Source organism: Ictidomys tridecemlineatus, chromosome 8 (genome assembly GCF_052094955.1).
Source record: "Ictidomys tridecemlineatus isolate mIctTri1 chromosome 8, mIctTri1.hap1, whole genome shotgun sequence".
NCBI classification, from domain to species: domain Eukaryota; kingdom Metazoa; phylum Chordata; class Mammalia; order Rodentia; family Sciuridae; genus Ictidomys; species Ictidomys tridecemlineatus.
In genome coordinates, this window is record NC_135484.1 from 55,230,838 (window position 1) to 55,372,053 (window position 141,216).

The window sequence follows — 141,216 nt, forward strand, 5'->3', positions numbered from 1 at the left end:
AAGAGGACCCTTGAGGTTGTAGACTAGTCCCACCCTTGACCTGAGAAACTCATGTCTGTGTGTTGTGTGATTTCTTCACCGTTTTCTTAGTTTAATGTTGCAGCCAGCTCTTATGAACCTGGCTCATCTCATCAGCCAGGCAACTTGCTAGAAATCACTGAGTCCATCTTAAAGCAGGAGACAGAAACTTTATTCACCAGCCAGCATCTGGATCCACCAGCTGGGAGGCCAAGGGGTAGGCTGCAAGTCTACACCCTTTTACCCTCTCCCATGGTTTGAGTACACCTTTTATAGGCCAAAACCATATTAAAGCATACATACCTGTTGCTATGATTTAAAACCATAAATGAATGTCTTGAGATCTTGATAAGCTCGAGTTCGGGACCCCTAAAAGACCACCAGAGACCAAGATTGATGTAAGCAGCAAAGAGGTGTTTATTGCGGGCTAGCTCTGTCCTCTGCGCACACAGCAACTGTTGACGCTGAGAGGCCCTGAGCCCAGGGTTTGCAGCAGTTTTATACACTCTTTGGGGAAGGCAGGGACTTCACATACGTCATAGCATCTCTTAGCAAATCATCACAGACCACAGGAAAAATCATAAAACGACTCTAAAACATGATTAGCAAATTCACTGGCAGGAACAAGTTGGGTAGGGGTGAATGATTAGTACAAGAGGGGGATTCATTTGAACTGATTGGTTTAAGCCACGAGGGGTGTACGTGCTAAACTACATGGTTTCCCAACATGTTATCAACCACTATAAATTACTGGGGGGTCATCTGGCATCCCAGGTATTTTCCCTGTCTCATGTTGATTGGTGGTTACTAGGGGGTTGCTATGGGTCCTCACCTAGCCTAACTGAGTTAGGGACATCTGGTGCGGCAGATTTCTCCTGTTATTTACAGACAACTCAGAAGGGTGGCTATCTGCCTAGAAGTGTTCTGTGGGTTTTTCCAAGGACAAGGGTCACACCCGCTTCCTTGGACAGGCTTTGCTCTGAGGTAGAGGCTGGTTTCTCAAAAATGGAGTCACATCAGTTTCTCAATCTAAAATCATAAGCAGAAAAGGGAGTGGGTCAAAACATCTCTAGTTGAATACAAGTTAAAGAATAGTTACTAACATCTAGACAATCTCTGACAGGGTACATTGTCCAAGAAAAATGGGAACCAAAGAGAGGATACTTTCACATTATATAAGAATTGCCATTTTGTGTTGCCAAGTATGCTATGCTAAAAAAAAAAACTGTTGATGGGTACAAAGGTAGGGCTTTCTATGGGAGAAGTATTTCTTATATGACGTGGAGTCTCAGGGCAAAATGAAGTCTATTTGGTTATTGCCCATATAGCCTAGCCCATAACAAAATAAACAGGTGTTCAACCTAACCATTCACATATTAAAGCTACATTGCAAACCTGTATTCCATTGTAATGGATTGGCAGTTTTTAAAAAGGAATGGTAATATCTGGTGTTGACATAAGAATAATCACTTGAGGGGTGTCGCAATGAGCAAAAGGTGCGACTTATGCAGTCCAGGAGGAGAAATAATGTCTAGGCACTTCTGCCCTTTCCAATGTTTTATTCACTCAAATTGCTCAATACAATTTCACTCTATAGGTTCTTAATCAAGAAAATGACAATCCTTAATGCTAGCACTGCAATAGACATAGTCAATTCACAGCAAACAATTCTAGATTAATTAATTCTAAGCACTGCAAACATACTTAATCATGACAGGTTAATGACAGACATTCCCTCTGCGTGCTAAGTTCAAGTGTCAGATCAAAGTCTCAAGCCTTGGGCTTCAAGTCCAGCAGATGCACACTCACTCAGACCCTGGTGATCAAGTCAGGAACCAAGGCAGGCTTCTCCTGGGGTGGAGCTGATGGCTGGCTGAGGAGGCAGTCCTAGGGAGAAATTGTGGTTTTCACCAGGGTCAAGGTATGGCTGTAGAGTTTGAGAGCGTAGGACCACGCAGAGGATTAGGCAAACGATGATAAGCGATGGAATGTCAGTCCAGGTCCTCATCAGGCTCTCCAGCTTGTGTGCATCAGTATCAGCTGGCTGAATATCTGTTTATTTGCTCTATTATTTGTACTAAATTTGGGGGCTTTTGACCTCCCTTTCAATCCTTATCAGCTACCACCAGATTTCTCAGTGACATCATTAACCCTGGGGTTAAAACGTCTGATCTGGTGGTCCCCACCCTCATCTTTTTGTCCTTCCCTCTTATCTGGCAAGGAAGCCTGCCAGAGGTTTCACTCTGAGTTTATCAGGATGGGGGGAAGTAACTTGTTTGTGTCTCAGGGCCATACTGGAGGGCTCCATTAGGCGTGCCTCCTCAGACAGCAGGTTTCAAACTGGAGTTTTTAAGATGGAGTTACTTAAGCTCAGGCCTCAGGCCATCCTCACAAGGGGAGAGTGTGAATGGATACAAACTTTTTAAAAGGGAAATTTTCTTAATTATCCATTAGGTTTAATTTCTGAAAGCAGAGTTGACAGAGGTGTTGCACTCGTCAGAGCTTTTATCACTTTTAAATTGGGTCGAAGATGTGTTCTGACTCAGATCCAATTCCACTCCTTCTTCCTTCTTGACATCTTTTATAATTTCTTTCTGCTCTGGCCCCTTTTTTTTTTTTTTTTGGCAGTGCTGGAGACTGAGCCCAGGGCCCAGTGCATGCTGGGCAAGCCCTCTAACACTGAGTTATAGCCCAACCATCTTGTATTCCTTAAGGAGGCAACTTGCCATAAGGAGAAAGCACGGACTATGAAATCAAACCTGGGATTAAACTCCTGTTGTTCCCCGAAGTTGAACAAGCAGATTAAATTTCTGAGTCTCTGTTTCCACACCTGTGAAATGGGAGGTGATAATATTTGCCTCACAAGATTATTATTCAACTTAAATAAGATTAGGTATACAAAGAGCCTATAACATTATAACAAAAACCTAGTACTTCATACTGCTCAGTAAGTACTAGCCCATCTTTTCCCTATGAGCTACACTATGTACAAAAGCAACTTGGCACTTGATGTATACCCCTTCCCTTTTTTTCCCAAGGTTCTTTAGTTTGTGATTATCCTTCCTCTCCTAATTAGATTGTAATCTCTTCTGGTTCAGGGACAATATCACCTTTGTCTTTTGTACCCAAAGTTCATTGAATGATTTTAGAGTCAGAGTAATGCTTATTTGAGGAAAGATGACAAAATACATTCCTGAACAACATTGTGTTATGTCATAGGTGTCTTCATAACAGATCCAAGGGCTGTTTGAGACCTTGAAGAAAAGATCTGCAGTTGCCATGAAAAATATGAATGATAAAAACATAACTATCGTGCAAAGTGAGAAGTGCTACCTTACATTTAGGAATGCTCCCTTTGAGCACTGGAAATCCCAGGCTGGAGCCTGTGCTGGCTATCATGAACTGCTGCCCCTAAAACTAGCATCTGAAGTCATACATAATACCTTTTCTGGGCAAGAGTCCCATTGGCTTAATCTTTGCTAAATGGGTGTTTATTAGATCTGACTGTTGAAAAATACCAAGTTAACATGGACAGTTAAAAAACATCAACACGATGCCCATAACTGGTTTAATTTATCTTTCCTGTTCGATAATCCCACACATTACCTACTTATTTGCTGTAATGAACATGCCATTCAGCTAAAATAAGATTAACTGCTTAAACCATGGCATTACAGGCAGAGAACTTCAATGCCGCTTTGTATTTCATTGGAAGGTTCAGCAGTTAAACGATATGGAGTTGTCATTTCTTCTTTTGTAATCAAGACGGTTTCACTTGGGATTAGTGCTCCCCAGCCGATTCTCCTGATGGAACATTTGAAGCAGTAAATTTATATGTCTAGGTTGCAGCCTGGCAGCAATAACAACCTTCAGAATCCAACCTGTTGGCCTCATCAGCACTCAAATTGCACTGCCTTTTGTGAAGTCCCCCTCTGCTCTAATGGTGATGGAAATCTCGCCTGCCACCAGACTGTAGGAGGAAAATTGAAAGGGGACTTGGTCATGCATCTGGAAAATAACACTTTGATGCCTTTGATGAGAGTAGGGTCCAGAAAATTAACCCAAGTTCCCCTGCCATGTGAACGAACCTGTTCTCCACATCAAGATTAGATCCACTTCTTTAATGGAGGTTTCTGGATCATTCCAGCTCCACTCATGTCTCTTTTCTTTGAACTCTAATTATAATCAGACTTCTCCCTACATTACTTAAGGTTGATTACTTATTGATTTGTATGATTCATATAATTGTTCTATATGAGCATTTACTGTCTTTTCAGTTAGACTTCAAGCTCTCAGAAGCCAAGGACAAATAACTGCATGGTTCTGTGCTCCTTGGCAGAAGGAAATACCCTGGGTACTGCCACCTGTTCTCACTGTTCTGCCTGTCTGGTCTGGAGTGTGGAGGAGGAACCAGGTCAGCAGAGTGTACAGGAGGAACCCTGTCCTTGTCCCTTCTCTTCCAGGGAGCACAACTCATTTTGGGGGTTCATAACACCTAGAACCACAATAAGAGTCAACATGATGACCAACAGATTTGTTCATCTGTTTGTTGATTTATTCATTCAGTAAGTACTTAATTCAGCTTCTTTTGTTTACGAACCAACAAGCTCCTTGCTAACCATTTTGGCAAAAATGGGAGAAAGTTTAAAAGAGCTAGAGGATATCTCATTTCTTCTCATGCACTACCCATCAATCTCTACTGTGGACCAGGAGCAAATTCCTTTCCTGTGTTTTTTCACCTCTTCTCCCCCTTGTCCCCTCTCCTCCCTTGCCTTCCTGGATGTGATCATGGCAGGCTGTTGGATTATCCTATGTGCAGCTTGTTTGTTCAGCTCTCCACAGGTGGTCTGCCTCTGCCATGTTGGATGGATTCCAGGTAATGCTCATCTGGATGGGATTTAGTCTGATTTAGGATTCCTTCCATGGGTGGGAAAGAGTGAGAAGAGAAGGGGGAGATTAGGTTGGTTCTGCCCTCTCAGCCTAGGGAATGACTTTTTAGCAAAACAAGGAGATCCGGAGTGGATTCCACACCATCCCCTCACCCCCGTGATAACAGCTTCTTATTGCAGAACATGTCTTAACATCTCCAGGGAAAACTTAGAGCCTTAACTGCCTATGGGATAATCTGAGGCTGGTTTGGGGGTATGTTGTAATAGGGGAGAGAGAGATAAGAATGTTGGAAATGTGAGATTAAGGGAATAAGTCTATAAAGTGGGCCCATTGTGCTGACTCACACATACTTTTTTCCTAAAAAAGAAATTTACCTGCAGCCATGCCTGGTTTAAGTCCGCAGGAGATGTTACATTCCTCAGCAAACTACCTGTTATCTGCAGGAGAGATGCAGGCCCTGAAATGCTAATATGGTGAACACAAGGTATCCTGAAGGGGGTGGGAGACTTCTGTCATTCTTACACAGACCAGAGCCCAAAACTCAGATAAGAATAATTCCCTCTAACTATAAAATCTGTAAGAACAGTTTCCACTTTGTCGGCCAAAGTGACCTAGAGCTGTCAGGGCAGTGAGGACTTGAAAGTTCCATGTGATCCTGCTATCAGTCAAAGTCAAGAGGTGCACCTGGGAGGGACTCTCTGGAAACTTCCGTGGGACCTCCAATAAAACTGGAGGGCAGTAGAGGCAGGCCATGCTTCTCCTGAGAGGACCCACTCTCTCCTGTAAGAGTATCCCCCTAGCTGGGAGCAGTGGCACACACTGTTATCCCTGCAACTCGGGAGCCTAAGGCAGGAGGATGGAGAGTTCAAAGCCAGCTTCAGCAACTTAGCAAGACCCTAAGCAAACTAGTGAGACCTTGTTTCTAAATAAAATATTTAAAACGGGCTGGGGATGTGGCTCAGTGGTTAAGCGCCCTTGGGTTCAACCCCTGGTACCCAGTAAAATAAAATTGTTTCCCTTTCCTGGTTCCCATCCCTTCTAATAAACTCATGCTTGCTACTTGGAATGAAATGCCTGAGGTCTTCCTGACCTGATCTCAAGAACTGGGGTTTGAAGGGGGGCTTTGACCCTGCTTCAGTTCCTAGAAGACCTTGGTCCTGTAACAGTTGGAGCAGCTTCCCTCAGAGCAGGACCCCTTGGGAAACCTGAGCTCAGGCTCTTGATAGCTGCAAGTCCGGTGGTGATGCTCCCTATGTCCTTGTCTCCTTCGTTTCCAACTAGAAATAGGGCATATACTACACTATTAGACTGTTACTCAAAACAAACATTAAGTACACTTTATTCCAGGCCTTTTTATTTCTTGGAGAAAGAAGTTACAACTTAGTCTAAGAGGCATACCTAAGCAGACAATCGTTAGTGGCAGAGCTGGAACTGTGACTGCCAGGCTTTCTCCCTCTCCATGACATCCTTCCCTCTGGATTTCTCCAGCATTCCGTTCCCTCCTCATTTATCTGCCTCTCAATCTATTCCATCTTCCCTGATTACCTTACTGTTCCTCTCCCTTTTACAATTTGAAAAGCAAAAACCATCCATATAAAAAGAAAAATAAGGAGCTGGGAATATATCTCCATTGGTAGAGTGCCTGCCTTGCATGCACAAGGCCCTGGGTTCAATCCCCAGCACCACACACACACACACACAAAAAAAAAAAAAAAAAAAAAAAAAAAAGAGAGAGAGAGAGAGAGAGAAACAAAAATGAGCAAAACTAGTTTTCCTAATATTATCCTAAATAACTTTGACTTGTCCGTAGTTAGCTAACAAATAATTCTTAGATACCACTAAGATTCATTCCACTGAATTTACTGTGGACTTGTAGAAGCTTGTTAAGCATATTTCTAATAGGAAGAACATGCTACTCTTCTCCTTTTAAGTTCAGACTTGTTTTGATTACAAGTGCCAAACCCAACTAGCTTAATCACAAAAGGAGATTTATTGGGTCACGTAAGTGGGAATTGATCTACCGGGAATTGATCTAAGTGGGAATTGATCTAGCTTCTGATTTGAATAGATTCAGGAATTCAAAGAAGGCGGCCATCTGCATCCTCTGCACACTTGTCTATGTTGGTTTCATTCTTTCCTACCACAGATTGATGTTGCAAGAAAAATGGCTGCTGGTGGACCCCATTCACATACTTCCAAAACAAAGCCCTCTCCTACTCCAGCTCTGAATGGAATACCAGAAAAGGACACTGATTGGCCTAGACTAGGGCACATTCCATCCCTGGAGCAATTACTGTGCCCAACAGAATGAGATACCGTGATTGGCTGCTTCCACCACTACACAGGCACACACACACACACACACACACACACACACACACACACACACACACACCTCTAGTCAGATGGTAGAGTTCTTCACTTGGCAACTTCATCAAAATTAGAGTGGCATAGGAGCAGTTCCCCACAAAAAGACGTCTTGAAAAGATAAAATTGGCAGATTCCTTCTTCAAACATCCTCCTACTTCCTCTCCATCAAACACTCTGCTTCTGTATCCTCTGGAGTAAGTCTCTATCGATAGTCTTTCTATTCCCATTGAGCACCCCACTTGTCATTACCATGGACAAGGACTGCGCCATATCTGCTCCCTGGTATCATCTCCAATCTCTCCCTTTCCTAATCACTTAACACCCTACTGGATTAATATTGTTACCACAACTCTGATCGTATTTGCTTGTCTACTATGAAACCTATAATAACACTCCAGTCCTAAGAATTGTGGAGGTGGTCACAAGGTAACAGGATGGACATGCCAGGAGGATGCCACAGCTACTAGGCGACTCCATGCTCTCGTGGTGAAAGATACTATACCATTATACCCAGCTGTTCCCATCTTTTAGATATGACACATATTCTGTAATTCCAGTTATGGCTAATGAAACATCCAGTTTTGTGCCTTGACTTCTTGGTGTGTACAGGTTGTGGCACTAGTCTAGGACAAGTTCTTCTGGGGCTCACATTTGGGAATTGTGCTCTGAGAAGAGTCTGAGGTGAGGACAGAGTGGGACACAGTAGCTTTCCAGTTTACTTTAAATTTTTTTTTTTTTTTTTTTTTTAGTTGTTGATAGACCTTTATTTTATTTACACACAGTGCTGAGAATGGAACCCAGTGCCTCACACATGCCGGGCAAGTACGCTACCACTGAGAACCAGCCCCAGCCCCAGCCCCTCCAGTTTACTTTTGATGGGACACCACACCACGCTAAAGGACCGAAAATTACTTTAAATGCCCTCCTTTAACTATTTGAAATAACATAGATTTAAAAACCAAAAAATCCTTGCCTGTCTTTCCTATTAACTGTAAGGAAGAAGGGGAGTGGCAGAAAGGCAGGTATCTGTGTCAGAATCTGCTGTTTCCAGTATTCTCTCTATATTTCTTTCATAGTTACTGAAGTTTAGCTGGACCCGTGACTTCACAGAATAAGGGCAAAATTTCTCAGCCTCCCTTATTCCTAGGGTGGCATCCAATTGAGTTCTAATTATGAGCTCATAGGCAGAAATGTTGAATGGCAATCTCCAGGATTCTTTTTTTTTTATTTGAAAATTTTTTAATAACTTTATTTTATTTATTTTTGTTTGTAGTGCTGAAGATTGAACCCAGTGCCTCACATGTACTAGGCAAGCGCTCTATCACTGAGCCACAACCCTAGCCCTCAAGATTCTTGTTTTAAGAGAAAACTAGTGTAGTTCTTTGTCTTTCTCCTGACTGTGTCCTGCTGCTTGCAATATGGCTGTGATGCTGGACCTTCATCTTAAAGATAGGTTGAGGCCACGCAGAGCAAGACAGAGGAGGAGCTTGTGTGCAAGACACCACGGAGCTCCCTACCAGCCCTCATAACTCTCCCAGGTTTTATATGGTGTTGGAATAGCTTCCATCTTTTTTATGCTGCTGTTCTTTGGGGGTTATGAAACAATACAACTGATTCAATATAATTCGAGTGAGCAGATGAGAAGGGGAGGATTCTGTTTTGCACTAGGGACAAGAAAATATGTTGGATTATCTAAAATAGGTGAGTGTATGATAACCTGATGTGGGAAGGGTGAAAAATGAGATGCTGGTTTGGGGGAGTTGCAGGAGCAATAGTATTACCTAAAAGTAACTTGGGCTAAGGCTTTTCATCCCTTCTGTCTCTGCCATTGATCCCTAATCTACCAGTGCAAATCCCTGGAACACTCAATGTCCATAGTGGTGAAAGACAAATAGTGTCCTGTGATGTGTTTGGCTTTTAGTTTCACAAATAAGAAACATTAAACAATCAATAAGAAATAAACATTCTCAGAGTTTCAAATGGAAATAATGGAATAAGAGTTCCAATTTATTAAGTTGTATATTTTATAAGTACTGTGCTGTCCCAGGTGCTTTAACAACATGATCTCATTTAACCCAACCATCAAAGGAGTTAGATACTATATTTACTCCCATTTTCTGAATGAGAAAATTGATGCTTAGTTGGAAAGGTTAAGTGTTTCTAGAACATGTCTGCGGGGCAGGAGTGGTAGCTCAGCGGCAGAGTGCTTGCCTCACATGTGTGAGGCTCTGTGTTCGATTCTCAGCACCACATATAAATAAGTAAGTAAAATAAAGGAGCATTAACAACTAAAAAATATTTTTAAAAAACACACCTGCATGACCCCAAAGACCATATTCCTAAACAATATTTGGATTGAAGTTGAGAAGGAAACCTATTTTATTCTCTCTCTCTCTCTCTTTCTCTCTTTTGGTTATAGATAGACACAATACCTTTATTTTATTATTTATTTATTTTTTTATGTGGTGCTGAGGATTGAACCCAGTGCCTCACACATGCTAGACAAGCACTCTACCACTGAGTTACAACCCCAGTCAGAGGTCTCTTTTTAAAAAATTTTTAAAATTATTATTATTTTTATGTTTTATTTGCTCTTTTTAAAGATATACATGACAGGAAAATGTATTTTGGGGGCTGAATATGTGGCTCAAGCGGTAGCGAGCTCGCCTAGCATGCGTGCGGCCCGGGTTCGATCCTCAGCACCACATACCAACAAAGATGTTGTGCCCACGAGAAAATAAATATTTTAAAAAAATGTATTTTGGCATATATAAAATGTATTTTGGCATATACAAACTTATCCTAATTAAGATCCCATTCTTGAGGTTGTACATGATGTGGAGTTTCACTGATTGTGTATTCTATTCATATATGCACATAGGAAAGTTATGTCCAACTAATTCTACTGTCCTTCCTAAACTCATCCTCCCTCCCTTCCCTTCATCCCCCTTTGTCTGATCCAATGATCTACTATTTTTCCCTCCCCCATCTAGGTCTCTTTTAATAGCTTCCTTTTGAAATGGAATGTCAGTAGGTGTATCAGCGAGGCCCCCATAGAGAACAGAATTCAGATGGTTCAGCGAAGAGACTTTAATCAAAAGACTGAGAGGTGGGCTGGGGATGTGGCTCAAGCGGTAGCGCGCTCACCTGGCATGCGTGCGACCCGGGTTCGATCCTCAGCACCACATACAAAACAAAGATGTTGTGTCCGCCGAGAACTAAAAAATAAATATTAAAAATTCTCTCTCTCTCTCTCCTCTCTCACAAAAAAAAAAGACTGAGAGGTGTGGGCAGGGTTAAGGAAATGAGGAAATTTGAGGCACCCAGAATCTGGCACCAGCAGGTCATTTTCCCCTTAGGATAGAATAGTCAAGGGAGAAAGAAGTGGCATTGGACTCTGTTGAGAGGGGCCTCTTGCTGGGAGTGATAGGTGTGGAGCGTCACAGCTGCCCAGGGAGACTCAGCTCCTAAGCAAGTGTGGGCAGAGAATAAAGCCTGCCCCCTCTCCTTCTGTCCTCTGTTCTAATGTGCTGAGCGGCTCATGCAGCTCATCCTGCAACCCCTCTGTCTGTTCCTTGATGCCTTGATGCCGCCTCTCCAACCACCCTTTAAGCATAGACTCAACCTTTATCGCTCTATTCCTTTGTGTTATAGGGAGGAGAAGCACCTGTCAGAATGCAGAAGGGAATAGATGGTGGTCAAATAAAAAGTTGCTTCAAATACTGCTACTTATGTCTAATTATTATAGGCCAATAAAAAATTAATTTAAGAAGTTTCTTCAATGACATGTATTTCTTACCTGTACCTACTGTACTTGGTTGTTTTGTCTTTGTTTTTGTTTTTTGAAAATAAATGAGTATTATACCAACATGAACCAAAAATTTAGCTTCAAATTGCAGGAGACACTTCTTGCCTGACAAGTAACAATGGATCAAGGCCAATACATATCACTACTATCAGTTCTGTGTATTTCACCTTTCTTCCTTTTCTTAAGCAAAGGAATCTGCTTAAGAAAAGGAAGAAAGGTGCAGGGAATTTTTGGAAACATATTTTGAGTGAAATAAAGAATAAACAAACTGATGATAATCTATTGTCTTTTAACTTCCTTAGGAGGAAAAGAATTCAAAAGTTGTAGATTCCTCTCAAATATCTTATACTCAGTAACTATGAAAAATAACGTTATTGCAAGGAAAAAAGGAACAGATAAGTTCTGATCATATGAGCCTCTGGGATGCAGGAGTGTTACTGTCACCTAGAGCATAATCCCGTTTTAATGAGAAAAAGTCTGAAAATTTTTCAGCAGCCTACGTGGTCCAAATCAAAGCTCTTATAAGCAGGTATTGATACTTTGGGGGTCACTAGAAAGTAAAATCTAATCTTTGGGCAAATTATAAGACAATACTCTTAGGAAATATGAAAATCATGACTCATTCTAATTCTAAAAATATGGTAGTAGAATCACATTCTAACTCTGCTTTTGTGGCTAAACCTCATTTAAATGTAGTTTTAAAAATTCTATTTTAATAAAATTGCTTTCTAACTTCATGTTCTTTCAGAAAAACAGTTTTGGTGTATCTTCCTGATGGTCACTAAAGGACTATTTTATTAAAAAAAAAAAAAAAAAAGAATGGCAGTCTTGGATTCAATAAGCAAAATAAACAAAGAAAAAAACCAAAATATAAGGGGAAATATATTTCTTTCTTATTTAAAAAATATAAATATGTTTTGGGACTTTAAACTTTCAGTTTGGCTTTTGCTGTGCCTTACAAAAAGGAAATGAAGACCCTTGAAAATCTCATTGACATTTAAGGGGAATTTCTTTAGCATAAGAGTAAAGTACTCAATAAGTCAGTATTTTATTTCCCATAAAATATTCTGCAACATTCTGGTTTTAAGAAGTGATACATATACACACATGCACATGCTCTTTCTCTTAGAGATTCATAATATACATATATAATTAATATTAAAAGCTCTGAGAATTACAACAATAAATAAATCTGCTTAATATATGCTCTACTCACCCTTTTCTGTCTTCCACAAAACCCTATTAATCTCCCTTGTAAGTTATTAAGAAAAAATTAAAAGCATGCTTCAGGGAATGTGGCCTGGAGCTGAAGTTCCCTTAACGACAATATAACCCATTGTAAAGATATTTGTTGTCATGTTGTTTTAAGTTTTAAGCCATCCTGGGAGGAATCTGATTTCAAGAAAGGTCCTGCGGGGACCAAGTCTAATCTTTAAGCTGGATGATCTGCCCAAATGTCACATGACCAGCGCCAGAAGAATGATACCCAGGACCCTTGCTTTGTTCTAAGCCTGCGAATCATTTCAATTGTCATGTTCACACTCCAAGCTCCCTGAGGAGTTCCTGAGAAGTTCATGAAGTCCTCTGCCTGAACTTTCCCCTTATCTCTCATTTTTTTTGGCCTCACAAAAATCCCTTGAGGGGAAAAAAACTAAAATAGCACATTTGATACTTTTCTGGTGTTGGCTCCCTTCCTCTGCTTTGATTCACATTTACCCCTTGTATTCTATCTCCTTTCAGCTACTCCAGAAATAATCCAACCAAATTCAACTTATCCCAAAGCCTGGTGCTGGATTGTGTCCACTCATTCATTCATTGAAGAAATATCTCAGGTCCCCTAAGACGAGGCTGGCAGTGTGCCAGGCTCCAAGACTGCAGCAGTAAGTAACCCAGACGGAAGTGTGACTGTACAGAGCTTGGGATCTCATGACAATGCCATTGGGTCTGCTCCTGCCCAGGACAGGACCCAGGTCAGGACCCAGGCCCTAAACCAGGGATTGCTAATTATTAGTGATCACTGAGAATGGAACTTAATTGTATGTAGGTGATTTTATTTAAACATTTAAATTATATATCCTTTTAAACAGAGTGCTTGTTTCCTTTTTTGTTTTAATAAAGAATTCTAGTATTCCATGAAGAGTGTGAAGTTGATTATAAAAGCATGATGATATCCCTCAGGTGAACCCATCTTAATATAACCCTATTGAGTTGACTTCGTGGCTGCATAGTATAATTTCAGTAAAGTAGTGGAGTCTGTTTCTTTTCAGCGTCACCATCTTAGTCCAAGCCACCTGTCTAGCTCATTTGCAATGTCCTCTCTTGAGCTCCTTAGCATCCTCTACCACCCTCTTTTGCCATGTACTGTGATTCGAGTTTATTTGCCCACCTCTCCAGCACTAGCTCAGGGCCTGGTTTGTTGAATCAATGAATGAACTTTCAGATATCAAGTGAATGGAAAGTATTCATCAGAAAGAGAAAAGAATTCATTATAAAGACTATTTCTGGGTATAAACTCTTTTGAACTGACAATTATTATTTTATCTGGGTGCAGCTCTGGGTGGGCTTGGGAGGAACTCCTAGGCTTGGAAAACTTTGAAGAACAGCAATGTTTCTGATATCTGAGCTCAGGAAGCCTGGCTTTAGTCACACAGTGATCTCTTTTTCTTTCTATTTTCTCTTTGTGAATATGCAATTCCACTAAGTCCAGCTTCTCCCCTTTCCTCTTGCTGACTGTTTAAGATGATTGAGCTTCTTTCCCGGGAACGGAGATGAATGCTCTTTTGGAAGTTTCAGCTATGCCCTGAGTCAAAGGTGGTGGACTCAGGGACTGGGCTAAGGTGTCACTATGGAAGGAGCTACTGGGGAAGAAGGCTGTACCCACCCTTTGGGGGCAGGATGTGGACAGGAACGACTACAAAAAATCCTTCATCAAACATCAGGTTTGTAGTACCAGAACAACAGCAGCAATAAGCATGCAGGAGAGCAGTCTAGATTAAAATGGCAGGAGCTTTCTTCCATATTATGTGCCCATTTCCATTAAAATGTGTTTATTACGTCCACTGCCTATTAGGTCCATAGGCAGTGGATGATTCTTGATTCTACAATGACAGCCCAGATGCCTGTTGTTACTCTAGTTTCATCCTCATTGATTCTTTAAAATGTACATATTCCCCAGGAGGAGTTAAACCTTAATTTAGGAGTCATAGCTCATCAGATAGCATGTCCAAAACAGAATTCCTAATTTCTTATTAAGTAGGTACCAATGTCTCTTCCTCCTAAGTCCAGTTGCTCAAACCACAAACATACTTTATCTCTTAATGTGCCTTATGCAGTCTATCACCCTTTCTTGTCAGTTTTTTTCTTCTAACATGTATCTACTTCTCTATGTACCAGTCTATCTGCTTCTTTTCAGTTGCTACCATCCTAGTCCAAGCCATCCATCTAGCTCATTTGCAATGTCCTTCCCTGAGCTCCTCCGCACTCTCTACCACCCCCTGTACTGTGATTGAAGCTTATTTGCCCACCTCTCCCCACCAGCTCAGGGCTTGGTTTGTTGAATCAGTGAATGAACCTGAGTAAGATTCTTTTCTAAGCTGCTTCTGGAGACAGGTTGTGAATTCTATTTAGTGTGATCAACGAGAATATTCTTTCTCTAGATCTGGCTTCTGGACCCTTAAAGGAAACTCCACATCTATTTCTAAGGATATCTTGGCCTGAAATGAATCCAAATCAGTTTAGACAGGAACAGACTCCATTTAGAACCAAGAAACTTTTCAGGATTCACCTATCAAAGAATTTCCAGAGAGACCATCTGTTGTTGAAATTCCTAATGATGCACACTGTGAAAGGATTAAGAGGAGATTCTGGCTAAATTAACAACTGGGATAGTTTTGAATTATTGGGACTGGTCCATGCAGAGAAAAGACCTCTTTTAAACTTTTTGGATTTTATGTCCAAATTGTCAGGGAGGAAGAACAGCCACATCTGGATGGTTTGAGGGTTGACTATGCAGTGTCTGAACATCTTGTCATTTCATTTCTTGTCCTTGTTGCTCTAGCTCCCCGCCTTCCTCCTAGGAAGTATGATTTGCACTTCTGCCAGCAGGTACACAGGGAACAAGATGAAAGGCTCTGGAAAGTTAATGTAGACTGCTTAAAAAATTTAACTGGGAGCAGGTTGACTCTACAGCACAACGCTGAGAACTTGTTCTTTGAATCTTTTTCTGTCTCTTCTTGCCTTCTTCATTTTAAATTATATTTTCCTTTATCCTTCCTCAGACACATCTTCTTCCAATACAGACTCACTCTTAGAATGAGAACAGTTTCAACTGGTTTCCTGAGGAGGAAATTGAGGCTCAGAGATATGAAATGATTTGCCTCTGACCATTGGAAACCAAACATTTTGACTCATGGTCTCAAATTCTTTCTCTATGTAATGCCACTTTGCTTTTCAAAAGATAATAGTAAAGAGAAAGAAAACTCAGGTCATTGTTAAAAAAGCATTTTTTTTATTGGAAAAAATAATATCAAGAGCACATACATGCATTTGTGACTTCAGAGTGCTTTCTTAGTTAAATAGCTAAACACATGTAAGAGAATTTTAAAAATCCCAATTAAATAAAAATGTGTTTAATATCAGTTTAATCCTTAGATTTCTGATTTGTTTCTCCAGTTAATTTGTCAACTGTCCAGTACTTTCCCCTTGCCTGCCTACCTCCCTCCCTCCCTCCCTTCTTTCCTTCCTTCCTTTTACTTAGGATTGAACCCAGGGTACTTTATCACTGAGATACATCCTCAATGCTTTTTATTTTGAGACAAGGTCTTGCTAAGTTGCTGAGGCTGGTCTTGAACTTGCAATCCTCCTGCTCCAACTTTCCAGACTGCTGGAATTACAGGCGTGCATCACCATCCCCAGTCTCAGTATTTTTCAAGTACAAAACTCTGATAATGACCTAATCACACTCTATTGAGCAACAGGGACTCTCAGTCCCAGATGAGTTCAAGAGGCTTAGAACTCACTTGTGTACCTTACTGATTTCTTCACTCCCCCACCCCATGGATTTGATTTATTTGACTATTTTCCATCCACATTCTCAGATATTTGAAAGGTATCCATCCCATATCTCTTTATCTAAGCATACCATAAAAATTAAAGTGGCAACAGAAGTGAAATTTCTTAGAGTTGTGCTCCATTTGTGTATGAAATGCATCCTGCTGTCATGTATAATTAGAAAAAATAAAATAAAAAAAGTTTAAAAAGTGAAATATCAAAGAGATTGCTTTTGACAATGTTTCTAGGGAGGCTGCTTCCGAATCAGACTTGAAACATGAGTCTTTAATTAAAGCCTGTGTCTCGCTAGAAGAAACAGACTGAGCTGTAGCTCGTGGTATAATGTGATTTGTACAGCAAAGGACGTGTGTGTGTGTGCGTGAGTGTGTGTAATTCATTAGTAACTTTCCCTCATGTGGATGCTGAGGAGGAAACTGAGACTCAGAGACATGAAATCATTTGTCTCTGGCGGTTATAAATCAAGTCCTTTGACTCATGGCCTCAAACTCTTTCACTGCATAATGACACTTTGCTTCTCTAAGATAAGAATACATTTCTTAATGCCAAAGTTGCCCTCTTGGTACTCCACAGAAGAGCCAGCATATACACAAACAGGAAGCATCCACTGAGCTTTCTGTGAGAGAACCTTAGGAACCCGTGGTCAGGCTGGACCCCTGGCCTTGTTTAGCCTGCATGACCCTGTGAACTGACCTCACCTGCTTCTCCCAAGCTCATCTCAGAGTTCTCTCCTGATTCACCATGCTCAGCTGTCTTCCTCAAATTCCACCTGCCAATCTGTGCTTCGAGGCCCTGCCCCTGCTGTCACCTTCCCTTGAGCTAGAACGCCTTCCTAATTTGGGACTGGCTCCTTCTCCTCCCAAGGGAAGCTTTTGGGAGGCACTTCACCTGAAGGAGGTGCCACTTCTGTCTTCTCACTCTCCTGGCCATCATCCTATTTGCTTCCCTCATTGCACCTGGAGTGACGTCATTGAGTTAATTTTTTTCCTATTTGTTGTCTGAGCCCCTCTGCTCCCTCAAAAAGGGAAGTTCTGCAAGATTTTGCTTGTCTTGTTCATCATACGTATCCCCAGCATCTTAGCACATAGCATCCAGAAGATGCTTGCTAAATATTTGTTGACTAACGGATTCATAATTAAAATAAGCTGAAGGATTGTGGACTATTGTTCAAATAGCAATGGGTTGTGTAGTTACAATGCCAACTGGATTTGGAATTGTTTGCTGAGAATGAAGTCCCCAGAACATCCTTGTGGAAGGTTAGACACATACATTCATTGGCCAAAGGCAGTTGCTTCTAATGGGAACTATCTGTAAACCTGGTAGGCACCCCGGTAGACCCATGTTATAATTCCTGTCACCTTGAAAAGCTGTACATTATTAGGACTTGTCCACACATCAGCCTGAGGTCCAGATGAGAGAATGCCCAAGCAGCACGGGGTCTGAGCTAGGGATGTAGGAATGAGGAAGTCACCATTCCCTTCTTTAAGGCTCTTGTCATCTAATAGGGAAGACATGGAGTGCTTCAATTTTGTAAGTGGCCCAGAACACAGGCTTTTCATTAGCACGTGAAGCCGTCTCAGCAGTGCTTTTCTGCAGTGCGGGATTTTGAAATGGTTCTCAAATTCTTCACCTTTGGAAATTAGGACCTTTGAACTTCACTATCGTGTCCAGTGTTTTAAAACTAATACTGGCAGAAATCACCCATTACTGAGCTATTGCTATATGCCAGATTCTACCCTGGACATTTTTACATTGGCTTTTGCCCCAGGTAGTTCCAATTATATTATACTCACTTTTATGTGTGATGAAATCGAGACTCAGGAAAGTTCAGTAACTTGTCCAAGGTCATCACATAACTAGAAAGTGCAAGCCACAATCAAATCCAGGTGGGTTTTTTTTTTTTTTTTTTTTTTGCTTCTGGACTTGGGGATTAAACCCAGGACATTCTATCATGGAGCTACAGCCCTTTTCTTTCTTTTTTGTGGTGCTGGGGATTGAACCCATGGCCTTGGGCATGCAAAGTAAGGACTATCCCAACTGAGTTAAATCCCCAGCCCACATTTCCAGCCCTTTTAAATTTTTGAGACAGGGTCTTGCCAAGTTGCTGAAGGTCTAAGTTGCTGAGGCTGTCCTTGAACTTGGGATCCTCCTGCTTCAATCTCCCAAGTAGCTGAGATTAAAAACATGTACTATCTCATCTGGCAAATCCAAGTGTTTCTAATAATAGAGCCCATGTATTTGCAGTATGTCACAGGCTTTTGTTTATGCCAAATCATAAAATAGAGAGGTGACTGACACAAGACCCTTAATTGGGCTCAGCGGGGGCTTTCTCATTTATAACTGCAGAGCCCTTCTGCATGACAACATTCATCCCATAGGTCCATCCAGGTTCCTCTCATCTTTTGCTTTACCATAGATATTTTTAGTCCTTAATGGTCCCCTATGAAGTGTTCATGGATGAAAAATGGCTGTGTCTCCCAAGCAGTGCTGCTTCCCAAAGGCTTGGGATTCCCACTGGAGCTGAACTCTTCCGTCACCTGCTCCAAGCTCTTTTGGATATGCTTTTCATACTTTTTCCTTTATATATAACTACAGTACTTGGAAAATGTGATGTGATTTCTATTCATTAAAACTTATAAATGTTATAATTTGACAAGTCACATCCCCCAAGGAGTTTCCTCTTCATAAACTCAGGGCTGTTTGACAGATAAAAAAAAAAAAACTAGGTAAGGAGACTGGAGGCAGTAGGAATGCAGGCAAGCACCCCCCACCACACACACACACACACACACATGCCTGCTTGTTTTCCATATCCATAATCCACCAATAGCAGGACACAGCCAGCAGAGGACAAATGTAAGAGAGGAAAACTTTGAAGAGTAATTATCATTCTGAGGTAATAAAGTTGACTTTCCTTAAAGCCACTTCTTTGGATTACCAGGCAAATATATTTTGATATTTTCTCTTTTTTTCAGTACTGGTGATTGAACCTAAGGGTGCTCTACCACTGACCTACATCCAAAGCCCTACTTTTTAAAATTTTTTATATTGAGATAGAGTCTCATTAAGATGCTGAGGTTGGCCTCAAACTTATGATCCTCTTGCCTCAGCCTTGTGAGACTCTGGGATTACAGGGTTATAGCACTGCACTCAATCATTTTGACTATTTTGACTTCTCTAGTGTGAAATGTTTTGAAGGTACACATGGCTATTGACTTCAAAACAAGTCAGGCATGGTGGCGCACACCTGTACTCCCAGCAACCTAGGAGGCTGAGGCCGGAGGATCGTGAGTTCAAAGACAGCCTCAGCAACTTAATGAGGCCCTAAACAACTCAGTAAGACCCCATCTTTAAATAAAATATAAAAAAGGGCTAGGGATGTGGCTTAGTGGTTAAGCACCCCTGGGTCCAATCCCAAGTACCAAAAAAAAAAAAAAAAAAGCTTTTGGATCTCCACTGGCTACTTTCCTGTCTACCTGTGTTTTATAGGAAGGTAAGTGTCCATGGTGGGAAGCAGGGAGAGAAGGAATTAGAGACCTGCAGAGGAATAAAGAAGGGCAGTAAAACAGGCTAGAAAAACGCAGGAACCAGAAACAAGGGACATAGGGAGGTAAGTGTTCTTCCTCCTTTCCCTTCCACTAGCACAAATGATGGGAGCACCAGAGAATTTCAAGTTCATGTGCGCTCCGGTTGGGAGCTGGTTATGGCCTGAGGCACCAGCTGCCTCTCAGAGGGAAGCTTGGCAATCAGAGAGGCAGAAGTCAGACAGAAAGGCCCTGCCTGACATGTGAGCTGTGGAGGATGTCAACAACAGCTGACCCATCATGAGACCTCAGGAAGAAAACCAATAGGAATCTTGTTTCCGAGCTTCTGGAGCCTTGTTCGCTCCCTGCTAGGTGCTTGGAAACAGATTGACTAACATAATGGAGTGATTTTGTAATCTGTCATAATACCATAAGCCACAGATCCACAGACTTTGACCCCTCACAGGTATAATAAGCTCCTTTATTCAGCGGCACATGTTCTCCCTATGGGGACGGAAGGAGGGGTCCCTGCTTCTAATTACACAACCTAAGCATATGTTTTGCTGGAACACAAAGCATTATATTCATTAGCAACAATCTTCTAAGCCAGGTTCTTTTTACTAGCCTGTTAACTAATTGACAGTTAAGAATTTGTATTAATAATATCCTGCAGCCAAGCATGGCTTAATTTGACAGTTTGATTAAGAATGTAGGCAAGCTCCGCAAGCCGGCATGACTGTCAGCCTTTATGTAGGAATCCTGCTTATCAAGGCTCATAACTCGCCTGTAAAACAATATCACTCTAACAGAAAACTGCTCTCCCAGGTCGAAGTCTGGGGAGTCAGCAGAGTCACTTGCTTGGAGGAGTTTAGTAACACATCTGAATAAGGAAGTGATTTTTGCTGGTATTTTCTTGAGATCTTATTGGTGTGATTCACTTGTTCTGCACCAAATGGTTCAGGTGGTGGATTCTCCTAACTCTTCCTTTCTGCTTTTCTGTATCTCTCACCCTCTTTAACTTTTTCTTTCCTTTTATGGAATGTAGAAAGAATGACATCCATAACAACTCCATTGAAAGTGGTGTAAAGTGATGGGAAAAAGGACAAAATTGAAAACCTATCCTGTCACACACCGCTCTTTCCAATCTTTGGTTTTGAAATTCTACCCAGTTTTAAAGACTGAGCTTCAATCTTCCCTCCTCCATGACACCTTCTCCCCCATGGAAGGAAATCAGGTATTTTCCTCCTCCTTTCTCCCAGCACATGCACCATCTTCTCTTCTAGCTTTCTGCTCACCTGATCACAGCCCGCTTGGTCACAATCTGTCCCTTTCTTCCAAGACCACACCGAAGCACATTCGTCCACATCCAAATCTCTTTCCTGTGACTCCTTATAACTCCTCTCCTGCCTTAGCTCACTCATTTGTTTGGGTCTTATACATCTGAGCCCCTGGAGGTGGTACTGTACCTTATTTAACCTTCTAACTCTACCACAATAGGTGGAACCTGGTGGGGATGAGATGAGGTCATGAGGGTGGAGCCCTGAGCCGTCTGCAAGGCTTGAGGAAGGAAGATGTGAGTTCAAAGCCAGCCTCAGCAAATTAGTGAGGCCCTAAGGAACTTAACAAGACCCTGTCTCTAAATGAAAAATTAAAAAAGGGCTTGGGATGGGCTCAGTGGTTAAGTGCCCCTGGGTTCAATTCCTGGTAACCCCCCCCCCCCAAAAAAAAGATGAAGAATGGACCTGAACTCTGTTTCTCATGTGAAGGTATGGCGAGAACTACAAGCCAGGATGGGGACTCCTACCAGGAATCAAATCTGCCAGCACCTTGACCTTGGACTTTCCAGACTTCTGAACTGTGGGGGTGATAAATGTGTGTTGTTTAAACTACCAGGTCTGTGGTATTTTGTTATAGTAGCCTGAGCTGACTACAGTGAGTTTTATCTATCTGATGTGTTTTTCTTTCTTCTATAGAAGAATTGCCTGATTTTAACACAGCAAACTATACCTTGTTGGCTGGAAAACAGAGGTTCTCCAGTGTCAGTTGAAATGTGTGTGTTCCCTAATACCATGTCTGGGAGATGATTACATCCCAAAATTTATGCCTTTCATCACTTGTTGCACATTCCCATGATTGGTTTATTGAAGAACATATTTAAAGGCAAAAGAAAAATGAAAGTCATAAAAAATCCTGGAATTGTTAATTATGTAAACCCATGCTGCTGGTTAATTATTTTGACAAGTAATTGGAAATTTTTGTTTCCAATCGCTTTAGTAATTCAGGCCCCACCCCTCTTTATTTCTGTCTGCTGAAAATTCTAAACTATACTCACATATAGTGGTACATGACTGTAGTCCAAACAACTCAGAAGGCTGAGGTAGGAAGATTGTAAGTTTGAGGATAGCCTGGGAAACTTAGCAAGACCATGTCTCAAAATAAATAATAAAAAGGGCTGGGGATGTAGTTCATGGTAAAGCACCACTGAGTTCAAATCCCAGTACTGGGAGTAAAAATAGTCCTAAACAATTTGCAAAATAATATTACTCATTTGCAGGAAAGGAGTTCCAGAAGCAGTTATTATTATTCTTTTTTTTAAGATTTATTCTGATATTTTCTACTACAAATTTCTTTTTTAAAAAAGAAATTCCCAAGGTCTAATTTGCATGCGACAAATGCACCCATTTGATGGGTTTTAATAAATGTTTGCATGCATCCATATGAACACAACCTCAGTCAAGACAGAGCATTTCCATTGTCCCCCCAAATGTCTTCATTCTCCAGCAAAAATTGGATACAAAAGTTCCAATGTGTCCAATTATGTAAAAGGATTTTACTTTCCTAAAATCTAACTGTTGCCTCTGTAAGAAAATTGATATGACTTTGTAGAAGATACTTAACAGTTTCTTTCCAATGGGCCCTGAACAATGCTTATTTGACAAACTGTTTTAGCTATTGGTTAATTAAGAGTCCCAGGCTTGCTTTCTGTCCTCATATTGAGAGATGGCCCGATGTTAATTCTTCCCACTTCTGGACCCTCAGTCATGGCCAGGAGAGACTTGAGTGCCCCTTAAATACACCACATTCAATATCCAATAAAATGCAACATCCACACTTTTCTCACGGGAAGTCCTATACTAGGAAACCCTTCCTCCAGAAATCAGCTCAAGCCCTCCATCTCTCAGAAGACTTTTTCAACCAACTAAACTTTTGGAGACTCCCCTTTCTGCAGAATGTTGCATTTGGTATTGCCCAACATATCTTGTTAGCATTGCCAATATGGGTGTCTGTCTATACCGCTGGACAGTGAACTCCTCAAGGGCAGGAGTTTCCCCTCAGCCCAGCAGTGTCCATTCCACTGAATGACTGAGCCTGTGAAAACTTCCTGGAACAATATGTTACATTTGAATAGGTCCCAAACCACTTTGTGACTCATGACTGATAATTGGATACTTATCCCAATTCTGCTTACAAAATTAAGATTTTCAGAACAATGCATTAGTGGAATAGAGCACATAGGACACATACTGAGCCATTACACAGGGATAGAGGTGGTGACAGTGGTCAGCTGAGTACATTTTTTGTCTAGTCTGTATCTCCTTCTTTTCCATTTCCTTAGGAGGTAAACTCTGTTACTAGATATATATATTCTTCAAGGTATTTATATAGATGGATGAATACATCTGTATTAAGCAGAAAAGTATTGAACTAGCATCAAACTATTCATACTGATTTGAACTTGCTTTTTTCACCTGAGATTTTCCAGAGCCAATAATCCCTACCTTTTGGCCACCCAATCCATTCCATCCTCTGAATAGAAGCCTAAATTCTACTTCCAAAACACAAAACTGATCATTCCATTCCCCTACTTGAAACCTTCATTGGCTGTCCACATAGCCAACAGGACAAAGTCCAAATCCCTTAGCATGATTTATAAGGGCCTAGCTTTTCTAGATTGATTTCTTTCTAGTGCCTTCTACCTACCCCATGATTCAGCCACGGTAACCATTACCCATGATCCTCTCTAGTCATGGAGACTCCTCTTGCAAGCTCTTATCTTTTAAGAAACAGTTCATAAGTGTTTCTGTCTATGTGAGACATCTTGGCTAAGGTTATTAACTCTTCTGAAGCACTTTGGAACCTGGTACCCAATGCTATTGTAATATTTAGCCTTTGCATTATCATTATTTTTCTTCTCATCGTTTTTCCTACAAGGACTATCAGCTCCCTATAGACAGAACCTGTGTTTTATTTCTATTCTGTGCCCCATGCTTAGTAGTTTCTGGCACCATCACTCAGCTGTTGAGTGAATGGACTCCTACAGAATATCTGAAGTAGTTAATTCTTATTTCAGCTGACCACTGTCACCACTTCTATCCCTGTGTAATGGCTCAGTATGTGTCCTATGTGCTCTATCCCACTAATGCAGATATCCCTCCTTTTCAGCTTCTCCAAAGAATCTATCCACACCAAAGCACTAGAAAGCAATGCAGATCTTAGCACCAGAGCAAAAAATTAAAAAGGGGAAGAAGGTAGAGAGTTGGGGAAATTCACTATAACTTTGTTGCCCAATAAAAGAAGATCCGAATGTTCTCTCTGATATGTGGATACTAACACACAATAAGGGCGGGGGAAGGAAGAATAGAAGTTCATTGGATTAGACAAAGGGGAACGAAGGGAAGAGAGAGGGTATGGAAATAGGAAAGACAGTAGACTGAATAGGACATCGCTTTCCTATATTCATACATGAATACATAACCAGTGAAAGTCCACATCATGTTCAACCACAAGAATGGGATCCTAATTAGAATAAATTATATTCTATGTATGTATAATATGTCAAAATATACTTTACTGTCATGTATATCTAAAAAGAACAAAGAAAAAAAGAAAAAAAATTAGTTAAAACACCTACTGTGTACTAGGCATCTGTGCTGAGTATTGAGGATAAAAGTAGTATACCTAGACATAGACCTCCCTTCATGAAGCTGTCAGTATTTAGATATTTAGGGGGTGACAAACTTTAAATAAATGAACAGCTAAACATTAAAACAAATAAATAAACACTCTCATCCAATAAAGACACTTTCCCTAAAACTGAATTCTAGATAAAATTCACTACAAGAAAACTTATGTGGGGACATGGGTTTTCGTGACAATGTTGTCAATCTGAGATCTGAAAATACAGAGAAACATTATTCAGATGGATGTTCTTCATCACTCCTACAAAAGCCTATGGAATAATATTCAGGGAAGGCTTTCCTAAGGGCAGTGAAAATTATATAGTCTGGATGCATTTTTTTCCTGATGATCTAATGACCTGAAGTTGACAAATAGATTGCATACATGCTGAAATGCTGAGCTGCTATCCCTACAGCAGACATTACTATTCAATCACAGCAGTATTTCCTGCTGATCTAGGACAAAGATCTCAACATAGCAAATGCCACTAGTGATGAAAGTTAACATATAAGGTGAAAAGAACAAAGTCCTGCCATCCAGCTTATTTAATGCCTGATAGTTTTTGTGTCTTAGAGAAACACTCACTACACTTTGTGCTTTGTTCAAGGCCAAATTTATCCATCTGATGAATGTTTAAAATTATTAACATTTACTTAAATAATCAACAATCCTTTAAATATTCATACACAAATGAATCAACCCCAATTTGATGAATTTATCTTATTTATTTATTTATTTATTTATTTATTTATTATTTTTGCAGTACTGAGGATTGGACTCAGGGCCTTCCACATACTAGGTAAATATTCTACCAGACCTTGATGAATTTAAATAAGTTGTATTTCTCCAAATATTTAAATATTGACTCAAAGTTTATTTGATCAAACTCTTGTAAATATTTAATGCAAACCCCAAGTCCATCCCATTAGGATCTTTTAAATGCTGTAAACACTTCAAAGGGCAGACCAAACAGTACATCACAAGAATTAGTAAACTGCATGTTTATACTAAAATTGGCTAGAAAAGTCAAGGACTGAAGATTTAAATGTTTGTTTATGCTTATCTTAATCTCATTTAAAAAACTTCCTTAGAGTTACATTTTGGGTGGGTATAGTGAATGCTGTAGTATGCCACCAAAATCTTCTGACAAGACCAAGACAATCATTCCTAAAGCTTCCAATAATTATGAGGTGACAGCTCAGAGCCAAGTCCCTCCCAGAGTCTCTCTGTCAGTAGGAGCTCTAGGGTGATGACTTCTCCCAAGGGCCTTCCTGTGTCTAATGACTGATTCATAGGAAGGAGCAAAGGCCCAATCTTTTGGCTTAAAAGTTGAAACATTTCTGAAGGGTCACTGCAGCTTCACAACATTCTGCAAGATTTCCTGAGACATTTGTTATGACTGTATTGCAGTTCAACTTAACCCTCTTTCCTCCCCTTTCATACATAGTGATTATAAGAGCATTCCCAGTAAGTGTCTTTATACAATCTCAGAATCTTGAACAACCTGAACCATGATGAGGAGGATGCACAAATATTACTAAATACTATATTCACACTTTCCTGGGGTTGTATTAATTTTACCAGGACTAAAAGGATTAAAAAACCAAAAGTGAAACAAAAACATCTTGGAACAACCAAAGACAGAATTTGGGTGTTGGCTGATTATTAGTTGGGAACCAGGACTTGGTTAATCAGTTCAAAGAGATCCACATTAGACAACGGGAAGGTCACTCAACTGGTTCCTCTTTATAATTTGATCTCCTTTATTTCATCATGGGATAATTAAGTTCCAACTTTTCCAATAGGTTTTTATCTTTTGAATCTTGGTATTTTTTATGGATACAATACTTTATTTTGTTTATCTATTTTTTGTTTTTTTCTCATTTAACAGTTTTTATTATTTTTAAATTTTGTTCTAATTAGTTATACATGACAGTAGAATGCATGTTGACACATACATAAATAGAGTACATCTTCTTACTCTTCTGGTTGTACATGATGTAGAATCACACTGGTCGAGAAATTATATATGTACATTGGGTAATAATGTCCAATTCATTCTACTGTCCTTCCTACCCCTGTGATCCCTCCCCTTCCTTTTCCTCACTCCCCTCTGTCTAACCCAAAGTACCTCTATTCTTCTTTAGCCCTCACCCCCTTATTGTGAATTAGCACCTACGTATCAGAGAAGACATTTGGCCTTTGGTTTTTTGGGACTGGTTTATTTCACTTAGCATGATACTCTCCAACTCCATCCATTTATCTGCAAATGCCATAATTTCACTCTTCTTTAAGGTTGAGGATTATTCCATTGTGTATACATACCACATTTTCTTTATCCATTCATCTGTTGAAGGGCATCTAGGTTGGTTCCATAGTTTGGCTATTGTGTATTGAGCTGCTATAATGTTTATCTATTTTTATGTGGTGCTGAGGATCAAATCTAGTGCCTCGTATGTGGTAGGCAAGTGCTCTACCACTTAGCTACATCCCCAGCCCCTCTTGGCATATCTTTAGGAGTGATGTATCCTTTAAGCTTTGCAAATAAAGGCTGGCTCTGCCTCACTGGTTGTGCTGGGTCTTTAAATATATTAGAAACACATGTTTGCTTTGTCCATATCTCATAATAATTAGAAAGATGTACCAGTAATTCTCTTTCTTGAAATACTTTGGAAATGTGTCACCTTGGTGCACAGATTTGACTCCTCTTTTTTACTAAGCCAGTGACTTCCAGTGCTGATCAGCTCCCAGAGAGAGCTTTTGGCCTACTTCTATTCACAATCCCCGGGCACATCAGGACTTTTGTTTTCTGGTTGAACACCTATCTTTGCAGGGCTAGTTTGTCTCTTAAGTTCTATATTCATTGTTTTCTTCTTACATAGTTTAAAAGAAAAATATGTGCTTTGTAAACCAGTTCTTATACAAAACAACTTCTAACCAAAACCAAAACAACAACAAAAAATTAAACCTATCCTATCATAGTCACCCTTTTGATTTATTCCAATTACCTTTTGTTACTTTTTAAGAATGTTTCTCCTTTGATTATGACTATAAACTGATGGATATACAAATTCAAGTAGTTCAAATTAACTGTCATACTACTACTTCTACTCCTATTATTACTAACTACAGCTACTACTGCTGGTACTAAAAATACCTAATATCAATATTATTATTTTTAATGCTCACATTGTCACAAGATGGCCAATGGAAATCTCTTTTAGTTGACTTCCTTTGCTTTCAGTATTGCCTTTGACATCTTTGCTTTTTGCAAAGTCTAGGACATACCAGAGAGATGGGGAATCTTTTCATGGAATTGGCTACCCTCTAAGACATCCAATTTGTTTAGTGGAGAATATCATTAGAAAACAAAATATGGGTGTTGGAAGTATATTAAAGCACAGGTGGTGGCTGGGGTTGTAGCTCAGCAGTAGAGCACTTGTCTAGCATGTGTGAGGCACTGGGTTCAATTCTCAGCACTATATAACTAAGTAAAATAAAGGTCCATTGACAACAACATCAAAATACTTTAAAAAACATAGGTGGGAAGGCAAGAGAAGTGCCACAGTGGGGTACTTTCAATGATGGAGCTGGGAAAAATATGTTCTTGTTATGTTGTGATTTTACATTAGTATTTCACACTATGATAATTTATATGTGTCTTACTTTTAAAAAAAATTATTGGTGTTTTCATTGGCCTAGTGCATCTACGTAAATTTTAGGTGTGCCTGAAATAGTAGATCTGAACATTTATTATGAAAAATTTATAGTAAACCAGGTGTGGTGGTGTATGCCTATAATCATAGTGGCTCCGGAGGTTGAGGCAGGAGAATTACAAGTTCAAAGCTAGCCTCAGCAAAAGTGAGGCACTAAGCAATTCAGTGAGAATGTGTCTCTAAATAAAATACAAAATAAGGCTGGGGATGTGGCTCAGTGGTCCAGTGCCCCTGAGTTCAATCCCTGGTACCCACCCCCCGCCAAAAAAATTCTGGTAGATGGCAACAAAAAGTTTTGTTATAACAAAGTCAGAAGTGTATGTTAGAAAGTTGTCTTAAGGGAGGAGCACTTTTTTTCTAATTTGCTCATAGCTATGCATTGACCACCATGACTTTCTATTATGCTGACAGGACATAAAGATGGAACTCAGAGAACTGAAAGGAAAAATGGTTAATAAGTCATTACACAGTAACTCTTAAACAACATATTTCTCAAAAATTTTTGGCATGTACCAAGTTCATGTCTAAATTTTATGGTATTTATGTTATAGAAATTTGAAGCTGGATTAGTTTTCACATTTTACCTAGTTTTGCATAGATGTGAGTTATGTGGAGGGCCTTTAGGCAGAGCAAACTTTTTTCCCCCTCAAATTTCCCATATAATCTAGATCAGAGTTGCATTTAACTTGATGGGGCCTGGATCTCAAAGACAGTGAGTAAAGTGAAAATTGGAAGAGTCAATATTAACAAGGATGATTTTTGCTTTTGTCCACCAAGGACTAAAGATTAACAGAATTGCCTTTCCACCATAAATAATTGAAAACTAGAGAAGATATTTAAAATGACACTATTCAAACATTGGACAATTAGAAGTGCAGATCTAGGGTTGGGGTTATGGCTCAGTGGTAGAGCACTCACCTAGCTTGTATGAGGCACTGGGTTTGATCCTCAACACCACATAAATTTAAAAATAAAGGTATTGTGTCAAGAAAAAAAAAGAAGTGCATGTCTATAATATCTGAGAGAAGAGAAAGAAACCGGGTAGGTCTTGTCAGAGTTCTAGTTCATTGTATGAACATTTCTAGGTCCTGAGGCAAGAAGAGGGAATCTAATCAGAGCCTGATGGTCTTATTGAGTTGAAAGACAGAAATCAGAGTTGGCAGAATCTGATACTCTGAGTATCAGTAGAGAACTCCAGAATGCTACCGTGTGGGCTCTTTGGTTAAGAACTGATTGATCTGAGCATGTGCAAAAAGAAACTCCCCAATGTCTGGGAATAAACCACTGAAAAAGGTCGGATTGCCAATTCCCAAAGTTCACCCTAAGCTGGTAATAGTTTGGATTCCCTTCAGCCAGAGCAGAGTTAGAGTTCTCAGAAGAACCTTACCCTAAGAGTGGAGCTAAATTAGTTCTAGAATAGTAACTATTCTTTAGTGCATTTCTGTTGGTGATTAATTCTGCCAGGGTTCTCTCTGAAAAAAAATTTTATTTTACTGAAAGATATTTCACTGAAAGATATTTCACTGCATAGAGAATTCTAGGGTTTTTTTCTTTTCAGTTCTTTAAATTATTGCTCCATTGTCTTACTGTGTGCCTCATGTCCAAAGAAAAAAAAATCGCCATCATACTTCTCTTTATTCCTCTGTGTATAACATGTGTTTTTTCCTGTCCTGCTTTTAAGATTTTTCTCTTTATAACTGATTTTCAGCAATTTGATTATGCTACACCTTGATATAGTTTTCTTCATGTTTCTTATACTTGAAGGTTTTTTGAACTATTTGAATTTGTGGGTTTTGGTTTTCAATTGGGGAAAATTTTAGCCATTAAATGTCTCCATAATTTTCAGTTCTCTCACCCTCTCTTTAGGAACTCCAATTATGTATATGTTGGGCTGTTTGAAGTCATCCCACAAATTGCTGATGCTCTATTTGTTTAAAAAAATTCTTTTTATAATTTTTTAAAAATTATTTTTCTCTCTTTATTTCATTTCATATAGTTTCTTCAAAGTCACTAGTCTGCAATGTCTAGTCTGCCATTAATTTCATCCAGTTTAGACATTGTAGGTTTAATCATTAGATTTAGATATTTTATTTTCATCTTCTGTATATTTATTTGACTTTTTAGATGTTTGTTTGAGACAGGGTTTTGCTCTCTTTCTCAAGTTGGCCTTGAAATTCTGGGCTCAAGGGATATTCTTATCTTATCCTTCCATACTTAACTTTTGATTATATGGCAAATTTAGTTTTAATAATTATTTAAATTCTAACATCTGTGCTAGTTTTGGATTAATATCAATTGAGTTGTTTTCCTCATAATGTCATATGTACTTGCTTCTTTGTTTACCTGTAATATTTAATTTGATGACAGGCATTGTAAAGTTTACCTTTGTGGGTGACAGATAGTTTTGAATATCTATAGACATTATTGAACATTGTTCTGAAATAAATGCAATTAAGTTACTTGGAAATTATCTGGTCCTTTTTTGGCCATATTTTTAAGATGTTTTAGGATTAACTAGAGTAGCATTTAGTTTAGGATAATAATTATTTCTCACTACTGAAACAAGACTCTTCCAAGAATCCAAGAGGATTCAATCTCCATGAAATATGATTTTTTCCTCTGGCTGTTGGGAACAGACACAATTCTCAGACCTATGCAAGGAGCCATTCCTCTGACCTTTTCAAATAGTTCCTACTCCATCCTTGAGTTCTTTTCCCCCCACATGCTTATGCTGATAGGTACTCTGTTGAATATTTGAAGAAAATCCTCTGAAAATCTCTGGGTTTCCCTCCAAATACAGCTCTTTCTTCTCTAGTGCTCTGTCCTGTGAACTCTAGGTCTCTTGGTCTCCCAAGAATCTCAACTTTGTCTCCTCAACTTAGGGATTCCCAACAGGGCCCTCTGGGGCTACACTTTTCTTTGCTGATTCCTGGGTACTCTCTTAGGGCAGTAAGCTAAGACAATCCTAGGACTCACTGTATTTGTTACTTGTCTCTCAGGGATCACTGTCCTTCATTGACTGATGTCCTGTGTCTTTAAAACTGCTACTTCATAATTTACTCTGGATATTGTTATTATTGTTCCAGGTAGAAAGGTAAACCTAGTCCTGGCAATATAAGTTACCAGGCATGCAAAAGAAGAAGTAAAATATGGGCCAAATCTATCATGACCATAAGCAGAAGTCTTAAAGTCTTCTCTATATTTTTTCCCGACAGAGCTTTAAAGAAAAAATTGAAAGGATCAAATTCATCTTCAAATAACAGTATGTGTTAGTCAGTTTTTTGTTGCTTTGACCTGATAGGGGCAACTTAGAGGAGGGAGATTACAGAGGATTCAGTCCATAGTTGCCTGGCATCATTCCTTGGGGCCTGAGGTGAGGCAGAATGTCATGGTGGAAGGTCATGGAAAGAGGGCTGCTTAACTCATGGCGGTTGAAAGGAGAGAGAAAGAGGGAGAGGGAAAGGGAGAGAGAGAGAAAGAGAGAAAGAGAGAGAGAGAGAGAGAGAGAGAGAGAGAGAGAGAGAGAGAGAGAGAGAGGGAGGGAGGGAGGGAGGGACTGGGGAGAAAATAAACCCTTACAAGGCACACTCACAGTGACCTACTTTCTCCAACAAAGCCCACTTCCCTGTATTTATTCAGCTATCTGATGAGGTCAGAGCCCACATGATTTAATCATTGTATAAAAGCCCCACCTTTGAACCTTGCTGCATTAAGGACCATGCTTTCAAAAGGAGACTCTGGGGAACATTCCAGATCCAAAACACAATCAAGCATATCTAATTTACAACAAAATCTAACATCCAACAATATAAATTCACAATGTCTGGTATTTAATATAAGTTACCAGGCATGCAAAAGAACAAGTAAAATATGAGCCAAATCCAAGAAAAATCAATCAACAGAAGCAGATGCATAAATAACAGAGGTAGTGGAATTAGCAGATAAAGAACTTAAAGTAGGTATTAGAAATCTTTCAAATAGCTTCAACAATATTGTGTGAGTCAGCTTTCTGTCGCTGTGAATGCCTAAGATTCACAACTTAAAAGGAGGAAAGGTTTATTTTAGCCCAGGGTTTCAGAGATTTCAATCCATGGTCACCTATTGCTTTGGGCCTATGGAAGCACAGTATATTATGATGAGTCCATGAAGGTCTGTTCACCTTAGAGCAGCTGGGATGCAGAGAGAGAGGGAGAGAAAGACAGAGACAGAGAGAAGAGAGGACAGGGTCCCAATATCCCCTTCAAGGGCACATTCCCAATGACCTAACTTCTTCCAAGTGGACCCCACTCTTTTTTTTTATTAAAGAGAGAGAGAGAGAGAGAGAGAGAGAGAGAGAGAGAGAGAGAGAATTTTTAAATATTTATTTCATAGTTTTCGGTGGACACAATATCTTTGTTTGTATGTAGTGCTGAGGATCGAACCCGGGCCGCACGCATGCCAGGCAAGCGCGCTACCGCTTGAGCCACATCCCCAGCCCCTGGACCCCACTCTTAAAAGTTCCACCACCTCCCAAAAGTGCAACAGCTGGGGATGAAACCTTTAACACATGAACATTTGGGAAACATTCCAGATAAAAACTATGGCAGATATAAAGAGAAACTTTTTTTTTTTTTGGTACCAGGAATTTAACTCAGGGGCACTCAACCATTGCATCCCCAGCCCTATTTTGTATTTTATTAGAGACAAGGTCTCACTGAATTGTTGAGACTGGCTTTGAACTCGAGCTCCTCCTGCCTCAACCTTCCGAGCCACTGGGATTATAGGCATTCACCATCACGCCCAGCAAGAAACATGTATTTTAAAAAAGACCTGAAGACTTAGATTCTGTGTTTCCACAGGTTTGGCTGCTTCATTCCTAGGCAATACCTCCCTCCTCCTTGGGCTGATGATTGTAAAGGTCTGGCGAATCGTCGGAGGGAGAGACCATACAAGAGACTGGCTCCATGCAATTGGCAAAAGGGGATTTATTGGGGATCCATTCCAGCGCAATGGGACTCTGTGCTCACTCAAGAAGGGAGAGCAGCCCAGAGCCCAGAGCAAAGGTCAAGCAGAGCTTAAGTACACTTTTTGGAGAGGGCAGTGGGCTTTGCATACATCAGAACAAATCATCATGAGGCGCGGGGAAATTGAACAACAACTCTGAGACGTGATTGGCAAATTCATTGGCGGGAACAGCTCGGGCAGGGGTGATTGGTCATTCCTAAGCAGGATACATATTCAAACTGATTGGTTCGGGCCCTGTGACAAACTGCACAGGCTAAATAGCTAGTAGGATGTTGTCTTAACTATCTCAGGAATCTGGGTGTAACAGAGGAACTCAATAATACCTAATCTTTTACATTTTAATTCAAGCCTTCCAGCTTAGAAACTTTACCCTTTCAATGATATCCTTTTTATACTCTCTCCTTCCTTCTCTTCTTCAATCTCTTTCTCATCCCATAAATTCTATATCCTGAAATAACTCTCAAATCCATCCTCATGTCTCCTTCTCCACTTCCCGGTCCTCTCTCCCCTAGAGGGCAACAAGGCTCTCAGATTCCCACCCTAACCACCACTGCCTCCTGCCGTAGTATGGCTGGGCACAAGATCACGAGCCACTCACAGCCTTGTACATTCAAACAGCAATTCTTTATTCCTGAACTCACACCGGCCCTGTACAAACACGTTCTGAGGAAATCCAAGTTCTACTGCCCCACAATTCACGTCCCAAATATTTTCTCAATTCCACGAGAACTCCACGGGAACTCAGGCATCAGGATATGCCCTATTCCCAGCAGGAATAACCTTAAACCTGGAACTGCCCTAAACCCAAATTGTCTTAAACTGGGAACGCCCTAAACCCACAGAGCAAGATACTTCCTAAAACCTGCAGGATACACCCTAAACCTGGATCCACCCTGGTCCTTGAGCAGGGTCACCTTTCTCAAACACACATGCAATGTCACAGCGAATGTCCAAGACAAGTCCATTTAACATGGGGTACGCTGGCAAGGAAATTTCGATGCGTCATTCCTACTTGGCAATGGCCCTCAGCAGCCTCCAATCTATTTTGCCCACAAAATATCCAGAGAGATTTTTCTCAAATGAAAAATGACTCATGCCTCTCTTATGGTCTTTCACTGCCCCTAGGAAAAAGTCCACAATCTGGCAGAGAGTGGTGGCACACGCCTGAAGTCCCTTGGGAGGCTGAGACAGGAGGATCATGAGTTCAAAGCCAGTCTCAGAAACCATGAGGCGCTAAGCAACTCAGTGAGACCCTGTCTCTAAATAAAATAAATAGGGCTGGGGATGTGGCTCAGTGGCTGAGTGCCCCTGAGTTCAATCCCTAGTACCCGCCTCCCCCCAAAAGTCCACAATCTGTATTGTAGACTAAAGGCCCTTCTTGGTCCAGTTCCATCTGCTTCCCCCTTGAGTCTCTTCTGGAACCATTCTTCCTTTCCCTCCTGACTCTACTGCTATCTTTCCATTTTGATTCTTCCTTCTTGGGACATTTCTCCCAATTACTTTTCGTTCAGAAAATATATGTTCCTTTGTTAATTTCCCAGTTTAAATACCAGGGGAAGATTTCCCTGACCATCTGTGAGCCTTCCCATGATTCAGGTGCTGCTTTTGCTATGTGCTCTCAAATACCTCTATTCAGTGGTCACATCACTTATCCTGCAATACGGAAATTGCTTAACAGCCCCTCTCCATGCCAACCTCTGTGCCTGTTACCCATGGCATCCTGGTACCTAACCCAGTGCCTGATTCCAAGAAGAATGAATTAGTGTTTATCCTCCATAATATATTTTGGCTCTGCTCCTTTTATCCCATCCCCAAAGTCCTATCCTAGGCCATGACCTTCTCACACCTGGTTTCCTGAAAGCCTCAGCTCAGTCTCCCTGCCTGAGCATCCCTCCATCTAATCCACCGTGCTCACAGCCACAAGAACCATTGTCCTCAAGCACCATTTTGATCATATCACTCCCCTTCTTAGAAGTCTACAATAGCTCCAATTGCCTCTTGAATTAAATTAAAACTCCTAATCATGGGCTTCAAGGGTCTCTACCAATTAGCTGCCTCCCTACCCCCACACCTAACTGCTGTCGTCTTTGTACAGTTCCTCAAGCGAGGCTTCCCTGCTGCCCCTGAAAATCTGCTGCATGTCCACTTTCCTCCCAAGTCGGCCTCCTGCCGCTTTTCTTTTTTTAGCTTTCTTTCTTCTCCTACTTTAAAAAATATTGCTCAATAATCATGTTCTCCATGAATCCTTCCTAAACCAAGTCCACGTGGCTTTGTCCTTTCTATCACAACCTGTTTTCGAGTGTGGGGGACTATTGGGGTTGTAGGTGTGTTGTTAGTGTCTCATGCTCTGTGGCTCTGCTCACTTATTTTTGGTTCTGTCTGCCCTATTAGGGTCCAGCAATTCAAGGACCAAGATGATGTCTTTTTTAAAACAAATATATTTATTCTTTTTTAATTTTAAGTGGACATAGTCTCTTTATTTTACATGCATGTGATGCTGAGGATTGAACTCAGTGCCTCAAGCATGCTAGGCAAGCACTCTACCATTGAGCTATACAACCCCAGTCCCCCAAGATGATGTCTTTTCATTGCCTGTGACTCCCTGGTATTGGTTCTCAGGCATGCCCTGTGCTTAAGGTCCTTGTTTACCTTTGCAACAGAGATGGAAAAGTAAAATTTCCTGAAAAGTGGAGATTTCTCAAGGAAACCTTTTTTTTTCCTTCAACTTTCCAAGCTCAGACTCTGGGTCAGTGTGACCAGGTGCGGCCTGGGCTGAGCAGTAGTTTGTCAGACTCCCCAAGGTGAGAGAATCTTAGTGTGGTAGTGAGGAAGAGAGACGAAAACAAACATTTCTGGACTGGAGTGTAGCTCAGTGGTAGCACCACCAAATAAAACACATCACCAATAGCAAAGCTTTTGAGCACTCACCCTATGCCAGACACTGTATTAGAAGCTTCAAGTACGTTATTTTATTGTTACCTCCTAACCATGTGATGAATTAGGAGTTATGATTCCTGGTTTACAAATTTATTAGTAATCTCAGAGAATTTGTTAAGCTGCCTCATCACTGATACAGGCCTTTCTGGTCATCACCCCCCACACACCCACCAACCAACCCCCCCCCCACAAGTGCTTCTATTTTCATATAAAGGAAGGTGTTTCTGAACAAGAGGACTTTCTGAAAGTATCCCAAATCTAAGCCCAGACTAGGAAACGTGCTCTGACAATGGTGCCACCACCACTCGAAGTCCTCGAAGTCTCAAGACCGTGGTCACTGTGTTCCTACCACATGGTTCGCCTTATTTAGTTTTGTGAGACAAGTCTCTTCCAAAAACAATAGAAAAAATTTTAAAATTTTTAAAATTGAAGCTGACAATTCGTTTAAAATATTGATGAAAGCCATAGAGTGTCTCTCAGGAAAGTATGTAAGCACATGAGATTTACCTACAACATCACCGTGTTTGCAGACTCTTCTCCTTTTACTTCCATCCCTAGCTTTTCCTAAATCCCAGGTCTAGAACCCCCCATTCACTGAGAGAATGTGTTCTCTTTATATCTTTCTTATTTTGTAGAATCCAGAGACTGTTATCAATAAATTTCTGTGGACTCTGTCAATGTTCCTTATATGCATGTTTCAAATGATGGACTGTATGGAGTCTGGAGTTATTTAGATGAGCAAAGCCTAAAATAGAGACCTAAGAGAAAATCAAGGACTAAAAAGAGACCCTAGAAAAGAGGATTTTGAGAAAATAAATGTAATGACCATTCCTCTTGCTTATGTTTCTATAAATCTTTGGTCCTTGCTGTTGGCTTTAAGTACAACACCTCTACTTCCAGATCTGCTTTCCTGGTGATTATGGATAACACTGTTACTGAATTTCAACTTAACTTTTTGGAGTAGCAGATCAGACTCTCTCTATTTAAAAGGCGAACCTCCTTTCAAATGCTAGGCTCATTTTCCTGGGAAACTCTTCCCTTTGTGGTTGAGGAGAAAAGAAAAGAAAACAAAACAAAACTAGAGTCTTTCTGGAAGGGTGGGAGGAAGAGTGTCTTTTGAGGCTAAAGAGTGACATCTCTTGGTGGAGAGATGAAAGGGGCTCCTCTTGGGGCCAGCTTTCATTGGGACAGGACCATCCCGTCAGAGGGCCTATGAACCCTCTAAAGCGGTAGGCAAAATTTGGGGTTTGAAGTTGTTCATTTTTCTGAGAAAATGCTCCAGAGCTTTTATCAGCTTCTTATGAAAGATTAATGGTTGGGCCTGTGTTTTCTCAAAGTGTTTGAGGTTGGAAATTACCCACAGCAGAACCACCAAAGAGTTTTAAAATTTAGATTCATGAGCCTCACACAAGATCTTTAGCATTAGAATCTCCAGGGGTCTGGCTTGGAAATCTATGTTTTTAACAACTTCCCTAGGTGATTTGGTTGAAATTGTGAATTAACCAGAGAATTCCAAATGTTTAACATCATCTGTTAGAGTAAGATAAGCAATTATGGTATAGGAAAGTGCTTACATTTATCCCAAAAGCTTGGGTTGAAATCTCAGCTTGGCTGCTAGTTTCCGGCTATTTATCCTTGGCAATTATAAATCTCATTGATCCTTACTTCCTTCATCTGTAAATGTGAGGTTAAATAATGTCTCTGTCTTAAGATAATATCGCCTACTACATAGCAGGAATCGAAGAAATATTATTTACTTTTTGCAAGTTATCAAATTTTCTCACATCCCCTTGCCCCCGTCTGAGGATTTTACCCAGTAGCATTTTACCACTGAGCTACATCCCAGCCCTTTTTAGGTTTTGTTTTGAGACACAATTTCACTAAGTTACCGAGGATCTCTTTAAGTTGCTGAAGCTAGGCTTGAACTTGCAGTCGTCTTCCTCAGCCTCCTGAGTTGCTGGGATTACAGGTATGCACCATCATGCCCAGCTCATTCATAAATTCTCTATAATGCTGAATATTCCTCCAAACTCTCCAGATTCAATATTTGTTTTTAAAAGTGTTTTATGAGATTTTTCCCCATAAAGATAATGTCCAAAAAAACCATTGTCTACAATGAAGAGGTTTTCTTGAGCCACCAAATATATCCAAAGTGTAAACTAAAATATATAAATATATCCAAACTGTAAACTAAAATTATATATAAAATATATCCAAACTGTAAACTAAAATTCTCTGTTTCAATTTAATGAAAATCAGTACTATTGGCATTCTGCAGACTCTACCACACTGAAACTCTCTCTGTGGATTCATAGCAATTTTAGATATGATATTTATGGAACAGATAAATGTCAGTAACTATTTTAATGTAACCAATAGGACAAAGTCTTCCATTACTCTGTGTGCTTAATAGTCACATTATTAGGGAAAGTGTTTGATTTAATTAAGAATCACTCGCTAGTATATCTCCAGAAGCAAACAGCAAAAAAAAAAAGAGAAAAATAGAAATTCTTATTTTTATAAAACCAGTTATAAAATCTTCTGTTTTGAGTGGAACTCTTCCCCCTTTCCCCATATATAGAGACTGAACTGATTTGAACAAATTTCTCCCCTCTGCAATTCTATGGGTTCATTCTGCCACAACCATATGTTTTTGCCACAACTACCATCGAAAAAAGCATTAACACCTGTGTTATTTTTTACATACCTTTGAACATTTCTGTTTACAATGTGAGCAGAAAAAATCTAAAGGAAAAAAATGTCTAAATAAAAACAACGTAGTCTACTTATTTATGTTCACATAGATTAAAGTGTCACTCCCTAAAGAATCTAAGAATTTATCTCTGGTGATTTTTTTTTTTTTTTTGAGATTCGACATTTATTTCAATCCTCAATGGAAGCAGAAACATTTGGAGCATAAGAAGTCATGACTTTGTGAAGAACTAGTATTCAAGAGACAGAATACGGTGATCTGCTTACCTTGAATTTGTCTCCTTATCCTTAATTCTGTTTACCAAAATCTTCAGTAGGGGAAGCTCTGGTTTTGTATTCTTTGATTGCCATCTGCTGGTGGTCCTCAATACCAGAAAATGAATTCCCGTCAGGCTGCAACCACCTGGTTATTGCTTGATTTAAGTAGTTCTTGCAACCTCAGAGAAAATGTTCTGTTTTCTTCTTTTCCTCCTACCTCCTTTTCTTTCTCTTTCCCTCCCTCCCTCCCTCCCTCCCTCCCTCCCTCCCTCCCTCCCTCCCTTCCTTCCTTCCTTCCTTCCTTCCTTCCTTTCTTTCTTTTTTAGACAGGGTCTTTCTGTGTTGCCCAGACTGACCTCCAACTCCTGGGCTCAAATCATTGTCCTGCCTCAGCCTCCAAAGTAGCTGGGATAACACATACCACACTAGGCTGAGAATGATATTTTCTTAATACTCATGATCATGTAAGAGAGTCTGAGGCAAAGTCAGGTAATGATAATAGCAATTATAACCACTAACTTCATTCACTCAAACATTTATTGAGCATCTACTATGGACTAGATACCAGGAATGTAGAAATAAACAGGAGAGACAAAATTTGTCTTCGTAGAGATTTGATTCTAATGCAAGAGACGGACAGTAAGCAAATGAGTCAATGTGATATCCAGTAGTGCCAAGTGATATCCAGCAAAATAAAGCAAGACAGCGAACTTGGAAATAATGGTGGGAGAGAGTGCACTATTTTAAACAGAGAGGCCTGGGAAGGGCCTTTAGGAGGTGACATCTGCAGTTGTGAATTTTGTTAAATATTTCTCCCTGCAGCCAGTGAGAGTAGCTTCTTATGTAGCATATTATGTAATCCTCTTGACACCTATGAGGTAGGTATTACTTACAGTACCCTGATTTTACTAATGAGCGCCTTGAAACAGAGAAATGGAGCTCATATCCAAACCTAGGTGTTGTCCTTCCATACAACTTAATAACTTTTCATAGCTCTTTCAGGCAAATGGAATAATATATGCACAATTGCTTCAGGGATGATAAAATGGTATGCAAATGCAAGTAATTAAAATTATAACTATTTTAATGTAATCTGATTTGACCTTCATGGCATCCCTGTGAGGGAGATAAGGTGGGTAATATGATATCATTCTGTAGACAAAAAACACACACCCACTGCTGTGCAGTGCACCGTGAATTGACTTGGCCAAGGTTACCAAAGCAGTTAATGGCGCATTCCGAACACGAACTATGTTTCTCAGGAGTATTATTTTCAAGTTTTGTACTTTCATCTCTTGAGATGATAAATTATACTAAATATTTTTCCTGCCAAGCTTATTTATAACTACATTAATCATTAGAGTTAAAAACAGTTTAGCATTCATGAATATGTCTTCGAATTATCCCTCCTTCTGTGCCTGTGATTCCACTCACTCCAAGGCTCCTGCCTTCTCCTCCCCACCTTCCCCAGCTCTCACAGACACTGACAGGAGGTCGAGAGCTGCTCCTCTTGGTTAACACAAGGAAGAGGCACTTGTTTCCCCAACAGAAGGTTTTCCCATCATCAACTCTCAAGGGAGTCCGAGAGCAGCTAGAGGAGGAATCGGGAATTCTTAGGGTGCCTTGACAGGGTTTGCAAATCATTCTTTGAGGGATTAAATATGCTTGATTTTACATGCTGCGGATCAGAGGGATCTAGCCACATTCCCAATGTCAGACTCATTCAGAACAAATGGTAGCATTCATTCATCCCTCCACCCAGTGATCCAAGGCTGGCCCTTCACTAGACATTGAGGGCCAATGCCAGAGGCTGTGAGGATGGAAGATTTCAAAAAACCACACAGGGAGAATTTGGTATGAATGATGTTCTGGTGGCAAAGTGGCTGGGTTAGGGGCTTGAGCATGCTTACCCTAAATACTCCTCACCCTGTACTTTCCATCCTACCAACTCCCATCCCCAATAAAGCCTGGTTCTGGACTTGTTCCTTGAATCTTTGAATAAATTACTGCTTGAATTTACTGTAGGGATTAGAGTTAACATTGTAACTAAAAGGAAAAAAACAAAACAAAACTCTAGCCCCTTAGCCATGGGCAAGGAGATCTTGAATGTGATCAGAAGGAGCCTATCCTCAGAGTGGAGCAGTAGGGTGATTTTTATTATGTGTTACTCAGGAGAGCATCTAAAAGCATCCTGTGAAGAACAGAAAACAGAGGGGCTGAGAGCAGGTTACATAAACCTGGCAAAGCCATCCATTTTTAAAAAATTTTTTAATATTTATTTTCTAGTTTTCGGCGGACACAACATCTTTGTTGGTATGTGGTGCTGAGGATCGAACCCGGGGCCGCATGCACGCCAGGCGAGCGCGCTACCGCTTGAGCCACATCCCCAGCCCAAAAAGCCATCCATTTTTATAAAGCAAAAACCCAGCAATCAATTTTCCCTCTGTGTCCCCCTCCTGTCCCTTCTTCAAGTCCTCCTTTCTATTTCTTCCCTCCCTGGAAGAGCAGTCCAGATGTCCAGTACCTCCACTTTTCCCTGTCTTCTCCCCATTTCAACTACTGCTTCACAACTACTCTTGATAATGTCACCTGTCAGTGACATTTTGCCAAAATTGCTGGTTCTGTTTTGGCAGAAAACTAGATCCTGATTATGTTTCTTTTCAAAAAAGGGAACAAGGATCAAGTAATTTGGGAAACCTCATATTCTATACCTCATCTTAAAGATTTACATGCCTGTTAACAATTAAGTAATTTGGGGTGTATTTCAACTCCCTCTCTTTTCCTTATTCTCTCTCCTTGCTTGGTCCCAGTTTAGGACCCCATTGTGCCATACCTACAGGTGATGGCTGGGTCACACTGGCTGTAACACTGTATATACGACAGGCTCACTGTTCTCTTGCTCTCTCACTTCTTAGGCCTCTGTAGCTGAAGGCAACTGGGCCGCCCTCATCTCTAGGCTGAAATTCATTTTCTACAGGCATTGGTAGGCTGAACCTGAAATCAAAATTTTTCCCTTTTAATTTTCCTTACCTTGCCCATTTTACAAATGGTATAATCATAGAATTTGCCTATATAGTCCAGATAATGTCATATGAGCTTTAAAGACCTTTATAAACTGGTTTGTTTATTATTATCTTAATCCTGTAACTGGGTGACTTTGCCAAACTGGAGGTGAAATCAGATCTTCTGGAGAGTGGAGCCTGGTGTCCCTTTTTGACTTGTAGCTATTATTCACTGGTCTTCATCCGAACTGAGAACCCTCTGGGTAAAATACTTGAACCCTGTCTCAGTTGAAATTCAGAGATATAAAGACACATCTGTGTTATTGTTTGGATGTGAGGTACCACCAAAAGCTCATGGGTGAGACAATGCAAGAAGGTTCAGAGGAAAAATGATTGTGTTATGAGAGCCTTAACCCAATTGGTAAATTAATCACATGATAGGATGAATTGAGTGGTAACCAAAGGCAGGTGGGGTGTGGCTGGAGGAGGTGGGGTATTGGAGGCGTGATTTGGGGGGATAGATATATATATATATGTCTGGTGAGTGGAGTCTCTCTCTCTCTCTCTCTTTCTCTCTCTCTCTCTCTCTCTCTCTCTCTCTCTCTCTCTCTCTCTCTCTCTCTCTCTTCCCCTCTCTCTCCTTTCTGATTATCATGTGAGCTGCTTCCCTCTGCCACATTCTTCTGCCATGATATTCTGTTTCACCTTGAACCCCGAGGAATGGAGCCTGCTGTCTATGGATTGAGACCTCTGAAACCATGATAAATAAACTTTTCCTCCTCTAATATTGTTCTGACCAGGTCTTTTAGTTATAGAGGCAAGAATAGTTAAGACAATCTGATTGACTGTGATTGTAGGAGCCAGGTTCTGGGTGAACACATTGGTAACTAAGAGGAATCTGATACAGACAGCAGATGGTAATGGATCCAAAGATGCACATCTCTGTACCAGAGTCAGAATGCCTGGATTCAAAATCTTCCCCTGCTGCCCATCACCTGTGTGATGCTTATTATGATGGGCGTATTTCTTCATTTTTCTAAGTTTTCTTTTTCCTTACTTAGAAAGCGGGAGCAGTTATAGCCCCTATTTCATAGGGCTGTTTGAGGATGAAATGAGCTGAGCTGACGTATGTACAGTAGACAGCAATGTCTGTTTTATTAGCAACATAGATTTAGCATCAGCAGTGGGTGGTGAGCAGTTCTGGATAGAAAGTTGATCCTAGAACTCTCATGACATTTGTGTGCACTGGGGAGAAATTGCTTATGTGTGTGAGCTGAAGGTTCTACCACCTGATGATGCTCAAGAAACCTTTCTGTAGACTTTTCTACTGGACCATCTATCCCTACCACAACTTTAGAGATTTCCTACGATCATTGTGTTAGTCAAGGTTCTCTAGAGGAATAGAATCAACAAGAGGTATGACTATAAAAAGGGGATTTACTAGATTGGCTTACACAATCAGAAGCTGGATAGTCCACAATGGCTGTCTGCAGGCTGGAGAACTGGAGAAACCAGTACCCATGCTGTCCAAGATGCTGAAGCCTCAGAACAAGAGGGACCAATGGTGCTACCCCATTCTGATCCCCAAGGCTTCCAGAAACTCCCTGGAGAATGACTAGCAGAGTCCACTTTGGAAGAGTAAAGAAGTGAGTCTGATGTCCTTAGGCGATTGAAGCAGCAATCAAGAACCTCTTCAAGAAGAATCGAGCTTGCATCTGCTGCTGCTTCCTTGTTCTTCCAACTTTTATTCTAAACGTGCTGTCCACATTTAGAGCCAGTCTCCATTCCAGTTCGCTATCCCTCATGTGAATCATTCCTAGACTTACCCTCATTGACACACCCAGAAATCGATTAATCTTCGACATCTATTAATCCAAACAAGTTGACAATTTAAATTAACCATTATGATCATCTAGACAAACAAGATAGGTAATACTCAAGTATATTGTTTTTGTAAGAGCAAGGTCATGGAGTTAATCAATCAAGATGCAAAGGCGCCAGCATTTAGGGAGTGGCACCAGCAGTGGAGAGGCAAAAGGCAATGACCTATTTTTGAGTCCTATTGTAGTCTGCACTTGTACATTATAACCTAATTAGCTATCACAGAGAGCAATGAGAAAGTCCAATCTGGACCCATAGTGAGCTCTCTGGGTTAGTCATACAACTGCTGCATGAGATTGGATTTCTGGAGCCTGCTAAGTGGGGATAGAAAGCTACCAAGACTGGATGAATGAACCTACATCTGGTGAAACCCTAGCTACCTGGGCTCCATTTATGTAGTAATAGCAGCAACCATTTATCACTTACTGTTACCATGACCTGGCCTTGCACCAGGTTATATGTTGATTCATTTTTCAAGATAGAAAACTCTGGGCTTCAGTTGTGGCTCAGTGGCAGAATGCTTGCCTCACATGGGTGAGGCACTGGGTTCAATCCTCAGCACCACGTATACATAAATGAATAAAATAAAGATACATTAAAAATTTTTAAAAAGATACAAAACTTTATAAAGTAGAAAAAGGTTTTCACATTTTACAGATGAAATTGAGTCGTTTGCCTTAGATAATACAGGTAGTAAGTAGGAGAGCCAAGTTCTTTAAAACAAGTTTTTATTGGTACATTATGATCATACATACTAGTGAATTCATTGTGATATATTCAGACATGCCCATAACATAATTTGATCAATTTCATTTCCCAGTATCTTCCATGAAAGCCAAGTTTTGAGTTTTATTGTGATTTGGAAGCCTGTGCTACACTGTTTTGCTCCTTCTATTCTTCTAGACATATCTTTCAGTATTGTTGGACATACTCTTTGTTTTAACTCTGACTATCTCAAATCTATCTCATCAATTTGGTCTACAGTTCTTTCCACTTTTGTTTTTTTCAAATACTGTCTTTTATGTTGTTCAATAAGTTTGAGAGCATCTTGCCTACATGACAGTCACTATTCCCTTTAATCTCAGCATATTTTTCCATAGCAATATACACTTGCTGCTTTTTTCCTGTTGACACTGGATTTGGGAGAGGAACCACAGCTTTGCCACTCCAGCGTACTTCCTGGTCCAGAAGCATGAACATCACCTGGAGCTTGTTAGAAATGCAAAAATCACTGATCTCATCCTATATCCAAGTCAGAACACTTTCACTTTAATAAGCTCCCCAGGGGTTTTATACACATATTAAAATTTAATAGGCACTGGCTTATAGCTTTGAACAGAATCCCTGAAGCCAACAAACTTTGGGGGTAGGTCCTGATATTTTACAGAGATTTTGAAAATTGTTAGGCTACTGGTCTGAGTAGATTAACAGCTCTCAAGCTGGGTATGGTGGTACATACCCATAATCCCAGCTTCTTGGGTTGGGGGTTCTGAGGCAGGAAAATCACCAATTCAAGGGCAGCCTGGGACATTTAACAAGACTGCCTTTCAAAAATAAAAATAAAAAAGGACTGGGGATGTAGGTCAGTGGTAGAGTGCTCCTGGGTTCAATCCCTGGGGTTGAGGGGGGGACCTTCAAGATCACCTTGATGAGACCTCCTCTGTCTTTCAACACTTATTTTAGCACTAGAGCAGGATATAGGTTGTCATGGTGATGGGAGACATCTACAATGGGAAGAGACTGTGAAAGATGCTTCAACATGAAGAAGGATTTAACCTATATAAAGGACTGTGCTGATTCTAAAAATTGGCTGTCAGTTGAAATCCACTGAGAGAGATTCTGATATAATTGCTATGGGGGTACCCTAGGCATTGCAAAATTTGTAAGTTCTCCAAATAAAATCATAAAGACAAAACACCCCCGCTACTCCCCTCAAAAAAAGAAAGAAAGAAAGAAACAAACAAACAAACAAAAAGAAAAAGTTCTCCAAGTGATGTTTACATGAGGTTTACAGAGAGTTTACAGAGAGTTACAGAGAGGTTTAAGGACCACTGAGAGCTTTCTAATTTTGTTTAATACAATTTTGGGAACTAGGCTGTATTCTTCTAAGATAGTTTAAACAGTGTTTCCCATACTTTTCATTTTAAGACTTACCTAGGATATACTTGCTGAAAATACAACTCCTGGGCTTTATCCTTTACTCACTGCCTCAGAATCACCAAGGGTTTGGGAGCTGTCATTTTAACAAACACCCAGGTGCTCTACTTCTCTTGGGGGAGTTTGGGAAATATTGCTTCCAGAGCCCAGAGGATTAGTAGCTCTAAAAACTTGCAGCAGTTGCCTGCTTCTGTTATCTTCCTGTTTCTGGAAGGGCACCTAATCTTTACCCATAGGGAACTAAATGGTTTGCAAAGGAACAGAGAAATGGTCTCAGCACTGTTGTGTAGCTTTTGGAAAGGAGATGTTTTGTTATCAAATGCTCAGGCTGGCTGGAATCTGGAGCCTAGCATGGCTCTTGGCACATGGCCTCAGTATTTAAGGAAATGGATGAATGGTTAAATAACTCTGAAGAGGAATATCAGAGAGTGGGTGGAGGAAAGACCCAGCTATCAAGCTGTCTGCCCAGAGTCCTTACTTTTGACCTCCTGGACATACCAAATTACATTTGTACACATTCAATCAGTACAATGTATTATGCTTCAGTGAACTTGACATGTGACAAACACGCAAGTTTGGAAGTGATTATTGACTGTGCAAAAGGATCATTTGATTTATGAAAATTACTCATTAAAGTGGTGTGGTTCCCAGACTGGCAGCAGCAGCAGCAGCTGGAAAACCTGTTAGAAATGCAGATTCTGTCTTGGGGGTGGGGGGGGTGGGGGGGGCAGCAATCCATGTTTTTACAAGCTACACAGGTGATTTTCATGCAACCAGAGTTTGAGAACTGTGTCAGAGAATTCTTTAAATGAGAAGCTTATCACTTGATAATACGTAGAATGTTCAAGAACACACTAAGATGAACTTATCTGTATTTAATGATAGTGTGTAGCTGTATGCACTTTCAGAAGGCTTCCAGGCTGTAATTATTTTTACAAATAATTTTATATATTTATAAATATAATTTGTTTATCTTTAAAATAAATACATAGAATAAAAGAAAAATCACTCTGTGTCAGGCATGATGACGGTTAAATATTCTTCTACAACATTTTTTTCAGTAGTATACTGAGACACAATGTAAAATATACTTCTTATTATGAATCATGGTCAAAAAGCATTTGAAAAGTATAGCTGGATAGGGTAGTAGGTTTGGTAGTGGTTTCCCATCCATGAGAACAGGGAATGCCATTATAGACATACAGAAGGGTGAGTCATAAGGGTCCAATCAGCAATCCTTGATAAAGAAGAACTTTTTTTTTAAGATTCTAAAAAATCTTTTTATTTCTGTGGTACAGTCTCAGGTTGGGTGTTGTCTGTTTTTGTCCCCTGGAGTGTCTGGGTTTGGTGAGAGGAGATGCAGACACTTGGCAAACCACTTAGATGTCTATGCTAGGTTATAAATATGTGTGTAATACTATACTTAACAACTGTTAAGAGTAACTCATTTATCATTTGTCTATCAAAGAAGTAAATGACAATCAACCAAATAGGAACAAGCAGATGCTATTTATTCAGAGCAAGGGGTTTAGCCACCTCTTATGTTTGGCAGAGACTCAAAGCCAGGCAGGAAAGTATGAAAGTTTGAAAGAAAAAAGGGAAGGCTTTAGGTGTTCTCTGAATGTAGGTTGTTGGCATGGCAAAGCTGGAGGGAAGCTAACTAAAAGTGGCTAAAACCAATCTTATGTAATTGGTTTAGGGAGCATATTTGGCTGGTTGATCCCGATTCGGAAGTGGGGGCAAAAAATTAGAAAACTGAGAGTTGTTGACCAGGTCAATGCCAATTGTTACAGAGCTTGTGGTCTGGCTTCCTGGACTGGTTACTGGGCAAGTTTATTCATTTATTTAACACTATAATCTCTTGCCAACTTGGCCAGTGAATCAGATATTAAAACGAGGGCTGAATCTATTCAATCTGTAGGTCAAAGTTTCCTTCCCCTTATCCGATTAGTTAGTGTTGGCAGGCATGGCCCATATCAATGTGCTTTTGGCGGACTGGAAATGATCGTTGATGCTGAAACTTCTTGGCTGGTTAACAAACAGCTCTAGGGTGAGTGCTCAAAGTTTGTATTAATCTAACGTTGGCCATGACAGCTGGGAACTTTGTAGTGGCCTTAGCTACTCACTCCTCTGGATTTAGGGGGATATAATTATGTGATTGACAATTACTTCCATGCATAGTTTTTATCACTTCCAGGAACACACCTTCAACCCAAAAGGCAAACTCACCTAGCCTTGTAATATAAAAAGGTGATACACCTTGATTCACAGTATGAATATATCCCATGAAGTAAGTAGGTAGTTGAGGAGAAACATTGTTTTAAATGAATGCACTCAGAAATGACTCTGGAAATTTCTTCTATTTATCAGATTAAAAAAATGTAAGCAGAATATTTGCTTCCCTTGGTTAAGCTTTGTCAAAAAGGAAAATCTTAGAAAGAATGCACTCAATATGCAGTGTATACAATAATAAATGATATTAAAAATTTTATCTGGGCTGGAGGTGTAGTTTAGTAATAGAGCACTTATTTTCCCAGCATGCACTAGACCCTGCATACAAACCATTGTTGATGAAAATCATATAAAACAGAAGTTACCAGAAGTCTTCAGTTTATAGAGCACAACCTATACTAGTTGTAATATAAATATTAACTTTTATACCTAATTTTATAATCATGTTTTTGGGAGATACCAGGGATTGAACTCAGGGGCACTCAACCACTGAACCACATCCCCACATTTATTTAGGGATAGGATCTCACTGAGTTGCTTAGTGCCTCGATAAATTGCTGAGGCTGGCTTTGAACTCGAAATCCTCCTGCCTCAGCCTCCTGAACCACTGGGATTACAGGTGTGTGCCATTGCACCCAGCAAAATCATACTTTTTCTTTTTTTTTTTTTAATGAGAGTCCCCAAATTTTATAAGCTGCAAGACTACAAATGACAAATGTTTACTTTTCAATAAGATGATTGATGTTTTTCTGAATTTAAGTTTTAATCTTAGATTTTTTTTTCCTTTTTTTTTTTTTTTTTTGGTACTAGGGATTGAACCTAGGGGTACTTTACCACTGAGCTATATTCCCAGCCCTTTTTTATTTCTTATTTTGGGAGGGTCTCCCTATGTTGTTGAGGATGGCCTCAAACTGGTGACCCTCCAACAACCTTAAGTTGCTGGGATTACAGATTTGGGCCTCCAGATTGGGCAAGAATTCTTCTCTTTGTATTCAAATATGTACATTTGAAATGATCTGGGTGATCTCTTCCATTTATTTATGTCTACTCTGCCAAGTCACATTTCTATCTGGGTGGGAAATTTTATTAAGGGCTAGTTTATGGCTTAAGGTACAATGTGTATCATTGTTTTTTCAGTAAACTATTTGTATATGTTAGTGTCTTAGTCTGCTTGTGATGAGGTACCAAAATGCTTGAGACTCAGTAATTTATGAAGAATAGAAACTCATTTCTCACGGTTCTGGATGGAGGCCAGGAAGTCCAAGATCAAGGTTGGGTGTCTGGTGAGGGGCACAGTCTTCACATTCAAGATGCTATCTTGTTGCTGCATCTTCTGGAGGGAGGAACCCGGTGTCTTCACAGGACAGGAGGCAATCGAGAGCCAAACATGGAATACTACATGAAGCCTCTTTTGTAAGGGCCTTGATTCCATTCATGAGGGAAGCTCCCACACGAGCTAAATACCTCTTAAAGGCCTCAATACTAAGACATTTGGCAATTAAATTTTAGCACTTGAATCTTGAAGGGCACATATTCAAACCACAGAAGTTGTTAAAGTATAAAAGTAATTCACAAGGAATGACCTGAGTTTATCAATGCATCATTGACCATTGACTTTAGTACAATAAATTCTCAGCTTTGTAGTCACAAAATAGGGATAGGAAAAGAACAATATTAACAAGTTCAATATTTCTATGAAAACAAAGAGGTCAGAATACAAACTTTCTTACAATACTAAAGGAAAATTACAGCCCCTGATTCCTTTTAAAATTGTTTTGTTCTGTGGCTATGGTGGTACACACCTGTAATCCCAGTGACCTCAGAGGCTGAGGTAAGAGGAGCTCAAGTTGGAGGCCAGCCTCAACAATTTAGTGAGACCCTAATAAATTTAGAGAGATCCTGTGTCAAAATAAAAAATAAAAAGTGTTGTGTATGTAGCTCAGTGGTAATGCATCTCCAAGTTTAATCCTTAGTACCCTCCCCACCAAAGTTTGTTTCATGTTTTAGAGTTGAGTATAAACTAGTCTTGTCTTTCTGACTTACACCTCTTTTACCTTTTCTCTAAAAATTAGATTGTGGTTTCACTGTGTCATTGGAACCTCAGAGAGTTAGGGAATGAAAAATTTGCAATGATTTAATGCTATTACTTTGTCAAATGTAGCTAATGATTTAGAATTTCAACTGGAAGCCTTTTAAAAATTGTACCTGTATAAGCATTACTTTGTTATTAGTATTATCATTCTGGTAGGGAGAACTTTCCATTGATAAGGACAAATAAAAAGAATTAGTTTTAGAATAAATTTAACCTCTTAATGGAAGAAAATTCTGTCTCTGAAACAGGATAGTAAGAAGTTTAATCCCTCCTTATCAATGATTTTGCTTTGCAAGATTTCAATTACCAGGGGTCTATCACATTCTATCACAGAAAATATTAAATGGAAAATTTCAGAAATAAACGATTTATAAGCATTAACTTAAGTGATGTTCTGAGTAAGTTTGATGAAATTTCATGTCCTCCTGCTGTGTCCTTCCAGAATGTGAATTACCCCTTTGTTCAGTGTATCTGTTCTATATACACTACATACCCTTTAGTTACTTAGTAGTCATTTCTGTTATTAGATCAGTTGTCTAGGTATAATAGTACCTGTGATCAAGTAACCCTTATTTTACTTATAACAGCTCCCAAATGCCAAAGTAGTGATGCTGTCAAATTTCATATGCCAAAGAAGAGTTATAAAGGTCTTCTTTAAAAGGAAAAGGTGAAAGTTCTCTACTTAATATGGAAAGAAAAAATTGTATACTGAGTTTGGTAAGAGCAAGTCTTCTATTAGTGGAATTGCGGAGAAAGAAAAGGAATTCATGCTAGTTTTGCTGTCATATATTGAACTGCAAAATTCATAGCCACAATGTGTAAGCACTTAGTTAACATGGAAAAGACATTGTATTTATGTATATTTTTATAAAAAAAACATAATGGATGTAGGGTTTGGTACTAACTGTGGTTTTAGGCATCCACTTGGGTTCTCAGAACATATCCTCTGCAAATTAAGGGAAGACTATTATACTGTGCGTATGAGGGGGAAACAGGAAGAAGACTGGAAATAATTACATGTACTTATTTAGTAATTTGGTTCCTTCCAGTCTCTTTGATCCTAACTCCATTAAATAGAAAACTGAATAATGACACTTATAGCTATATAAATGTACTTTGGTCTGTAGGAATGTAAGTCAACACCAATAGTACAAGAATGACTTAAAATGAAGGCATGATTTGTTCTAAGAAAAAAGTGAATTATTAAAAGGAAAATACAAATAGGATTTCTACACCTCAGAGGAAATGATCTACCTAGCAACAAAAATAAAATTAAAATATTCACATACAGACACATTAATAGATAATACTAAAATCTTTTTATTTTATTTTTAAGATATTTTTAGTTGTCAATGGTCCTTTATTTTATTTATTTATATGTGGTGCCAAGAATCAAACCCAGTGCCTCACACATGCTAGGCAAGAGCTCTACCACTGAGCCACAACCCCAGCCCCCTAAAATACTTGTTAATGTGAGCAATTAGACTAAGGACAAAATGTGTTTGTAGCTTTGCTTCTTCCATCTTCATTTATTATTGTTAAAATGTTTCACTAAAATGATCTCTTAAAAGATATAGTTGTGTAGGTTAAAATAACTATGAATCAGAAATGTAATGAAATTAATTAAAGGTATGATTTAGATTTGCTTTGGATACTATTTGGGTAGTCTGTTCAGTAATGATAAGTTCTAGGATAAAATATATTTATGATTTTAAAAATAGAGGACACATTTTCAAATTTTTAATGTGCTTTGGTTAAAAAATTTATATTTTAGATTGGTCTGGGAATTTAGGAAGTTAATGTAATTTGTTCAAATTGTTATTTCATGGTTAAGTTGGTTCAAGCCAATTTATGCATGATCCCAGAGCTGCAGTGAAGAGATTACTCCTGCAGAAAGTCAGAAGGGGAGTATTTATCATTAATAATTTATATTGTCACAAGGTTATAAAACTGATGTATTATCTTTACACAAATGCTGAGTAAAACATAATTGGAGTAATAAAAAATAATCAGTTCAACATTATTAAAACCTGGGAAGATTTAACAGATTCAACATAAACAAAAGGAACTTCAGGGTCCTAGCGACTTCAGATGACCCAGGTTTGTGATAAATTTGTTTCTGCAAGCAGGACAAATTGTTCTTTCTGGGCATGTCACGTGTGGGTGATCATGATGCTGTGAGGACTTCATAGTACAATCTTCCCTTTCACTTCTGTTTTATTTTTTCCCTTCCAATATAGTCTTTGAAAACTTTTAGTCAGGAAAAAGTGAGCGGAAAATAATTTTCAGAACTTTCCTTTCAAAGCAGGTAGGTGGGAAATTTGAAAGGAAAGAGAGAATACATGTGAACATATCAGTTCTGAAAGGAGAGAGAATACATGTGAACATATCTGTTCTGAAGGAAAAGCATAACTAATTATGATAAGTATTAGGACATGAAATAAAAGAGGATGTACAACCAGAGTTCTCCTCCGACAATGGAAGGCATATTGGAAAGGCGTTTAATTAACTGACTATAAAGTCTAAAAATGAGCCTTTAAAATGTAGTGCAATATTTGGTTCTTTTAAAATATACCACCTTGCCTTTCCTTTAACCTGAACAGCCACCGTTTGAAGTGGGTCGGGTGAGCTACCCTTTTGACACAGCGGGGCGATGAAGGTGCTGGGACCGATGCAGCCAAGGCTGCCGCTGGACTGCGGGGTCGTGAGTCCCGCGCCAACTCGGCTGACACCGGCCTCTTGGGGATCCCACTACAGGGAAGGAGAGAAGCTCTAGAGAGTTACTGCAGGCTCAGACGTCCTTCTAGGCGCAGATTCCTGCCCACCTTCTGTAGAGGAGAGTTCTAGACGCTCTCAGGGAAATGCGATGTGATGCTCAGAAGCACGGGCTTTGTGGCGTCAGAGAGCTCTGGGGTTCAATCACCAGGTTGACCTTGGGCAAACTCTTTGAGCCTCAATTTCTTCATCTGTAGAGCGGGCATGTTTTGCTTTAGTCCGTAAGGTTCACCGACGCCTAAATGGTACAAAGAATAAAGGTCTTAGCCTACTGCTTGGGTCGTAGAAAGCGCTAGTGAACTGGTGGCTGTAAATATCAGCAGCTTTGGCCAGATAGGACACCATCTGTGTAGGACTGAGGAAAATGGGCGCAGACCAGATCTCAGTCTTAGGGAACAAACATTACTTTGAAAACCGAACTACAGCAACCTCTACCTCGCCTGTTCTTAATGATACTTGTTTCCAAAATGTGGGAGCTGGAGGAGTGGATAAGAACCTAGGGAAACGTTACCGGGGCAATTAAAAACCAAGAGCAAGGATAGGAGAGAGGGGAGGCAAGATTGCTCCAGATAGTTGGGAGAGCACCTCGGAGAGCCACCTGTGTACTGCCCGGCCAGAGAAGACTTCGTTGGGACCCCACAGGTACACTCTGGAAATCCCGCGTGGGGCCGCGGGAAACCGAGGGGAGGAAGGAAGTGAAGAGACTCCGTGCTAGGGGCGGGGTCTAGGGCAGGGCCCGCAGGAGGTTGGAGGCGGTGCTGTGACTTGGGGGGCGGGAGGGGGGCGGGGCCTCTCAGGATTTCTCCGCTGCGCGCGCCACGTCTCCCTCCGCGAGCGTGCTGGGAACTGGAGGGGGAGGGAAAAACCGAGCGGGCAGGAACATCTCGCGAGAGCTAGCTACGGCCGCGGCGGCGTGTCCGTGAGAGTAGCGTGGGGGCGGGGAGGAGAGGAGGAGGAGGCGGCGGCGGCGGCGTCCGAGCTACGCCACACCGGGCCGGGGCGCTGGGAGCCAGGGCGCCGAGCGGGGTCGTGGCGCCGGCGGTGAGAAGAGCGAGGAGGAGGAGGAGGAGGGGGAGCCATGGCGGGGCAGCAGTTCCAGTACGATGACAGTGGGAACACCTTCTTCTACTTCCTCACCTCCTTCGTTGGGCTCATCGTGATCCCAGCCACATACTACCTCTGGCCCCGAGACCAGAATGCCGGTGAGTCTTGGGGGCGGACCTGCGCAGGCCCCGGCAGCCCCCGGGGCCCTCAGAGCTCGCCGCCCGGCCGGCCCTAGCCCAGCCCAGTCTAGCCTAGCCCTGCCCGCCGCGTCCCGGGTGACACCGCCCGCGCGGCAGGGCCTCGCGTCCAGACGCCCGGCGCCGGCGGGGCCCGGGCTCGGTGGCGTTTCTCCGGTGCCTCCTCACCCCCCACCCCCTCTTCATCGTCGGTCTCAGGAGTTTCTTTTTTCACCCTCTCTCCATTGTTCTGGGTGCTCTTTGAAGCCTCCTCCTGCCTCTTTGTCTTCTCTGCCTCTCCTTTTATTGGGTACTCTTTATGAAGGGAGCGGGATGGTCTGGGGAGGATGGGAATTGAGAGATAAGAGAAGAGTTGGCAAAGCAGGAAACCAAAGGTGCATGCACAACTCTTGAGACTCGCCTCGCCCCCGATCCCCCGTCCTGTTAGTCTTACAGCCCCGTGCCCGTGTTCCAGCTGTTACAGATGTTTGGGGCACCCTCTGAGCTGGGTAGCATGTTTAGAACTCCCAAGTGAGCTCACCAGCCTCCCGCCCCCGTCACTTCCTCTCATTGCCTTTTTCATTTTGTTCACTCACACTGTGGGGGTTGGAAGCAATGCCGTTATTCTTCTTAGCAAAAATAGGCTTTTCTCTATTTCCTTTCCTTTGGAGTTTCCTGTTTATGAAGGAAAAAGTGCAAGTATGAAGGATCAAGTCTCATTTAATTCATCTTGTAGGGAGTTATGAGGTAATTGGTCTGTTTGCTTTTTTTTCTAAATCTTTTCACATCAGACAATATATTAAAACACAGAATAATACAGATTTCAAAGCATTTTATTTTGGGGTAATGTTTGGATTCCATTTGTTGCACTCTGCTAGGACATAGGACAGGTGGTATTCTTAAAGCTGATGGAACTGCAAAGGTCTAATGTATTGGTAGTGTTAACAGTAACTAGTAGGTTTTGAGTATTAACATCATTTAGGGGAAGTTATCTTTTAAACAAGAGCTATGCTAAGTTGCCTGAATATCTTAAGTTGGGTGTGGTGTGGTGGAGACCTAGGTTGTCCAGGTTATGTACAGTACTTTGGGAAAATTATTTACAGTGAAGCATTGAGTCAGCTCAGAACTTTTTATGCTTTAAGACTGAATTCAATACCCTGTAAAATTCTTGAGTTACATAATGGAACTACAAGTGAATTTAGGATAAAGAGCAACAAAGGTTTCCATCTCTTTGTACATCTGACAATAAGTGTAAATGTCCATTAAATGCAAAAATCTGCCCAAAGTTACCAGACTTACTAATGTCCTTATTCAGTAGCTAGTTTATGAAATTTGGATTTTGGACTGTCATTTCTTCTTTTCTCAAAGTGCATTTAAGTTGTGTGGGTTCTTGGACAGTGGTTGTGTTATGAAGTCTAAATACTGTAATGGTTTCTCTTGTCTGAAAACCTAGGCCATTCTTCTAGTATTAGGAGTTAAAAGGGTCTACTTTTTAGTATAGTAGTTCATTTTCACTTATGCATTTTTTGTGTAGAATACTTTTAAAAAAGTATCAGGAGAGTGAGTAGAAAGTTTATTTAGAATGTGTTTTGAGAAGTTGCCCTGATTCAGTTAGACATCCCTTCAATCTAACTGGATTTTTGAAATTTGGAAGTAATTTTTATGGTAGGTTTTGCATTAAAATTAGCATTTCAAAATTACCTAATAAGGTATCATAGGCAAGTCATACTTCAGCCCTTTTGGCTTATAAGTGGTCTTTGAAGAAGTGATGATAGTAATATAGGTGGAGGGAATTAATGTTGATGACTTGTCAGTCATGGACATCAAATGTTACTTTATATAATTCTTTTAAACATGTAGAAAGGTAAGTACTATTGTTTCTACTTTCTAGATGAAGAATTTGGAAGTTGGAGGGTGTAAATAACTTTCCTTTGTGATGGAGCCTGGATAAGAATATTAGTCTGCTTTAGCTTCAAAGCACCCTGTTTTTCTCTACTGCTAGATAGAAAGTCAGATGAGCTATGGATGTATATTTGTTCCTTCTTTACATATGACTGTTTCAGACTTGTCTTAGGTAATCAGCTTGCACATATTGATGTATTTGTTTGATCTTGTCTAAAACATCTTTATGGAAATTAAGGCAAACACTTATGCTATTCTAATCATTGTGGAAATTATTGGATACCACTTGGAGTTTTTTCATGAGTATAACATAATTTGAGTTGTTTCTTTAGAATTAGTGGTATTAAAAGAATGTTTTCATCACAGTCCATTTGCAGTATCTTGAACATCAAAGAGAAATCTTGCATATAGGCTCATCTCTGAAAAAGAAAGCATTTCAGATGGTTGCAGCAAAGTAAGTTGATAACTTTCCTGTCAGGGGCTTCTCAGTAATTTTTACTTATCACTTAGAAAAGCGTCATTCTTTTTTTTTTTTTTTTTAAGGAATATTAATTTATTTGGTTTCTGGTGTTTTGTTGATCCTTCAGGGCATGTCAGGGTATAAACACTGTATTATCTTTTCCAAATCTGAAAAATTGTGAAGCACATTTCTTAAGGGTTCTGAATGTAGAATGTGGACCTGTAGTAGTGTTTATTTTTGGGGTGGTGAGATAGATGGATTGAACTTGGGCACTTGACCACTGAGCCATATCCCCAGCTCTGTTTTGTATTTTATTTAGAGGCAAGGTCTCACTGTCTTACTGAGTTGCTTAGCCCCTCACTTTTGCTGAGGCTATCTTTGAATTCATGATATTCTTGCCTCAGCCTCCCTAGCTGCTGAGATTATAGGTGAGCTGCTGGGATTATAGGTGTTTGCCACTGCATGCCCGGCTTGTAGTAGTGTTTTTGAATAACATAGCTGCATATTTTAATACTTGCTTTTGAAGCGTAGTTTTCTTGCAAAACTGCTAAGTAGCCAAATGTAAAAATATAGGCATAAGCTTCAGTCTCATAATTCTTCCGATGATCTTGACTTGTCAGGCATATCTTGCATGAAATCATGAAAATATTTGTTTTGCTGACAGTTATACAGCCTTAAGTTTGTAGTTAAGTAATCTTTCTCTTTTTAAAAAAATGACACACTTGGGGATTTCAGGTTTAAAGTCAACAGTTGTTTTGGTGTGACTCTTGGAATTATTGGGCTTGAACATTTGGAAAGCATATTGCCATTTTACATACAGTAAAACCTGGGGTTTAAAAAATAGAAATAGTTTGATCATTGGCATATTTGACATGTTAATTGAACTTTTCCTGTTATCCAAAACATTTAATTTTTGTGGGACTGGGGATTGAACTCAGGGCTTCTTGCATGTGATGCAAGGGCTTTATCACTAAGCTACATTCCCAGCCTTTAAAACATTATTAATGGAATTTCTTTTGCCTTGATTTTTGCCTAATATATTGGGTTAGGTGTATTTATAACTCATCCCCCTTTTAGTGTGAAGGGTCTTTTTTGTCTTACTTTTTAATTGTTTGCAGGTTGGCTGAATAAAATGAATACTTTTTCAGACAAGTATGGACAAAAACTGTGTGAAGAAATAACAACATGAAGGGTTTAGATTTTCTTACAACAATGGTTCTCCACTATGATTACACATTAGAATCACTCAGGAAGCTTTTAACAACAATACACATCTTCAGATATTCTGATTTAATTGGTCTGAAGTGGGTGCTATGTTTTGGTATTTTAAAAATTCCCTATATGATTCAAATTGAGGTGAGAATTAACCAATGAGATATTTGTATTTAGAACAGTGTCTAACACATAGTGGTGCTGTTATTTCCTACTGTTTTAATTTGGTATTTGGGTACTTAGATATGGTTTTTCTTTTTTTTTGGTACTGGTGTTTAATCATTGAACTACATCCCCTTCCCATTTTTATTTTTTGAGACAGGATCTCACTAAATTGCATAGGGTGTCACTAAATTGCTGAGGATGGCTTTGAACTTGTGATCTTCCTGCCTGAGCCTTCTGAGTTGCTGGGATTACAAGTGTGTGCCGCCATGCCAGGCTAGTTTTTCATTATCTGAAAGGATTAATGAAACTTTAAGAAAATTATATTCTTTATTTGATTCCTTTCAAATAGTTTGTAAGTGAATCCACGCTCTTAGTTGGGAATATGAGTAGGAGTCCATTGTAGTGTTTGGTCTTGGTAGTATAATAAGAAAACAGGAATTTGAAAAGGTTCTAAGTTCCAACCTGGCCCCTTCTTAGTTATCTCTGAACCCTGAGCCTCGTATTCTAGGGGTAATCATAATTACCCACCCAAAAGTGGTTACAAGAAGCAAAGAAAGAAATATGTATAAATATAGTTGCTAAACTAAATATGCTGTAGAAATTTCTTCATTTAGCAGCTATTTTTAGAGCTTTAACTCTGTATTAGATCCTGCTTCTAGGTGATGGAGGGATCATATTTTTAATGTGTGTGTAACTTTTTTTCTTGAGCTGCATATACCCAATGCAGGAAAGAACCAAGGAACAGATGTTGCCTGTAACTCCATCATCCAAATCACTCAAAGAAAACTACACATTTGGTTTACTGGGTTTCACTACATTATTGTTACAGATTTCATGCCAAATATTTTTGCAAAAAAGTAGGGTGTGACCATTATGTGAAACTTTTTTTAATGTGCCAGTATTAAAAATCATTTATTATTAAACTGGTGTAAGATCAGGATGCATGGAATATTCATGAGTATAGCTTAAAACTGAATAGTTCAAATTGACACACATCTTTTCTTTGTGATACTTTAGCATTTCTCCTGTCTGAAAAAAAATGAACACATTAATTATTGATTTGTGTATTATAGTTGAAATATTACACTTAATTTACTATTGTGTTACAAAGTGTGGACCTTCAAATTTTAGTCTGTGCCTGCTCTCATTGTTTTCATCATCTGACATGCCCACCTCAGTGTCCCTTCTGTAAGGTGTTTACTAATAGTGCTGCAATACTTTAAACAAAACACACAAGTTGGCTTTCAGAAATATATTGACTCACGTACTGAGTGCGCTAGGCTCCTGGCTCACAGTGTGTGAGAGGACGAATGCGTATCCATATGTCTCTGGTGAATACTTTGCTGCTGTTTACTTTTTAAGCCATGTGAAGAATAGAATAGAATTATGCCATGGCAGAATTTTACAGTGAAAGGTTATAAACCAGTTTTTGGACTGAAAAAAAATGATATGACAATTACACAGTAATGATGATTATGTGCTCAAATATGGTTTGTGCTCCACCCCTTCCATACTGGGTATTGAACCTAGGATCTTGTGCTTGCTAGGCAAGCGCTCTGTCACTAAATGACATCCCCAGGTCCTGCACTCCTTTTTTTCCACCTATAGGTATGATCATAATATATTTATAAATATTAATTAGCCCTGAGCACTGCTGCTTTTGTGTCCCATAAATTTTGATATGTTGTGTTTTCATTCGTCTTTAAAATTTTTCTAAGTTCTCTTGTAATTTCTTTGATCTGTTGATTGAGAGTGTGTTCATTTCTAGTTTGTAAATTTTATAACAATGTTACAACAATTTTCTGTTACTGATTTCTCACATTATCCCACTGTAGTCAGAGAAAAGATACTTTATCATGTATATCTTAAATCTGCAAAGTCTTAGTTTGTGGCCTAATATATGGTATCTCCTGGGAAATATCCTTTATGTGTGTGAGAATTAGCTGGTTTATTATGTTAAGTTCCCTGTTTTTCGTAGTTGTCCTCTGTTTGGTTTCTCTATTGAGGAGATATTAAAGGCTTCCAACTATTATTGTAACAATGTCAATTTCTCCCTTCAGTTCTTTGTGTATCATATTTTGATGGTCAGTAGATGCATAAATGTTAAAATTGTTATGTGTTCTTTATCAAAGGTTTTTTTTTTGTGTGTGTGTGTGTGTGTGTGTGTGTGTGACAATATTGGAGATTGAACTCAGGGCTTCATGCATGCTAGACAGATGCTTTATTACAGAGCTGCATCCTCAGTTCTTTTTAAATTTAATTTTTAGTACGATCTCACTAAGTTGCCCAGTGGAGAACTTGTGGTGCTCTATCTGAGGCTCTTGAGTAGCTGGGATTATAGGCATGTTATATGTCTGGCTGTATCAAACCTTTTTGTAATATATAATACCCTTCTTTGTTTCTTGTAACTCTTTTGACTCTAAGTTGGTTTTGTCTGATGTTAGTATAGCTACACTTATTTTCTTTTGGTTACTTATTTATGTTGATTTTCCTGTCCTTTTACTTTCAGTCAGTGTCTTTGAATCTAAAATGAATCTCTTGTAGATAGTTTATAGTTGGATCATTTTAAAAAATCCATTCGGCCAATCTCTGTCTTTTGAGTGAAGAGCTTAATCCATTTACATTAAAGTACTGAAAAGGAAAGACTTACCACTTGGGTCACTTTTTTTCATTTGTTTTTTATGCACCTTATAACTTTTTTGTCCTTTATTTCCGTCATTACTGTTATTTCATGTTCAGTGTTTTAATAGTGAATGTTTACATTTCTTCTCATTTTCCTTTTGTATATATTCTGGTTAGTGTATTAGTCTCCTACATCATATAGAAAACAAACAATAGAGTTACACCCCATTTATAATAACAGTAGCTTTTGTAATTACCGATATCATTAATTTTAGTGAGATCTTTATTCTTGACTTTTGAGTTTCTGCCTACTGTTCTTTCATTTTACCTTGCAGGACTACTCTTAAGTATTTTTTGAAAACAAAGTCTGGTGCTAATGAACTGCCTCTGCTTTGGTTTCTCTGAGAATGTCTTCATTTCTCACTCATTTTTGAAAGATAATTTTGTCAAATATATGATTCTTGGTTGTCAGTTTTTTTTTTCTTTTAGCACTTTGAATATGTTGGTTCACTGTCTTCTGATGTCCAGAGTTTGTGATGAGAAATCTGATAATCTTATTGAAGATCCCCTATGTGATAAATTGCTTCTATTTTGTTGCTTTTAAGATTCTTTGTTTTTGAAGGGTTGATTATAATGTGTTTCATTGTAGGTGTCTCTGATTTCATCATTCTTGGTTCATTATACTTCTTGGATGTTTATATTCATGTCTTTCATTAAATTTGGGCAGTTTTCAGCCATTATTTTACCAAATATTCTTGTATATGGTCTGCTTGATGAAGTCCCACAGTTTCTCTATAATTTTCTTCAATCTTTTTTCTTTCTGTTCCTCAGACTTGATAATTTCCATTGTCCTACCTTAAAGTTAATGACTTTTTCTTCTGCCTACTGAAATCTACTTTTGAATCCATCTAGTGAATTTTGCATTTTAGTTGTTGTGGTTTTCAATTCCAGAATTTCCTGTTGCTTTCCTTTTTTATTGACATTTCCATTTGCTCATCTGTTGTTTTCTGGACTTGGTCCATTTCTTCCTTTAGTTTTTTTTTTTTTTTTTTTTTTTTTTGAGGGAGTGGTGGGTACTGGGGATTGAACTCAAGAGGCACTTGATTATTAAGCCACATCCCCAGTTCTATTTTGTATTTTATTTAGATACATTAAGTTGCTTAGTGCCTTGTTTTTGCTGAGGCTGGCTTTGAACTCACCATTCTCTTGTCTCAAGCCTCCAGAACTGCTGGGATTACAGGCGTGCACCACCACACCTGGCTTCCTTTAGTTCTTTGCACATCTTTTTTTTTCAATATTTATTTTTTAGTTTTTCGGTGGACACAATATCTTTATTTTACCTTTATGTGGTGTTGAGGATCCATCCAGTGCCTCATGCATGCCAGGCGAGTGCACTACCACTTGACCACATCCCCAGCCCATGCACATCTTTAAGACTCTTTTTTTTTTTTTAAGTTTTGCTACGTCTGCCATTAGATCTTTTGATTTATTTCTGTTTCTGTTGATTTATTTTTTCTTTTAAATGGGCCATAGTTTCCTGCCTTGTTATTTTTGTTGTTGTTGTGAAAACTGGATCTTTGAAGCTAATAATGTGGTAACTCTGTAATTATAGTCAAATTCTTTCCTTCCCTTGTTTTGCTGTTTTTTTCTTTTTCTTTCTTTTTTTTTTTTTGTGAGTGTGTTATTGTTCTTATTTGAATTGTTTTAGGCTATCTTTGTGTAAGGGATCAATCTGAGGTATAAACTTAAGATCTAAGATCTTTTTTGAGCATGAATATTTCCTTGGGCATGTGCAGTTACATTCTGATTTTTGCCTGCTTCTGTGATTACTTTTAATGTTTGAGTCTTTAATGTCTGGCTTCCAAAAGGGGAAGAAGAGGAAAATGAAGGAGGTGGGGAAAAGAGTGCTGGCCCTTTAAATTTCTGAAAGTCACTTCTCTAAAGGGGTAGGGTGAACAACAATGGCTGCCCACCTCTTTGAACCTCAGAAGCAGCATGATCAGAGCACAGATTTCTGATATTTGGAAGGCAGAGTCCTTTGGCTCACTGTATTGTGAGCCCAGTGCAAGCTATTCTAGGACCACCTGCCCAGCTGCCCGCCAGCGGGGCTGGAGTGGGATTAGGTAGCTGCTACTATGCTGAGGGCTAGAATTGACAGAAATAGTCACAGTCTAGGTCTAAGTCTTCCCCCAGAAGTTGTAAACTTTTATTAGAATGTAGCATTCAAAAACAGTTGCATAAAACCGGCTCTGCCAGTGCAATTGTCTAAGTAGGAGACAGATTCTCGGTGTTCTATTCCACCATCTTCCCGGAATCCTCTTTGGGGGATGACTTTAGACACAGTCCCTTTTGTGGGGGAAGGTACCTTCTCCTGAGTCTGAGACTTATAACTATGATCTTTGTAATCTCTTCTCAACTCAGCTGTTATTTATTGATCATTTATTAGCTTTGAGATGTGGCATCTTGCACTTTCATCAGTACTTTAAGGTAAATTCATGTATTATCTCTATGAGAAAACTGCACTAGAGTAAAGTAACTGCCTTGCCTAAAGCCGCATAGCTATTAGTTTAACGAAGACTGGATGTTGGACCCAAGTCTGTCTTATGCCAAAGCTTCTCTTGTTAGCTGCATACTCTGTACTGCATCTTGTAATTAAATTGATGTTAAATGTTATGATAAATATTAAAATGGTAAGTGGAAAATTCTGTGGAAGCACAGAGAAAGGAGTGAATAATTCTATTTTGGGATTTGGGTGTTTTCATGTGATTGAGATAGGTCTTGAAAGGTAAGTGAGAGGAGGGCATTCCACAAATATGGGAAGGTATGTGCCAAAAGAGTGGAGTCTTCTGTAAATGGTAAAGATTTAAAATGTGATTGGCAATTGGGACCAAGTGAGCCACTTTAAGAAATTTGTACTTTACCCTGTAATCATTTGGTAAACAATGGAGGTTTTAAAATAGGTAATAAAATGGTCTGTTTCACTTTTGTGGAGCATTTTGTGGAGGGAGAATGGTTTGGGGATGCATGGGAGATAGTGGTAGCTGGGCAAGGAGAAACATGGAGGAGTCGTCCATTTCAGAGCTTATTCCTTTGAGATGTTAGGATGTAGAGGAATGGTTAGAGAAATCTACAATAGCTTGGGCTATATATTTATTTATTCATTTCCATCTTATTTCTTATCCCTTTGAAGGTTGTTTGGTGATTGACCCAATTATTGGTTTTGGGATTGAGTGCAGTGAAAGAATGAGGATGTCCTGTTTTTAAATAGTAGATTTGGTTATATCAGTCTCTTGTTGAATGGCTGTTTTTTTACATTAGAAGAAACTGCTTGATAACAGGTTTGTATTTGAAGAAGTTTATTTTATGAATGTTCAAATTTAGGTCACATAGTCTTTCTGAGATTTCAGATATCACCTGTTGTGTGTGTGTGTGTGTGTGTGTGTGTGTGTGTGTGTATGTGTGTGTGTGTGTGTGTGTGTGTGTATGTGTGTGTGTGGTGTGTTTTACCATGCTGGGGATCAAATCCAGGGCCTCACATGTGCTAGGCGAGCGCTCTATGCTGAGCCACAACCCCAGCTCAAGGTTTGTTCTCTTAATCATACTTTTCATTCAGACATAAGGAAGACTTTCATTTTAAAAAATAATTTTTAATAGTTGTATAGATAGCATGCCTTTATTTTATTTATTTTTCTATGTGGTGCTGAGAATTGAACCCATTGTCTCACACATGCTAGACAAGTGCTGTGCCACTGAGCTACAGCCCCAGCCCTATTTTTTTTTTTTTTTGTATCCATACTGGCCTTTCTTTTAAAACATTTTCTATTATTACCATACTTTTTGCTGATATGAAATGTTGTTATACCAAGTTGCCATTACATTGTTTCTTTAAAAGGCCTTGTTCATTCTTCCCCCCAAAATGTTCATTACTCTTTAGAATTCTGTTTGTGTCAGTATAGATGAAGGAGTTTTCTTATCTAGACAACTCAACTTTACAGATTTTTGCTTATGTAATTAAATCTAGTAGTTATTGACTGTTCAGTTTGTACTAGGTACAATGAATGATATAAAGATATGGGTGACATAAACAGTCTTATTTTGAGGTTGTAACCTAATTGGGGTGTGGAAGGATTAGGATTAGACTAATGCTTGAATTATTATATCTGGAACACCCCAAAGAAAGTGTAAGAGAAGCAAAAACAAATGTTGTGGAGGCTAGCTGGATAAAGTATTTGCATCTAGTTGGGGATCTAGAGTTCAGGAAGGGTTTAAAAAAGTAGGTGGATTTTGACTAGACTTTTAAGGATGAGGAACATTTTAATGAGTAAAAGAGGAATCAGTATAAAGAAGAAATAGCATGATAAACAGTATAGTGGACAGACAGGCAGCCAGATCAGTGAGAGGCAGGTTCAGAATGAAAAACTGTGAGAAAAATGCCAAAAAAAATAGACTTTTGACAAGTCATAGAGACCCTAGAATGTCCAGCTAAAGAGTTTATCTGTGCACAGTGTTGCTGGCACTGTATCAAATTCAGACATTTTAGAACATATTTTTGCAGCTATACTAGATGCAAGTTAATTTAATAGCATCTTGCAAAAAAAAAAAAGACTAAGAAGCAGACAGAATAATAAATGTGGGTCTGAATAATGGTGGTGGCAGTAGGAATGTAAAGGGATCTTTTTCTTATTTTTAAATTCTTGTGTTAGAATACATATAACATAAAATTTATGATTTATACCATTCTTAAGTGTACAGTTCAAAATACTATATCCAGTCTATTTCTCATCCTTCACTACCATCTAACATCCTGATTTACTGCTTAAATTGTTAACCTCTGAACTGTTCTCCTTGTACCTACTGCTTACTGCTGTCTATTCTTAAATTTAAGCAGTCTTTTTAGAATAGAAGACAGTTCTTCTCAATTCTTCAAGGTCCTCCATCTCAATCCACATAGAAAATAAAGTCTTTAGAATATCCTGTAAAGTCCTTCATGATTTCTTTGATCCCCTTGCCTTTTCTAATTCTAACTACCCCAGCCTCTTTGTTCTTCCAGCCCAGTGAGGTACACTGCTTCCTTTAGACCCCCAGTGGTGCTGCTCCCTTTGCCTTGAATGTTTTTCTTTTAGGTAACTACTTTACCTCTTCCCTCATGTCTGTGGTCTTTGCTCAAATGCCAACTTCTCAGCGGTATCTTCTTTGAGTACCTCATTTAAAATTGATGCCTTTCTCCTTACTCCTACTCTCTCCCTTCTCTCTGCATTATTTCCCTCCAAATATTCTAATATTCAATATGGTTCACTTACTTTGTCATTGCTATTTTCTTCATTAGAATGTATGGCTTGTGGGAGCAGGAGATTTTGTTTTGTTTTTCTGCTTTCTTCTCAGTGTCCAGAAAGATTCTGGTACATACGTGCCAAATATTTGTTAAATAAGAGTTTATCATTCTCTATAACTATTTATATGATGCCTACTATATTTCAGACAACTGACGAGAAAAATTGATCATTAATGAGTAAGATACAATCTCTGCCCTAGAATTTGGTATAGAGAAGTCAAATTGGCTTTTATGCTGGCTGCTGAAGAATAGTGGTGCCATCTATGCTAGTTAGCCCTCTCTATTTGCATCCATGGATTCTGTCAACCACAGATTGAAGATATTTTAAAAAATTGCATCCATACTGAATGTGTACAGAATTTTTTTCTTGTCATTTTTCCCTAAACAATACAGTGCAACAATTATTTACATAACATTTGCATTGTATTAGGTATTCTAAATATAATAAGAGATGATTTAAAGTACACATGAGGATGTACATAGGTTATATGCAAATACTTTGCCATTTTATATATGGCACTTGTGCATTCTCAGATTTTGATATTGGCAGGGGATATGGGGGGTGTCCTGGAATCAGATTCCTACCAATACTAATGATGACTATATATTTAATATATAGTGCTGCCTTTTAAAGAAAGGAGCTATAAAAATGTATAAACATCTATAAAAACCTAGTAGTAATTTCACTTCTGGGACCAGGTTCTGGTACCTACCATTTGATGCCTAGTCCATTGTTTTAGGCAGTGGAATATAGGGATGAACAATATAAATAGGATCATAGTCTCATGATGCTTACATTTTGTGGGGTTGGAAAGATGGTGATTGGCATACTACAAAGGAATAATAAAAATGTCACATAGTGATAAATGCTGTGTAAATAAGTAGAGAATTCATAGAAGGTCTTCTTGAAAAGGTGACTTCAAGTTGAGATGAAAGAGAATTGGGTTTTAATCAGGAAAGTGACATGATCTGATTTACTATTCTTCCATTTATTAATGAGATTTTAAAAAGTTTTTTGCTATCTTGAGTATATATCTCTTTAGTGAAGAAATCATAACTTTTTAAAAAAATTTTTTTAGTTGTAGATGTACCCAGTACTTTATTTGTTTATTTTATGTAGTACTAAGGATTGAACCCAATGCCTCAAAGGTGAGGCAAACACTCTACCACTGAGCTACAACCCCAGCCCCGTATCTTCTTAAAATGTTTAATTTATAAGTTTAGTTGTATGTTTTAAAATCACATGCTATTAAAAATACAGTTTTGTTTCCTTACATTTAAAATTCCTCATGTTTTTCAACCTTTGTGTTTTTTTTTTTTTTACCCTTTGAGATGCTACTTGTATGCTGACCAGGCTGGCTGTTAACTCCTGTGCTCAATGATTCAATGTCTCCTGTTTAGGTGGGACCACCGCACGCAGCTCATTAAAGCTATTTTGAGTCATCCAACAGTATTCAGATTATCCTTCATTTTTATTTGTTTGGGATTATAGCATTTTTGAGTTTGAATGTGATATTCTTTTTTCTTTTTTTAAATATTTATTTTTTTAGGTGTAGATGGACACCAACACAATGCCTTTATTTTTATGTGGTGCTGAGGATGGAACCCGGGTCCTGCCCATGCTAGTCGAGCGCTCTACCGCTGAGCCACAATATCACCCCTGAGTGTGATATTCTTACTAGAGATTTCTTCCAAGACAAACATATGATATTATATAACATTAGGTATTGTGATCATCCTGTAGGTGTTTTTTTTTATCCTCATACTGTAATTACTTACTGTATTTTTAAAGTGTTTTTTACAGAAGTTGCTTATAATGGCAGTTAACACAAATTTGAGTTTCTATCCCTAGTGATAATATGTTATTGATTATTCTGCTTTCAGATGACACTAAGAATTCTGAACAAGCATTAATTGAGATCATCTTCCTGAAGTTTTGTTGTAATTTGGCTTCTTTAATCTTTTTTTTTTCCCCTGGTACTGGGGATTGAACCTAGGGGTGCTTACCCATTGAGGCACATTCCGAGTCCCTTATTATATTTTATTTAGAGACAGATCTCTCTGAATTGCTGAGGTTGTCTTTGGACTCCTCCTACATCAGGTTCCCCAGCTCCTTGGATTACAATACAGGTGTGCACTACCTTGCTCCAGCTGGCTTCTTTGATCTTTTAAAATACATTAATGAGCGCTTCCTGTCTTCTCTGTTTTCCGAAAGTACTCCAACAGTGATTCTTTTTTTTTCTGAAGGATGTATTTAGGGTAGTGGGAAAAGATAATTGTTTTCTTTTTACCTCTGTTTATTCTCCTAGCCTTTCCTTTCTTCTCCCTGTGTCCCCGACTTGTAGGTCATATCATTAAAGTTGCTCTTGATGAATCCTCTATGAGAGATAGTGGAGAGAGAGAAATTAAATCAGAGGCAATTTTCTGGAGATTTATTTTTTAATTGTTTCCACTGAGGATGTGTTTTTAGCATTGAGTGGGTAGGGACTATGATACATGGAATGGCCCTCAACATCAAAGAATTACATATTGATAATGCCAGGGTTGAAAAACCCTACTTCCTACTATTTGTTATAGAATCATAAAAGGGAAAGAAAATTGAGATGTATAAGCATATGACATAGTTACATACTGCTGCCCTATCAGGAACCAGCTTTAGGAAGATAGAACAGCTCTTTTAGAATCATATTGTTTTACACTTCTGTTGTCCAGATTGTCAGTGATGGTGGGATAATTTGCCTTTTTTTTTTTTAGTTCAAGAACTCAGTTGCCTTCTGAGTTCCTTTATCCATTGACAGAATTTACATAAGGTGTAGGTGTTAGATGAATATCTGTAATCCTTCCAATTTGGAAAATCTGAGATTTGCGTGTGCTGAGTAGTGGTGAAGGTAAGTAGTATTTAGTTTTGTCTCTATCTCTCCCAAATTAAAATGGTTCTGAACTAGCCTTAGGAGATAATAGAACATTTATTTCTGTTATTCTATTTTATGGTTGGGATGATGACTGTTAGATTTTTGGTGGGCTAGGGCAGTGATTCTCAAATTTTCTTTCCCAAGTTGTTATTTTCAGGTCTTCCTATTTTGGAACATTCTGAAAAAACAAATCATGATTATAGTAAAACTGGTTTTCTTATTAAGTTAATAAAAAACTAAAATTGTCCAAACAAGTGACTAAGTTAGTGTTACCACAGCGAGGTGTGATATAGGCTTGACCAGAAGCACTGGGTAGGTAGAAAACTAATTTTTTTTAGTCTTTTTGAAAATTTCTTTTGATTCTTGTTACTATTTTCTTGGACATCTTAGGAATTTAGTAATAGTTTCAGGAATCAGTATATTTTGGAAAAAGTGGCATGTCATTTCTTTCAAATAATTTGTAATGAAATAAATTGTTATCTATATAATTGGCTTTATTAAGTTTAGTAAACTGTATGTAAGATATGTTCTAAATTCTCAATGATTTTTATAATCCTCAATAGTTAAATTATTTTAATGGAATAAAGAAGTCAACTTTTAAAAAAAATTTTTATTTTTCAGTTTTCGGCAGACACAACATCTTTATTTTATTTTTTTATGTGGTGCTGAGGATCGAACCCAGCGCCCCGTGCATGCCAGGCGAGCACTTTACCGCTTGAGCCACATCCCCAGCCCCTCAACTTTTTTTTGACAGTTTGATTTTGGTGATTAGTTTAATGGTGAGGACTGCCTTTGCCAGTTAGGTTATATAGCTAATTTGCAACTTCATATTTTGACAAAATATACTTAAAGTACATTAAAGTTATTCAACCATACATTAGGCCATATTGACAAAAGTGTGCTTTTATTTAAAATAAATTTTAGTATAAAGTTTTTAACCCTTTTGAAAGTTTGAGATATCTACAAGTTCCTTGTAAGTGAAAGCATGACATTTTACATTTTATTTTAATAATTTATCAATTTACAATATTGGTATTGTATGATAACACCAAAAATATGATATAAAATTTAACGTAAAACTTTCTGAGTGTTAAATTTGAGTATGATAGAATTTACCACTGTTCTTTGACATATGACAAAACATTTAGAGGTAAAGTCTGCAGTTATGTTTGCAACTTATTCTAAAATTGTTCAGGTAAAGAGGAGGGGATCGGGGAAGAAAGAAATAGAGGAGCCTAGAGTTACAAGATGTTAGCAGTTGATGAATTTAGGTGAAGGGAATTGTTCATTTTAATATTTTTAAAACTTTTCTGGTGGCTTGAACATTTTCAAAACAAAGTTGGGAAAATACTTTATACTCACAGAGAATAAAAAAATAAATTTAATAAGTATGTTTTACCATATGAGAAGTGACTTTTACCAGGTTAAAAAATACATTACATTAGGATAAAACTGTGTGGGGGAAGTAAAATGAAGAACTTGTTTATTAATTTTTATAAGTGAATGATGATAAAAGATATGATATTGGTATTGGTTTTTAGATTTCATTGGAAACATTTAAAAGTGGATAGAACTGTTTATTTTGAGATGTCAACTTTATGTGATGACATCCTTTGCAACTCTTAAATTTAGATGTTAAATTAGAAATCTAAAAGTTAAAAGATTTTTCTTTTGTGATAATCAGGCAAACAGGTATGAAAACCTCACTTTGGGTAATATTCTTTAAGCTCTTCGGGTTCTATGAATATGGTGCTAAGAGTTCACTCAGTTATACTGCAGATTGGCAGATCACCCTGGCATAGACAGATATGACTATTTTAACAAGGCACTGTGGAGCTTTTGAAGTACAGCTGCAGTCACCTCTCCCAAACCTTTTACTATCCCTGTAGCTTTACTAAAGTTATGCTGCTGACAGCAGTCATGATATATTTTTTATAATATTTTAAGTCACAAAATTAATTTATGACTTTGGAATTTACCTTTTCTACATGTGAATAGTTTCTTTTAAAACTGTATCAAACATTAATGAGGGGCTGGGGTTGTGGCTCAGTGGTAGAGTGTTTGCGCAGCACGTGTGAGTCACTGGGTTCGATCCTCAGCACCACATAAAAATAAATAAATAAAATAAAATAAAGGTACTGTGTCCATCTATAATTAAAAAAAATTAAAGAAACAAAAACTCAAAAACAATTAATGATATTCCTAACATAATTTTGAGTTGCTCTGAAACGAAGTTATAAACTAGAAGTTATAAAATTAGAAGTTGATTAATTAACTTATTTTTATACTTCTGTCTTATTAAAAAATCATCAGTAAGGACTTGTGATAGTTGTGATAGATCCTTTAACTTGAGGGTATTATACAAAGATTTGGAATATGTATTATGAATATTTAGTTATGTTGGGATATGTATTGTGAATATTTAGTTGTGTTGGAAATCTAAATGGTAATATATAAATCATAACCTGTAGTAGGTTTTTGTTATTTTTTATTTTAGTGCTGGGGATTGAATCCAGAGGCATTCTACTACTGAATACATCCCTAGCTCTTTTTTTATTTTGAGATAGAGTCTCACTAAGCTGCTGAGGCTGGCTTCAAACTTTCGATCCTCTTGCCTCAGCCTCCTGGGTACCTGGGATTACAGGTGTGTGCCATTATTCTTGGCTTGTAGTGCTTGTTGACTGATTTAAATATTAAAAAGATTAAGAGTTAGTTTTTAGGTTGAAAGAGTGTGGCATACAGGTGCAAGTACACATTGTGCAAGAATATAGGGGCTGAAAATCGTGTACTTTTTCTTGGTCAGAGACATTAGAAGAACATCATTCCTTTGAATAGATCAAGCTGTCTGGTTAATAAAGAGACTTTAGCTGGTTCTTATAAAACCTTATCAAATGTTTCCTTGATTTGATATTTGAAAATGTGAGACTATAAGGCTTAATTTATTGAGGTGATTGAAAAAAATCAGTGGTGTATTTTCAAAAGTGTTTATAATTTAATCATGAAAAGTCAGAAAATTTAATATTACTGAGATCTCATTGTCAGACCTCATTAAGGTTTTGACACTTCTGTGATGTTCTTTGTAGCAAGAGATCCAGTTCAGAATCACATGTAACATTTAGTTGACATGTTTCTTTAGTTTCCCTTAGTCTGAAATAGTCCTTTAATCTTTGCTTGACTTTAAATATTACAGGTCAGTTACTTAGTAGAATGAACTTTAATTTGGATTATCTGGTGTTTTTTCATTATTAGATTCAGATTTTATGTTAGGCCAGGAATTTCACAAAACAGTCTGTGTTCTCATTGCATTCTGTCAGTTGGCGTAGGATTTCAATTTGTCCTTTCATTAGAATAGTTCACTGATCACTTAAGATGGTGTCTGTCAGGTTTTCTGTATTAGTTTCCTGCTGCTGCTACTGTAATAAATTACTGCAAACTTAGTGACTTAAAACAAGTTTGTTCTCTTACTACTACTCCTACTGTTATTATTATTATTTTGTGTATATGTGTGTGTGTGTGCGCGCGCTTGCTCGCATGCTGGGGATTGAACCCAGGGCCTTGTGCATGCAAGGCAAGCAAGCACTCTACCAATTGAGCTGTATCCCAGCCTCTCTCTTACAATTCTTAATGCCAGGAGTCCAAAATCAACATGAGTTGTGTTGTTGGCAGGGCTGGTTCCTTTTTGGAGGATTTGAGGTAGTTTGTTTCCTTGACTTTTCCTCTTTTAGAGACAGCCTGTGTTCCTGGGCTTATGTCATCTTCCTCATCTTCAAAAGGGCATCATCACTCCAATCTCTGTTTCCTTTATATCACCTTTTCTGTCTTTGACCTTCCTGCTTCCCCCTAGAAGTATCCCAGGAATTATATTGGTTTCATTAGGATAATCTCCCTATTTCCAGATTGTTAATGCAGTCACTTCTGTAAAGTCCATTTGGCCATTGAAGATAATGTGTATTTAATGGTTCCTGGTATTAGGATATGGACATCTTCAGGGGCACACTTACCCACTGTAGAGTCATTCTTTTCTCTTTGGTTATTTATTTATTTGTGGTGCTGGGGATTGAACCTCTTGCACACATGAGGGTAAGTGCTCAACCACAGAGCTACATATCTGGCCTTACCCTTGGTAATTTATATTTTGTGGGAAGGTACTAGGATCCTTGGTTCCTGCTAATAGAGAATGGTGTTTACAAGCCAAGATCTGGGAGCTAGCAGTGCTCACTACTGTTGGGATTTTGCTGTTCTAGGCCTGCACTGTAGACAGGGAAATATGTATGTGTGTATATAGACCTATATTTGTATTTTTATGTTAAAAGACATTAATCCATACTGATACTTTCAATTCTAATCTAATATCATGGATTCATTCTTCTGCTTTTTTTCATATTTGTCACTATTTGCTCTGGCAGCGAAATTACTGACTCCGTTTTTCTTAGTGTACTTTTTAAAGCAGTCCCCCCCCCCACCGTGTGTGTGTGTGTGTGTGTGTGTGTGTGTGTATACCAGTCTCTTTCTGCCACTGTCCTTTACCCTTCTTTACATCTAGTTCTGATATCTGATAACCTCCTGTAGGTAACTAGCTCTTCTATGTAAATGTCATCTTCAAAATGTGTAGTAATAGAGTAGTTGGACTTCTTATATGGCAGCTTTGGAGTATTCTGTTGTGATTTCTTATATGGCAGCTTTGGAGTATTCGGTTGTCTGCTAAGTTCTTTTACTTAACGTGGCATCTCATGTAAGGATTGTAGTTTGGTAAATTTTTAAAATATGTTAAAAATATTAATATTTAGAATTAGCTGGACTCAATTTTGATGGTGATATTCAAAACATCATAGGAGCTGGATGAACACATGCCTTGTCTCCATCTAGCTACGCTAGTATCATACAGTTTCTTCACAGTCTGTTTGATCTTTACATCCACATGAATGTAAGTCTTCTTCATATCTGATTAAGATCAGGGAGAACTTGATGGCATATGATGAAGCTTGTTTCTTGTAAGGGCACTGTTCTAAGGATATTTGAGTTGCCTTTGGAGCCACAGTGTATTGAGGCTGCTGGAAGGTAGATGACATGATGACATGTCTTTTTTGTTTTTATTTATTTTTATTTTTTTGTGGTTGTGGATAATTATCAGCAGTGCTTCTTGGATTTCAAAGCCCTTGCTTTGAATTTAGCTTATAAAAAGGCAGATTTTTACTTTAAAACTTTTTTTAAAAAAAATTAAACCTGGGGGTGAATTTCTTAATAAATACTACATTATACTTAAGCTTTAATTCCTTTTTAATTAAATTACAAATTTTTCAAAGTGACTAAAATAATAGCTTTTGTCAAAGATCTTATATAAACCTATTTTAAGTTCTTATGGGAAGATATTTTGGTGTAGGCAGTTATTTTCATGTTTGATGAATATAATTTCTGCTTAGCTTTTTTTTTTTTTTTTTTTTTTTTTTGAGAGAGAGAGAGAGAGACAGAGAATTTCAATATTTATTTTTAGTTTTCGGAGGACACAACATCTTTGTATGTGGTGCTGAGGATCGAATCCGGGCCGCACGCATGCCAGGCGAGCGTGCTACCGCTTGAGCCACATCCCTAGCCCTGCTTAGCTTTCTTAATAAATCATATTTTAACTGTTTGATATCTTTTGTTGAAGAAGAGAATAGAGGAGAGAATTTCTCAGAAGTACTGATTATATGACTAAATATTTTGGGTTCAAGTCAGTTTTTACATTTACAGAGAAAAGTCAAGCCTCACATAAAAAATAGTTGCCTGGTAGGTAAAAGTTTTCCAAATAGAGCATTTTTTCTAAATGGCAGAAAATTGAACCTACAAACATCTTGTAAATGTTTGTAGGGGTTATTTGAACAACAGCACTTTCATGTTCCAATGAAATATTAGCATGGTAATGAAGGTGAGTATGGTATTAACTCTGGTTTTGCTTTCACTATGAGAAATGGCTTAACTCATTTTTCTTTCTTGGCAGAGCAAATTCGATTAAAGAATATCAGAAAAGTATATGGAAGATGTATGTGGTATCGTTTAAGGTTGTTAAAACCCCAGCCAAATATTATTCCTACAGTAAAGTAAGTAATGGATTTCAGTAAAAATCATGCCTTAGTGCTTACTCTCCGGGTATCATATAAAATAGGGATTATAATGACTTAAGATGTGCTTGAAAAGAAATTGTAGCCTATAGTAGAGGTAAAATGTAATTTGTAAATTTGGGAACTGACTGAACAAAGGAGAAGGGTGAGGAGGAAAGTAACATTCAAGTCTTCTGTATCTTGTGCTATAATTTCAGTTTTATGTTAAAGCTATAGGGGAATTGTAGAAAGATTTAAAAGGCAGGGAGGTGATGTGGTCAAGTTTGCATTTCATGGTGATAATTAGAAGTTTATTGAGTACATATTGCATACTAGGTGCTTTTTATGTTATTTAACTCTGTATCAACTTCAAGGTAAATATTTGTGCTTTTTCTCAAACCAAGGCAAAGAAAGATGTGATAACTTGACCAAAGTCATGCAGCTAAAGACTTAAATCTTAGGGAGATACTGGCAAATAAACAAATAATTATATTAGAGTTAGTGCCTTAGTCTGTTTTCTGTTGCTATAACAAAATACCAGTAGCTGTATACTTTATAAAGAGAGGTTTATTTGGCTTATAGTTTTAGAGGCTGATAATCAAAGATCAGGAGACCCCGTTTGTTTTCTGGTGAGGCCCTTCCTGGCTACATCACAACATGGTGAATGGCATTATGGTGGGAAGGAAGAGAAGTCATGTGGTGAGATAGGAAATCAGGGGCCAGTCTTCCTTTTTATGATAACTTATTCTGGCAACCATGAGAACAGCATTAATCCCTTCTGAGGATGATACCTCTAATGACCTAACCACCTTCTGCTAGGCCATAAGGTTTTAAATTAACCTTTATGAAGCAGCAGGGCTAATACACACACACTCTCACACACACACACACACACACACACACACAAAATCTCTCGGTCTTCTTATAATTTAGAGACTGTAAAGTTCAGCCACCTCTAGATATTGCCACATTGGAAACCAGGCCTCTAGTACATGAACCCTTGGGGGGGGGGGCAAAGCACATCTAAATGATAGCAGTAAGGGCTGGGAGAGGGGTGATACCATGAAAGAGTAGAAGGACTTCTACCTCTGACTCAAGATAACAAAGAATGCTTTTCTCACAGATGTAAGTTCACAGTTGAGATTTGGAAGAGTTATTAATAATAGACCATAGCTTATATGAATTGATTGTTTACTATCTGTCAGCTACCTTCTGAATTCTTTATATGCTAAATCTCATTTAATTCTCAAACTCGCTCTGAAGTTGGAAACTGAGATGTAAAAGGCTAAGCAAATTGCCAGCCTTTCTTAGTTAATAAGTGAGGAATGTGGGAGATGAGCTGAGGGATTTTTGTTCTGAAGCTTGTGTTCTCAATTCCCCTCTCCCTTGATAGTCAGGTCAAAGTGAGGGGATTTTCCACATAAGTTTCCCTTTCTTCTCTGGGCATAGGTGGACATATGGACGATATGGAAAACAGTTTGAAGTGATATGCCTTTATTAAGGTTTAGAGTATTGTTTTGGCCAAATGAAAAGAAATTTATATCTGATTGCCAGCTGTGTTTAAGCTATCCTGGGATTAGTCAAGATTGAATAGTATTCTATCCAGCTGTCCAAGGAACTTGGAGTGAGTTAGAAGAGAAAGTCATGTTTTGTGTTTCTTTGTGTCTTTAACTATAGTCATCTATTGATCATTTTGGCAAAGGTTAAGGATTGCTTTTTGGAGGATAGGTCACTTGACTTGAATATTTAAGGAAGAGTAGAGTTTGGGTGAGCAGAGATAGGGAATGGAAATTTTTGGTAGAAAGATATGAGAGAAAAGCATGATGATAAGGAAAGCTTAGGGAATTTTGAAAGATAGGACTTGTTTTGTTTGAAAAATCAAGGTGATAAAGGTAAGTGGATAGATTGAAACAAGATCATTTCAGATGAGTCTAGATGAAGAGGCTTATTCCAAATGATGAACATAATTAAAAACTATGTTCCTCCTCCAAGAGTTTAAACACATAAATTTTTCTTTGTAGTTCTAAAAATAAGGCACTCCAATTTTATTTGACTTGTCCTTCTTTGATTCTTAATATGTTTTTGCTAACAAATCCTGTTTGGTATAACAAGTTGTTATCCAAAGAGCATAAAAAAGTAAAAATAATTTAATGTCCTTACCTAAAGATAGCCACCGTACAATGATTACTTTATATGTTTCTAATTTTTTATTTCTAGAAATTGGATTATATTTTAAATAATTTGAAAGCTGTTTTCTCTTTTAAATTTAACAATACAAGGTAAATAGTCTTTCACAGGAAATTTTGCTTTTATTAATTGAAAGTATTTCTCTGTACGGTTGTAACAGTTATTCAGTAATTTTTGGATGAGTATTTAAGTTTGTTGTTTTCTTTTATTACTACTTATATCCATAACTACCCTTTTATACTCCACATACTTCATTCTACTTTATTCTCTTCTAAATTTCTTGATTTGGAATGGATTGATAGACTGAAATGGTGTTATTTTTGAGGTTTTTAATACCTTATTTCCAGATGTCCTTCAAACATCTGGAGGGAGAAGAAATAAATTTTTTGTCAAATTATATGTTGTTTTATATCTTTTTTTATTTTAACTAATGCTCATTTTTAACTATTGGCTACAAAATGTTACCTTGTATGGCTGCATCATAGTTTACTTAATTCTTTATAAATGATTTATTCATTTAGTTTCCTGTAAATGGACATTAGATTATTTCCAAGGATTTACTACTGTAAACAATGCTGTTTATTCATCTTTGCACAGCTGACCAATTACCTTTTTTAGTTTATCATACTAAAAATGTAATTGCTAGGTAAAGAGCAATTTTTTTATATTCAGTAGCTTATTAAATACTTAATATTTATATATTTTGATTACTGAATACTTAATATTTACATATTTTATCTAATCAAGTAAGTTAATAACTTCAATTAACTCCTGGACTTGAAATTCTACAAATAGTAAACAGAAAATTTATTACATGGAGGCACTGTACTAGATTTTACAGAATTCAAAAGTGAGAAAGATATTATCCTTGCTTTAATGGGAGTATTCAACTCAGCAGCTGTAGAATTTGAATGCTATGAAATTAGTTTATATTGTTTTATGCCTTAACCTCCCTATATCATTAGACTCAAGGAAAGCCATTCACATGTATTTATTTATACCTCATGTATCTTTTTCTTAACAGGAAAATAGTTCTACTTGCAGGATGGGCATTGTTCTTATTCCTTACATACAAAGTGTCCAAAACAGATCGAGAATATCAAGAATACAATCCTTATGAAGTATTAAATTTGGATCCTGTAAGTTGTATTATTATATTTTGTACTTTAAAGATCCCATTAAAACACAATAGGTCCACATCTAAAAGAAATTGGACCATGCCTTAGAGAAATCAGACTTCAGTTAGTTAAAATTTTTTATTAAAATAAGATATGAATTTATTATCATTTTAACATGCATATGTATATATATTTAAGCTGAAGCTATTAATTGCCATATTTTAAGTATTGTTTTGTAATTGCTAAAATATTTGAAGATCAGAAGTTAGCATATTTTAAAAGACATCTCTAAGATTGATCTAATGCAAAATTTAAAAACTGGGAGGGCATTTATGTGAGTTGAATGTTAAAAATCTTATGCCTTTGTGTTGATTGACATGTAGGCAGCATGTTAAGTCTGGTTTGGGGGATCTCATTGAAAATTTGTCTTTGGGGTATATCATTAGAATGTTAGAACTGAAATTAATGATAGAGATCATCTAGCTTTTTTTTCAAATAGAGAAAATGAGGCTTGGAAAATTTGTGTCTTCTCTGGTGTTCTGTAGCTTCTTAGTAGCCAAGCTAAATCTAGTGCTCTTTCCATTTTTCCCCCAAACCACTTCTTCTAATTTGCTCAACAGATGGCTTGATTCAGAGATTTATATAATACAGAGTAAGGAGTAATTTCATCTTCTAGTTTTCTGCTTTGTAGAAGAAAAGTTTGCATATAATATGATTCTTCTTATTGTAACAACTGTTATGGCAGTCAGGAGTTTGAGATGTTTTCCAGTCCTCCTCAGATTATAAGGGAAGCAAACCTTTGATTTGAGCATTTTTGAGCTAGTCTTAATTTACTGTGATCATTTTTTGATAAATATCTGTATACTTTTGTTTAAATGTGGCATTCTTTGGCTTCATTTTAAAATCATTAATGCCTAGTACTGCAGGATATATTAATTCCATAAAATACTTTTATTTTAAAATGTGTGGGGTGAAATTTATGGTACAAAATATGTAGGAGGAAATGTCAGTTTCTTTTGTCAGAATATTAAGTAGTTTATTGTCAAAATAGGTTGGATTATTTCTTTACCACATGGTGCTTGCTTTTACTAACACAAAGCTTTCCCTTTTAGGGAGCAACAGTAGCAGAAATTAAGAAACAGTATCGTTTGCTATCACTTAAGTATCATCCAGATAAAGGAGGCGATGAAGTTATGTTCATGAGGATAGCAAAAGCTTATGCAGCGTAAGTATCATAGGACCCATTATGCATTTTGTAGAGGGGAAAAGATAGTTTTGTGTTTTAATAAAATAGTAAGTAAAATAAGTGTCATACACTTTTGTTAAATGCTGACCTCACATGCTGTGTTATTTATGGAACTATTCTGCAGCCCTAAAATTGTAATTTAATGAAACCGTAATTTTAAGTAACTTAAGTTGGCACTGAAAGTAGTACTTGTGCCATGTGAACTAAGTTAAATTAAGTAGTAAATGACAAGTTCATTGAGCTATTTTGTAAGCATCTCAAGTGGAAGAGAGTATACTCGTACCTTGTTTTCATTTTGAGGCTTTTATTAGGCTAGTTCTGTCCCGTCCCCCCCCCCCCCCCCCCCGCGCCTCTTTTTCTTTTTTGGCAATGTAGTTGCCTCATTTACACTACTTAAATATTACTTTAATATTTACTTTCAATAAATACTTCATTTTTGGTATCTTTTTACAAATTCATTTTAGTAGATTATTCCTAGTTTATTGTTAAATACTAGTTGAGAGGTGATTTTTTAAAGGTTTTTTTAAAAAAATTCTTATTTATTTGCTGAGAAACGTTTTCTTTAAGAAAGTTTTCAGGACTTGCAAATCATATTTTTCTTGTTGGGACTGGTGAATTGTATTGTTATTGTTAAGAAACATTCAAACATGCATTATGTGTACAGATTTTATTTATGTATTTATAAACTTTGAGGAACATTTTTGCTGTCGTTTTTTGTGGTGCTGGGGATTGAACCCAGGGTTACACTTGCTAGGCAAGTACTCTAACACTGAGATAGATCCCAGCCATTGAGGAACACTTTATGTACACTTTGTGGAAGACAGAATAGAGTATATAAAATTAAGAAGTTATTATTTCTTGGGTGTTAATACTACAAGAGACTAAAGTTAGCTAGAATCTTTGGGACTTAATGATGGGTACATCCCCACCTAGTTCTTTTGTTGAATTAAAGAGTTATGAGGAATTGTGATGTATAATTTTGTCAACTGATTTAAAGAATATAAGTAGACAATGGATGACTCAGATTTAATAGCAAACTGTGAAAGTAATATGAATGACAAAAGTTTTGGAAACATGTTATTTTTGTGCTTAGTGAAACACAGACTTTTTACCTATTCCCTACATTTTTTTTGTGGCTTACTGGTTATCTTTGTGAAATACTGTATGATTCTATATTAAAGTAATGGTATCTAGGAGCTTCTGAAGTGGAACCAACAGTTTCTCCGTAGCTCTTCTTCAGGTTGCTGTTTTTCAGTTGTCTCCTTTTTCCCCCTTTCAACATGTTTTCTTTAAGCATTTACTATTTTTCCTTAAATATTGCTGTACCTTAATTGCTGTCTTCAGGTAATTTAAGAACTGAAGATTGTCAGAGGTGTCAGATAGCCAAGATTATTTAATTAGTAGCTTTAATTTTAGTGCTTTTGGTGCAGGGCTTTTCCCCCCCTCTTAGTCTTCAAGTATTATAACAAGTTTATGCTTCTGTTTTCAGGTTGCTAGCTCTGACTTTATGATGTTCAGTTCCTTTTTAAAAAGTTCAGAAAAATAATATAAGATTTTTAGTTTCAACTCAGTTATGTGATAAAGCTAGAGAATATTTTGTGTGTAAAATATTTTAAATACTTAATGGCTTATCAGACCAATGAATAAATAAAATGTTAGTGGGACCCATAACTTTGAGATTTTGTAACTTGTATGAGTCCAACTAGATTAGGCAAGATGTGTATTTTATTAAATGTAAGTTTTGAGTAATTGAGAAGTTCTATTTTACGAGTAAATCTTGTTATCCTAGTTAATTCAGGCAGCCTTTGCAGTGCATATATGTTTGATCTTCAGTTTGTTTCAGAATTTGCTTTGATGACTTTATGTAATTTCTTTTCCTTGCCCATTATAATAAATATTTTTTCCTATTTTCACATGCCAGATGTAGCTTTAAAAAGACTGGTTATTTTTAAGGAGTTAGACCATTGAATTCTCTGGTTCATTTTTCTGGGCAGTAGTTAAAATTTGGCTTTCAGGTGTAAAACATTTCCTTAATATATATATATAGTAAGTGGACAACATAGGTGTTACTTTGAAGATATTTTCGTGTGAGGCACTGGGTTTGATCCTCAGTGCCACATAAAAATAAACAAAATAAAGGTATTATGTCCATCTACAACTTAAAAAAATGTGTTCTTGTGCTCCAGCACTTGACTATGTAATTTAACTCTACAGAGCCAACTCAGGGTTGCTCACATATAGTTTAGTGAAAGCATTCTCTACATCAGGATTTACAGAATCTGGGGTCTCTGAAATTATTTACAGAATTTATTTTACTTTTTTACAGTACTGGGAATTGAACCCAGGGCCACTGCTGAGCCACATCTCCAGCCCTTTTTTAGTTTGGGGGATGGTCTCACTATGTTGCTGAGGCTAACCTCAAATTTGTGATCCACCTGCTTCATCAGCCTCCCAAGTCAACTTGAAAACTAAGTGTACTTTTTTGCTATCTTGTGAAAGTATATCTTCATTGCCTCTCAACTTAGAGGTGTGTAGAAGGTGTGTGCTAATACATATTCTGTATATTGCTTGTAGTATACAGAATTTATATGAATTTGTAATGTGCATTTTCCCTGGGGACAGGGGACATAAGAGTTCATTACATTCTTAATAGGATTTGTGTTGCCTCTTTCCAAAAGTTAAGGGATATAATCATGTTTAAGAAACTACATTTATTATTATATGAATTTTATTATTATTGGATTTTAAAAAATTATAATAGCATCATTGGTCCTGTTTAAGCTTGTTATATATGATCTATGCTGAAATCACGGGCTTATTTAAGGTACTACAACTGTATTTTTTTTTTTTTTACCAGGAATTGAACCTAGGGATGTTGGGCACTGAGCCACATCCCTAGCCACCTTTTTTCTTTTCTTTTCTTTTTTTGGTACCAGGGATTGAACTCAGGGGCACTCCACCATTGAGCCATAACCCCAGCCCTTTTTTCTATCTTATTTAGAGACAGGGTCTTACTGAGTTGCTTAGAGCCTTGCTTTTTGCTGAGGCTGACTTTGAACTCCTCCTGCCTCAGCTTCCTGAGCTGCCGGGATTACAGGTATGCGCCACTATGCCTGGCTCTTGTCTTGCTAAGTTGCTCATGGTCTCCCTCTGTTGAGGCTGGCTTTTAACTTGTGATTCTTCTGTATCAGCCTCTTGAGCTGCTGGCATCATAGGTGTGTCACCACACCTGGCAACTCTAGTTTTTACTTTTATTTTTAACATTGAAATATTTTATTTGTATGTATCCATGACATCCCTGGAAAAAGAATCCTATGATTTTTTTCTTTGTGTGTGTTTCATATTTCTTCTTCAGAAGATATCGTCAGAAGGAATTATCAGCTATGATTGTCAGAACAGTTAAAGCAAACTGAAGGGATGGGAACAATTGTTCTACCATTTTTCTAGATCTTTGAATTACACATCAAACCGGAGACTGGTCACTTTGTACTTGTTTTACCTGATTGTGAAGTTCACAACAACTTTCTCAGCTCTATGATCATCAGTGATTAAAATTTACCATTGTAACTATGCTTCATCATCACAGAAACTGGATGATGACTTTGGATCAAGGCCTAATAAGAACTTGGGGTTTACATCTTTTTTTGGCCTGTAGAAGCTCTTGAGAGCATTAGCCAAGACATTCATGACAACTCTCATGATGGTGTGGAGAGTTAATGAACATTAACTCTTAGGAATGCTTATACTGAAGCACTCATAGGTAGTAAAAAAAATCACTTGTTTTTTTAAATTGACTTTAAATAAAGTTGCTGATTTGCTTGAATCATTTACTTGAAATAGTTGCTTGAATTTGCTTTGAGTGTCCAACATGGTGTCTTTCACAGTGGCACACCACAATTTGATGAATGAGTTAATGTCATTATAACCAAGTGTGTACTGTTTAAAAAATCAGAAAATGATTCTGTGATATGAGCTGTGATTTACAATTGCAAGCTTTTCGTATATTGTTTAGAAAACAGGTTCAATGCTGCCATCATTAGAAAGGCAGAGAGGACAGATAATTGTTTGGGGGGGAAATGTTCTATTTACGAGACAGAATATTGAGAGAAACAATAGCTAAAGCTCGAGGTTTGGTGGACAGTTGTCCAGGGAAACCAAAGCAGAATATTTTGAGAAACATCCCTCTGTAGAAAAGAAGCTGTAGCATCACTCTTATCAATTTGCAAGCAGATACTTTTCACTGGCTCCTGTATTTTGCTGTGGCATTGGGTCAAATAAGTGAGTTACAGTTAAACAAGGACCAAAAATATCAAGGCACAAATCATTGAAACCTAAGGGTGTTTTTTATTATCTTGTAAAAATATTTTATTGCCTCTCAGTAAAAATGATTTGTAGGTCAGAAACTGTGTTGCCTTATCACCATCTGTGCTAGCTGGTGACCTAATGCTGGGTTCACAGCATAACTGAAGAAAACGACAAAGAAAACATAAAATACACAGAGGTACCTTTTCAAATCTGTGACGGCTCTCTGACTTTAAGGGTCCATTGAAAGAGAGCTCCACTGGAATTCTTTATTCTTATATAGGGGACACATAAGGAGAGGATCTATGGAACATTTGCCCAAAAAGGGCAAAGGGGTAGGATTACAAAGAAAAGGTGAGTGTAACTCAACCCCTGTAGGTGACGACTCTGAGCTGGGGTAATGCCCAAGTTACTGGGACCTGGCACTACTGTGTCAGACTGAAGGCAATAATTGTTCAGAACCCTGGTGCATCAGGACTTAAAAGCTTCTGTATCCAGGTCAGCTCCTGACATTGCCTCTTAAGTTCTGGGGAAAGAAATAGATTTGAAAGTAAACAGAATCTTTGCCAGTTGGTCCACCAGAATGCCTTACTTTCATTGATCAATTTTTTTATGGGTTTGCGTTATCTTCCTTGACTACATTGTGAAGTTTTTGTTTTGTTTAAGGTTCTGGGGATTGAATCCCCAGGGCATTATTTTTTAGTTTTAGGCATGGTCTCACCAAGTTGCCCAGGCTAGCCTCGAACTTGTGATCTCCTTGTCTTAGCCTCCTGAGTAGCTGGTATTGTGGGTGTGTGCCATCACACCTGGCCATTGTAAAGTTATGCTTTTTATAATATCTACACTGGAAACTGAGATAATACCATCTTGATTCGGTGTCTTGAGCTCTGTGTTTAATGACTAATGACCTACATTTATAGCAAGGTGTTAAAAAATCATTGTGTTGCTTTCATCTTGCCTGGAGTCTGTTGGTTAGTAGGTATACTTCTTGTTCTGCTGATGGTTGGCTTAGAAGAAAATTATGATCTCATCATAATTCAAATGACTTTTTCCACAACATTGGAATTTTTCAGGTGGTGTTCTTTGAGAATATGCTCTAAATGTTTTGGATTTGAATATGCATTATTTATATTTTTTAAAGACATTGTATTTATCATAAGTTATAACCATGTTTATTGAAGAGGTTTTGGAAAATATGAGACTATAAAGGAAAAATTAAAGTCACCTATAATTCTCCTTGCTTTTTCGGAAAAGGCACTGGCTCAACTTGAGAACTCATGAGTTAGCAAGGAATATGTATCAAGGCTTAGTAGTTAGCAGTTTTTATTAATACAGCAATCTTTGCTCCCTGCCTTTTCCCCTGATATCAGAGAGACTTTTATCATGATTTTCTGAATTAGTGTCTTCTGAGAAATGAGTTGGTTGGTTAATGTAGTTTGTCTCTCCAAGTATATATTTTTCAGATGTGGCTTTCTAATGTTGCAGCTTTATTTTTTTTATGTTAGTTTAACAGATGAAGAGTCCCGAAAAAATTGGGAAGAATTTGGAAATCCAGATGGGCCTCAAGGTGCAGTATATAATCATTGTAAAATGTTGGTTATATAGTATATATTATGAAAATGTATATATTGAAAGGAGCATTTTGATTTTCTTAGTTTATGAATAGGAAAATTATAATAGTTAACATGCAAGTTGGGTTTCCTTTTACTTTTAATTTTCTTTTTGAAGACTAGTTTGAAAACTTTGAGAGAGAGGAGCAGTAACTGTCATTGTTCTTTCCAGTAGATAAAAATTAGGTGAAAAAAATATTTTTTGTAAACTAATAACAGACTTTCTCATATTCATAGTGTTTATATAGACTTGACATATAAAAGAATTTAGTTTTTTTTAGGAAGAAAGTTGTGTATGTAAATACTTTTTTCTTGTTTTTGAAAAACTTGTACTTAAATAGGGTTGTTTTTTTTCTTTTTGAAAAATTTGAACTTTTAGATATAAAGTATCCCTTAACTTTTGTCTAATGATGCCCATATAATGTAATCTCTCTAGGTATTTTTAGGAAGGGGAAAGAATGTAGAATTTTGAGATACAAAAAATGAAAATAAAAGTAGAGATTCTTCAGAAACTATGATATTCTTCCTATTTCAGCCACAAGCTTTGGAATTGCCCTGCCAGCTTGGATAGTTGACCAGAAAAATTCAATTTTGGTGAGTACGTTTAGATAAGACATATCATGATGTGTTTGTGGTAATTTTTGTTATATACTATGTGTTTTGGTATAATCTAAAGAACTTTTACAAAGAAAATACTGGTATAACTTTTTAAATTTAACTTGAATATATTCCATATTTTACAAAATGGAGAAAACAATTGGTTCCTATTATTGGGCTGCTGGTTTGAGGTAGTATGTTCTAAAGTTTATTTTCTTTCAAAAGTATCTTCAGATCAGGTTCTAGTTTTGGTTTGGAGAACACTGGTTTTTATGATACACATTTAAGGACTACTCAAAATTGAAATCTTTTTTTCCAAAAACTTTATTCAGGCTAAACTAATTTTAATGTATGTTAAGTTAAACAATATGTATTCCATATGGTACTTCAGAAGGCAGTAGGACATCAGGCTTGAATCAGTGAGAGTTGGTATATACCTAAAACTTTGGGAATTATTTTACCTATTGTTCAAGAATAGATGATTCCTTACTACAACTTTCTTGAAAATAATTGTCTAGGAGCTACTTCTGAATGCATTTGTTTTCAAATGGCCATTTTATGACATATTGAAATTGTTTGTAGGGGTAGATAGTTGCTGCATATAAGTGTTTGTCATGCTTAGGGTTACTTTATGGGAATAGGAGGTAAGTAAGGAAGCTACAAGATTTAGGATCAAGCAGTAGGGGGAAAATTCAGTAGATGTTTATTAGCAAACAGAAAATTTTGAAGTGTATCTTGATGGGCAGTTTTTCAGGGGCTTCTATTGTCATTTATTTCCAGGGCACTAACTGCTTGTAAGGTGTGGGTATATGGAATACTTGACTGGAAGGAAAACAATTTATAAAGACATTTTGACATTTCTGTATTTTGTCAGTAAATAATAAATCAAAAGATAATTTATTATGGTGGATAAGAGCATAAGCTCTATAGATTACTAGATCCGCCACTAGCTGTGCCTAGGACCAGCTATATAACCTTTGTGTACTGGATATACCCATCAATAAGAGAAAAACAATAGTGATTCCTTTCTCATAGAGTATGATAATAAGGATTAAATGAGATAATACATGAAGAGTACTTTTAACAATGCTTTCGTATTATAAACCTCAAAAGAAATGTTCATGAATATTGTTATAATTTATCTGGTAAAGGTCATAATTTTTTCATTTCTAGGTTTTACTTGTATATGGATTGGCATTTATGGTTATCCTTCCAGTTGTTGTGGTAAGTTCTAGCCCTTTTTATTAACATTTCTTTTTCTTTTTTTGGAAGGCATTTTTTGGAGTCTCCCTATAATATTTTAATTTGTATTAAAGTGTACTTCATTAATCCTTGAACTTAAGAATTTTTGCTTAGCTTACGTTTAAAGATCTTCTAACGGTGAAATTGCTTGAGTTACTTAAGCGCCTGTCTTTGTAATCCATAAGTAAAACATACCTGAGGTAATACAGGTATATTTAGAGTTTAAAATGAAAGTTTATTTTCATTTGTCCCCAACTTTATTTCTGTCAAGAATAATTACTCTAACTTTGTTTCCTCTTTCAAATTTTACGTGCACTTTTTTTTTTTAATCTTTTATATAATTTTACTGTATGTATTGTTCCTGTGACCTTTTTTGTTTTACATTTGGGGCACAGCATATAAAGCAGCCTCATTTAAAAAAACATAATAACTGCATAGTACCATAATATGGAGATATACCATAAAGTTTTAAGACTTTTACCATATACCATAAAGTTTTTTTACTTTTTTTTTTTAAGAGAGAGTGAGAGAAGGGAGAGAGAGAGAGAGAGAGAGAGAGAGAGAGAGAGAGAGAATTTTTAATATTTTTTAGTTCTCGGCGGACACAACATCTTTGTTGGTATGTGGTGCTGAGGATCGAACCCGGGCCGCACGCATGCCAGGCGAGCGCACTACCGCTTGAGCCACATCCCCAGCCCCAAGTTTTTTTACTTTTACATATACCATAAAGTTTTTTTACTTTTGCTTTTGTGCCTTGTGTTCTTTCTGATCCTGGAGTTCATCTGGGTCCTAAAGTGAGGCTAGTAATTAACATTTTGTGTGAGAGCCAATCATATGAATTACTATGAATGAGAGTATCATGTCAATTGTGAAATCATTTATTGAAAAAATTTTAAACATGTGCTGTTCATTGGGAACTAACATACTGTTTTTGGCTGTGAGTGGTCTTTTTCCTGTTTTGTTTTTAATTTTTTTCCTAAAACTAAGTTCTTTAAACATACACATAGTAATTTACATCTGTATTTAGGCTTTTGGCAATAGAAGTATTTGTTCTAAAGATCAAGTGCTTTTATTAATTATGAGTATTTTATGTTGAATTGAAATATAAAGATTTGTCATGAACATATTTTGCATCAAACTTAACATTTATTAATGTTGTCTTGCTTTATTGTTTTTTTGTTTATGTTATAGGGTTCTTGGTGGTATCGTTCAATACGGTATAGTGGAGACCAGATTCTAATACGCACAACACAGATTTATACATACTTTGTTTATAAAACCCGAAATATGGATATGAAACGTAAGTCAAATTAAATAACTGAAATTAGTTATATTACGTTCTGATTAATTTATGTGGAGTTGATATATATTCTTTAACTCTGTATTGGAGAAATTGCATTTTATAGTTTCTTAGCTAATCAGTTCATATAACTGAAGCCAGAGGAAAGTGCTATTTACCCTTTATCACATTTTTTGACTTGTATTTATATTATTTCCAGTATTTATATATTTTATCAGATTTTATGATAAAACTTTATATGTTTGCATTCTCTAACATTACTAGCCAACATTTTTTTGTAGTTTGTCTCAGGTACTATTAAGGACTGTCCATTTATTACCTCAGTTAATCTGTATTGTGCCCCCATCAGTAAATGCTGTTTTTAAGCATGTTTTTTAATGAGGACTGCAGCACAGAAACGTTAGCATGTCCAAGGATACACAGTGACAGTACTAGGGTTGAGCCAAAGGCAATTTGGTCCCTGAGCCTTCAAGCACTTCATTAAACCATATTAAATGAGTAAAAATAGATGTCTTAGGTGTGTTGAAAGAAAACTGTCAGAATATTTTGTTCTCAGGGTCTTATTTAAATTCCTTCTTGGGGAAGAAAAACGCATCATACTGAATACTTTCTTTGATCCATAAAACACACTTTCTAAAGTTCATACCACTGGAGAATGCAATTTTGTTCCAGAACTGAAATGGACTTCTTTGTATTTGGGATTTGCCAATTTTACTAATTTTCTTATTTTTTAGTTGTCATTGGACACATACCTTTATTTATTTATTTCTATGTGGTGCTGAGGATTGAACTCAGGGCCTTGTTTTTGTGCTAGGTGAGCACTCTGTTGCTGAGCCACACCACAGCACCACTAATTTTCTTGATAATGAGAAAAAGATTCCTCAAGATCATACGATAGTGTGCACACAATAATTTTTTTAGAATTGAGTAGATGTTACTTTTTCTTGTGCATATATATTATTCTTATGTTATATTGAAATATTGCTATAAAATCTTTCCTTATTGAAAATGTTTCATGTTTATAATGTTTTTTTTTTTTTTTTTTAAAGAGCGAGTGAGAGAGGGGAGAGAGAGAGAGAGAGAATTTTTTAATATTTATTTCTTAGTTCTCGGCGGACACAACATTTTTGTTGGTATGTGGTGCTGAGGATCGAACCCGGGCCGCACGCATGCCAGACGAGCGCGATACCGCCTGAGCCACATTCCCAGCCCTGTTTATAATGTTTTGATGTTTGTTTTTTTTTTTTTTTTCCCTCAGTGATCTTGATTTCTGAGGCTGGTTCTTAACCTTATATTAATTTTGCCAGAAAAGCATTATTTAGCTGGTAGATTTGTTTGTTTTCAGGAAAGATAGTAATGGTAACCATTTACACATACACTATGTTTGTTGTATGTCAGACACATGTAAAAAAACTCAGATGTAGAGAGGTGAAGAATAGTGCTCTAGGTTCTTTAGCTAGTGACATAACTTCCAGGTTTAGGCTCGATAACCTCTGTATAGTTCTGCTTTTTGTGTATTTTTTAAAAGTATTTTCTGCGGTAAGGTAAGATTGATGACTGTAGTGCCAGTCCTTAAAGAGCTTATAGGCATTACACCTGCTGGGAATCTTATGTATTTCAATTGTTTATTCACAAAACCCTCTAGGGTTCCATCGTTTTCTGGAAATTGCAGTGTATTTTTGTTTACTCAAAGGTATGACAAGTCACACAGTGAAGAAACCTTCAACTCTTTTTAACCTATTATTTTCAGTGTGTTTAACTATAGGGCCCCCTTTTTTCTTATATAACAGTTATCAACATCACACAGAATACTAATGCTCTATAGAAAATTTTTTGGAGCAGCTGGTTAAGTCTAGAAAAGGGTGCTGTTATAAGTGATTTTAATGTATCCAGTTACTTTGGTGCCTTAGTTTGTAATACATTTTTCTTCACTTTGGGATAGGCAGTATTGTCCACATTTTAAGAAATAAAATGTTTCTTTTTTATGGGAGAAATGAATACTTGTCAGTAGTAGAGTTGAGATGATTTTCAGAATGGTTTGGGATTAGAAAAGTGCTTTTAGTAAGTAGCATTAAGAAAGTATCTCAAGAAGGAAAATTGATCAATAAATTTATTTATCTTCATTTTTTTTCTCTTTGTTTCCATAGGTCTCATCATGGTTTTGGCTGGAGCTTCTGAATTTGATCCACAGTATAATAAAGATGCTACAAGCAGACCAACAGATAATATTCTAATACCACAGGTTAGGCACCATAGCACAAATTCTTTGATGACTAGTTGAGTACTAAAGTGGATACTTTTTTAAAGTATATATTTTTGAATAATTATTTTATTTACTTTAGCTGATCAGAGAGATTGGCAGCATTAATTTAAAGAAGAATGAGCCTCCACTTACCTGTCCATATAGCCTGAAGGCCAGAGTTCTTTTACTGTCTCATCTTGCTAGAATGAAAATTCCTGAGACCCTTGAAGAAGGTATTTGTGATTCTAATATCTACAGGGTTTTAATAGAATCAAAGCAACAGATTTAATTAGATCTCATGGTGCATTGTTTTTGTCACTATTCTTTTTTGCTCCATCAAATAATTGCTCAAGGACTCCCATATCCCCATTTTTGTTTTTTTAATCTATATGCTACATAATTGCTTCACATAGTTTGAAGGTTGAACTTGGATGTTTTGGCAAATATTAAAATTTAGTGTTTCAAGGTGAGAGAATATTCTGAAGGAGAAATGTTTAGTTAAATTAAGATCATACAAAAAGTTCCTAATGACTTTTTAACAAGAAATTTGTAAGCTTTCTAGAGGGACAGGAATGAGTTTCACAACAAATACCTCCACTGAACACTAACCCCCACCCACACATCATCCCTCCTACCAGTGTTCTGAGTAGTATCTGTTTGATCTTTATTTAAAGCTACATAATGTGTGTGTCTGTCTCTGTCTCTTCCTATCTCCTTCCCTATTTCTCCATTCCTAATCCTAAATACTGTTTTTTTAATTTGTTTTAATTAGTTACACATGACAGTAAATGACCTTGACATATCATATATTTGAATCACTTTTAAATGAAATCTTACTGTCCCCCATCTCCTTTAATAATGTATTCAAATGCTTCAAACAAGGCTATTTGATACTTAGAAATTGGATGCTTATTCTGTCATAAGAAAGGATGTTTATGATAGAATGAAGGAGTACTGTTGAAGCATTGTCACTGAAGTTGCTTTGAAATTTTAGTAATTATGCTGCTAATTTTCTGTACAGATACATAGTCATCTTCATTTTTACCAATCTGTAACAAACAGGGAAAACATTTTTTTAGGTTGAATGCCAAGCCCAATAGTAGTTAAGACTTTTATATGCAGTATAAATGACTCTGTGTGCCTTGTTGCCCTCTTCCTCCTCTTCCTCATTTCTCTGTATTTAATTGACATTTATTCTCATTCTTAGCTTTTAGAATTAATTAATACTTAAGGAACTTACAAGCACAAAAAGAAAATTCTTGAGGTTCTCAGCAGCAAGATTAAGATTAAATTTATGATTAAGGCTGCTTTAAAACAGGAATTAACTTCTGAAGCTTAACATAATATTAAAATTTTCCTTTGACACATCTGAGTGGGGGTTTTCTGGCCATTAACAGTGATGCAGAGGAGAAACTGTAAAATTCTGAAATCTGGTGAAATGTTTGTGGGACAACTTTTTTAGAATTAGTCTTGGGCTATGATGATAAAGATGCTTTAACTATGAAATTAGAATTGTTTCAGATTTTTTATTGTTTTGCAGATCAGCAATTTATGCTGAAAAAATGCCCTGCTTTGCTTCAAGAAATGGTTAATGTAATCTGCCAACTAATAATAATGGCCAGGAGCCGTGAAGGTGAGGAGGAAATATAATTAAATTGTTTTATTTATTTATTTATTGCAAGCATGTGCAGATTTTACTTCACAGTTTTTAAGATTTATGAGGAACTAATTGTAATTCTGTCTGCCAGTTCAATCGGCTTTCTCAATTTTGCTCATGATTTTTCTCATTGTTTCATAGTTTTATTGTTTGCTCTGCAGATTTAATATTTCCTTTTCCTTCTGATTATTTTTGGAGTTAGTTTATTCTGTATTTTAACAGTGAGTTTGATATTTCTTTAACAAACGTAATGATGATTCACCTGACATGTAATATTTTTTGTATGGAAGGAAAAGAATCAGGGAATTGTTGCTCAGTAATGGAATGGGAGAACCTTAACAAATAAGACAGTGCTTATGGGTTGTTGTGGGAGATGTTAGTACTTGCATGGTATCAGTACATTCATGATGCTGATAATAATTGATAATTTAATGTTACTTGAGTTGATGCAGCTTTTTTTTAATGAAATCAATGCTTATTGCTGGATAATATACATTTTGCTGTTTGCATGTTAATATCTTCTCCAGTAATTTTTAAAAGAAAATCAATACCACAATCTTAAAATTTGTGTTAAAGATATTAATGATGTGAAAGATATGAGTATGATTTGGTTTTATGATGAATTGTGTACACCGGAACATGTAAAAGTCCAGCCCTGTTGTTTCTTCTTTTTTTCTGTTCTTTCTAAGAAAGGGAGTTTCGTGCTCCAACTTTGGCATCCTTAGAAAACTGCATGAAGCTTTCCCAGATGGCTGTTCAAGGCCTTCAACAATTTAAATCTCCTCTTCTGCAGCTCCCTCACATTGAAGAGGACAATCTTAGAAGAGTTTCTAATCATAAAAAGGTAATTATCTTCTGTTTTGTACTTCAAAGTTAATATTTTGCAGTTTGTCATGTCACTTAAAGGTAATATGAATGAAAAGTTTTCTAGAAATGGTTCCTATGAATTTTTTAGATTTAGGATATCTTTGTTTTTTTAAAGAGAGAGAGAGAGAATTTTTAATATTTATTTTTTAGTTATCAGCAGATACAACATCTTTGTTTTGTATGTGGTGCTGAGGATCAAACCCGGGCCACTCGCATACCAGGCGAGTGCGCTACCGCTTGAGCCACATCCCCAGCCCCGATTTAGGATATCTTAAGTGTTATGAAACTATCTTTCAAGTGGTTCTGTTAACATATTCCTGATTAGGTAGTTTTTAATAATATTTTACTATTGTAAGTAATGTTACTGTGATGGGGGGGGCTTGTCAATGCATTTTAGCAGTTGTCACTTTGCTTCATATGTTGCCAAAAATAAGTGTATGGTATACATTTTAATAATTTCATTCTTGGCTTAAAGGTTGAATAATGGGTCTGTTGTTTGAGTATGAATAAAAAAATTAAACATTTGAAAAAATACATTAAGTAAAGATAATTCTTATTTAGAAAATATAATCTATGGTAAAGATATAATGAACTATTTAGATACAGCAAAAAATATGTATAAAGGAAAAACTTGAGAAAACAGAAGTAAAATTACAAGTCTAGTGCGAGATTTTAAACATTACTTTGCATATATAGTAGATAAAGGGAGAAAAGGTAGACATTGGATTTGATGATTAAGGTAAAGTTAATAAATGTATATTAGAAATTTGTAATAAAAAGACAGTGCTGTCTTTTAAAGTAATTGTGTTTCCCTTATCAATTTGATCATGTTATCATGATCATAAAAATCTCAAAATTCAAAACCAGAACTTTACCTGTCTTATAATCTAATTTTTGTGAAAGTACAAATTAAATAATTAACACCAAACAACTGAAATTAAAGAACACTCTTATAAGTAACCATTTTGCCATGGTGGATATTATTACAATAACAGTCATATTTAGAAAAGTAACAAAAATTAAGAATATTGCATAGTTAAAACCCCGAGAGTGTATCTGTACTTGTGAGGTATTTATTCTTAAAGTTTATTTTTAATAAGGTTGAAAATAAACAAATTGAAGACAATAGTTCTTACTTGGGGGTAGATTCTATATGAATGTCACTGACATCTTTTAATTTTTTTAAATTAAAAAACAAAGGCTGAACTGATCCTTAATTTAAGTAGCATTGGAGAAAAGGACCACGAAATACTATTAGTTGTATTTTCTGCTTTGAAATGCATACAATATTAACATTTTTCTTAAAGTGCTGGATTTTATTTTAGTTAACATAATTTATTTTTATGAAAAGTTTCATGAATTAGGGATTTATAATTTTTATTTTTCTTATTCAGTATAAAATTAAAACTATACAGGATTTGGTGAGTTTAAAAGAATCAGATCGTCACAGTCTACTACACTTTCTTGAAGATGAAAAATATGAAGAGGTCATGGCTGTCCTTGGGAGTTTTCCCTTTGTGACAATGGATATAAAATCACAGGGTAAGTGATAGGTTTCCTCGTTGAACATTGCTTCCTATTACATTTGTTCTCATTCATTTGATTCAGGACTTAACAACATAACTTGCAGTGAGACTCTGCAGAACTGTAGTTTTTCTGTCAGATTTACCATGTTGGAAATTGATGGAGATTTAAATCTTTTTAAGAAAACTTATATAGCCCTGCTTTATTTTTTTTAATAGTAAGATTAAGTGCAAGGACTGTTTTGTATTTTAGCTTTCAAGAATTTAACTTTTCAGAGATTTCCAAATGTAATGAAAAGAATGAGATGTGAAATACATTAGAAGAAATAGTGTTAAAAGAAATATCACTTAATATTGACATTAATTTCCAAAGCCCCAACTTATTTATATTAATTAATCCTTGAAAATTGCCATGTTTCTGCCAACTTTCTTGATTTTTTTTCACATTTTCTCTAACTTTTCATCTATTTCAAGAAAAAAATGGAATATTTTTCTATTTATATAACTGCCCTGTGACCATTTTAATAGCCAAATAATAGTATCTTAGAACACTGACAGAATTAGAGATCATCTCCTCCATTCCTTCTTTTTTTTAAAAAAAGAGATAGAGAAAATTTTTTAGTATTTATTTCTTAGTTTTCGGCAGACACAACATCTTTCTTTGTATGTAGTGCTGAGGATTGAACCCGTGCTGCATGCATGCCAGGCGAGCGTGCTACCACTTGAGCCACATCCCCAGCCCCTCCATTCCTTCTTTTTTTATTTTTTTTTTATTTTTTAAAGAGAGTGAGAGAGGAGAGAGAGAGAGAGAGAGAGAGAGAATTTTTAATATTTATTTTTTAGTTCTCGGCGGACACAACATCTTTGTTGGTATGTGGTGCTGAGGATCGAACCCGGGCCGCACGCATGCCAGGCGAGCGCGCTACCGCTTGAGCCATATCCCCAGCCCCCTCCATTCCTTCTTTATGGTGTTGTTCTATGCTGTAACATTGGCTAAGTCACTGTTGTGAGGGTGTTCTTATATGTGCCAAGAATACAGGGACATATTAGGAGAAGTTTCTGCCTTTAAAGGACTTATCATCTGGTTGAAGACATTGGATTAAAAACAAGAGAACATAGGCTAAGTATTAAGTAAATAACAGACATTGTACCCATGTTCATGCAATAAATACTGAGTGCTGGAGAAGGGGAGGTAAGACAGTCTCTGCTTTATTGAATTTATCTTCTGATAGACATTGAGCTTGGTTAAATGGCTTTCCAAGATTATAGTGTTTGGGACAGGAAGGCAAACAGTGCAGTCTGGTATCCATTTGCCTAGAGTTGACTGTGTAACAAGTACAATACAGGTAGTAAAACCTTGGATCACTTTGGCAGGGATTTGGGTCCATGAGTTTTCATCTTTAAAAACACTAATATAAAGGGTACATTTAGGATTACACTGCTTTAACCAGAAATTGTTCAATTAAAGTTTAGTTTAGGACTTAAGAGATAATCTTTGATATAATGAAGGATAGCAAAAAGTAAAGAGATTTTTCTTACAAGATATAAGGTGAGAGTATTCACTCTCACTCATCTGTTCCACTTCAATAGTATCTTGTATAGACAGTTTATTTTGTATTTTTACAGTGCTGTCTAAACATGTAATATGAGTGGTATAATTTGAAGGAAGAATAGAAGAATTATAGAAGCAAGAAAAAGGCATTGATAAATACAGTAGTGGAGATGATGGCTTTCTCCTTCCAGTTACACTAGGGGCTGTGTAGACTCTCATGGTAGGCTTTTTCTTCACATTAAAATATCACGTGGCATTTAGATATTGATACTTCAGTTATTTTACATGTACCACTCACATGTATAAAGCTTTGCAAATGAAAAATGTGGATGGATATGTGATTCAGATTTGAATTTTGATAAGAGAGTCTTCCAGGCTGAAGAAGGGATACATAACCTTTGTTGATGCCCACCTGTAACACCTCATAGCCAGTAGTGGGGTGAGCAGTTAAAGGTTGTTGAAGGTCATTGTTTTCCAGTTGGTGTTACGGTAAAAGCTAGAACAGAGTATATGCGAATCTAAATCTGTGTAACAAGTATAATTTAGAAAAACTGTAGTCAAAAATATATAGAGAAGAAATCTTATAGATAAAAATCAATAATAAAAATGAATTTAAAGGCTGGGTATGTGGTTCAAACATAGAGTGCTTGCTTAGCATGTGTGATGAGGCCCTGGGTTGGTTGGTTGGCGGGTCTGCCTCCTCCCCGCCCGTGTCTGTCCGCGGCCTCTCTCTTTCTCTTAATTTAATTTTTGTTTTATATGTAGACATTTGGGGGATGTATGTGGCAAATGTGATTTTAAAAATACTAAATAGTTGGCAAAATTTTATTGTTTAGGGTACTATTTATTGCAAAAAAAATTTCAAAGTGATTTTTGATATAAAGAGAATATATTGACGTTCTTACCTTTAAAAATTGTTTTTATGGTGATTTAGTATGTTTTCATTATTTTATTCTGATAGGCGTTGATCACACGGGCAAAGTCTTGTGAATATAAGCTTTGCACAAGAGTGACAATTCTGTAGTTCTAGTTTCATACTATGTTTTCAGAGTCCGGAGTTTGAAACTTGGCAGTGTCAGGGCAGCGATTGTGTGGTCATTTTACATTATTTCTGAACCTTGGTTTCTTTTTTTGAAGTGGAAGTGATAATAAGTAAAAGCACTCTGTAGAGCTATTTTAAGGATTAAAGTCCTATTTACCATTGGATTTTTACAGTACATATACTAAATTGCTAAAGGCATTTATAAGAATTTTATATAGATGGTCATACTGTTTTTTATTAAGCTTAAAATGTAGTATGCTCAAAATACCAAATTGATTTGGGTAAATTAGATTTTGCTATTTACATTTACCTAGAACTTGATTTTTACTTTTTGCTGTCTTTCTTTCCTTTCATCTTACAGTATTGGATGATGAAGATAGCAACAACATTACAGTAGGATCTCTAGTCACAGTGTTGGTTAAATTGACAAGGCAAACAATGGCAGTAAGTAGTCTGTATTTTTATGCTTTAAGAGTTATGTTTCAAGATTTTTATATTTATTTTTCTTAGTTTAAGTAGAAATTTCTCAAAGTTGAAACTAATGTAGTAATAAGAACTGATTTTGCAAGTTCTGTTTGTTGTTTATTAAAAGAATTAAAAATTACAGTGAAAATAACTTTCTGACAGTGTGAAAAATTTATGCTCTCTGGGAAAAAAATTCAAGCAATGGAGAAAAGTTTAGAAAAAAATTAATTTAGGTACTGGGGATTGAACGCAAAGGCACTTAACTACTGAATCACATCACCAATTTTTTAAATTTTTTAAATGCCCTAACCCATTTTTACCTGTGGAATTAATTATTTTTATCATGGATCCCTTATCTCACTCATCTCCCTGAAGAAAACCTATTGTCAACCTCTTATGACCAGAATTCAGTTTATGTGTATCCTTTCATATTTTTCTCTTGTTCATATTTACAGTTGGACCTTCAGGATGCATATCCTTTTTTTTTTTACTTTTTTTTTTTTGTTTTGTTAAATCTAGACATATTGTGTTTCCTATATTTTGTTTTTCTCCTTTTCTGTTACATAGTTATGTTACCTTCCAAGTCAACTGGTATATTGTGACTCATTGTTTTTAATGGACCTGTACTATTTCAGGTTATTCAACTAATGGTAGATCTTATTCTGCTCTGGAGTTTCTGACTATCTTCATGAAATATATGTTGCATTAAACCCCATGTTAAATATATCAAATAAAAAATGTTAATTTTATGATAGCAAGTGGTAAGAAAGCATTTTGTGTCATGGACTTGGGGATGGATGGTGCCTCCTGGGAGAAGGGAGTGCCAGGCCAAAATTAAGTTCAGAACCTAAAATTATAATTTTCACATGCTGTGGAATTCCCAGACTGAGAAATGAGCAAAAAAATTGGTCTTGGGCTATTGACATTTCTGGGGTAGATGTATATTTATGTGGGGGGGGCATAGGGGGAAGCCTGCCTGGACTAAGGAAAAGGATTAAAATCTTTTCCCTTCTATTCTAATCAAGTAGTGTTGTAGAATTCAGCTAATAAATGAATAAATGAAGACGTAGGAAGTGCTGATATAATTAGACTGGGGAGTGGCAACCTTTTTCTATAAAGATCCAGATAGTAAATATTTTAGGTTTTATAAGCTATGTAGTCTTTGTAGCAATACCTGAACTCACAAATGGCATGGTTGTGTTTCTATAAAGCGTTGTTTTCAAAATTGGTGGCATGCCATAGTTTGCTACCCCTTAGTTTCTGTTTTAGAGCCTGATCATTGGAATTGTTTTTAATGCTTCCAGAGAGTTTATGAAACACAACCCACATCACTTGTCGTCTTCTAGTATAGTCTTACTAGTATGTAAAACTTTATTTTACAGCTTCTTTATTGATTCTAAAAGGATTTTATGGTTGGTGGATATATCTTTAGCATATGTAGATACTCTTTGTGATCCACAGATACAATAAGCAGTGTCACTGACAATAATGAATAAACTAACAGTAGTGGTTTTTTGAAATTCTTAATGTTAGAAAATAATCTGATGTTCAAATTATCATAACATTAAAATATTCACATTTGGTTGCTGTTAAATAAAGTAAAATTTTAAACTGAAATTTTTTGTACTTAATAATGAATTTGCTTATCTTAGAACTTTATTTCATTAAGTAGATGATTCTTTTAAATGTATTTAAGACAGACATTACGACTTTAGAAGGTAGCTTCCTGCGTATCATACATCATAAGTTAATAACTGCTGAGTCTACTACCCCTCCCTCAGTTGTAAACAGCTTAAAAAAAATAACCGATAACACATTTTAAAAACATTTCTTTGTTTATCTGAAGGGTAAATATAGGCTGACAGAGTTTATCTTTTTCTTTTTGCCACCCCTAGGAAGTATTTGAAAAGGAACAGTCCATCTGTGTTGCAGAGGAACAGCCTGCAGAAGAACAGCCTGGGGTAAAAGCTGGAATTTTCTTAACTTATCTTACTTGGAAAGAAATTTTTATTTACTTCCTGATGGGCTTATATTACTTTGGGAGAGTAATTTAGCTTATGAAAACATTTAGTTTAGCCATTTCCATCTAAAAATTACTGACTTTCAAATGAAACTTATTATGATTTACAAAGCATGATGTGTGTTGTGATTTACAGCAGCAGCAAGGTGATGCTAATAAGAACAAGACAAAAGGAGGATGGCAGCAAAAGACAAAAGGACCCAAGAAAATGGCTAAATCAAAAAAAAAGAAGCCTTTGAAAAAAAAGCCTACACCTGTTCCTGTTCCATTATCACAGACAAAGCAACAGAAACAAAAGCAGGCAAATGGAGTCGTTGGGAGTGTGAGTATATTTATTGTCATTGTAACTATTATTATTGAGGTAAAATATACTGAAATGTTTAAATCTTAGGTGTACAGCTCCTGAAGTTTTAGATGTATATGTACCCATTAAACCCAAATCAAAATTTAAAAATCTTACTAGCATCCTAGAAAAGCTCCTTTTTGCTCCTTTTCAGTCAGTGACCCCTTCCTTTATCTCATCTCGTCACCTCTCATTTTTCTGACTATAATCACCAAAAATTGGGGTTTTTTTGTTCTTATATTTCACATAAGTGGAATTAGTTATGTCTGCTTAGTTTCATTTAACTTAACGTCCATGATGTTCATCTTTTTGCATTGTGTGTAGCAGTAGTCCATTGTGTGTGTATGTGTGTGTACATGGTATTTCATTGTATGAATATGCTATAATTTAATCTCTGTTCTATGCTTGTTGGACATTTAGGTTATTTGCAGTTTTTACTTAATATGAATAAAGGCTCTTTGCTTATTCTTGTGCGTTGCATTTTGTGGATAAATTACTGGATTATAAGATGTATTTTAACTCACCAAAAGAGCCTGTTTTCCAAAGTTTTGCCATTTTATGCACTGTAATCAGAATATGAGCGTGTAGTTGTTCTGCATCCTCACCAGTACTTGGCTTTCTCAGTATTTTAGTCTTTCAGTTGTTCTGTGGTAGTATTATTTAGGATGGTTTTTATTGGTATATACCCGATGACTTAACATTGTTGAACACCTTATCATATACTTGGTCCTTTTTTCCTGCTGGCTTGTTTGTCTTATGGATTTGTTGGTGTCCCTTATATATTCTGGATAAGTGTTCTTACTGTCCGCCCCGAAATATATGTATGTATGTATGTGTATATATATATAGTTTTTTTAAAGTTGCTGATGGACCTTTGTTTTTATTCATATGCAGTGCTGAGAATTGAACCCAGTGCATTACACGTGCCAAACAAGCACTCTACCACTGAACCACAACCCCAGCGCTGTTTTCCCCTCTTAATGGTAGCTTTTTGATGGTTCTTAATTTTAGTGAAGTCTGTGTCATCAGTCTTTTGCTTTAGGGTTAGTGATTGTGTGTCGTGTTTAAGATATCTCAGTGTAACTCAAGGACATTGACATATTTTTCTGTTTTCTTCTAGAAACATTATTGTGTTACTTGTTACATTTAGCTCTATGATCTGTCTTGAATTAATTTTCATGCATGGTATGGAATACGGGCCACCTATTCCAGAACTGTTTATTGAAAAGATCCTTTCCTCAGTGAATTTCAATGGCGCTTTGTGGTAAATATTGTTGGTTTATGGAATTCCTAGTCCATTTCATTTATTTACTTGTGTGCCAGTTCCATACTGTCTTAATTATAGCTTTATGCTAAGTCTTGAAATAAGACTTTACTCAGTCATCTTAGCTATTTTAGGTCCCTTGCATTTCCAATTAAATATTTAGAATAAGCTTAAACTACCAAAGTTATTAGTATTACATTGAATTTGTGGTTCAGTATGGAAGAATTGACATTAACAATGCTGAGTATTTTTATTCATGATCATAGTTTATCTTCATTAATTTGGAACTTCCTTAATTTTTCTCAGCAGTGCTTTATAATTTCTAGTGGCAAAGGTATGACAAATTTTACATTTGATTTACCTCTCTTTGATGCATTTTCTTGGTGTTAATGTGACATTTAAAAAAATTGTTCTTCAGTGTTTGTGGCTGGCATATAGAAATCTGGTTGCTATCTAAATATTGCTCTTGTATCAAAGAGTCTTAGCCATTTGTAAAAATATTTTAATGAAGATTTTCTACATATGCAGTCATGCTCTGTGTGACTGGATATAGTTTACCTTTTTCTTTTTAAGCCTAATGCCCTTCTTTTCTGCCTTGCCTTTCTCTGTTGGTTGGAATTTTCAGAGTAATATTGAGTAGCAGTGATAATTGTACACACCCTTTACTTTATTTTTTATCTTAGGAAGAAAGCAAAACAGTTGTTTTACTACCAAGTATGTTGTTAGCTGCAGGGTTTTGTATCCTTCATCAGGTTAAGGAAGTATTTCCTTCCATTTCTTATTTGCTGATAATTGTTTATCATGAGCAGATAGTGGATCTTATTAAATGCTTTTTCTGCATGTATTTAGTGATCATTTTATTTGTTTTTTTCTTTTATTAATGTGGTGAATTGTATTGGAGGATTTAAAATTTTTAAATCATACTTGCATTCCTGGGTCGGACTCTTACAACTGTTTTTATGAGAGGATATTGATATGTTTCTTTTTTTCTCTTTTTAGAAGAAAATATTGGTGTCTTTTTTTCTCTTGTAATATCCTTGTCTGCTATGATATCTGACCTCATTAAACAAGCTAGGAAGTATTTTCTTTTTTTCCTGGAAGAACTTTTTTCCTTCTTATTTGGAAGAATTCTTTAGGGAAACTATGGAAAAGTTTTAAACATAAGCTATTTCTTCACCTTGTTTCATGGGGTATATATTTTTATCCTTTTCTTACCAGTTTATGTTAATTATTTTCCAGGGAATTTGTCTGTTTCCTCTAAATTAGAAGTTTTTTGGTATAAATCTATTTATAATATTCTTTTATTTTAATGTCTGTTGGATCTGATTAATCTTATTTATTTTCAATATTTTGTATCCTCTTAAATATTCTTGCTTAGAGACTTTCAATTTTACTAATCTTTTCAAAGAACTGTCTTGATTCTTTTGTTTTCTTGTTTTCTAGTCAATTATTTACTTCAACTTTCTTTGCATTTAATTTTATACTCTTTTTTTTTGCTTCTTGAATCGAACACTATTATTTTTGCCTTGGATATTGACTTTCCTTAATATGTTATAACCTGTTACAGAAGATGACCCTACACTCCAAAGACAGTATTTTTCAGTAAACTGCCCATTTCCTCTCCTAAATAAAATGTATTGTATAATTGATACTTTTGAAAGCTGAATCATCTTATCTATTGTGGTACTGTACTTTGAAAATAGAAATATTTTTATCTTACAAACTGTGAAGAAGGGATACAATTACTAATCTTAGACTAATAAACCAGGTGAGCCAGATGTTAAAGTCTTCAGTCTTACTCCTTCATCTTTATAAATAAAAATGTTCATAATTTTCTAAAATTCTGCTTGGATAGTGAAAATTTAATTTTCAACCAGCTTAGTTATGTTGACAATAAGTTAGCTTCAGAGATGCAAAATGATCAATATTACTAGAAATATTCAAAACTTTGTGCTTGCTTTTTTCCCTTTAGGAATGTGGAGTGAAGGAGGATGAAGAAGAAGTTTCTGACAAAGGCAGTGATTCTGAAGAAGAAGAAACCAATAGAGATTCCCAGAGTGAGAAAGATGATGGTAGTGACAGAGAATCTGATAGAGAGCAGGATGAAAAACAAAACAAAGACGATGAAGCAGTAAGATGAATAGATTTAAATAACTAGATTATTCCCCTGATGATTGTTTTGGGTTTTGTTAGTGTTCATTTGTTTGCTTGCTTGCTTGCTGTTTATCTGTCTTAGAACCTGTGCATTTTTTCATTTAATTACTTTGCAATTTTTTTTTAAAGGAATGCCAGTCAGAGTTTATAAAGAAAAATTGTTTCAAACTAGGATTGGAAATCTAATTTTCTTAGATCTTAAATTGCTAGGTAGAGTAGAACCAAGGTCTGAGGTGAAGTCAGTTTTCCTTCTTTAAGAAATTTTCAGTATTAGGGTATCTCTGGAAATATGAGTAAGGGAAGGTGGACTGCAAAATGGGAAGCAGTTACTTTGAAGGCCCTGTCACAGGTTCCAGGTAGTGTTTAGAAGAAACATTACTGTGGACTTTGTGTCAAGAGGTGTTAAGGGAGAGCTAACATTATGGAATGTCACCTTGTTTCATGAGTATATAAGACATTTAAGGAAGTTATTAAGATGGTTAAGTATGAAGCATGGGGCAAAAATCTCATAGTGTGAAATTGCGCATCATTTATAGAAAAACTATAAAGAAAGAATTTTTAAATGAAAATGTTAACTGCCTTTATTTGATCAGTACACATGGTATATGCATGCATTGAAATATCATGTTGTACACCAAAATATGTATAATTATTGACTGGGCCTTTAATCTAAAAGTAACCCTTCTGGTTTGGACGAGAATCCCTGAATAGCTTCTGAGGCAACAGGAGAGACCAGGGAGAGGCAGAGGGCAAAAGAATAAAAGGAGTTAGTGCACAAGGTGGATAACTACTTTTACTTTTTGCTAGGTCTTGACGGTTTTGTATTTTGAGAATTAAAATGATGGCCAAGAAATAAAATTTGTCCAAGAGATTATTTCCCTAGCTTCACTTTTGGAAAGTTGACATAGTCTTTCTTGAATGTCTTAGTGTTAATAGAGGTGATCTTAAGATTTTGACAGACTTATTTTTTTCAGATGACCAAAAATACATTCATGCAGCCAACAAATAATTACTCATGACCTGTCCCATCCCAAGCATTGTCTTAGATGACAAGGAACGCAAGCCAAATAGGAAACAGTTTCTGCCCTTGAATGATAACACAGGCTAGTGGTATAGGCAGACTTGTAAATATATGAGATTAATGTATATCATATGCAAGGTATAGTGATGGCACAAAGGAAGCAGTGATCAACTCAGTTCTCAGACAGAAGGAAATTTGTAGTAGGCCTTATTCAGGAGTTTGTACTAAATTGGCCCTAAAAGAAGAACAAATAGGAATTTGCCAGACAAAGAAAGGGAAGAACAAAAATCCATACAGGGTTTGAGAAGAGTGAAATAGTTTGCTAACTTCAGCGAAGTATAGTCAGTTTGAAATAATGAGAATAAAAAGCATCAGGAGGAAAGCAATGACAGGAGATTAGCTGTAGGCCATGGTCAGATTATTAGCCAGGCACCGTGGCACACATCTATAATCTCAGGGAATCGGGAGGCTGAGGCAAGAGCATCACAAGTTTCAACCCAGCTTCAGCAACTTAGCAAGGCACTAAGCAACTCAGCAAGACCCTGTCTCTAATAAAATATAAAAAAGGGCTGGAGATGTGGCTTGGTGGTTAAGTGTCCCCTGGTACTAAAAAAAAAAAAAAAAAAAAAAACGGAGGTTATGGAGATTATTAATGGCCCTGTAGTGCTATGGGGGTTAGAGGGATTGCAGGTTTGAGCTAGGAGATGATTTATGGGACTGAACTTGTTCTAACCTAATTAGTTAATTAGCATTTTTAGGAATCATAGAAACTCCTCAAAATGGGCAAACCCTACCAGGTTTCAGATCTTTTTATTCTTTACCAGGAGTGGCAAGAATTACAACAGAGTATACAGCGAAAGGAAAGAGCCCTACTGGAAACCAAATCAAAAATAACACATCCTGTGTATAGTCTTTACTTTCCTGAGGTGAGTTACACATAGGCTATTCACTTTCTCTTCTCCTCAGATATTTCTTATTTGGATTTTATTGCTCTTTGGAGTGTACCTGCTCAAATACACTAACTGTGATATATTCCTGATTATGTTTTTAAAGGATACATTGCAATATGAATTGTTTTTAGTGAATATGTTGTTTGAAAGGAGGATTGTTAACTTTTAAAATACTTCTGTGATTTCCTGTGCTTCTGTCTTTTCTGAGCTCATATTACTTTTGTGCTTAATGATTATTTCTCATTAGCAGTCATCAGTATTTAATAGCCAAATGTATATTTTGCCTTTGATTGCTTGACAGTCACAAACCTCACCCTTGTCAAGTTCTAATAGGATGAAAAAAATTCTTAAACTTTCTTTCTGAGGATTCTGTAGTTGCCACCTGGAACCATTAGACTTGCTTTGATCCCAGTTATTGCCCTAGTCTGTGGAAATGAGTGAGCCTGTGGCTGTGGGACCAGCTGTGTTCTGAGCCCTGAGCAAAGTTCAGTAAGAGCTAGGCATGACTGAGTCTCAAGCTCAGGACAGAGCATCATTATAATGCTATTTGTTCTCTTGTTTACTTTGTTATTATGCCTGTTCAACTTTTGATCTATTTGCTAGCCTATGTTATTTGTCTTTCAGATTACTTTGGGATTCTCTTAACACTTTGCTTTTGAGGATGATTCTGTCTGTGGAGCAGAGGTCAAGAACTGGGACACTGTTCCACAGACTGCCACACAGCTTTGTTCTTTATTCACATTTGATTGTGCTCTCATATAATAAGTCTGCTTTCTGCTTGAGAATGTCAATCCAGAGATGCTGGGGCTGCTTAAGGCAAATTCCTAAATAATTTGGCTCTCTTAGTAATAAGTGATTGGCTCTGCACAGACTGTTGTTTTGACTTGGATAGAAGTCTTCCCAGGATTCCATCTTAATGCACACACTGATCTTCTGGCGTGTCTTGAGCTTTTAACCCATCTGTTGAGGGCATTTTGCCCACTGCAGAGGTAGTCTGCCAACACCAAGCATCCCAAAAATCAAGTGAATAAATTCCACTCATTTGATTGGTTTAAAAAGTGCTATGGGATATGTATACTGCATAATTTGTACCCAGTTTCATTTTAGACCACGTTTAATTGGTAAATTAAACATCCATTCATTCCTTTAGAACATTTTATCAGTGGAAATGCCTTTTTCTAGTATAATCTGTTTATACATGATAAATATCTCAAACTGTCATTTATCACATGCAATTTTTTTAGGATCTTCCTGACATTTCCTTGTCTATTTTCCAATGTACCTAATTACCCTCTTCGTAATAATTGACTTACATTTTATTGAAACTCATTTATTAGTATGTTAGGAATGGTTGAGAATTACACACAACTGAAGGATAATTTAAAAAAAAATGCAAATAACTCAATAGAATGTCAGTTTCACTTTTTAAACAAGTAAATCATGTACAGTGTCATTGATTGACATTCATCAGCTTCTTGTAAATATCCTGGAGTGAATTTCATTGTAATTAAACAACTTGAGAGAGTGAAGGGAAAGGCAGTTTCTAAATAGTGAGGTAAATAAGAAATGCACACTCTTGAACATATCCCTATGCTGCTTATAGTACATACATGATATGGTAATGATGTTTCTGACACATCAGAACCACTTAAATGAGAGATTGAGGTTGTAACTCATTCTAATAATCATAACTGTCATTTATTATACCCTATATGCTAACAGAAATCTAACATGTATTTTCCTTGTATTATCTCATTTCATCTTCACAACATTCCAGGCACTCATCATTTAACAAAGAAGGAAAACTAGATTTAGAGAGGTGAACTAATTCAGGTATAGATAGCTTTAAAGCAAGTATTGGCAAAATACAGGCTGCAGGCCAAATCTAGCTCCCTGTTTTTGTAAAAAATCTTTATTTACAATAAAGTCTTAATTAAAATACAGTCCCACTCCCCTTTTTCAAGGCAGATCTGAGTAGCTACAACAGAGACCCTGTGACCCACAAAGTGTCTAGGTTCTAATATTCCATTTTGAGACTATCACACTATTTTGTATACAAAAACAGATAGGCAAATATTATATATACAGCTATCCCTATTATGATTGTCCTAACCCTATGGCTGGACAGTTGACTAAACAGTTATTGACAAGAGCTGTAATACAGCAATGGTTACTGAGCACATTGAGGTTTGGTGCTTCCTTGTCTTTCTAAATTTTTTAAAGAAAATAGTTTTCTGTTTCTTCCTGCTGCCGTTGTGCATTCTGATGGCAGTTTCTTTACCCAACTTTTTTAGTGTTCCTGATTTTTTTTTTTTTAAGTTGAACTAGAAATGCTTTTAATATATTGATTTTCTATTTGGCTGCCTGAGTTCTTTCCACTCCTACTTTGTAGCTTTTGCTTATTACGTGTTAAAAGATTATTTGTTACATGATATTGTAAAAGTCAATATATTTTTTAAGAATATCTTTTGTCATTTAAGGTAAATCAGAGTTTTTTAATATGGAATCCATCAGTAGACTTAAAATAAACCCCCAAAATTGCATATAAAATTATTTTTGAAGAGTAAGGAATGGATCTATAAATAGTTAAGAACAGTTTATTAATCTGGTAAATTATTGAACCAGGCACTGTGTCAGTGCTGAGGATATAGCAGTGACCAAAACAAGGACAGTATTCTGAAATAAGACAAGCCAAAAGTGCTTCTCTAATTCTTTCTGATTATCGTACTGTTCGTTGTTCTTATTGTTTTTTTTCCTCCTCTTTCCAGGAAAAACAAGAATGGTGGTGGCTTTATATTGCAGATAGGAAGGAACAGACGTTAATTTCTATGCCATATCATGTTTGTACACTAAAAGATACAGAAGAGGTAATTACTCAATAATATTTCCATTTTTAACAATGTACAGCATCTCATCGTCATGCTGCTTGATAAAATCTGCTTAAAATATCAGTTTATCAGAGCTTACTGCATGTCGCCAGCTGGCTGGGCTGGCGAGATGAGCTGGGTTCAAAGGAGCCGGCTCATTCAATAAACTGAGAAAATGGCGAAGAACCCACACAAAACAGGAACATGAGTTTTGAGGGGAGAAATTCTCAGTGACCCCAAGGGTCTGCTCCACGCTGGATAGCGCTGGAAGGAGCAAGATAGAGAGCACACCTGGAACCCGCCCCCCCCCCCCAATTATTGGGGAAAAGACATTCGATAAAATGTTCCACCAGAATAAGACAAGGGTGGGGTTTCGAAGGGTGGAGTCTTGCTTGGTGATGTTTTGTGGTCAGCAGATTGCTTGACGTCTTGGCAAGTCACACCCATCTGAAGTGCTATGTGGGATCACAGGCAGAGCCAAAGGAAAAGCACACTTAAATTGCACAGCCCAATCAGCGCGCAGTGCCAGGCCAGTCCCCTCATATGCTCAAATGTGCATAGCTCACACACATAGCCCATGGATGGCTTGCAACAATTGAATTCTGTTGTGTCTGTTGTCTTACTATTCCCTGATGTTTTGAGAGTGAGCTCATTGGACATTTGTAAAGAAATATTAGAGGTAGGTAACTTTTAAAAACTCATCAATATAGTTTTGGCAGTTTTTACTGTTAGTGTTCAAGAGCATTTTTCTTTGCTCCTCCTCTCCAGAATTTAATATTTTATAAACATTTATGATGTAAGAATTGGTGGATTTAAATTTTTAGAATAGAATTTTTGACTGAATGGCATTGCTTGCTTTTATAACATCATAAAAGTAGCTTCGTGATAAACATCATTTACCCTTGGGAACTGCATTCTGGGTTTTTTTTTTCCTTGATGTTTTTGGCTGTTACCTTTTCTAGGAAGAAGGTTCTGTTTGTTTGGACCAGGCAGATAAGGGCAAGGGTTTTGAATTTCAAGATATTTCTAGATGTTGATTTTTAGTACAAAAAATCTTTAAAATAATTTTTATAACCATGCAGTAAATGTGTGGAATAGTTAATACTTATTTGATGCTTAAAGATAAAGCCAACTCTTAAGTTGTATTTGTTTTGACCTTTTTTTTAAAAATTTTACCTGTTTTTTAATAGGTAATGCATTCACCTAAAATTTCAGAAAATATAAAAGTGCAGAAAGTGAAACATCTTGCATGTTTTCCATCACCTTTTCCTTTTCCTGGAGACCATCAGTATTATCAAATTTTTATGTATTCTTCATGTAATATTATATGTAAATTGTAAACGAATACATACATTATTATTTTCCCCTCAGATTTTACACAGAAGATGGCATATCTGTTTTACACCTTCCTTTTTTATCCAGTAATATAACTTGGACATGTATCTATCTTCCAAGATCGGGGGAGCCTTTTGTTTCACAATCGCAACACAATTATTATACTCAAGGAGTTTAAAATTGGTGTGATATTATCTAATACACAGTCCATATTCAAATTTCCTCAAAGTTTTCACTGATGTCTTTTTGTTTTGATTTGTTTCTGAGTTCAGGATCCAATCAGGGATTACACTTTGCATTTGGTTGTTGTGCCTCTTTAGAACACTTTCTTGTCCTTTTTCATTTTGGATTTTTCTTGACATTTTTCAGGAATCCAGGCAAGGTATTTTATGGAATATCAGTTAATATGAGTTTGTTTCATTGGTTACTCCTTATATTTATCTTAAATATATCTGGCAAGCATACAACACTAATGATGACATACTTAGTGCATCACATTAGGGCGTATTATACCAGTTTGCTCCACATTGATGATATTAAGATTGATCCGTTGTAAAGATACTCTCCCCCCTCATCTGTATGGCAGTATCTGGGCTCTGTGTGAATATCCTGTTCTCCTAGTCTTTTGCCCAGTCATTTTAGCATACATTGATGAATCTTTAATCTAAATCAATTTTTATCCTGCTCAGTGTAGTTTAAATTTTCTGTTTCTTTTTTAGAGTGGAACTGAACACTTTCAGTGGGTTCAAGACATATTTCTTTTTGTGTCTGTTTGTGACCATTCCTCATTTTTGTTGGGTCTTTTAAATGGGTTTGAGTTGTTCTTTTTTTTTTTTTTTTCCCAGTGATGTTAAGAAATCAGCCTGCTGTGACTGTGTGGCAAATATTTCTCTCTAGTACTAAGATGGTTTTTAATAAGCAGAAAACAATTTGTTTATCCATTTTCCTTTATTCTTTGTTTTTGAAGTATGGCTTATAAATTTTTTTGTAGCTTCTAGATGATGTTATAGTTAGAAAGGCCAAACTGAAGATGAGAGAGAAAGAGAGTAGGTGTGTGTATGTATGTATGCACGAGTGTGCATGTGTTTCTGTACTGGGGTTCCATCCCAGGGCCTGTGCATGCTAGGTTAGTGCTCTGCCACTGAGTTACACACCAACCCTGAGGGTTTTTTTGTTTGTTTTTTTTTTTAAGATTCTCCCATGATTTTGTTTTTCTAGTTTTATTAATTTTTTATGATAGCCAAGATTATCTCAATATATAATCTTGGCTACAAAATATGAATTCTGGAGGTTTAGATCACCAAAGCATCCAAATGTCATTTAAAAAAAATGTACTCTTCCTTCACCGAAGTGGAATTGAGATACCTGAGGGTGTTACTGTTTGTCTTTGTAGTCTGTGATTTTTAAAAAATATTTTTAAGTTGTAAATGGACACAGTATCTTTATTTATTTTTATGTGGTGCTGAGGATGGAACCCAGTGCCTCACATATGTGAGGCAAGCAAGCACTCTACCACTGAGATATAGCCCCAGCCCAAAGTCTATGATTTGATGGGAATTCAAATACCTATTTGACCTTTTAAAGGGATTGGTCATTTATCCTAGTAATAAGAAACTTCGACCAATATTATCTCCTGTCTATATTTTTATTAACTCAAGCATTTTATTTTACTTTTATACTCCACTTAATTTCTTCAGTTTACCCAAGATAATAGTCAACAAAGAACATGGTTGTTTACTTTAAATATGCTTTCTTGAATTGTGAAGATACAGATTAAAGATTAACCCCATCGGTTCTGCCTAATAGATTTCCTTTCTGTGTAAAGTATGTAATAGATAAACATATAGTTCACGATGTGTATTTGTTATTGTTGTTGGGCCTTTTGTAACAAGTCATGATTTATAACTTCCTGTATCACATGAATGAATAAAACATGACTGTTAAGTACTCTGGTCTAGTAATTTTAAGGTTATGCTGTTGTTTCCTCCTCAAAAATGGAGATTTTTAAGTGTTAATTTTATCTTCTAGGTAGAATTGAAGTTTCCTGCACCAGGAAAGCCTGGGAATTATCAGTACACAGTGTTTCTGAGGTCAGACTCCTATATGGGTTTGGATCAAATTAAACCATTGAAGGTAAGAATAGTGTCTCTTCAACAAGTACAGTAGCCTGTTGGAGTAAATACTTGAGTGTGAGGGAAGCATTTCTAGTTTTGCAATGCAAAGTAATAACAAAAAAGAGATCTTTTCTTACTTTTTCAATAATAAACTTACATTGTTGAGTAGGATTTTTAAGAGGTATGATTTAGAACCTTGACCATAAATTATATTAATGATGTATTTTAATATGCCCTAATATGCTGTAACTTACAGGGCCTCATCAACATGTTAATTTCTTTTAAAAGCATATAGATTTTACTGCATATTCTGTTGGAGTGTTTTTTAATTATAAAATCATTTTTAAGTTCATCTTAGAGCATATGTTTTCTTTTATCACTTGAAGCACACTTCTATCGGTGTTTACCAGTTCACTTGAGCATTTTATAGAAATCATTCTGTTAGGAAAAATGGTGCTGATATATTCTTGCATGGAAAAGAGTAAAATGAGCCTCTCTTTTCCCATGAGAGTTCTACTAGAGCTTACAGAATATCTTTTAGAAGGTCATATTTTAGTTTTTCTTTTTTGGGGGGTAGGGGGGAAGGTAAGCACCAGAGATTGAACACAGGAGCACTAAAATACTGAGCCACAATTCCAGTCTTTTTAAAATATTTTACTTAGAGACAGGTCTTGCTGAGTCTGGCAAGGGTGTTGCTTAGGGCCTCCCTCAGTTACTGAGGCTGGCTTTCATCTTGAGATCCTCCTTCCTCAGCCTTCTGAGCCTCTGGGATTATAGGTGTGTGCCATCATGCCTGGCTCCCTAGCTTTTCTTCTTTCAGCCGAACTTTAAGCTGTCACTCAGCACTTCTGCTCAAGAATTACGATCATTAGTTTTTTGTTCTACAGAAATACATCCATAAGTAGTTTTAACTTCTATAAGAGCAGAATATTAAACTATTAGAAATTTAATTATATGTTAAAGTAGATTGACATTTCTAGGATGAAGTGCCAGTGTGTTGAATTTATAGTTATATCTGTAAAATCTATATTTTGCTGTGGTAAAAGAAAAGCTATTCTTTATCAGATATTTCTTCCATTATTCCTCCTTAATTTTCTAACATCTACATTCCTTCTTCATAGTTGGAAGTTCATGAGGCTAAGCCTGTGCCAGAAAATCACCCGCAGTGGGACACAGCAATAGAGGGGGATGAAGACCAGGAGGACAGCGAGGGCTTTGAAGATAGCTTTGAGGAAGAAGAAGAGGAAGAGGAAGATGATGACTAATCAGTACTATGAGTGGACCACAGTGTTTGCACATATTTGCAAACTTTTGCTGTTTGGAAGTGTATAATAAACCAGAAACAGTGCAGAACCAATATCGAAGGAGGTGTTAGTTTCTTTACTAGAAATGGTTGCATAAAATAACTAGGCAATTGGCGGTGTCTTGGTATGATCTGGGGAAAAAAAAAGTTTAGGACGTTTAGGGCTTATTAAAGTCTTTCAAGTATGGGATGGTGCATTTATTTCATCTGCAAATTATAATAAATCCTTTGTTATTATAACTGTCCAAAGTGTGGGCTATGTATTATCTGATCAATTTATGGTCCCAGTAAAAGTCAAGGTACATGAAAATTTATAAATGAGCAACTTTTCTTTGTTCAGCTTTAGTTTTAGTATGATAAACATCATATATGTTCTAAGTAACATCTCAAATTTTGCCTTGATAAGCTCTATTACTCATTTATTGATATTTTGCAGGTGATGAGACTATAATAGCTCCTTACGTGGATTTAAGCCTTTTATTTTCACCTTTCTTGGTCATAGTTGGTATTTTCTCACATTCCACATAATATAGAGGGCTACATTTTGGGATTTTGCTTTCTTAATTGCCCAGCGTTATTCGAGAGATTATAAAGATGGCTTTTAATGGCTTAAAGCATTTTTAAGCCTCTATCTTAGTAGATCAGGGCAGGATCTAATTCTTTTGATAAGCTAGCTATAGGTCTAAAAGTAATTGTGGGACCATATGTTCTCTGATGTTGGTGGTTTATGTTATCAAACCTTTTTTAAAAGGTTCACTATAAAAGCTGAACTACATTCTTAGCTTTTAATCTACCTGACTCTATCAGAAGCCTTTTAAGGAAAATAGTATAACATGCAAAGGAGGGATCTTTTTGTATTCATTTTGGACTCCTGTTAATAAAATAGAAGTTTGACTCATTTTATGTTTGCTATTGTCTTTGTCTTTTTATTTTTAGAGAAAGGACATAAATAGGGTAATCCATTCTTTTTTTTTTCAACTAAAAATTTAATATGACTAAGTGACTGCTATCTTTGTATACCATAGGAAAACCCCTGAGTGAGAGGAATTTCCACTCACATAGTACAACCAAAAGGGTTGTTCTTAATATAAAATAGGTATGTATATGTGATGAATCATTGGGGTGAGAGGAGAATTTTTATTATACTAGACAGGGAGGAAACAAGACTATAATATTATAAGATCGATTATAATAATCCTCTCATCAAAATTTCCCCAGGCCAAAGTACTGTTGGAGTACTGTGACCTTGTTTATTTAAAAGGTTGCTACTCTCCATACAGAATTACCATTGTTATTTTGTTACTATAGTAGTTTGAAATAAAATTTGGAAATTAGCAAAAGCACGAATGGCTTTTGGTTCTAAATTTAGAATGCAATACTTGCTGTCAAATGGTCAGAGAAGTTTTTTCATTAGAACTTTATTAACCAGTCTAGGGAGCCCTCCTCTTGGCAGGCAGGAAGCTGTGCCACTGAAGATTTGTTTCACATTACAATTAAGGGTGGGTTTACTTTTAAAATCAGGTTTTGTGGTGAAGCTGCAGTGTGGGTTGAGGCAGCTGCTAGTAATGCAAATGATGCAGGGAGTGCTTACTCGAGTAAAAGGAGAGAGAGAGGTCAGAGAAAGCAAAGTGGCATAAGGTCAAGGACATTGAGCAAATAAGATAATGTTAGGGTTCACGTTTCCTATACTTCTTGAAACATACTTTTAAGAAAAGAATTTATTTTTTAGTGGTGATTTTGCCTTAAGGAAGTTTTGCAGAAGTTCATTGAAACAACTGACTGTTTGAAGAGGTGGATTTCCCACCCTAATAAGTCACCATAATGCAAATAAAGCCTCACCTCCATACTAAGAGAGGCTCACCAATCAGTTTTCCTTTGCCCTTTCTTTGTGTGATGTGTATAAATATCCCAATCAAATAAAACCAATTAATGCATACCTTAGGTACCTCTTTCCATACTGCAGTAATGGAAGAACGTTTGTAATCTCCACTAAGTCACTGAACTCCACATCCCTTCTTTCTATGGAATGGGATTATAATTTACCCCTAGATTGTATTTAATCTCATGGAAATTTATTAAATGACGGTTCATTTTCCTATCAAAAAACAGTGACTTTATCAACAAAATAAATGAGCATCTAGATGAAAACAATGTGAACAGAATGAAATTGGTTATTTTTGAAATTATTTAAATCATGAATATTTTAATCTCTTTAAATTGGTAAAGTAGCTATTAAAACCAAATACAGCCTTCCAGGAGACTTTATTGCCACTATTGAAAGCGTAATCAGTGGTAAATGTTTAGCATTATAAAATTTGATGTAGGCCCCCATGTGTTTTCCAATTAGAGATCTCAATCTCAAAGTTACTCAGATTGCTGGGCATGGTGGTGCACCCTGTAATCCCAGTGGCTCCGGAGGCTGAGACCCGAGAATCTCAAATTCAAAGCCAGTCTTAGCAAAAGCGAGGTACTAAGCAACTCAGTGTCTCTAAATAAAACAAAATAGGGCTGGGGATGTGACTTCGTGGTCAAGTGCCCCTGTATCGCCCCTTCCCAAAATTAGATATTCATGCCCTCTAAATTTTTAAATTTAATTGAGCACATTGAACTAGTTTCTCCATGTAGAGTAATTCTTTGTGCTCTGCTGTACTTCTGCGCTGGGGGGTTGGAGCCAGGACAGGCTGCCAGCTGTACTAGCCACTTTGTGTTGGGAAGCAAGGGAGCAGAGACACCAACATCTGATATGGAAACAGGTAGCAAGGCATTATTCTTGCCATGATGTTTTTCAGTCATCCAAACTATATCCTGTAATGTTCTTTAGTAGGAATTGATATTTCAAATGTAATCCAACATCTTACACATTTTTAAGGGATTGTTCATTGGTCATCAGGTGTTGACTGAGTTTCTATGTACCTGTCTCTGTGTCTGGATTCTGGGACTATAAAAATAAAGTCTGTGTTAAGAACTCACTGGTGTTCAGTCAGGCAGATGGGTGGTATGCCATCTCAACCCATTACCTTGGCTGGTAGCTGTTTGGAATGCCTTTTTTGTTTTGTTTTTGTTTTTCCATTACAGACAGAAGAAGTTATTTGTTTTAGAGATTTATTGTTTATTACTTTTTTTTTCAGGTAGGCAAACATCACCCTTTGTTTTTAAATGCTTCTTTAAAGAACTTTTCCTCTCACATTCTGATTCAGCTCCATGAATCCCCTATTTAGTCTGCCTTAAAGTGAAACAAAGATCAGTGAACCATAACATTACATTTACTGTGTAATGATTATTTCAGATATGTCTCAAGAAGTTAGCGCCAAGCAGCTTCACACATTTAAACTTGAAGCTAGGGCTATTTTGCAAAACTCTAGAGAAAAAAAAAAAAGATGTGATCTTGTACATTTTCCTGTAACAGAGCTAAAAACCCAAATAACAGCAATTATTGACATGCTTTAGGGCTGTGATTTCAGGTGGGGTGGTGTACATCCCAGGGGTATGCAGATGATCAATCCATTGAGAAAATGTTAAAATGATTATTTGTATTTAATCTCATCCTTTAAAATTTCTATTTTTGTGTGTTTTATAATGTACATAATATATTGTACAATTGTACACTTATATAATTTATAAATAAATACATTTATTGGTGCATTATTTTCTGATTCCGTTGCATGACCTAAACAACTGGACACCAATACTTGGTGATACTGATAGGGTGACATTAAACTCTGGGCCTTTGGCATTCAACCATTTGAGATCACAAAGTGATGTACTCTGCTGGTGGCCAAGTTGGCCTTCACTGTGTCCAGCTCTACTGTTCTTCCCAAGAAGAACAGTAGATGGAGTTGAATAGATCTGGTGTGGGGGTTAATTAAGAAGGCTTGGTGCGGTGGCGCCACGACTGTAATCCCAGTGGCTCAGGAGGCTTAGGCAGAAGGATTGTGAGTTCAAAGCCAGCTTCAGCAACTTGGTGAGGCCCTAAACAATTCAGTGAGACACCGTTTCCAAATAAAATACAGAAAAGTTTGGGGGATGTAGCTCAGTGAGTAAGTGTCCGAGTTCAATCCCCGATGCCAAAAAAAAAAAAGGCAATGGGAGGGTTCTAATCAGCCATTGTCTGTGGAAAGGAAGTGGGGTAGGTGAGGTGCTGTGAATGTGCTAGTGGCTGCTAGCCAGGACTCTGAGAAAAATCTACACTCAGTGGGCTGGATAATCAGTAGCTGCTGCAAAGGCCATCCACTCTTTTCAGCACTGGGTTGTTCAGTATTAATTTATCAGCCTGTGTGCACAAAGGGAGCTGTGTTTCTCTTACCTTGTTGAACACGTCAGAGTTACACCTTAAAACCTGGATAAGGGCAGCAGAGAGCACTGCTTACGGACCCAGTGGCTTGTATGAAGAGTTGACTTTTACTATTTCCCTGTATTTTCCAGCTGGTTCCAGTAGAGGGCGGTAGGGCTATAATTTTCTTTAACAATGGTTTGGTTTGTGGGACTAGGAACCAAAATTGAACAAATGGTTTCTAACTTAGTTTTTAAACTGCACCTTCTAGAATTATCTACTCCTAATGTTTATATTCCCTCCCCTAACCTTCATGTTTCTTACATATGTCCTTTAATACATTAAACTTGCATTTAGGTTTTCTGTGTGGAAATGTTAAACTCCTTTGCAGTGAACTCCAGAAGACAATATGTATTCCTGTGCTATGACTGTATTAGACTGAGAGAGATGGGCAGTCAGATAGGACACAGAAGTTCCTTTAACTTTATAATTTTTTTTAATGGTTGGTGTAAACTATTTTTATTTAACTCTATGTGCAAGCTAAAAAGTTAATCTTCCAGTGTCATGAGGGCTGGCAGAAGGCAGGGGACTCCTAGCTCAGGAGCATAGCAGGTCTCATGAACTCCATGTCCCCCCCAGCATCTCCCAAGTTTCATGCAGGTGCTGTGGGGTGGCCCACGTGGACGCTGCACATACAGCAGGTTCACATCATAGCTGAGACACTGAACTTGGGAAATCTGACCCTTTTAAGGGTTAGCAAAGCCTGTTCAATCTTTATCATCCTGACAGCAATCTCGCTCTCTTTCTGGAAGAGAACACTACCTTCCAAGGTTGTTTGCTATACAAACATCCTTGAGAAGATAGTCTAGAAAAAAGCTTCTGTATCTCTGCTCACAGGTGTACAGAAAGGTGGGAAACCCATGGGAAATGGCCTCCCGGCAGCTGGAATTCAATATGTAGAGAGTCACCTCTATTCACAAAGAGGCTCAGAGCACTTATTGTCCAAGGGAATGAATTCTTCGTGAAAATCAGGACCACCAACGCCATATTGCTTGAGAATAATGTGTATTTAAATCTCATGCAAATGTTTTATTGTCAAAGATAGTGTTTTAGTCAGCTTTACGTCACTTTTGAATAAAATATCTGAAAACAATTTAGAGGAGGAGAAGTTTATTTGGGGCTCACAGTTTCAGAAATCTCAGTCCATATACAGCCCTCTGCGTTGCTCTGGATTCCATGTCAAGCAGAACATCATGGTAGATGGTGTGGTGGAGGAGGACTGCTTTATTCAGGGCAGTCAAGAAGCAGAGAGAGAGGAAGGAAGGAGCCACAGGGAAGATGCATCCTTTCAGAGCACAGTTCCAGTGGCTCACCTCCTCCAGCCTCACCCCACCTGTCATTAATCACCACCCAGTCAGTCCATTCAAACCAGGTTGACTGATCAGGTTACATCTCTCATAATCTAATTGTTTGCCTCTGAATATTACTGCACTAATGCAGGAGCTTTGGGGGGACACCCCATATCCAAACTGTAATAGATGGTGGTGTTACAAGTGAAGATAGTTCACTTACTGTGCACCAACTAAAAGCTATCCAGAATTTTCAAAGTCGAATCCATCCCATTGTTTTAATGGAAAAGAGGTGTCTAAAAAATGAACACAGTATATACTATTATGTATTATAATCCTAAAAGACTTTGATTATTGGCCTTTGCACATTGATCCAAACATACCCCTGCCCCTGCCTTCCCCCACAAGCTTCCCTTCCAGACAAACTGTACATTTGCCTCCAAGTAAGTCTGGCCATTTGTAGAATAGTTGCCATTTTTAAAGTGATATCCTTTTTCCAAATAGGCTATCCAAGCCCAGGGAGCCATTAGAGCTCCTTTGGTTGAAATAACTGAGGAATCTCTGAAATAGTATTTGGGACAGGCTTACTGGAACGCAGTTATTCTGTAAGAAAGATAATGCTTTTAACTGCAAAGTCATTTGGAGATGTTGCAGATGAATAGGGAGGGTGGCCCAATTTGCTGATAGGCATTTTGCTCATTTTGACAAAAATTCAATGAGAAACTAAAAATCCTAATCTTTGACTCAGGAGATTTTGACCCTTTGGCTCTGAAGATTCCCAAGGAGACATCCAGTAAGAATACTGGGCTAACCACAGCCTCCCTCATTTGTATGCCTGTCTGCACTTCTATCTTAAATTAGCCTACTTTATAATCATATCCAAAATTTCTCCTGCTTTTTAATGTATTGATTCTCTGGAGTGTCCTTGGGACTACAGTCAGAGTATGTTCTATGTCACTTTCCAAAGTCCTCCAAAAGCTTACTCTTCTTATGAAAATGAGAGGGGGTGAGGGAGAGGTAGGGAGAGAAAGACAGAGCCAGAGAAGAGGTGAAGGAGACAGGATGGCTTGTTCTAGTTGCTTCAAGCTGCTGTTCCCGACAGCCAGCTCCTAGCTCAGAACCTGCAGTTACTTTTTCCCACGATCCCGGGAGCTCTCACCCCACCTACCCACCCCCACTCACAAAATGCTGATCTGGGTCTATTATCATAGAAATTATAAGGATTAATGGGACTGTCAGCTGAGTGCTTTTGAGAATGGGGGATGAAACTCCAGTGTTATGATCCGCCGCATTATTCCTTTATACACTGCAAACCCCCACATCGTTCCAAGTCTGCTGACTTAATGACAGGGTATCTCACTAAATGTCAGGAGTGACACTTCAGGAACAGCACATTTCAAGACAAGAGTTTCAGTTTGGCAATACTGAGTTTTGAGTAGAATTTTGAATGTTTCAGTGTATTAAAATCGATCATTTTTTTAGAGTGAGAAAAAAATTTTTTTAAAAAGCTTCTTCTGCATCATTCAGTATCCTTCCTTCCCTCCCTCCCTCCCTTCTCCTCCCTTTTTCCTTTCCTCTTCATTTTTCTCTTCCCCTTCCTCCTCTTCTTTTTTGTACTGGGATGGGACCTAGGGGCACTCTATCTTTGAGCTATATCCCCAGCTCTTTTACTTTGAGACAGGGTCTTGCTAAGCCACCCAGGCTGGCCTAGAACTTGTGATCCTCCTACTCAGCTTTCTAGGTAGCTGGGATCACCGGCTGCCCCACCAGGACCAGCATTCAGTATAATTTCCACAGTTTTCTTTGTATTTGGTACTAGAGTACTTGAACCAGTCCCTCTGTAATCCCCTCCACAGCCTAATACAAGCAGAGCTGGAATATAGGGCTGGAGAGAGAACCCCTGGGCATTCAGGTGTGGGGCTACCTCTGTGGGTGGCATGATGGTGGAAATCCATGACGCCTCTGTGTGGCGCCCAGTGCTCAGGAGGTGCTGTGTCTGCAGCTGTGGTTGGAGCCAGTGGTACCCTTCCCTGTTGCAGCACAGAGGGTCAGACACGGATATGTGGGAAGGATACAGAAACAAAGAGCCAGAGAGAAGAGAAGGGGTTGCCCTGGCCATGGAAGTGGAGCTGGGACCCAGGCATCTTCCCCTGAAGGGTGCTGTGCCCCATTTCACAACCCTCACTCTCCATCTTCCCAACATACCACACACACACACAGCTCTCACTGAAATGGATGCTGGTCTAGGTGACTGACTGCCTCTGTAGCTTACCACAGCTATGAGTGAACCTGGGCTTGCACTTGAGTCAGATCCTCCAACTGTCTCAGAGTGCCCATGCTCTGTTAAAATGAGATCCTACTATGCCCATGCTATGTGGGGTTCTGAGTCAGCTGAAACCACATTAGCTCAAAGCACAAAAGGACTTTTGAGATCCTTTCCTATTTAGAGATTTGAAAGTGCAACAGTCCAGGTAACTTGCCTTGAGAGAAGCAATAAATTCTCTTCCTGCCCTGAATGTGACTGCCTTGAGTTAGGAGCCCAGGACAGTGACATGGGCAGCCCAGGCTGGTCTTCTGCCTCTATTCTCTTTTTCTAGGGAATGGGCCAATAGCCTTCCCCTAACCATCTTTACGGAGAATATTCTAAAGGATCTGCTTGAGGTTCTCATCCTAAAACGTGGCAGCCTTCTTACCAGGCCAAGTACTTATTTCTTGGGGAGATTCTTTGATTGAACATAAATAATGCTTTCCACATTAGGGATAAGAACTGAAGCTGAAGGAAGACAAAATAACCTCTCTGTGGAAAAGGGTGTCCTAGGAATGGTGGTCAGGCTTAAATTCAAGCACACTAACATTTCTTCTTAAAGATCCTTTTTGCTGCCATCCAGTTACTAAAATGCAGTGCAGCAATATAGCAACATAAAATAAGATTAAAAACACTTTGGATCTCTCCAGGGCACTGGTCACCTGCTGCAAGAGTTTCTTGCACATGCCTCTTTCCCCACCAGCATGAGACCTGAGAACAGCTGAAGTCTAACTCTCTGTGTGGCACGTATTTTATTGAACTGGTACCTCAGCAGGTGTTCTGAACTAGCAGAACAAATATTTGAAGGTAGGTTTCCTCACATGGCTCCCAACAAACCTTTCCCATTCAACATGAGCATCTAATATTTATTGACATGTCCCTTCATTGTGGAAGAGGTGGTGGCCGAGGACCTCATCACAATTGCTTCTTGGATTTCGCCTCTAGAGACAGAAGCTTGCTGGGAAGTGCTCCTGACCTAGGAGCAGGGAGGGTTTCTGCTTGAAAGAGCAACTGCACAATTGCCCAGTGGCCTGCGGGTAACCTGCTCCCTTCTGCGCGGGGAGGACTATGCAGCCCAATGACTGGGGGTGTGCGAGTCACCTCTGCAGCTAAGATCCCTGCCCCTGGGAGCCATCTTGTCTGGGCTGCTGAGCAAAGGAGGATCTAGAGGTGGGACAGGGGCAGGGGCAGGTAAGAGCCTGTGAGTCAGGGGACCTTAGCGAGTGGATCATGGCAGGTTTTGTAGTTGTTTGTAAAAAAACTGATGGTCTTTTTTTTTTTAATTTCTGAAAATATAGAGAACTATCTACAGAGATGAATTTTTTCTTCTTTTTCTTTTCTTTTTCTTTTTTTGTGAGGTCGCAGACCTACTCTTGTATGACTTTGTTGTCCACTTATTGCAGGAAAATGAGGCTGAGGCGAATATTCTTTGGCCTTTTTATGTGCCCATTTTCAGAGCTCAGCTCATTCAGGCACACACATCGCCCCCAGTTTCCTTCTCTAGATGTTGCTTTTTAATCTGCTTCTTCAGGAATGAAGTCATTTCTGCAGTGCAGATCTTGAGCAGAATCCTCAAACGGATAGCCCGTCCTTAGAGGCCAAGGGAATGGCAAAGAAAAGAAAGTGTCATATTAAAATAATGCTAGCTTGTATTTGTCCCTCAATATTTTGCAGGACTTTTTCAAACACATCCTCTCATTTTGGCTCCCAGAAGTTCTAGGAGGCCAAATGGATGAGAAGGCATCATCATTCCATAGATCTGCAAAATGCGAATGTGGAGGGATCAAGGGGCCCAGGCAGGAGTCCTGCTGTTTGGGACCAGAGCTGGGCTGGAGTGAATGTCTCCTAAATGTCCAACCTGTGTTTGCATTGCCCTGCTTCCCGCAGCACAGCTATAACAGGGAGCTCAGTGGTCAGGGCTCCTCACCGGGCTCCAGGTCTAGGGCCTCAGAGCTCAGGGAGGGGCAGAGGGCAAAGCCAACCTCTGCCTGCTGTTCCAGGTGCTTGGGAAACAGAGAGAACAAAGAAAAAAAGAAGCAGGTGCTTTCCACACATTCAAGAAGGCTGGGGCCAGGGGGACTAGGGGTGACCAATCAGCATATCTAGTTAAGTAATTTAAATGTCATATTTGAAGGTGATAATTGCTCTGGAAAGAAGAAAAAGTAGAGCAAGGTAAGGAAGTGGGGGACATTCCCAGTTGTCACAGGGGCAGGTCCCATTTGTCACAGTGAGGGAGGGTTCCATCTTGAAATTGACACTTGAGCCATGGCTTGAAAGCGTGAAGATATTTCAGAGTGCGGCTATTTAGGGGAAGAGTATTCCAGACGGTAATGCACAGGCTCTAAGGCAGGAGTGGCCCCACCTGTGAGGAACATGGAGGAAGCCAGTGGCTGGAGCAAGGGTCAGCAGCGGGACAAGAGTCAGAATGGGAGTCGGGAGTCCTATCAGGGAGTCATGTTGGGCAGGACCTTGTTGGTCATTGACTTCTCTTGAGTAAAATGGAAGCCACTGCAGGATTTTGAGCAGAAAGTGACAGGATCTGGCTTAAGTCCCAAGAGGATTCCTCTGGCTTTTGGGTTTAAAAAAAAACTAGACTGTAAATATTGAGGAGTTGAAGCAAGAAGACCAGTTAGGTTGGAGCAGTGATCTCCTGGAATTTTCTATGTGTGTTAAGGCCTCCAGGACTAGGAAGCTATCCATGTATCTGCGTAGAGGCTCAGCTGTGGAGGTGGGGTGCAGAGTTTGGATTTGGGCTGTGCATATATTCTGACTTCCCAATAAACTGAATGTACTGTTGTGAAATAGAGAGGTAAGGAAGCTTCTCGGGGTTTGGGGCCTGAGCAACTGGAAGAATGGAGCTGCCATCAGTTGAGAAGGTAGAGGCAAAGTGTGGAGCAGGTTTGGGTAAAAAGATCAGAAGTTCAGTCCTGGACACATTCATTTGAGGTTCTCCAAATGAAAAAGGTAGACAGCTGGATTTCTGATTCTGCAGTTTGAGGACAAATAGAAATATAAATTTGGGATCAAATAGCATTTGTATGCTGAGGGAGATCACCACAGAAATGGGTGTAAAGAGGGCTGACCCTGGGGAGAAGCAACATTGTGAGTCTGGGGTGAGGAGGAGGTAATGGAAGAGGAAACTAAGAAAGAGTAGAAGGCAAGAGAGGGGGTGTCCTGGAAGCCAAGTGAAGATGCTGCCAAGAAGAGGGACGCGTCCCTGGTGTCAGTCATTACTGTGAAGTCAAAGAAGGTGAGAAACTGAGAACTGACTATTGGATTTTCCAAGGGGAAGTGTTGCTGATTTTTCTAAAAGCAGTTTTCATGGAATAACTGGGGAACAAAACCTCTACTCCAAGTGGGATTAGAAGAGAAGCAGAATTAACAAAAGCCACATGAAAATCCCACGGTGTTTTACCACAATTCTTAGTGGTAAAACAAACAAACAAACAAACAAAAACCTGCAAGCTTTTCCCCGGAGATAAGGAACATAGCAGGAATGTCCACACTTCTGCTCAACACAGAACTAGAAGTTCTTGCCACAGCAATTAGGCAGGAAAAAGAAATAAAAGGCATCCAAGTTGGGAAGAAAGTAAAATTATCTGTGTTTACAGATAATGTGATCTTATACGTAGACAACCTAAAAGATCTCTCTCTCTCTCTCTCTCTCTCTCTCTCTCTCTCTGTCTCTCTCTCTCTCTCTCTCTCTCTCTCTCTCTCTCTCACACACACACACACACACACACACACACACACACACACACTCACAGTTAGAACCCATAAATAATTTTCTACAAAGTAGCGGAATACAAAGTCAACATAAAAAAAATCACTTGCATTTGTAGATACTAACAATGGACAATCTTAAAAGGAAATTATATAAACAATTCTATTTTTAATAGTATCAAAAAGAATAAAATACTTAGGAATTAACTTAGTCATGGAGATGAAAGACTTACATAATGAAGACCATAAAACATTGCTGAAAGACATTCAAGAAGACATGAACCAATGGAAATGTACCCATATTCATGAACTGAAAGACTTAAACTTAGTAAGATATCAGTACTACCCAAAGTGATCTACAGAATTCAAGACAATCCTTATAAAAATCCCCAAAGATTTTTTTGTAGGGATAAAAAAACCATTTTAAAATTCCTATGAAATTTCAAGTCAAATTTACTACCTGATAGTCAAAACTTACTACAAAGCCACAGTAATCAAAACAGTGTGATACGTGTAAAGACAGACATGGAATAAAATAGCCCAGAAACAATCCCTTGTGTAAGTGGTCAAGTGGTTTTTCCATATTTCTTAGTGGTGCATACGGTTGTGCATAATGATGGGATTTGTGGTCACATGTTCATACCTGCACACGTTGTCACAACGTAATTTGGCCAATATCAATCCCAGTACCTCTCCTTTTCTCCCTACTACTGGTTCTTTCCTCTTCCTTTGATTTTCATGAAATTTCACCCTCCTTTCTTTCTCTTTTTCTTCTCTCGTTTCCACATATGAGAGAAAACATAAGACCACATTGTCAAGTGATATTTTGACAAGGTTTCCAAGATCAATGGAGACATAATAAATGAGTCGTCGATGTGTAGATGGGAACCCTGTGGACTGTATTCAAAAAAATAATACTGGAAAAACTGGATATCCAGAGCCAAAAAAAGAAAAAAAAATGAAGTTGGATCACCTACTTAACATCCCATACAAAAATTCACTCAGAGGACCAAAGACCTAAATGTTAGGACCTAAAAACTTATAAAAGATCTTAGAAGAAATCATAGGATAAAAACTTCATGATATCAGATTTAGCGATGATTTTTTGGCTATGGTGCCCAAAGCACAGGCAACAAAATAAAAATAGACAAATGGGACATCATGAAAATTACAACTCTGTGCATCAAAAGATGCTATCAACAGAGTAAAAAGGGAGCCCACAGAATGGGAGAAATTACTTGCAAATCATATGTCTGGTAAGAGATTAATGTTCAGAATATACAGAGATCTCCTAAAACTCACCAAAACACGACCCGATTCAAAAGTGGCAAAAGACTTGAAAAGACATGTCTCCAAAAAAAATAGACAAATGACCAATGAGCACATAAAAGATGCTCAATATCACTAATGATTGTGGAAATACAAGAACTAAAACTACAATGAGATGCTTTCTCATACTCATTGGGATGGCTACCGTAAAAGAAATCTTAAAAAAATTAATAAGAGTCATCGATGTGTAGATGGGAGCCCTGTGTACTGTTGATAGGATCATAAAATGGTGCAGCTGCTGTGGAAAACAGAATGGAAAGTCCTCCAAAGATTAAAAAAAAAGAATTATTATCTGATCCAGAATTCTACTTCTGGATATATATATTTGAAATAATTGACAGTAGGGTCTCAAAGAAACATTTGTGCGTCTATATCCACAGCAGCATTGTGTATAATAGCTAAATGTGGAAGTCCCCCAAGTGTCCATCAGTGAACGAATGGATAAAACAAAATGTGGTATATGGAATATTATTCAGCCTAGAAAAGGAAAGCAATTTTGATGTATGCTTAAAACACAGATGAACTTTGAGGACATGATGCTAAACATCATACTAAATGCTATAAACTAGTCACAAAAGAGACCAACTACATGCTTCTGTTTATATGAGATACTTAGAGGAGTCAAACTCATAGAGACAGAACAGAAAGTGGTGGTTGGGGCTTGGAAGAGGGAGCAATGAGTTAATAATGGGTACTGAGTTTTGGTTTTACAAGATGGAAAGAGTTCTGGAAATGGATGGTAGTGATAGTCCCATAGCATTGTGAATGGACTTAATGTCACCTTAACAAAATGGTCATGATAGTAAACTTGATGTTATGAGCATTTTACTGCAATAAAAAAAATGGAGTTAAAAGGGGAATGGGAGTTAGCCTGTGTGGTATGGGACTAGAGCTGACCAACAGACCAACGACACAGAAAGGGAATCCAGAAACAGAACCACATCTGTGGCTGGACTCACAGACAAGCTGGTTCGGCAGAACAGTGGGGGAAGTGAAGGCGCTTTCAAAATGTGCTGCTGGACAATGAGTATCCATTTGGGGAAAAGAATGGTCCATGGCCCTGGCTCACACAGCAATTGATTCCAGGTGGCTTGTAAATCTAAATTTGAAAGGCAGAACAATAAAAGCTTTTAGAATATAATATAGGAGAATATATTCATGACCTTAGGGTAGGAAAAGATTTTTTTTAAACAGGATACAAAGAGTATTTCCAAAATGGGAAAAAAATTGATAAATTGAATTATATTCAAATGAAGACCTTCTGTTCTTCAAAGACACAACAAAGAAAAATGTAAAAGGCAAGCCAGAGAGTGGGAGCAGATATTTGCCACCCACATAATTGATGAAGAGCTTGCCTCCATAATGCTCAACCAAAAGAAAAAGAAAAAAAAAACACCACAAATTGCTAAGAAAAAAAGAAAAGATAGAAAACTCAACAGCAAAATGGGCCATAGACTGAAAAAAGAAAAGGTGCTTCTGAACACCCAAACCCAGATTGGGTGTTCAGAAGCAGACCATGAGAAAGGAGTTTGTGGTGTAAGATGTTTAGGAATCAAGATGCTTTTGGTGAGTTGAGTTGTATTTATATTGAAACCTAATGTTTTTAAAGCAGTTCTGGTTCTCCAGTAACCTTCAGATGAGTGCTATGTACTTAATTTTAAAATAAAACTAGTTTTCACTTTAAAAAAAAAATGCCCATGGTGAACAAAAGCAGAGGGTGGGGAGAGGGATTGGGCAGAGAAAGGAGCCGGACTCCATGACTCCGTGCAGGTCTGGTGAAGCCTGGGGCAACCTGGCAGGGTTGTCCATCAGGCAAAACTGGCTATGCCTTTACCCTCCCGTTGAGCCAAAGCTAGGGCTCCCCAGGAAGAGCATGACCTTGGCCAAGGTGGTTCTGTGCCTTGAAGGGGGATCTGAGTGCCTTCTCCCCACAGTTACCCTGATTCACAAAACTGGATAACCTAATGGTCAACCAATACTCGAAAAGAGCAGTTGAAGCTCTTCACCCATTAGGGAATGCAAATGAACCACAATGAGGTATCACCACAAAGCTCCCCAGGATGGCCAGTTGAAGAAAGTAACTGAGTGGAGGGGTTTGAGGCCATCCAACAACGGCAACTCTTATGTACTCCTGGAGGGAGCACAGATTTGTAGATCCTTTTGTGAAACAGTTTGGCATTAGTTACTAATTTGCAGTAATGCGTGGGCAGTGGCTAGCAATGACACTTCTGGGTATTTATTGGACAGAAACGGGTGTATGTATGCAGCAATAGACATGCATGAGAATGTTCACAGAAACGCTACCCTAACAGTCCCAAACTAGAAACTGCCCAAACGTCCATCAGTAAAAGGACAGATTTTTGTTTCTGTTTGTACAAAGATGGCAGAAGGCAACCTCCAAGATGGTGCCCCAGGACCCTTGTGTCTTGATGCTCTCATTTGTGTGATTCCCCTTCTGCATGGACAGGGTCAGGCTCTGTGATCAGCAGCATAGGGGCAGCAGGGCTGGGTTACGTTATGAGTGACTGCAGCTTCCATCCTGGGAGCTCTCCTGCCTATGTGCTGCCTCTCTGCTCATTTGCTCTGGGGAATTTGTGTGAGAAGCAGCCCCCCATGGCAAGGCCCACACGGGGATCTAATCTCCTGTCAACAGCCAGGGGAGGGAATTGGTTATATCTTGCGAGTTAGTTATATCTGCAGCCTTAGTCATATCTCTGGAGAGGACAGCTAGAGGGGTAGTTTGGCTACAACTATGTGGGGGGACCCTAGGCCAGAACACCAGCTAAGACATTCTTGGGTTCCTGACTCAAAAAAAAAGTGATATAATAAATGTTAGCTTTAAGAGGCTCAGTATTTGGATCATCTATTAATACAGTAATAGATAAGGAACATGGTTTTCTATAATGAAAATAAATGAAGTGCAGTTACAACTATCCACATGGGTGAATTTTACCAACATAACAGAGTGAAAGAAACCAACCATAGACTACACTGTTACTCCAATACTGAATGTTCAAAAAACAGGTGAAGCTACTGTAAGGGTCCGGCGAAATGTCGGAGGGAGAGACCACCCAAGAGACTGACTCCATGCAATTGGCAAAAGGGGATTTATTGGGGATCCATTCCAGCGCGCTGGGACTCTGTGCTCACTCAAGAAGGGAGAGCAGCCCCAGAGCCCAGAGCAGAGTTCAAGGGGAGCTTAAGTACACTTTTTGGAGAGGGCGGTGGGCTTTGCATACATCAGAACAAATCATCATGAGGCGCGGGAAAATTGAACAACATCTCTGAGTCAGGATTAGTACATGCATTGGCGGGAACAGATTGGACAGGGGTGATTGGTGCTCCTAAGTGGGGTACACATTCAAACTGATTGGTTTAGGTCCTGCAATGCCTACGTGCCAAGCAACTCAGAACCCTTAGCTATTAAACAACCAGAAAGTCAGTGGAAATATTTACTGGGCAGTTCCAGTATTGTCCTAACAGCTACAGGGATTACAGGTTTTGGGGGTAGCAGAGGGACTCTAACAATACCTAGTCTTTTACTTTTTAACCCAATCCCTGCACTTTGGAAACTTTAGGATGCCTGGTCTTTTACACTTTAACTCAGGCTCTGCGGCTTAGAATCAGCTTAGAAATTTTACCTTTACACTACACAGCATTTGGGGAATACATGACCAGAGGGCAAAATAAAACAAATCAAGTGAGTGATCCCCACGGCAGCCAGGATGGTTACCTTCGGGGCTACAGGAGGGCATTGGGAAGGGGCGTGGGGAGTGCTTCAGATCTCTTGCCAATGTGCTAGTTCCTTATCTGGTTGGTGGTAGCAAGAGTATTTGTTTTGGAGAAATCCAGTTAAGATGTATGGTTCTATTTTTACACCTTTTCTCTATGTATGCCTATATTTCACACACACACCTCCGTGCACAAGGAGAATGGAGAAGGGAACTCTTTAGAAGAATTTTGTTACAAGGATTTTTAAAAAAATCAGATAGTAACTGGAAGAAAATTGTGATGATTTTTTTTTTTTAATGATGAGGTATGTTTTATGTCGGAGAAAATGACCCACTGGAGAGAAAAAACTGATAACACAGGTGAGGGGGATCACTGGAGCCCTGATCTAAAACAGGTGAGGAGTGGGCCTGGGCTGAGCCAGATGAAGAGAGAGAGAAAAAGAGAGAAGGCTGGGGGAGATATATATTTTAAGGCACTGGCCCATAGGACTGTGGAAGTTGGTTAGACAGAAATCTCCAGAGTAGGCCAGCAGCCTGGAGGCCCTGGGAAGAAGTGATGTTGCAATCTCAATCCAGGCCATCTGGAGGGAGATCCTCTTTTCCTTGGGAGAGGTCAATATTATTCCTTTTAAGGCTTTCATCTGATTGGATGAGGCTCACCCACATTATGGAAGGCAATCTGCTTTATTCAGTCTACCGGTTTACATATTATTCTCCTCTTTAAAAATACCTTTAATATCTAGACCAGTGTTTGATAAAAAAATCTATATCTTGCAAGTTAGTTATGTCTGCAGCCTTAGTTATATCTTTGGAAGGCAAATCGTGGGGGTAAAATCTATCTAGGCAAATTGACACATAAAATTAGTCATGAAAATAACCTCGTGTTGACAGTCTCTGCTATTAACATGCTTAGGGCTGAGGAGAAGGAGAGTGGTATGTGGGGTGTTAGGACAACTCTTGCCCTTGCTTTTCACTGGGAGCACCTGCCTCCGAATTCTTGCTCAGTCTAGAGAATCCTCTTACAGCGTCAGAGAGAGGTAGAAGAGGCTGAAATCATTGTAGGAATAAGTAGATTAAGATATAAGACATCCGTTCTTTTATTTTGAGTTAGTAGACAGAGCCTGAGAATTTATTTTAGTGGAATGAGAAGGACGTTGGCATCTTATAGCATTTTACATGCATTTTTCTTACAGATCTTACATTTGAAAACACAGGATCTCCCGATCACCCCAGGTTGTCTGGTGGGGTCAGCGAAGCTCTAGGCTGCCTAATGCTCTCAACCTGCAGCAGTGAGTTGGCAAAGGTACTCTCAGGGGCTGTGGGTGTCTCTTCCCCCACCCCTACCCCCGCCGGACAGTCATCCAGAGGCTCCGTTCTGCCCCCAGAACTGGGTGACTGGGTAGGAGATTGCTTTGGGGTCAGTATTAGGGCTGCTGGATTTAGCGACTGAATAAAAGGAGATTCTGGGAGATGCTGTGGGCGACTCATACTTGTGATCGCTTGGTTCATGAAGACACTGAAGTGGTGTCTTCCGTGGAGTCACTTTCTTGTTCCCTGTTTCAGTACACACTGTTCCCCTAGGATCCCTGTCACTACCTTCTTCTCCTTCCCCAGTCTAGGATTCAGTCATTCTTTTTGCAGCGGGTGGCAGCAAAAAGAATGAGTGAGCGTCTTCTCCAGCGGTGGCCACCAGGGGGCGTGAGGCGGCCGGGGCGGGCTGGCCCCGCTGGCCGGGACCGGGGTTTCTGGTCGGTTCCTAGAGCTCTGCGGAGGAGCAGAAGTGGCTGGAGTCTTGCTGCAGTCTCCCGCGACGTCCCCCGACCCTGCCCAGCCATGTCCCGTACCCCCGCTGGTCCAAAATTCAGGGTGGCCTTGGCTCTTTCTGTTTCACTGAGCCAGAGTCCAAACCATCTCCCCTCCGCTCTCTCTCCGGGACTGAGCAGCTGCTCCTTGGACCCCTAGATACAAAAGAGGGTCAGTCTTTCGGTGTCTGTCTCTCCCTCTCTCCCTCCCACCCTCTCTCTCCCTCCCTCCCACCCTCTCTCTCCCCCTCTTGGATGAGGCTGCCACCTGCCTCCTAAGGGCGCTTTCCCTTTGATGGGTTCACTTTTCAGGGTCTCTCACTAGAGCAGGGGCAAATGCAACCTGTCCTTGCAGGAGATTTAATTTTTATTAGGACACGCCATCACACATCCACAGTTCATTGAGGCTGGCTTTGGGGCCAGTGTTAGGGCTGCTGGATTTAGCGAGTGCATAAAATAATGTCCAGTTACATCGACATTTCAGGTAAACAGCAAATTATTTTTTTCGTGTAAGTATGAGCCATGATATATTTGGGACAAATTTATACTAGTATAAAAATTAAAAATATGAAATTAGAATTTGACTGGATCTCTCTCTCTCTCTCTCTCTCTCTCTCTCTCTCTCTCTCTCTCTTTCTTTCACCTTAGTCAGCAATTAATTTAGGTGGAGGAGGGAGGAGAAGGTTGTGGGGGACAAAAAGAGAATGTATGAAGACCTCCTACAATTTTTGTTTTGTTTCAGGCAAACTCAAGTACAACCTTGTCTGTCACACTTTTCTCCCAAATCATCAACTTCCTTAACAGGTTTTCAAAAATTTTTTAAAAATTTGTTTTAATTAGTTATACATGACAGTAGAATGCACTTTGATACATCATATATAATAGAGTATAATTTCTATTCTTCTGATTTTACATGATGTAGACCTTAACAGGTTTTTAAAAGAAGCAACTGATTATTTTAAGCCTGGCATTCAGCATTAGCTTTTATGTCTGTGGAGTCTTTCCTTTTGAGGAGCTTAATATTTTTATATTAATTTTTATGGGTAAACTTGTAGTTTACTATTTGAGAAGGAGATTTACTTTCTGACTGGATCCAAGCTGAATAGGGAAAATATGGGATTTTTTCTAACCACGCTGAATGAAGAAACTTCTAGGGACCTCATGTCTGGGTATTTCAAGCACAGTGTGTTTCTGTGCATATGGGTTCTATTTCCATTGTAATTGGAGTTTGGGCCAAAGATTCACTTCTTATATGGACCAAATCCCTTCTAATATTCCTAATAACACTGGCCTTTGTGGAGCTCATTTCCCTCACCTTATTTTGGAATAGGACATGCTTGGAAGTGGACATGTTCCTCCTTGGTCCTGACCTGCCTGGTTCTTAGAGAAGAGGAGGCCAATAGTATGAGTACGCCAGAACTGCTATAACAAAGATCACAAACTGCAGTTTGTGGTCTTTATTATAGCAATTCTGGCATACTCAAAATAAGGTGAGGGAAATGAGCAGGAATTATTGTCTCAGTTCTGGAAGTTAGATGTCCAAAATCAAGATGCTGTTAGGGTTGGTTCCTTTTGAGGGCCACGAAGGAAGAATCTGTTCCAGGCCACCTTCCTCGTGTCTCTTTGCATTGTCTTCTGTGTGGTGTGTCCAAATTTCTTTCCATAAGGACACCAGTCACATGGAATTAGAGTCCAATCTAAAGATTGCACTTTAACTTGCTTAGCTCAGTAAAGACCCTATCTCCAAACAGGGTCACATTCTGAAGTACTGGGGGTTAGAATTCCAACATTATCTTTTTTGAGATGGACACAATTCAACTTCCAATACCAAGGAGACCTCATGAATGAAAGAGCAATTCATTGGTGCCTGAGACATGACTTTTGTGGAGTTCCCTCAGCCCCTCAATAGACAGGGCTTTGGCTGCCAGGCTGGGGCTTTGGTCAGGAAGCTCCTAGAACCTTTTAAGATAAGTTCATGGGACAGCTGAGTGTCCCTGTAGAATACTTGAGCTGAGTCTGAAGCCTGCAGTTGAGGTCCACTGAGCTCCTGGCAGCAGAGGGGTTTCTCCTCCACAGTGGGCCTTTCTGTGAGGTGCTAATCTTCGGGGTTCCTCCTGCTCAGAGCAGAAACTCGCTTGTCTCCTCTCACCGCTGGTGTGTATAAGACCTTACGTAGCATTTTCTCCACAGGTTTGCCCAATACCTGCAGCACTTGAGTTCAATGAGGAGCTAGGCATTGGTCCAGAAAAGAAAAACAGGGGCCAGGCATTTGGAGGATCTGAGATAAAAATTTAATGGCACACGTAGTAAATGTTCATAGTAATTTGGGTCTCACAAAACCCTGCCTCCCCACACTGTATCCCTTACTCAGACAATAAAGCTAATGCAATTTCGTGTTCTGTCACACACAATTGAAAGCTGAGAACTCAAAAGAATACCCTTGCCTATTTTTTTCTAAGGGAGCATAGTCCCTAAAGAGTTTCAAATGCAACTTGTCATCCTCATAAGATTTTAATATTCTAATTAGTAACAGGAAATTATGCAAGTAAGTGAGAAAATTCCCTGTTCCTCCATTGGTTCACAGAGACAAAAGAATCCTGTCAATTATTCTGCAGTTTCCAGAGAACCATCACTTTTCCAGTAGCGGCCAAGGCCAGGGTGCTGCGTTGCAAAGACATACCGTCTTCTTGCATTTCTGATGCTTGGGAGTGTCTGCAGGCTCCAGTGATGCTAACTTGGTAGTCAGGGCCACCATCTCCTGCTACATTACTACTGTATTTTTTACCCTTAAATCTAATTTGAGATGGTCCCTTTGACTTAATGTGAGATCCCTGTGTCATTCTGTGAGAATATGATTTTCTTAGCATCCCTAAAATATATAGAGAGTGTTAGAGACACATAATTTGGCATGTGAACAAGTGAGATGGAGCATTGATGGTAGTGAAGAACTTCTCCTACCACCACACACACTGTGACTGTCAGTGCAATTTGGGGTTCCAGATATGGATGCTTGGGAAAAATTGTTACTGTCTTTCAAAATAAAGTCATTTGACAACATAAGGAAGCCTTGATCTAGCTGGAGCCACTGGAGCAGCTGGGGCTTATCACCTATCTATGTGGCATACCTTTCAGTGTGTCCAAGGCTGGTGGCTGCTCATGGGTACCTGCAACTCATTCCTCCTCTTCCTTTTCTTCTTCTTCTTCTTCCTTTTTCTCTCTTTCTTTCTTTTTTATTCTGGTATTGGAGATGGAACTCAAGGGCACTCTACACTGAGTAATATCTACAGCCCTGCTAATTTTAAATTTTGAGACAGGGTCTTGCTGGGGCTACCCTTGAACTTGAAATCTTCCTGGCTCAGCCTCCCAACTCATTGGGATTAGAGGTATGCACCACCAACAGCTTCTTGATATATTGAGAGTGCATAATTTTTTTTCTCAATATGTTGAAGGTAAAAAGATTTCACATAGAAGATTATTTAATGTAATGGCCTCTGTCCATGGCCAGCGACATTCTTTCTCCTGTCTCTCTTCCTATTGATGCCCTCCTACCACATAGGCCCATCTATCCATTGTGCTTTCTATGTTGGTCTCTTCATTTTCTTTACTCTTCCTTTCACACATTTGTGTCTGTTTCCCAACAACTAATTGCTTCGCATCGTGGTTAACATTATATTTTTAAATTCTTTTCTATCTTCCATCTTCCGTCTAGCTCTTTAGCAAATACATACTCATTGCATTCTGATACAGCTATTTCCCCTATTCAATGTACCATCATTACATTTTTCTTTGACTTTTAAAAATTTTTCTTGTTGTTTTATTTTCTTTCACTTCAAAGGGAGAAGAAATGGAGGGTACAGATGTCGAGGCTAGCCCACAGGACATTTCCAGCAGCCCTGACCCTGAATCTTCCACTTTCTTGATTGGTGATTGCCCTAACTCTTGTGAACCCTGGTGTGTGCAAAGCTCTTTTCCCATCCCCTCTGGTCAGCATTTGGGGGTTTGGGCAGATTATCCCCACCTGGAAATATATTTGTTCTCGTTTCACCTGGAAACATGTTTGTTCTTGTTTCCCAATGCCAAATGTGCTTCTGGGATACTGCTCTTCTTCAGTCCTCCTCTGTAGGTGACCACATCACAGAAGTCACCAGCAGGTCAGTGGCAGAGCAGGCAGGTGGACAAAGGTGTTGGCAAGTGACAGCGTGTATGGGGGAGTTGTTTTCCTGGGTTATTTTGAACAAGGCACTTGGGAAATGCACTTCTCTGTACTTTGGAATATCTGGTGGTCAAGGGCACTTTACAGAGAGTTTTAAGATGGCAAAAGATGCCAAAGGCCAATGTCTCGGCTTGGCACCAGAATCACGAGGCACTCACAGCTTTGTAGGTTCAAACAGCAATTCTTTATTCCAGCTCTCACACCACCTCCACACAGGTCCAGGGGCAATCGCGCTCTCCTGTCTCCCGCACAAACCACCTACTCCACGAGGCTCTCTCCAAATCCCATTTTAATCTCACGAGAACTCAATGGGAACAAGCAGCAGGAACACCCTAATCCCAGCAATAATCTTCAACTTCCAACTTCCTTAAAACCCATTATCTTAAACTGGCAACGCCTTAAACTCAAGGAGCCGGTTACTTCCTCAAACCTGATCAGCTCTAAACCCGGATCCGCCTTGGTCCTTGAGCAAGGTCACCTCATTAAAGCATGCATGCAATGTCCCATCAAATGTCCTCTAAGCAGCATGGGGTACGCTTGGCAAGGAAATTTCGATGCGTCATTCCTACTTGGTAATGGCCCTCAGCATCTCCCCCCTTCTGATTAATTAAACAACAAGCAATGCGGCTTAGGACCGTGCCTGGTAGGTTGTCCAATTCAACATATGGTTCTTACCCGTCATCGGATGAACTGACCTCTAGGCGTCAGTCCCCTGTCTTAGGTTGAATCCACTGCAATCAGATCAACCCGTCGCTGACTACCGGTCCAGCATTCAGCCATGCTTGTGGATAGGCCTAAGCACCAGTGGGGGGGTGAGGTTCTTGCCTCACCTCTGTTGGCCCCCAAATTTAACCTTGGTGCCAGTGGGGGGGTGAGGTTCTTGCCTCACCTCTGTTGGCCCCCAAATTTTAGACCATCACTAGTAGAAGGGAGGAAGATACAGAAATGCCACGACACCAAGCCAATTGACGGCTCCTTTGGAAAAATTGCATCACTGGTGACACCATCAGCAAAGATGCCAGCATTACCACAATTAACATGGGGTGCGCTGGCAAGGAAATTGCATCACTGGTGACACCATCAGCAAAAATATGCCAGCAGTACCACAATTCGCTGCACCAGACGATAGTTCACAATGCATGCAACTGATATATAGTCCAGGCAAGTTCTGCAGGCAGTTCAAATCGGAGGAGTCTATCAATATGTCCATTTCCTCCCAAAGTAAATCAAGTCCTTGATTGAGCATTACTTGTTGAGTTATATTCATTGATGCATCAGTTTATACAGTTTACTGTGGTAGCTATCATAGAAGCTGTAGTTTGGTTTTCTTTGTCTTCACCGGCACCGGGATGGAGATGGGAATTCTGGCAATGATGTTAAAGAGACATTATCCTGAACAGAATTATTAAATATGATGAAAAGGAAAAGTGAAAGTAAACAAACAGATCTGTTAATCACCTTTAAAAACAATAGTAAGCAAACAGATCTGTTAATCACCTTTGAAAGCAATCATTAACAGCTGTTTAACTAATTTAAATTAAACCACTTAAATCACGTGAATAAAAAAAAAATTCGGATCCATTTTTTCATGAGCGCTCCTCATATAAAAATATGGACATATACACATACTGACATGCAACACAAAACAGGGCACACATAACATACAACATATAAGACAATAATAACGGCCTTGTAGCTTTACCTAGGTAAAATCTCCATTGCAATGTTTAAAAACTCCACAGTCAAAAAATTAAAAACAGTCAAAAAACAAAACTGATCAGAAAAACATTAACCTAGGTTTGTATGAGCTCAAAAAATAAAATAGAACTTTACGATGTGGGAAAAATGCAATAATAAAATAGATATTGAAAAAAGGCACCGTGGTTAATCACTGTCGCAGATGTAAGAATAGCCAAGCTGGCGCTCTGGATATCAGCTGTTATGGATTTCAGTCAAATCATCTTCTTTTTCTGTAGAAATTGTTTTGGTTAACCTCTCTGGAATCCAAATCGGCTGCTGTTCTCCCTGTGGGAACACACAAACGGAACCCCGACTCCAGACAATAACTGGGTCGGGACCTTTCCATTGTCCTGTTAGAATATCTTTCCAAAGTACCTTAGGCTTATGTACATTTTTCGGATACATATGTCTTTCCGCAGCACTAAGTCCTGATGAATCCAAATTTAGAAAGTTTAGAGTAAAAAGGGTTATTTTAAGTTTATCTTTGGGGGATATATACCCCTTTCCAATTCCCTCTTTTTGCTTTAATAGGTACGTTTTAATAGTTTGATGAGCTCTTTCAACTATGCCTTGTCCCTGTGGATTGTATGGGATTCCTGTTATATGAGTAATACCAAATGATGAGCAAAATTGTTTAAAAGATTTAGACGTATAACCAGGACCGTTATCAGTTTTTAACTGTTTAGGAACACCCACAGTGGCAAAATTTTGTAAGCAATGAGCTATAACATCTTTAGTTTTTTCTCCAGCATGAAGGGAGCCCATCAAAAATCCGGAAGAAGTATCAACTGTAACATGTAAATATTTTAATTTTCCAAATTCTGGCAAGTGTGTGACGTCCATCTGCCAAATATGGTTAGGTATCAGTCCTCTAGGATTGACTCCAAGATTAACTTGTGGTAAAAAGGTCACACAATTTTGACATTGTTTTATTATATGCCTGGCTTGTTCCTTAGTTATTTTAAAACGCTTTTGTAAAGTATTAGCATTAACATGAAACCTTTTATGAAAATTTGTAGCTTCTTCTACAGTAGAAAAAATATGTATATCATGTGTAGTTTTATCTGCTAAATCATTGCCCAAACTAAGGGCTCCAGGCAATCCTGTATGTGCCCTGATATGTCCTATGAAGAATGGATCTTTTCTATCCCAGATTAGACTTTGTATAGTGGAAAACAAAGAGAAAACAGTAGAGGAAGGGGAAATCCTACCAGCATCTTCAAGGGATGTTATAGCATTAACTACATACTGGCTATCAGAGAATAAATTAAATACAGAATCTTTGAACATCACAAAAGCTTGTAGAACTGCATTAAGCTCTACTTTTTGAGCTGACTGTTTGGGAACTAAAAATGTAAAAGTTTGATCAGGGGTAACTACTGCAGCTGTACCATTATTAGACCCATCAGTGAATATATTTGGAGCATTCATGATAGGTGTTTTTCTTGTCATTTTAGGAAAAACTACAGGATGCTTAGACCAAAAAGACAACAAAGGATTAGATGGTAAATGATTATCAAATGAAACATTCGATTTACACATGATTATTGCCCAAGTATTTAATTCATTAGCTAACTCATCAATTTGCTCCATAGTATATGGAGTAATAATTTTATTGGGAGAAATTCCAAACACTGTCTTTGCTGCTCTTATACCTTTGAGTATTAATTGTCCTACAGCCTCAGGATACCTAGTAAGAATAGTGTTAGGAGAATAAGATAAATGTATCCACAATAATGGACCTTCCTGCCAAAATACTCCTGTAGGAATATTTCTTGTTGGTAGTACAATAAATAATAAAGGCAAACTTATATCAATTCTATCTAAATGCATATTTTCCATATATGTCTCAATAATTTTTAATGCCTTTCTAGCTTTAGGAGTTAACATTCGGGGTGAATTTGGATCTGATGGACCTTTTAGAATATCAAATAAAGGTCCCAACTCTCCTGTTGGTATGCCTAGATAAGGCCTTATCCAATTTATATCTCCCAACAACTTTTGAAAGTCATTAAGTGATTTGAGTTGATCTACTCGTATTTGAATTTTAGGTGGACGGACCATGGTTGAGGATAATAGAACTCCTAAATAATTAATTGGAAAATTTAATTGTACTTTGTCTATTCCTATCTCTAGATTATAATTTTTTAATAAGTTTGTAAGTGTGGCATAACATTCCAGCAATATGTTTTTATCTTTATGTGCCAATAATACATCATCCATATAGTGAAATATTTTTAGTTCAGGATTTTGATTTCTAAGTGGCTGGATTGCTTTATTAACATATATTTGACACATAGTTGGACTGTTAGCCATTCCTTGAGGGAGTACTTTCCATTCATATCTTTCATCAGGACCTTCATGATTTAATGCAGGGATAGTAAATGCAAAACGTGGACTATCCTCGGCATGAATTGGAATCGAAAAAAAGCAATCTTTAATGTCTATAGCTAAAACATGCCACGTTTTTGGTAAAGCAGACAATTGAGGAAATGCCAAAGGCCAATGTCTCGGCTTGGCACCAGAATCACGAGGCACTCACAGCTTTGTAGGTTCAAACAGCAATTCTTTATTCCAGCTCTCACACCACCTCCACACAGGTCCAGGGGCAATCGCGCTCTCCTGTCTCCCGCACAAACCACCTACTCCACGAGGCTCTCTCCAAATCCCATTTTAATCTCACGAGAACTCAATGGGAACAAGCAGCAGGAACACCCTAATCCCAGCAATAATCTTCAACTTCCAACTTCCTTAAAACCCATTATCTTAAACTGGCAACGCCTTAAACTCAAGGAGCCGGTTACTTCCTCAAACCTGATCAGCTCTAAACCCGGATCCGCCTTGGTCCTTGAGCAAGGTCACCTCATTAAAGCATGCATGCAATGTCCCATCAAATGTCCTCTAAGCAGCATGGGGTACGCTTGGCAAGGAAATTTCGATGCGTCATTCCTACTTGGTAATGGCCCTCAGCATCAAGAGTTTTAGAGCAAAATAGGTCGCTCTAAGTTTGACGAAGCCAATTCTGGATTTGATTTAAATTTTGGTGTGAAGACCTTCTAAAGGGGCATTGGGATGCTATTTCTGACCACTCCCAGGAGGATCCTTAATCTCTGTATAAATCATCAGATA

At 37.9% G+C, this 141,216-nt stretch overlaps 1 protein-coding gene and 1 long non-coding RNA gene across 2 annotated transcripts; one reads left to right on the forward strand and one right to left on the reverse strand.

Annotated features, from left to right (window-relative positions):
• Positions 1 to 51,927: 51,927 nt before the first annotated feature.
• LOC144366132 (uncharacterized) lies at positions 51,928 to 54,361 on the reverse strand. Its single transcript, XR_013424986.1, has 2 exons — positions 53,988 to 54,361; positions 51,928 to 53,640 (listed from the first exon to the last, which is right to left on the reverse strand). It is a non-coding gene; the product is annotated as an uncharacterized LOC144366132 (long non-coding RNA).
• Positions 54,343 to 114,523, forward strand: Sec63 (SEC63 protein translocation regulator). The gene is made up of 21 exons (XM_078019533.1): positions 54,343 to 54,604; positions 75,205 to 75,304; positions 78,516 to 78,630; positions 79,722 to 79,834; positions 85,663 to 85,724; positions 86,303 to 86,361; positions 87,538 to 87,588; positions 88,798 to 88,906; positions 91,054 to 91,148; positions 91,249 to 91,381; positions 92,689 to 92,781; positions 93,495 to 93,649; positions 95,067 to 95,214; positions 98,151 to 98,233; positions 100,150 to 100,215; positions 100,411 to 100,596; positions 103,854 to 104,012; positions 105,881 to 105,982; positions 108,775 to 108,873; positions 112,237 to 112,341; positions 113,444 to 114,523. Exons 1-21 carry the CDS (start codon positions 54,481 to 54,483, stop codon positions 113,585 to 113,587), a joined length of 2,301 nt encoding a protein of 766 aa, XP_077875659.1. The 5' UTR covers positions 54,343 to 54,480; the 3' UTR covers positions 113,588 to 114,523.
• Positions 114,524 to 141,216: the final 26,693 nt, after the last annotated feature.

Excerpts from the sequence above, each read along its gene's own strand:
- Sec63 (XM_078019533.1), top strand. The coding sequence starts at position 54,481 with ATGGCGGGGCAGCAGTTCCAGTACGATGACAGTGGGAACACCTTCTTC. Across the intron at positions 54,605-75,204 it reads GCCCCGAGACCAGAATGCCG|AGCAAATTCGATTAAAGAAT; the intron begins GTGAGTCTTGGG and ends CTTTCTTGGCAG. Across the intron at positions 85,725-86,302 it reads AAATCCAGATGGGCCTCAAG|CCACAAGCTTTGGAATTGCC; the intron begins GTGCAGTATATA and ends TTCCTATTTCAG.